This window comes from Schistocerca serialis, chromosome 1 (genome assembly GCF_023864345.2).
Source record: "Schistocerca serialis cubense isolate TAMUIC-IGC-003099 chromosome 1, iqSchSeri2.2, whole genome shotgun sequence".
In the NCBI taxonomy this organism is placed as follows: domain Eukaryota; kingdom Metazoa; phylum Arthropoda; class Insecta; order Orthoptera; family Acrididae; genus Schistocerca; species Schistocerca serialis.
The window spans coordinates 1,069,569,839-1,069,714,017 of NC_064638.1; positions in this window are offsets into that span (position 1 = coordinate 1,069,569,839).

Sequence of the window (144,179 nt, forward strand, 5' to 3'; positions counted from 1 at the left end):
ACCTGCGACCGTAGCAGTAGCACGGTTCCGGACTGTAGCGCTTAGAACCGCACGTCCACCACGGCCGGCTTTAGGCATTACAAACTGAGTATTGGACTGAGGTGGAGATATGTCAGTTCAGTAATACGCTCTTCAACAGCGTTAAGAAAGACTTATCGACGTAAGCGTAAATTCTCAAACTGGAGGGTAAATGACGGTGACTGCTTTCTTCCCTTACAGGGCAAAGCGTCCGTACGAAGTATGGGCTATAAACCAGTTTCTTCCATTAAGCTGCCATTAACTTACGATACTTTCAAAAAAATTCAGGACGGCGTCGTAGCGCATGCATCTTTGCAGTTCAATATTAAATTTTGCGGTGTAGTCGAGTTTTGGTCAGAGAGCGGCAACCGCAGTCCGTTTAATCTCGGCGCAACGGTTTCCACTGGTCAGATATGCAGCAAACGGCGCGTATAAATTGGTCGTTCTAAACAGAAACTAGTAATTAAACAGCTGTGCAGAGAAACTCTGTGAATTTTATTCGGTAACGTTTAGCGTGTTTATATTTTTAGAAGGTCTGTGTGTGTAACTTTTTTTTTAGTGCACACCACGAATCTTGTGCGGCGGGCTCGCGCGATTTCGCTAATTGGAAATGGCAGGAGGGTGCGCCGCCGTCACGGGCACGTGTTGCCCGATATACGGCGAGCCGCGGCTTCCACTGGCCCCGCCCCCTACTGCGCCTCACAGCCTCCTGCGCTAGTGGATTCTGCTGCGTCCCAGATGGCACTCTCATAACGCTGTAATATACTAGTAACCACTGCCATTTTTAACATGATTCAGAAGCTACGATATAATGTTATATTAAATACGAGTATGTTAATGTAAAGGTCTTGGAAAATCCTCAACTTATGAATTGACTGAATAATTAATGAAAGGTACATCTTCGACTTCATTTAGTCTAGTTTCATCTTATGTCCTTTTCACTCTTCTAATATCTGGAGTGGTTTGTCTCCGGAGTTTGTGAGAATCTGTCATGTCTCTGAATCTTCCTGGTAGATTAAAACGGTGTGCCAGATCGAGACTCGAACTCGGGACCTTTGCCTTTCGCGGGAAAGCGCTCTACCATCTGAGCTACCCGAGCACAACTCACGCCCCGTCCTCACAGCTTTACTTCCGCCAGTACCTCGTCTCCTACTTTCCAAACTTTACAGAAGCTCTCCTCCTCTCGCAGGAGAGCTTATAACGATATGTTTACGTAATGTGTATACATTAACATACAGTTATAAATGTCCCCGTTCGTAGTCGCTAATTATAACAATATGTTTACTTTTGTGCTGTAACATATAGCTATAATCAGTGGTGGAAATATATTTGCGAACGCCGACCGTGTGCGGCTGTTTCTTGTTGCATCGTCTGATCAGTCAGAAGTTGCATTGCAGAGGAGAGTAAATGCCTATTCAAAATGTAATTATTTTTGGATAGCTCAACTTGAATTTCCTAAGGGACCGTAGTTTATCAAGCATTTACCAGTACAACATGGCGCGGAGAAAATATTTCGCCGCATGCAACTTCCGTCCGATTTCGACGAAAGAATTCGTGACTGTGAACTCTATTTGGCAGAAACATAAAGAAAATTAAATAACTTCATGAAGCAGTGAGACATAGATTCTATACTAAACAAATAGTCGATACACCAGTTCCATTTAACTCTGAATTTATGGCAATTAGTAGATGAACTTACACTGCAATGAAGGATTTAACATAGATGCCGTTTTGACTGGCACATCTCTTCTCGTAATGAAAATAATTCCTTTGACCTTTTCACATACACGTCGCACAATATATCTACTGCTATGCAGTATTGCACTTTTAGTATTGCACTTTTACTTTACACTAAAATAATATTATTTTTAACAATAATAATACGGCGGCAAGACATGCGCGTCCGACACAAGTTACAAGAGACAAGAGAAAAATGAGTGACTGAGTAACTGTTCATCGAGAATATCTCGTGCATCAAAAGAATGTGTAAAAGTGTTCTCCTTCTGTCCGATTTTCGCACCGCGGTTTTCCAAGTCAGTAACTCACTGCATCTCTGACGACGCTTCGACAATAAACACGTTACGTCACAGGTCGTTCACCTTTTACATTCTCGCAACATTATTTGCTAACTGTAGCTGTTGCCGAGCGACTGCTCGATCAGTGAATGATTTAAAATGATAAGGCAATCACATAATGTTACAAGCTTCTGTAAAGTTTGGAAGGTAGGAGACGAGTTACTGGCAGAAGTAAAGCTGTCAGGAGGAGGCCTGAGTCCTGCTAGGGTAGCTCAATTGGGAGAGCACTTGTCCGTGGAAAGCGAAGGTCCCGAGTTCGAGTATCGATCAAGCACACCGTTTTAATCTGCCAGGAATTTTCGCAGAAGCGCACACTCCACTGCAGAGTGAAAATCTCACTCTGAAAACCTAATCATTAAAGAGGTACATATATGAGAGGCAATTATGCAGTTATTCTAACCATTCACATTTCTGTGAAAGGAAAGGTTTCGTTAGCCGCAGAATCGTGTGTTGTTTTCATATCTCAGTAATAAATATTCAGGCTTTTGAGACAAAATAACAGTCTGATATAGTACCTCCTCAACATTTTTCATTGCTTTTCACGTAACTATAAAATCTGTCCCTCCTTTTCCAGAACTGCTGAATATGTCTGTCTACGTCCCCTTCGTCTTGGCAGTGACCCGAAAGTGCCTGTCAGAAATATTTGAAAGTGGAAACGTCGAACGTTCTAAGTGGTAAATTTCATATTTTCAAATGGCTCTGAGCACTATGGGACTTAACATCTGTGGTCATCAGTCCCCTAGAACTTAGAACTACTTAAACCTAACTAACCTAAGGACATCACACACATCCATGCCCGAGGCAGGATTCGAACCTGCGACCGTAGCAGTCCCCCGGTTCCGGACTGAGCGCCTAGAACCGCTAGACCACCGCGGCCGGCAAATTTCATATTTTTCAAGAAAGTCAATAAACAAGGCATATATTCTTGAACGTAATTTACATGTATCCAAAAAACTGAGGTGTTCTGATACTAGAGAAATACGCAGCACATTATCGCAAAGAGCAATGAGAAAATTATGAAGCATGTAATTTATTAAGTACGTTCTAGGTGCCATACCAGGGAAATGACAATAACAGACTGTTTGGTTTAGATTTCCACTAATAGTGAGGTACTACACTTTATTTTTGATAATACAAGTACAGAAATACAGTAGTAAGAATTTAACTAGCTAACTACTACAACCCACACACACTTTCTGCATGGAATTCGAAAAATCAAGAGATGCACATTCGTCCTCCTGATGGTCGACAAGTCTGTACTGCCTCTGAACCAGGAAAAAAAAAAATAGGTTCAAGTACTACGCGCACAACCGAACCTGCACTGAAGCGCCAAAGATAATGGTATAGGCTTGCGTATTCAAATACTGAGATATGTAAACAGGCAGAATACGGCGCTGCTGTCAGCAACGCCTATATAAGACAACAAGCGTCTGGCGCGGTTGTTAGATCCGTTACTGGCACGTCATCAAGATGTGTTTGAACTTGGTGTTATAGTCGGCGCACGAGTGATGGGACACAGCATCTCCGAGGTAGCGATGATGTGGGGATTTTCCCGTATGACCACTTCACGAGTGTACCGTGAATATAAGGAAACCGGTAAAACATCAAATTTCCGACATCGCTGCGACCGGAGAAGATCCTGCAAGAACGGGACCACCGAAGACTGAAGAGAATCGTTTAGTGTGACAGAAGTGCAACCCTTCCGCTAATTGCTGCAGATTTTAATGCTGGACCATCAACAAGTGTCAGCGTGCGAAACATTCAGCTTTCGGAGTCGAAGGCCCACCCGTGTACCCTTGATGACTGCACGACACAAAGCTCCGCGCCTCGCGTGGTGCCGTCATCACATACATCGGACTGTTGATGACTGGAAACATGTTACCTGCTCGGACGAGTCTCGTTTCAAATTCTATAGAGTGGATGGACGTGTACGGGTATAGAGACAACCTGATGAATCCATGGACTTGTATGTCATCAGGGGAGTGTTCAATCAGGTGGAAGCTCTGCAATGGTGTGGGGTGTGTGCAGCTGGAGTGATATGGGACCTCTGATACATGTAGATACGGCTCTGACAGGTGACACGTACGTAACTTCAAATTGTTCAAATGGCTGTGAGCACTATGGGACTTAACATCCGAGGTCATCAGTCCCCTAGAACTTAGAACTAAAACCCAACTAACCTAAGGACATCACACACATCCATGTGCGAGGCACGATTCGAACCTGCGACCGTAGCGGTCGCGCGGTTCCAAACTGAAGCACCTAGAACCGCTCGGCCACTTCGGCCGGCCACGTACGTAATTTTCCTGTCTGATCACCTGCATGCATTCATGTTCATTGTGCATTCCAACGGACTTACGCAATTCCAGCAGGACAATGCGACATCACACACGTCCAGAATTGCTACACAGTGGCTCCAGGAACAAACACTCTTCTGAGTTTAAACACTTCCGCTGGCCACCAAACTTCCCAGACATGAACACTATTGAGCATATCTGGGATGCCTTGCAACGTGCTGTTCAGAAGAGATCTCCATCCTCTCGTACTCTTACAGATTATGGACAGCTCTGCACGATTCATGATGTCAGTTCCCTCCAGCACTACTTCAGACATTAGTCGTGTCCATGTCACGTCGTGTAGCAGCACTTCTGCCTGGTCGTGGGGGCACTACACGTTATTTGGCATGTGTACCAGTTTCTTTGGCTCTTGGCGTATTTTGTCAAGTGTTTAGTAGAGTAGGGACGTTCTTTTACGTATTTAAACACTGCAAAAGATGTCAGGAGACCGCAACTTCCATCGACGTGCAGACGCAGCACTGCCGTGCTTGCAGCAACTGCAGAGCTCACTTGCAGTGACGAACGCTGCAAGCTACGCCGCTTCCGCTAGTGCACGAGACATCGGGAGAGGTTATCAGATATTTCTGTACCATACAACGAACGAAACCGCACCGTCAGCATATTGCAATGCAATGACAATCATTCCGCGGAAGGTGTAGGGCAGATAACCTTTTTTCCATGAGATACATCTCAGAATCCTTCCTGGTTATTTAAGCTTCCATACAATTCTCTTATACTTTACAAAGTCAGACAGCGCTGCACAATTCCTCTCTCTCATCAACACAGTAACTGTGAAGCAAGTGCCTAAAGGAACGTAAGCATAGAGCTGACGGAACCTCAGGAAAACAATAAGTGTTTTACGTTGTACGTAGGACATCCAACATATGCAGCAGACTTCGTACAGCACCGTTGGGGTGCGAATGTGATGATATGTTAAAGAAGAATTAATAGAACAGTACTGCACTGGTATATCCATAGTCCTCTGGGCCTTGTGGACGGACAGAGTAAGATTGAGCTCCACGCGATTAATTTTAATGGAATACGCGTTGTTATTCTGTTTCCAGAAAGGGCATAAATCATGTTCAAAAACTGAACAGCCAACTAACCCTAGCGATATAGATCTTTAGCTGTCTGCATAAACTCGATGATACTTCGTACAGTATCCTCGCAATGACAGAAAATGGGTCGGCAGTGAAATCTGTTTCTGGGGTGATAACACAGATAGGGGAACAGGTGGACTTTAGTAGGTGTAATTCTAAAATGCGGCAGTACTATCCATTGAATTATTACATTGACGTTTCCACATTTCTGCTACATACTCAAAAACACAACTACTAGGAATCCGACACTTCCACATACATTTCTGATGAATACTGACATTTGTGATGTAACGGCTCGTTACTATTTCCAAGATACCTAAGCTTTCTATCCGCTTCTCCTGGTGGAGTAGCCCTTTTGATTTGGAACTACGAACGTTCTGCATCTCAGTATACATAAATGACTCACGTATAATCAAATGCTTCCAGGAGATTTATAAATCATTTCTGGTGAATTGTAAGGGTGCTTGTACAGGAAAATTTGCTATAATAGTTCATACATACATGTGGCTCGCTGTGGCCCAGTTGGTATAGTACTAGCGGTTGTTGTCATAATAGTAGTGGATTCAGTACATGCAAACGGTAGATTGGTGAATTCATATTGTAGTAAGTCTTGAACTAGTTGTGGTAGTAAATTCATAACCAAGGATTCTCGTCCAGCTATACTGGAGCGACGCACTCACTCCTTTCGTGGGTGACAGTATTAATTATTTTTTACTGACACCGATTATTGGTGTAGGTACACCTTGGTTAAACTCCAGCCATCCTTCCTATAAACAGAATTTGCGTAATGTCCGGAACAGCACAACATTTTTGAATGATTCCTCACACAAATTATAAGTATTTTACGTAGTGCAAGGGACATCTAAGATTCTGTGCACCACAAACCCGTAGCGTTCAGGCTTACTAGCCATGAAGAAATTGTTGGAGCAGCAGTCAGAACTATTTCCAGACGCAACTGTATTCAGACTTGGAGTTTCCAGCATCTCCTGTACCACTAGCATCGCGTAGCTCACCTCCGAATGTGGTGTTATTCTCTGCAACGTTAAATGTGTTGTTATGGGAGTTCAGTGTAGTGTTAATTTAGAAAATCCACGATCTGCTGACACGAAGGTAGTGCTGTCAGACTGAGTGAAATCAATTACATCGGAATTCATCGCAAATAACTGCCATACTCAAACCTTAAACGTAGCGTTGATAGTGTTCTGGATTACAGTGTGTAAGCTAGGGGTATGTAGACAATCATTTTTTTACTCTATCAGTGCCTGAGGTAGGACTGGGAGGGTATTTGATAATACTGGACTGATGCAACCTCCGCCATTGACCTTGCGGACGAAATGCGATGCGGTAACTGTATTAAGCGATGTGTGTTTCTCCAGATAAAATACTTAGACTGCCTACCACGCAGCGCGAAACACTGGACACGGCACTGAATACCTGTAGTATGCGATACGCGATGTAGTTCTCATACATGATACCGTGTGCGGAGTGGAATGGCGTGACACTCGCGAGGGAAGGGGCCACCCTCCCGCACACATCTTGCACGGTTCACTTCAAGTGTTCAGCAACCACATTCCACAACCACACACCCACCCACCTACCCACACACCCACCCACCCACACACACACACACACACACACACACACACACACACACACACACACACACTAGGAGACGAAATACTGGCGGATTTTAAGCTGAGGACGGGGCGTGAGTCGTGCTTGGATAGCTCAGTTGGTAGAGCACTTGCCCGCGAAAGGCAAAGGTCCCGAGTTCGAGTCTCGGACCGGCACACAGTTTTAATCTGCCAGGAAGTTTAACACACACACACACACACTTTGCCCTTTTTAATGATGAATTGCTCAGTCCAGCAACAAAATTTCATCCAAAATGTGCTAAGTCTCAGAGCCATAGCAATAGCTTGGACAGTAAAGGGATTTTCTAGGTGTAGTCTTATATTTTTACACCTATTTCCCATATAGAAATGTGTTAAATCTCTTTGATATGGCAATAACTTCATGTTTCATCTACACCGACATCATAATTTCCATCACTTGCAGACATACAGCAAAAATTACTATTAGTTAAAGAATAATCATGCCACCCATTAAAGAGTGGGTGAGACATGTAGTTAACAAGCTATGGTTACGAATTTTCTACTACTACTACTACTACAGCTATTGGGAACACACTGGAATGTATAGTAAGAATTTGCCATTACCACCTTACTGAATTTGTCATGGAACCTGCTGTTTGAATATATAGAATGAATGTGCTGTCACAAGAACCGCTGACATGATGCCAGATAACTCAGGCAAAAAGCACTGTAGAACTAAAAAAAAAAGTTGAAATGGCTCTGAGCACTAAGGGACTTAACTTCTGAGGTCATCAGTCCCCTAGAACTTAGAACTACGTAAACCTAACTAACCTAAGGACATCACACACACCCCTACCCGAGGCAGGATTCGAATCTGCGACCGTAGCGGTCACGCGGTTCCCGACTGTAGCGCCTAGAACCGCTCGGCCACCCCGGCCGGCTATAGAACTCATTTTTAAGTTTTAGGATTTAGGCAGATGCATCAAATCTGCAGTTAAGCAAGTGCTTGTTGTGTGTTACGTTCTTCGTGAGGTGATTTGCGCATTTATTTTGTTGACTGCATTGGTGCACTGGTATCCAGAACATGTTCACCTAAGTTCCACATCGCGGTAGACCAGCCAGTTCATTACCGTGTTATACTTCGGGTGAGTGAAAAATATGTCTGCAGAATTGAAATAGCATTGGGCTGGGAGCAGAACAGCTATTAAGAGTTGACGGAGTGTGTATCTGGTTTACCTGTGCCGATGCCTATTACTACCTGTAGAGTAACGATACATGGGAATGTAGACTTGAAACAGCATGCTTCGTCAGACAAAATTATGGAAACAATGCTGTGTGTTCTGCCTCAGTCTATCATGGAGCTTGTCTGGAACGAGTAATGCACGACGCTGCTCCAATGCATGAGACGCCGCATTTGCTGTGCACATTTCTGATTTTTAGTTATTCTTCCTATATTACGAGTCCCCGGAACTATGCGTGTTGCTATAACACAAGATATGATAGCCCTACACGCTTCTAGCATATTTGTGACGATTGGCTCCTACCTTTTACTTCTAGGGTAGAGAGATCTACAGCAGTGGCTACTCAGTTTAGCGGGGACAAATCGAGAGTTGCTTGAATAATGAAGCAGTCTCTCCATCAAGAGTCATCTACTGGCAACAACTGCTAGAGCGATCGGCAACATTCTTAGCACATGAAATGTATTCGCGGTTGCGAATATGGACAATCATCAGCTGTATACCGTAATGCGACATTGAAACTTTGTGCCCGGCTGGGATTCGAACCCAGATTTCTCCGCCTGCCGGGTGGCCGAGCGGTTCTAGGCGCTGCAGTCTGGAACCGCGCGACCGCTACGGTTGCAGCTTCAAATCCTGCCTCTGGCATGGATGTGTGTGATGTCCTTAGGTTAGTTAGGTTTAAGTAGTTCTAAGTTCTGGGGGACTGATGACCTCAGAAGTTAAGTCCCATAGTGCTCAGAGTCATTTGAACCAGATTTCCCGTTCACTGCGAGTGGTCGCCTACTGTTAGGCAATCCGAGTATCCTTCACAGCCATATCCATACTTCCATATGTTGTCAATAATGTGTTTCGTTTGGCCGTGAAACGTGCTCGGATAGCCCAACTGTAAGCCGACCACTCGCGGTAAGTGGGAAATCTTGGTTCGAGTCCCAGTCCGGCATCAATTTTCACGGTCGTCATTCCATTATACAGCTGGTGGTTGGCCATATTCGCAAATGCAAATACATTCCATGTTCTTCATGGCCACTGTGTTCGCCGCAGTACCTGTTGCTTCATACATGCATGCATGTCCGAAGATATACTGCATCGTACTCCTCAACAACAACAGGCTCTGCAGTATAGCATCGTCGTGCTGAGCATATGACCAACGATCACATATCGCTCATCGTACTAGCTAATATGTGAGTGAGTCTAATTTATTCTACTGGGGGTGACTTGTATTGTATCGTATTTTGTGGAACTGAGGACCTAGAAACGGCGGAGAGGATTCATCCCCGCCGTAGCCCTCAGTGGTTCACAACCCCACAACAGGTTACAGCAGTCCAAGCACCCCACCGCCACCCCACACCGAACTCAGGGTTATTGTGCGGTTCGGCCCCCAGTGGGACCCCTGGGAGCGTCTCTCACCAGACGAGTGTAACCCCAATGTTTGCGTGGTAGAGTAAGTATGATGCACGCGTACGTGGAGACAGTGTTTGCGCAGCAATCGCCGACATAGTGTAACTGAGGCGGAATAAGGGGAACCAGCCAGCATTCGCCAAGGCAGATGGAAAACCGCCTTATAAACCATCCACAGAATGGCCCGCACACCGGACCTCGACACTAATGCGCCGGGCGGATTTGTGGCGGGGACCGGCACGCCTTCCCACCCGGAAAGCAGTGCCTTAGACCGCACGGCTAACCGGTTGGGCTGACTTAACCTTTTGTTCAATCCACTTAAATTTGGCCATTTACTTCTCCATCAGTTTGTGAGATCATCGCTCAGAAATATTGTCAATGTACACATAAGGACAGACGCCACACCTGGGCTGAGGTTACTGTGACACCACAGTGTAGCTGCGTGAGAGATGCGTGGCAGCGGAGCCCGCCCTCCCGCCGGCCAGGACAAACACTGCCCCCGGCTGCGCCCGCGGCTGTATTAGCCGCACAAAAGCCGGTGGCCGCCTGCAAATACTCCGCTCCTCAAACAAGTGCGCGTACCGCGCTCCGAGCGCTGAAAAACCGCCCTCCGCGGACAATGCCGGCCCGTATTTCGTTCTCAGTTTCACTACTGTCACAATTATTCCGTCCGAGTCGGCGATTATTACATGGGCCAACAATTCGGGCGCATACGCAGCGCGCCCGCGCACACATTTCGCTTCGGCGTGCGCTGTGTTGTGTCCCGACCCGAAATGAATACTGCCTCGAAATTCAATTAAAGTCTGTCAGTCCGGCCGGACAGCAGGGAGGCATAGTGGGGAGAGAGTAGTGGAAGCGGACGCAAATGGTGTGCGTCCGGGGGTAAGCTGTGCCTAAGCTGTTGTACTGGAGCTGCTGGATGTTGACACGACCCGCCCGTTGCATGGGAATAGGTTATACTGTTTCAATATAAAACAACTGCTGACTAATCCAGGGTGTGTATTCTCAGGCTTTCACGAGGCATCAAATAGACAACCAAATCTAGATAAACGACAATTAAAGTAACTAGAATATTCTTTCGTCGCTTATAGAAGTTATTATTCGATTTATCTCTTGCAGGGATTCAAGATTTGCTTCTATTACAGGTAGGGTTAATACTGCTCTAGCAGAGGCTCTCAGGTAGGTTTAAGAAAAGAAGCGGAAAAACGCTGTTATAACTGTTGACATAAGTATTATATTATATACAAAGATACTATTGCGAGCCGGCCGCTGAGGCCGAGCAGTTCTAGGCACGTCAGTCCGGAACCGCGCTGGTGCTACGGTCGCAGGTTCGAATCCTGGCTCGGGCATGGATGTGTGTGCTGTCCTTAAGTTAGTTAGGTTTAAGTAGTTCTATGTCTAGGGGACTGATGACCTCAGATGTTGAGTCCCATCGTGCTTAGAGCCATTTGAACCATACTATTGCGTTGTTGCTGTCATTGTATTTGTGATCTTAACTCAGAAGTCTGGTTTGATGCAGCTATCCCTGCTATTCTTTTCTGTGCAAGTCCCTACACCTCCGAGTGACTACTGCAACCCTCATCCATTTCAATCTGCTTACTGTGTTCATTTCATGGTCACTTCTACAATTTTTACCCCGGCACTTCCTTCCATCATCAGATTAATGATTTATTCATTCCTCCGTACGTGTTCTGTGAAGCGACCCTTTCTTTTAGTCAAGTTATGCCACAAATTTGTTTTGACCCCAGTGCGATTCAGTACTTCCTCTTTAGTTACTCGCTCGACCAATCTAATCATCACTCTTCTGTACCACCACGTTTCAAAAGCTTCTATTGTTTCTTGTCTTGAACTACTAATCGTCCACGTTCGCTTCCATACGAGCCAACACCAAAGATAAATACCTTCAGACAAGACTTCCTAATCCTTAAATTTAGATCCGACCTTAACAAATTCGTCTTTTACAGTAGAGCTTTCTTGCTATTGCTAGTCTCCATTTTACATCCTCTCTGATTCGACCATCATCAGTTATTTTCCTGTCCAAACAGCAAAACTCATCTATAACTTCCATTGTCTCGTTTCCTAATGTAATTCCTAAGCAGCACCTAATTTACTTCGACTACATTCCATTAACCTCGTTTTAGTTTGTTGAGATGCACTCTCTTTCATCCCATTGCTCTTCCAAGAACATTTCGTCTCTAACAAAATTGCTATCTCTTCGACAACCTCGATAGTTTTCATTCTTTCTCTATCAACTTTGTAACTAGGTTGAAGAAGATGGGTGGTATTTCGCTGAGAGGTGACTAGAATTATTTGTGGTATAGGGTGGGTGCGCAGGTTCGTCATGTTAGTAGGAGTTCTGTTGTAGGACGTTTCCCTATTTCTACGAGATGGTTTGACACTGCTGCCGACATAGACTAATATATAGTTATGAACTCATCAGTAAGACAGCTTGGAGAGTGCTGCAGGGAGCAGGGAGGTAAGCACGAATGGAAACGTAGGCATGTGAAGCGCATGTGTAATAACACGTCTCCGGTAATTGTTCTCAGCACTAGCGCTAATTTTCAAGGATAGAAAGAGACTGAAAACATATAGACCGTGTAGAAATTTCAAATGTCTGAGCTGTTAAAATGACACAGACGGACGGGTATAAAATGGTGAGCCAAAATATTTTGACGACCTGCTTAGCACCTTGTTTCGCCGTCTTTGGAACGAAATACGTCACTGACTCTGCGTATCAGGGATCCGACTGTTTGCTGGTCGGTTCGTGGAGTTATGTGGAATTAGATGTCTACGCACGAGCCACGTAATTCGCATAAATAATGGGCCGCTGATTTGCGTACTCGGCGCCCGATAGTGTACCAGATGGGTTCCAAAGGATTTACATCAGGCGAGTTTTCTCGTCGAGACATCAACATAAGTTGAAAGGTCTCTGTTGGATTCCTTTCATGTTTAATTTCTTAAATCTGTTGTCATTTATGGAGTAAATTCCTCTCCTAAATTTACTGTGGCGTTTCTGACTATCTGAGGAGACTGAGTAGTGGAACGTGTTACTTTTACACATAAACAAGAACGATCTGTCACACTACTACACTTTAAAACACAGTTTATATGTAATTCATGTCACACAGTCTCATACAGAACCTACATCCGCTTTCTTTTATATACTGTATATGATAAGATACTGTCATCCCCCTTCCCTTCTGTGTGAGAGGATGAATGATCAAATGTGTTTGTAGTTGTATGCTTGAGGGTAGCAGACAAGGCTGTCTGCTAGAGAACAGTAGGACCAACGTCGGAACAGGTAGCTACGCTTCCTAAAAGCAAAGAGGTTTCTATCCTTAGTATGGTTCTGTCCGTCCGTTGTCATGTTGGTATAGGAAGCTGCCCCTCTGGCCACTTCCGTTTGTCTTTGTGAGCCACCCTCAGGAAGCACGCTCGGCAGTAGGCAGTTGCTGTGGGACCGTGGCGAGCATCTGAAGTGGTAAGATCTCCGGCTAAGCGCGTGTCTGCTAAGTCCGTAGGACAATGGATTTGTTAAGTTCAGCCTAACTGAAAATTTAATCATCTTTATTTTGGGTTTAGCTCTAAAATATCTAAGGTTATCTTAAATTGCAGCGTAGTGTAATTCTCGTGTGAAGTTCATATTATTTTCCGGTTGTTGCTTTGTTACTACTTTGTGAGTAAAGTGGAACCACGAGTTGATCAGTAACTCTAACTAAGTTCATCAGTCTGAATTGTGAATGCTTGTGTGATTATAACGTCTCGTCTTGTCAATATTTTACAATATAGCAACTTTTCTTTATTCTTTTCTTTATGTTCAACCCACGTGGAGTGTACTTTGCGAGACCAGTACCACGTGCTTATATAACTGTTTGACCCATCAGGTTAATAGTAAGACGTTAGTAACCAGTTCAAGGTTTTTCTTTTGTCAATTGCTTTTCGATCGAATTTATTTTAATTGTCAAAATTACTGTGGAGTTATACGCTTTCTGTAAACCAAGTTGACCACGTGGAGCATGTGGTGTAATCATCAAAGTAGCCTTCAGCTATTCTGTTTGGGAATATTTCACAAAGAGTTAATATGAATTTAGTATACCAGTGTGTGGTAATTACATGGCGGACAGGATTGTGTTACGAACGTAATTTCTTTGGGTGAAAACTGAATCTGTTGGTTGTGGTTAATTTCTTCTTGCTTATGTTTCAACGTTCTTTGGGTGTTGTTTTGTGAATGCAGGGTTGTATCCAGTCTCCCAATCTTGGCTCCATATTTGATGTGTTCCGTAAAATTAAAATCTCACATTTTTACAATCCTTAAACAAGGAACCAGCTCAGTTATAACTCACGTATAATATGCTGAAATTTCAATGAACAATCTTAAAATAAATTTCCAAATATAAACTGATTTCTTTCTTTTTATTTAAATTCTCCTTTTTATATATAGATATATTACCAGTTGTTGTATGACTGTAAAAGATTATAATCAATGTTAGTGTGATTGGTAATGTGGTAAACCTAGACTAGTTACCTGGTGAAACAGTTGCGCAGTAATGCACAGTTAACTTCTCCCCAGACAGCTCACAGCTTTTAACCCGCTTTTATTCTACTATTAGCACCCGATTTCAGCATAGCAAATTCATGTAGCAATATTACACATGGCGACCCTGTGTAGCAATATTACACATGGCGACCCTGTTCTGTGATTCCGCTAGACTCTGGAATCTCTGAGACATTAGATTGCAAGCGTTGTATAATCTTAATTTTTTTTTCCCTACAGCGCTCAAACAACTTCTGCGTTGTTTCTGAGGAGACTTTCTAAAGATTCACTGCGTTGTTGAGTGGCGTTGTGTTGTTTGTCTTGTTGTTTTGTTTTCTATATTTGTGTGTTTTATATGTGTGTGTGGTTTTTTTTTTTCTCGCTTGTAATTTCCACTGTTTCGATCAAAGATAAAAATTTGTTTTGCGTCTGAAAAAGTGAGTACTAGGTTGGGTACCTTTCGTGTAACTGTCGAAATTTTTGGGGGATACATTTACTGTGATTAGTGTGTTGCGTATAAATTAACTAATGCAGACACGTAACCAAACTAAAAGTAAGCGGTCCGACAACTTAAGCAACATGGACCAAGGGGATAATTTGATTTCGAATGTTAATGCGTCGGGCGGTTCCGAAAATGCAATGGGAAATACTTCAGACGAAATGCAGAACAGCACGAACGGGCTCACAACAGAGCCACAAATTAATTTGCCTCCTACTAACCAAAATGATTTGGCAGAACTCATGAAAGCCTTATTGCAACAAAATAAAGAAAACACACAGAATTCCGAAAAATCGATCCGCGAGCTGGGCGAACAAATAGACGAAAAACTAATCCAGCAGACAAATAAAGTCGACAAGTCGATGCAGAGAGTGTCCGATGATATCTCACAAAGAATAAACAATCTGGCAAGTGAAATAAAAAGTGATATTATGAAAGAATTAGGCCGTACATTTGAACAAATCGATGATCGTCTGCAAGCCTTAGAACAGAGCAAGCGGAGTCGCGATGCCGAATCTAAAGAAAGCGAAAAACGGCTACTTAGGAATTTCCAAGAGCTGAGGGAAGAATGCCAAAGGGAACACCAGCAGGTACTCTCGAGGGTCCAAGAGACGGAAACGCATTGTCCCACGTCCGTTAGCAACACAATAGCGGACAACAGTTTAGCGATCCACGCGTTGGAACAGCAAGTAGAACAATTGAAGCAGACTGGGGCGGAGGACAAGAGACAAATAGATGATAAGATTGCGGCATTAGCGGACATTGTAGGCACGATGAAGCTGACGGAAAGCGAGAACAATACTACACTGGTAGCGGCCGCAGAGACCGAAGAAGTGCGTTCGCTTCTGAGATTTCAGAAGGGACAGTTGGAAGTGAACAAGCAAAACAAAGCTGTAACAGGCGAATTACAAGAACGCGTGGCGCATCTGGAAAACCGCATAGCGTGTGATTCCGAACTCGCCAATAGCACTAAAAATAGCCGTACGAACAGTGCAGAGAGGGACTCCGGCCACGAGGGAGATTTTGACGACAGGGAAGAATGTAATTTAAGGGGCAGACATGAGAGACATAGAAACATTCAAGGGCCTCGCCAGGAGGAACTGCGGGGATTTGATTGCAAACATTTCCTTACAGTAAGAAAGTTTGAGATATTCCGAAATTCGCAAAAAGGAATACATCCACGTGCATGGCTCGAGCAATTTGAGTTTTGTCTTCCCCCCGACTGGGCAAGTTCACATAAAATAGAATATATGTGTGGCTATTTGGAAGGCGAACCGGCGAATCGCATGAGGTCGGCAGCGCGTCACTGCAACTCCACTCGGGAGTTTCGACAAGCCTTTCTCTCCGCCTATTGGTCGGAAGCGGCACAAGATAGGGTCAAACATGGCATAATTATGCTGCCAAATTTGAACCAGTCTGGTTTCGGCAGCCCTGCACGCCTATTCGACCACATGCTGCAGGCAAATCAATTTTTATACGATCCATACGGGCCTGCGTAACTAATTAGGATATGCATCACCAAATTGCCGATGCACTTGCGGCACGTCATTCTTGCGGGACGATGCAAAGAGTTAATATGAATTTAGTATACCAGTGTGTGGTAATTACATGGCGGACAGGATTGTGTTACGAACGTAATTTCTTTGGGTGTAAACTGAATGTGTTGGTTGTGGTTAATTTCTTCTTGCTTATGTTTCAACGTTCTTTGGGTGTTGTTTTGTGAATGCAGGGTTGTATCCAGTCTCCCAATCTTGGCTCCATATTTGATGTGTTCCGTAAGATTAAAATCTCACATTTTTACAATCCTTAAACAAGGCACACTTCTCCAAGAGTTGGAATATAATACAGCAGAATGCCCGCCTAATCAGGCACAAAGTTATTACGGGGCACAGCAGCGCGACCGCAGTCGTGGCCGTATTACTAATCAACGGCGTGACTGGTCGTCGCGACGCGAACGAAACAATAATCGGAACCGGCCGTATAGAAACTGGGGTAACAGTCGCGAACACAGGTGGAACAACAGAAATGATAGAGGACGTGGACAAGATCGTGAACGCTACAGGTACGGCAACCAGAATCGATACTACGGTGAACACGGTGGGAATAGGACTGTAGGGGGAGCACCTCATGATGTTGAAATTCGGCCGGCCAATCCTAGACATAATCCAGCAAATGGAAATGAACAAAACCGGCAATGACAAATGATCAGTGCAGAAGGCGCCCAATCAGAACAAATGAGCGACATGGCAAATAAGTAGAAAGGACAGTGAGAAGTAGAGAGGACGGTGAGGAGAAAGAATTGATTAGTTTAAATTTGTGACGTATGCATTTTGAACAATATGTTGGTAAAAATAATGATAAAGATGTTTCTATGTGATTGATTGAAAAGATGTTTTAATTGTTTTTCTTTCCTTGTGCAATTAGGATTTAGTTTGATTCAAATGTGAAGATAAAAGGTTTCCTTGTGAACGAGTGAGATGCTGTTTTTTTTTTTGTGTGTGTGTAAATTGAAAAGAGTCGCTCCTGAGAGAAGCAAGATCTGTGTTGAATTAATGCAAAACTCAGGGGAATATCCGATCTGTGGGTATTATGGGTCTGGCAAATCCAGGTCCCCAGCTGTTAGTAGCCTTGTTTCCGATTTTCTGCTTTCAGTGCTACTATCTATCTATTACTATTCTATATCTGTCAGTATAAATGAGGATCTCTTACTATAGTATGCGTGCTGTATGAGTATTTTAAGACAGGAGAACTCTGAGAAAGGAATGAGTAAATCTGGAATCTTGAAAACAGGATGCGATAATACGATTGTTTAACCATTGGCTTCCCAATATGCGATGATATGTTAATATTGATGATATATGTCTTTTTTGTTCTTTATAGCTGAGTACGTAAAGTGCTGTCTGTGGATTTCGTAAGTATATTGATTCCCTTCAAGGTGAAAGAAGAATTGTGGTTTGTGTAATTTACGTGGCCCTGAAATATTATTGTGGTAGTCAAATACGAGCAGTTTTTCAGCAAATGGAGAATGGAACAGAAATATGGATCCTTTCTGTACTCTTGATTGATGTTGAGCCAAAGCCTAAAAAAAAATTATTCTGCGTTAATACTTGTCCTAGAAAAGCGACGTTTATGTGTTTTGCTGATGCTGTGAGCATTACAGCTTACTGTTTTCGCTGGTGCGGGATGCACTGCAGCCTATATGATGTGTACTGAGGAAATTTCCCTCTTGAAGGTAGAGGATGATTAAATAATTTTGATTATGCGACCGAAGGAAAGCTTGGTTTAAGGTAATAAGGATGAAGCAAAACATTTGTCATTTAAACTACAGGAGGATTCGGATCTTTTGTGTCTGTTGTGAGTTCAATATGTTAAGATGATACTGTTTTACAGAATAGAGGTGACCACAATTTTGCCATTCATGAGAAATGAATCCAGAATAACCACCACAGGCGAAATGACTGATTTGGAAGCGAGAGGTAACTTAAAGAAGGAACGAAATCGCAGCAAAATGGGTAAGAAAATGTAGTATAACCTGTATAGTGCAGACATTTTTACCGTTCTCAGAGCCATCTGTGTGATTAATTCTTGTGATAACGTAATTTTAGATGAAATTTTCGTACTGTTTTATGTGTGAATATATGAGTATGATAAATGTATAATTGCGAGTCTCTTTTCAGGTGTGCGAACTGGTATAAATGTTTTGGTGTGTAAATAACCATTGTTCTTTTTACTGTGTATGTTTAAGGAAAGCTTCTCCATATTTATCATGTGACAAGACGTATGCCGCGAGCGTCAAGAAGAGGACGAATTAGAACAATGTTGTAGTGGTATATACACGGTGTTGAAATAGCATTGAAGTAGCTTATTGGCTTAACTAGTAGTGGATAGAAGTAGAATATTGAGTAATGCATGTTTATGGGTAGTTAGTTTGTAGAATAGCAACAGGTGTGCATGTATGTGTGTGTAAATAACATGTGAACCCTATGCTGTCCTGACCTATACTTGCACAAGGCATAATCCTATTCATTTTAGTGAATTAGTAAGTAGCACTTGCTTTATTAAAACGTAAGTGAACCACATTAGTGATGTGGATTTAAATATTATATTGTCAGTTCATTTAATTCTTATTTTTTTTTACATTGTAAAGTCATTTCATTTTTATTCTTTTACATTGCCAAGTCATTTAAATTTTATTTTATATTGTCGATTCATCTAATTTAAAAAAAAAAATTAAGTCTCACGTTTGTTCTTAAAAATTGTGAAAGACAATACTAAGTGGTATTATGTATGACATTGTGTAATCACATAACTACGGTAAAAAAAAAAAAATTTCTGTGAATGCAGTTGAGAACGTGAAAGCGAACCGGCTAAACTCTTACGAGACAGCCGGAGCAGCCGGACTAGTTGTAAACTGGCGGGTTTCCCAGCGGGGGACGCTGTCAACTGGGCCACTTCGGGAGCGCAGTCGACCACAAAAGAAGGGCATGCGGCAAACACTTTCCCTTGCACCTGGAGCTAATGGGCGGCCGCCCCGTGCGACCCTTCCTGAAGGCGACGACCTGAGATGGGCGAGCGGTCCACCGCGCGGAAATCCATCTGCTGGCAACGCACCACACGCACGCGACCGTGACGAGACGGCCGCGGAGAAACAACACAAGGGGCGTGGAGCCTTTTGACAGGTACTGTCCAGAGAAACTGGCAGACTTCAACGACGCCTATCAATATTTCCTGATGGATGCCTACTGTCAAGCGACAGTAAATCATGGTTCGATGTTCTCTGGTCACTAAGGGTGTCACAAAAGAAGAGCCACTAAGTGCCATCCTTGCCCAGGAATACCAACCTGGCGTGTCAATCGAGGATACCGTACGAATTTGACAACACAAACATGGAACCAAATCGAGATGTACGTGACACAGACCACCAAGAGAAACTTCATGAGAGGGCAGAGACGGCGGGATTGCACGCAACAGATGGACAAAAAAAATCCCTACTGACAGCTGCGGCGACGCACCCCCTTCCCCTCCCCTTATATTGTGCCTCGGAACAGTGGAACTAGTGAGTTATCAGTGAACAGTGATTATGCGGTTCTTAGTTCAATGCATATACGTGTGTTTCTGTCACAGAAACTTTGACTCGTGTGTTTTGCAGGGATTCGATTTATTGGTGTTTATTAGACTGACTCTTGTATTTTGCAGGTGTTCTATTTTTGTTTATTAGACTGACTCTTGTATTTTGCAGGTGTTCTATTTTTGTTTTTTTTTTAGACTTTGACTCTCTTATTTTGCAGGTGTTCTATTTATTGTTCTTTTTAGACTTTGACTCTTGTATTTTGCAAGGTGTTTTATTTATTGGTGTTTTTTTTTAGATGTTGACTAGTGTACTGTTTTATTGATCAATGTTTGTTCTTGTGTGATGTATTAGATTTGTGTTATTTTGATTCGTAAATTCATTCATGTGGCATTGCATTGTTTATCAGTCAGATTGCTATTCATTCTCATTGGACTGTGATCGATTAGCCTTTGCATGGGGCATATTTATTGTGAGGAACCCCTTAAGGGTAACAATCACATAATTATTGAAGTTTCAGTATAATGACACAGTGCTCATTGTTTGCTAGCTAATTGAAATATAGGAGAGTGATTAAATTGTGCCACATAGTTGTTTTAATTCTACAAATTACTAGTTTTATACGATATAGAATTTTTTTGCGATAATCACTTTGTAAAACATGTTTTTTTTCTTATCTTTTTTTTTGCTTTTGCGGATTGTGCATTGTAATGTTCTGCTTTATAATACCGATGTTATTTGATGTTCTTTTTTTAATTGCTGTGGCATCTTTGCTATTTTCATAAATTTTACTTGTTAATAAACAGTCATAAATTTTCCTGTGATCAGTTGGCTCTTGCAATGAGCAAATACTGGTGAAACCCATAAGGGTATCAACCAGAAATTGTTTTCATATTAATGACACAGGAACCATTGTTTTTACTTGCTGACCGAATTAGGTCTACAATATCTTTTAAATAGGTGTCACAGATTGTTTTTTTGTTTCCTCCTTGAAATTGGTAGATTCTAAAGATGTGTTGAAATAATTGTGTTTTAGCAAATAGCTGGTGACCTTTTGCCTTTTTTTTACATTTTTGGTTTAAGTAGGGTGTGAGAAGCCTGCTTGGGAATGTCCTAGCATGGCCAGAAAATTCCCTGCACAGTCTTTTCCCGGAGCGTTGGGGTTATGAAAGGTCTCTGTTGGATTCCTTTCATGTTTAATTTCTTAAATCTGTTGTCATTTATGGAGTAAATTCCTCTCCTAAATTTATTGTGGCGTTTCTGACTATCTGAGGAGACTGAGTAGTGGAACGTGTTACTTTTACACATAAACAAGAACGATCTGTCACACTACTACACTTTAAAACACAGTTTATATGTAATTCATGTCACACAGTCTCATACGGAACCTACATCCGCTTTCTTTTATATACTGTATATGATAAGATACTGTCATCCCCCTTCCCTTCTGTGTGAGAGGATGAATGATCAAATGTGTTTGTAGTTGCATGCTTGAGGGTAGCAGACAAGGCTGTCTGCTAGAGAACAGTAGGACCAACGTCGGAACAGGTAGCTACGCTTCCTAAAAGCAAAGAGGTTTCTATCCTTAGTATGGTTCTGTCCGTCCGTTGTCATGTTGGTATAGGAAGCTGCCCCTCTGGCCACTTCCGTTTGTCTTTGTGAGCCACCCTCAGGAAGCACGCTCGGCAGTAGGCAGTTGCTGTGGGACCGTGGCGAGCGTCTGAAGTGGTAAGATCTCCGGCTAAGCGCGTGTCTGCTAAGTCCGTAGGACAATGGATTTGTTAAGTTTAGCCTAACTGAAAATTTAATCATCTTTATTTCGGGTTTAGCTCTAAAATATCTAAGGTTATCTTAAATTGCAGCGTAGTGTAATTCTCGTGTGAAGTTCATATTATTTTCCGGTTGTTGCTTTGTTACTACTTTGTGAGTAAAGTGGAACCACGTGTTGATCAGTAACTCTAAGTTCATCAATCTTAAATGTGAATGCTTGTGTGATTATAACGTCTCGTCTTGACAATATTTTACAATATAGCAACTTTTCTTTATGCTTTTCTTTATGTTCAACCCACGTGGAGTGTACTTTGCGAGACCAGTACCACGTGCTTATATAACTGTTTGACCCATCAGGTTAATAGTAAGACGTTAGTAACCAGTTCAAGGTTTTTCTTTTGTCAATTGCTTTTCGATCGAATTTATTTTAATTATCAAAATTACTGTGGAGTTATACGCTTTCTGTAAACCAAGTTGACACTGTGGAGCATGTGGTGTAATCATCAAAGTAGCCTTCAGCTATTCTGTTTGGGAAGATTTCACAAAGAGTTAATATGAATTTAGTATACCAGTGTGTGGTAATTACATGGCGGACAGGATTGTGTTACGAACGTAATTTCTTTGGGTGAAAACTGAATCTGTTGGTTGTGGTTAATTTCTTCTTGCTTATGTTTCAACGTTCTTTGGGTGTTGTTTTGTGAATGCAGGGTTGTATCCAGTCTCCCAATCTTGGCTCCATATTTGATGTGTTCCGTAAGATTAAAATCTCACATTTTTACAATCCTTAAACAAGGCACCAGCTCAGTTATAACTCACGTATAATATGCTGAAATTTCAATGAACAATCTTAAAATATATTTCCAAATATAAACTGATTTCTTTCTTTTTATTTAAATTCTCCTTTTTATATATAGATATATTACCGGTTGTTGTATGACTGTAAAAGATTATAATCAATGTTAGTGTGATTGGTAATGTGGTAAACCTAGACTAGTTACCTGGTGAAACAGTTGCGCAGTAATGCACAGTTAACTTCTCCCCAGACAGCTCACAGCTTTTAACCCGCTTTTATTCTACTATTAGCACCCGATTTCAGCATAGCAAATTCATGTAGCAATATTACAAAGTTTCATTTAATGCTCATCAAACCACTGCAGCACGGGTCTGGCTCTGAAGGGATGCAGGTGGTTCACAGCGGCCATCGCGTTTTCAATTACTACCACAAGTCCCACGCAAGCGCAGGTGAATGTCTCCCATAGCATAATACTGCTCTCTCAAGCCTGCATCCGTGGCGCTCTGCACGTTTTGAGCTGCCGTTCACCTCGATTACAGCGTTTGCTGAGACGACCATCGACATAGTGCAGCAAAAATGTCATTCACGCGGAGAGCCGAAACGATTTCAATTGTCGACAGTCGAATACCGATAGTCCCGTGCCCACTGTAATCGTAATTGACATCGTCGTCAGAGATATGTTATTACATATGCGCTTCACATGCCGGAAATTCTTGCTTAGCTCGCTGCTTCCTGCAGCACTCTCCATTATAATTGAAGTCGTGTGACCACGTTAACACGTAGGAGTGGTCTGCTGCGAAGCTCCATGTTGAACAAAATACGATAAACGATGTGCTCCGAAACACTTGTGGGAGCACCAGCATTGTGCTCTTTCGGCAGATATGCCACAGATCAGCATTTATCCTACTTTACATAACAGACAAGCTTCCGAACACCACATTCTGCGAAGAGTCGTGGGCGTCCAACCATTTAGCGCCTAATGTTAGTTTTACTGTCCTACCTCTTTCCGTAAATGCTCACGACAGTAGCGTTTTCGAGCTACTAATTCACAGGCCCTGCGCAGTAATAATCTTCTCTTTGTGAAAGTCGCTTATCTCAATGTATTTCCCTATTTTCAGCCCACATCTTCGCTAGGCTGATCCCCAGTCCGTGTCTGCTCTGTTTACATACGTGTCCTCAGTGGCACAAGGCGTCATCCAACGTCGCGGTGGGCAGTGGTCATAATGTTTTGGCTTATCAAAAAAAAAAAAAAATGTCTCTGAGCACTATGGGACTGAACATCTGAGGTCATCAGTCCCCTATAACTTAGAACTACTTAAACCTAACCAACCTAAGGACATCACACACATCCAAGCCCGAGGCAGGATTCGAACCTGCGACCGTAGCAGTCGCGCGGTTGAGGACTGAAGCGCCTAGAACCGCTCGGTCACAGAGGCCGGCTTGGCTTATCAGTGTAGATGTCATGAGCTAAAGACTAACCTGATCTGTTTGCAGTCAACTATAAATGATTAACTAGTTCCAGGTGCAGCAACAGGGGGAATTCAGTGGGTCGGATTCTCCGAAGAGTGTAACAACACGAGCCTAGGCAGGTGAGCACCTTGGCGTATTGTGCGCCACCTGCAGCAATACGTGACCCAGCATTGAACCACGGCGTTCACCGGCCATCGCTATTCAACCGTCGTTCTTTCCCAGGGTGATAACCAAAAACAAGGACACTTTGGCATGACATATAGGTGTCTTCTGTAGCCGCGACACCACAACGAACCCGATTTTGTGTGAATATGTACTGGCCCTCCTTCCTGGCTGCGCATACGTCCAATCAGCGAGTCATGGAGTATTCAGTCACCGGCCGTTGTGGCTAAGTGGTTCTAGGCGCTTCAGTCTGGAACCCCGCGACCGCTACGGTCGCAGGTTCGAATCCTGCCTCTGGTTTCGATATCTGTGATGTCCTTAGATTAGTTAGGTTTAAGTAGTTCTAAGTTCTAGGGGAGTGATGACCACACATGTTAAGCCATTTGAACCATTTTTGGAGTAGTCAGTCGTAATAGTGTCGGCCTCTGAAGTGTGTGCGCCACCGCTCTGCCGATATCCCGAGAGGACCTTCTACCAAGGAGGTCCAGCCGCTGCCTGGTAGGCTGACGACTGAACTGAGGCCTCCCAGCAGTCTCGTCTCCAAGGATCTGTTTTTCGATGGGACAATAAATCCTAATCTTCCTCTCTTTTATCCCCACAGCCGAACCACTGGGCGCCTGCCAGCACACAGTTCCAGCGTTCATAGAGCAATACTTTCGCAATGGGCCAACCGCATGCTAGCCTCTCTGTCACTGGCCATGTCATGCCACTTCACCCAACAACTGAGCCAGCACGCCGGCACCTTAAGTATGCAGACGTCATAATGTCCCGCGCCACTGCGCTAAACCGAGTCTCTGAGACCTGAGGGTATGCTGCGTTAGCCTCCCCTAACCACCATCCGCCATATGAGCTCCTGGGGTGTTAACACCGCAGAGCCGCCACGCTACAGCTCAGAACAAGTGCCGTAGCGCAGCGTCGCTTTGCATGAGCCAGAGATCGACACCTACGACGACTGCAGAACACGGAGTCGCGTATCGACGCTAGGCTGCGCCGCTGAGCGAGGGGCTGCACGTGTACCTGCTCTGCTTGTTGGAACAATAAACTGTTTCCATGCACGCCGTCAGTCTTGCTGAGCTACCGTACTCCTCCGACGGTCTCCTGCAGCGCTCGCTAATCCCTGGAACCCACAATCCTCAGGTGGTAGAACTAGACGCCATCCCGGTAACTAGAAGAACGTGACTGTTGAAATTTTCCGACGTAAAGAGTATTCTGTCCACGAGAATATCAAACTTACGAAGGAACTCGAGAAGGGCAGCCGTCTGCCTTTTCTGGACAACTTGGTCAGTTGGAAACTACACTCCTGGAAATTGAAATAAGAACACCGTGAATTCATTGTCCCAGGAAGGGGAAACTTTATTGACACATTCCTGGGGTCAGATACATCACATGATCACACTGACAGAACCACAGGCACATAGACACAGGCAACAGAGCATGCACAATGTCGGCACTAGTACAGTGTATATCCACCTTTCGCAGCAATGCAGGCTGCTATTCTCCCATGGAGACGATCGTAGAGATGCTGGATGTAGTCCTGTGGAACGGCTTGCCATGCCATTTCCACCTGGCGCCTCAGTTGGACCAGCGTTCGTGCTGGACGTGCAGACCGCGTGAGACGACGCTTCATCCAGTACCAAACATGCTCAATGGACGACAGATCCGGAGATCTTGCTGGCCAGGGTAGTTGACTTACACCTTCTAGAGAACGTTGGGTGGCACGGGATACATGCGGACGTGCATTGTCCTGTTGGAACAGCAAGTTCCCTTGCCGGTCTAGGAATGGTAGAACGATGGGTTCGATGACGGTTTGGATGTACCGTGCACTATTCAGTGTCCCCTCGACGATCACCAGTGGTGTACGGCCAGTGTAGGAGATCGCTCCCCACACCATGATGCCGGGTGTTGGCCCTGTGTGCCTCGGTCGTATGCAGTCCTGATTGTGGCGCTCACCTGCACGGCGCCAAACACGCATACGACCATCATTGGCACCAAGGCAGAAGCGACTCTCATCGCTGAAGACGACACGTCTCCATTCGTCCCTCCATTCACGCCTGTCGCGACACCACTGGAGGCGGGCTGCACGATGTTGGGGCGTGAGCGGAAGACGGCCTAACGGTGTGCGGGACCGTAGCCCAGCTTCATGGAGACGGTTGCGAATGGTCCTCGCCGATACCCCAGGAGCAACAGTGTCCCTAATTTGCTGGGAATTGGCGGTGCGGTCCCCTACGGCACTGCGTAGGATCCTACGGTCTTGGCGTGCATCCGTGCGTCGCTGCGGTCCGGTCCCAGGTCGACGGGCACGTGCACCTTCCACCGACCACTGGCGACAACATCGATGTACTGTGGAGACCTCACGCCCCACGTGTTGAGCAATTCGGCGGTACGTCCACCTGGCCTCCCGCATGCCCACTATACGCCCTCGCTCAAAGTCCGTCAACTGCACATACGGTTCACGTCGACGCTGTCGCGGCATGCTACCAGTGTTAAAGACTGCGATGGAGCTCCGTATGCCACGGCAAACTGGCTGACACTGACGGCGGCGGTGCACAAATGCTGCGCAGCTAGCGCCATTCGACGGCCAACACCGCTGTTCCTGGTGTGTCCGCTGTGCCGTGCGTGTGATCATTGCTTGTACAGCCCTCTCGCAGTGTCCGGAGCAAGTATGGTGGGTCTGACACACCGGTGTCAATGTGTTCTTTTTTCCATTTCCAGGAGTGTAGATGGATCACTGGGGCATTCCTTTTACCGTAAGCCTACACATACATACTTGTATTTTCAGCCCGCCATCCATCACAAACAATGGGCGTCCTTCGACTTTTGGTGCAGTGGGCACGTATTGTGTCTGATGGAGAAAGCCTTACACAGGTGTTGGAACACCGACGATCTGTATGGATATTCTTCACATCAGATCAGCACAGCTTTAAGGAAGAATACAAAATCAAGAGAAGAAGGTGCTGTTCAAGTCTAGGGCGTTGCTCCTGTACGTCGGCAGTACGCGGAAGGAAACATTATGTCAAAGTAATCTTCCGCCCTCCTCCGAAGACTTGTGCTCTGCTCTGTTCGACAAAGTACAATCTGGGATTGTGGTAGGCAGTAATCTACAGAATACTTTGCCAGTGTGGCAGAGCTTACATTGGTCAGACAACACACACAGCGCGTGAAAGATGCGATGAACGTGATCGCCACGCTCGCGTTTCGCAGCCCAGTAAGTCAGCCATAGACGAGCTTTGTATTGCCAGAGGACGTTCCACGGATTATTCTCCTACGGAAACCTTGGCCTCGACGAGACCCTTCTGGGATTCAATTATTAAGGAACTGGTGGAAATAAGTTTGACGGAAGATCTTATTTATCGCAATGGAAGCTTTCAACTGGTAAGGCGTGGGATCCAATGATTTCTTTAATTTCTTTGGAAACAAAGCGTTTTACAATTACTGACCCTTCCAGTGACACTTAATATAATTAATTTCGTCTCCTGAATCTTAGCTCGCGAGTGCACATTCCGACAGAGAGCGCACATGTAGTATCACCATTACGCATTGCGTCTGCGCTTCATAGTCGCTCACGTAGAGGGTACATTTGCGCATACCTCTCCGCGCCAATTTATGGCAAAAAGTTAGCGGTGCGCAATCTCCAGTGCAAAACACTCGCCCGAAGTAGGCTGATTTTTTGTCAGCTGATATATCGTCGCGAGAAGTCGGCTAAATACAGTTGCAACCTCATGGAATGGAGGAACATTTCTCGCACCAGTCCAAAGAAGTTATTGAACAGTAGACCGCTACAAAATCTGCAAATGCTGTAAACGTTGGTTTGCTTTCCTTTAACCCAAGGTCATCACTGCCTGGCACATGCCCACATTCTCCAGAACTGACTAATCTGTCCCGAGTTCCGGTTTTGCCACTTTTTCCATTCTTTTGTAAGTAATTCGCATTCGTATTTTGCAAGCAAGAAATATTACACATAGTTCGGTGGTATTCACTCCAGTCAGCACCTTCTTGAAATATGAGGGTATTCCAGCAGTCTGGTAAATCTTGCGCACCAGGTGGAATAATTTTGTCATGGCTTGCTTTCCCAACGATTCCAGTAATTCTGTGAGAATGTCGTCTACTCAAAGTGCCTTGTTTCGTCTTAGGTTTTTCAGTGTTTCGTCAAATTCTTGTCGCAATTGTCCTGTGTCCATGAAAACGCAAAACGTTTTTTGGCTCACCTTTACTTATTATATTGCATTCGGGAATAGGTTAAACATGCAACGAAATGTATGAAAAAGAATGCCTGTAAAAGTTTCCTTACATGTGTATTGTAAATGTACTGCAGATATCATGAAGTCAAGACGCAGTGCGTGCATGTTCGGGAGTTGCTACAACCTGTCGCCCCCGCAGTCCAGAGAGGTTAAAGCCTACCGTCGGAATTGGCCACTAAGAATGCAACCGACGGTATTTAGGTACAACATTTAAATTGTTAAAAAGAATAGCGGCGCTGTACATTTATCAAAATTAATGATTCCGAACTGTTTTCAATGGTCTGTGTAGGCAGTACTGTTTCAGTCGATCGAGAATTCGGTTAAGGTTTCTGATGGATAGTCTTGTGTAAGATAGTTGCAGTGAACGAGGTATTGTGTTTTTCTCGGTTGAAAAAGTTATGATACACCTGACAACTCATATGGTGCAGGGAGAGGTATTTAGTAGCAAGTTAAGGTTTTACGGCCTTGCGTAATTATTTATTACCATGGAAGAATGTTTCTGAGCTGTATGGCAAAAGGTTTAATGACTGTGATTGTGAGTTGTTTATTGATGATAACAGGCTGGAATCCGTATTCTTCCGTGGTGTATTGATAGCGGTTCTGAGAGCGCACTCAGAGGTGACTGGTGTCTTAAGTACCCAAGCCACCCGCAAGTGAACCATTGCGCAATCCATAGGTCGCGCCACGGACGCGAGCAGAACATCTTTGCCGTAGCACGGCGTGGGTCGCGCGGAGATCGGAGGCGCGAGGGCAGTGACAGTGAGACCGGGAAGGTGCAACAATATACGCTCGCGGTGAGGCGACCAAGTTGGAACCCGGCGGCTTGGCGAGTAGTGTGCCGGCAGTTGATGGCAGGTACAAGTTTGTGAAACGCCAGCTAAACGTGCAGTGCAGAACAGGTGATTAGGATTGTGGAAAGGACCCAACAAGGTGGCGATCAGTTTCACTTCAAAATTGTAATTTATTGTAATTTAAACCAAAACGTCAAATAGCTGAACCTTAACAACTACGAGTTTCAAAATACAATTCTTTCACGGGTGACGACCTCCACACAAGAAATCTTAAAAATCAACGAGATAAATTTCAAGTGACTGAAGGTACGTAATTAAAATTGCAAATATATGTTTGTTCTATCCACTTTTGCTCTGAGGCTTTCAGTCTGAAAGCCTCAGAGCAAAAGTGGATAGAACAAACATATACAAGGTGCAATACAATGGGCTGAAGGCCACAATTAAATATTAAACTTAACATAATCTTTTACAGCAGAAGGCCGCAATGTTTCCGCTTAAGGGGAAATTTTAAGAATAAAGCCTTAAGCGGCTGACGGTCCACAGTTAATTTTCCAAAAATTCAAAAAATACCTCCACTTGCCAGAATTCAAACTTACTTATACGGGCTGAAGGCCCTTGTTTTACATATATCACAATAAAACAAATTTTCTTTTAAACCATTGGTTATAAGAGATTACCAACAGACCATTAAAGACCCATGAAAAGGACAGTATAGACAACGTCACTCAGATGCCTCCAGGGAGAGGGGGGGGGGGGAGGAGGAGGCCTGCCCTCGAAACATTAACATTCACTTAGGTGAGACAGGTGGTGGGGCCCAACTACACTTGATTCGTCGGTAACCCAACCAAGAGACAGTCGCGGACCGACCGAACAACGACTTGCTAGCCATCAATCAGTACATGAAAACTCAAAGACCAAACTGTTATGGACGTGATTATCTACAATGAAGTATGTATTTAGCTGTCAAAACTACACACCGTGTTGGACAGCGACAACAGGTGAGGAAAGGACACTGCCTGAAATTACATTAGTGGCCAGGGCAGGTAACCGGAACACTAACGGCCACTAGGCAGAAATCCCGCTGGTGCACTTAAATTGTAGTGAACCAATATAATTCCCGGCGTCTCGATTTCACCAGTACAACCACTCGGTGTTGCTCACAGGAAAAGCTCCCCAACAGAGAACCACCGAAACGAACGACACAACGTGAATGGACGTGGCTTGGGTACTTAAGACACCACTCAGTTTTGACGTCCTGGGTCGGTGATCCACGAAACTCGTAAGGAGCCGACAGCTCCACACAAGCTCTGACACTGCGCAGGGACCGCCAGTGGACCCAGCCGACTGCGCTGCATGGAGATATCCTCCCTGGCCCGCACCGACCGACCGACTGCCAACACACACCCTAGCCGGAAACTATATGCACAAGACCAAAGATGGTACACATCGCTGTTGCCGCACGTAGAAGGAGGAAGAACTACGGCGGGAAACGAAAAGCAGATAGCCAACCAAGTTCAAGGAAACGCATAGTTCGGAGTGAGCACGACTCAGTTTGGCAGTTTACAGTCATCGGGTGTGAGCGTAGCAACGATACCAGGAAGAGACAGACGGGTTCCTGGATTTGGAACCGTTATTACCTCATTTGTGGCCGGCTGCAAACCGAGGTAAGGAGCGTGTTGTGTGCTTCGGCGATCGACCGGAGCTGGAGGCGGGCGGTGGACCGCCTCCGTATATAAGTTGTGTGTCGGCTCCAAGCCATCCTTCGTGGGTGGTTGTACGGATATGTCTGGTTAGCTTCCGATTTCATTTACCGGGTGCGAGTGAGTCGAGCATCGGCAGTAACCGTAGCTGTAATTGCCTTTTCGTGCACCAGTACAGTGACTACTTAGTTCGGTAGTTTTCCGCTCGTTCGAGATTCACGTCCGCTTCCATGTCAGATTTCTGATTATTGATCTCGCTTCTGTCTCTAGGCAAGGAAGTTGCGTGTGCCCTGATTTTTTTTTTTTATTTACTGCTCCAATGTGAATGTTATTTAGGAAGTTAGGCCTCAACTTCCTAGTTGGCTGCTGTAAGGTGTCGGCGCGCACTGATATATTAAGTGGGTTTCTTTCATGTGCCAGGTTCTGCATGCAATATTATTGCAGCGTACAGTTTCATTTACTATATTATTTGGTGTTTATGCTGCCTTCGAGCGAACGGCCATCCGGGTGCAGGTGGTCCTGCACCACTTAATATTTCCGAGTCCAGTATGCCTTGCCAAGACACGGTTGTACAGCACGTCGATGTATTCATTTGTATCGTTATCAGCGCGCGCATGCTGCATCTATCCTTTTAATCTTTTTTATTTCTACCTCATGTGAATTGTTGAAGTATTAACTGGCTTATTTGTCTATTGAGTAATCACTAGATTTACTTACATGTGTTCATGAAAGTATGGCTCGGCCAACTGAATGGTTATTAATGTTACTCCTTGTATGCGCTGTTGGTTTTTGAACTGGCCAAAAACTAGGAGATTTAAGATCCATTAATTTCATGAAGGTTCCCACTGACTATTTGTACTATTCAGGACGCAATATTTAACACCAGTTTGTGTACACATTTCTCTTGCGTGCCTTGCGCTCCTCTGCAATCTGGAGGTATAATAATGTTCGTATACGTTGCTTATTTGCGGAATATACATATATTTTTGATTGTAAATCTTAAAATTTCTTCCGAAAAGAATTTTTGGCTCTTCTATTGTACTGCTACAGTTTTTATTGTTGTATTTAATCTGTTTGCTATTAATCACTCAGGTACAGTTTTATGATTTTAAATGATTCCGTTTCTTAGTAACACTGGAGGCTTTTTCCCAGAGACGTTTAATGAACCTAAATTAGTGTGTTCTGTTCAAATAAAGTTCACAACACGAATTATGTTCAGTCTCCCTTTGGTCCTGTCCTTCCTAGCAGAGGGAGCCCTAAGCGGATACTGAATACCATTTTTATTATTGTGTGGCACATTTTAAGGATTAAGTTATTTCTGTTTTGTGGTTGTGCATAAGTGGAGTTTTGGACCGTGAGCGATGTAATGAATCAAGCGCATGGTATTTAAGGGAACGGACTCTAGCATCCTAGTTAGCTAGTACCCACAGTGAAAATTTGCCCGTGAGTTCGTGAAGATCTGCCTTGATATAATTAAAGAGAGATCACGACTTTTAAGGAACTATTCTTGAAGGCATCTGTACAGCAAAGTTCTTACTTCCGGTTAACAGCTCAGATGGTTCAAATGGCTCTGAGCACAACATCTGAGGTCATCAGTCCACTAGAACATAGAACTACTTAAACTTAACTAACCTAAGGACATCACACACATCCATATCCGAGGCAGGATTCGAACCCGCGATCGTAGCGGTCGCGCGGTTCGAGACTGAAGCGCCTAGAACCGCTCGGCCACACTGGCTGGCCCGGTTAACAGCGTCGAGTGACCATTTCAATAAGGTATTTTCAATGGGTAACGTACCACCTACAGCTGACGTTCTAATTTTGTTCATGTTAAGTGTATGGATCAAAATGGTGGTGTCACCTAAGTTTTTGTGTGTAATTTTTGTTGACGATTATTGTGTGTCAGTGGGAAATTTTGTTGGCACTCGTACTCTAGCGACGAATTGGCTGTACTTGCCAAAAGGTATACGAACATACTTCAAAGGGTGCGTCATTCCTTAAGCCACATGGCAGGGGGTTCCATTGTCACGAATGAACATCAAATTCAACTCCTCCTGTAAACATGTTTTTATCGCAAGAAAGCATGCATTTTTGGACGCTTCTTTATTGGACTTACTTTCCTCGTTTCGATCACCACGACTACCTCTCAAAGTATTCGAAACTTTTTGTGAATTTCCCGTATACCCACGGAAGAGCCAAAGAAACTGGTACAACTGCCTAATATCGTGTAGGGTCCCCGAGAACATGCAGAAGTGCCGAAACACGACGTGGCATGGACTCGATTAATGTCTGAAGTAGTGCCGGAGGGAACTGACACAATGAATCCTGCAGGGCTGTCCATAAATCCGTGAGAGTACGAGGAGGTGGAGATCTATTCCGAACAGCACCTTGCATGGCATCCCAGATATGCTCAATAATGTTCACGTATGGGGTGTTTGGTGACCACCGGAAGCTTTTAAACCCAGAAGAGTGTTCCTTGAGCCACTCTGCAGCAGTTCTGGACGTGTGGAGAGTCGCATTGTCCTGCTGGAATTGCCCAAGTCCGTCAGAATTATCTAAGGATTTCTATTGGTCTTTGACTTTTTGCATATTTGACCCTACATATTTGATCTTACATTCAGGTTATCATCTGTCAAGTCGACACATTCGCCTTCTATCGTGTTACTCAACTCTGTTCCAGCCAATCTTTGCCTAGCGCTCCCTCTGAAACTGTCGAAAACCTGATTCTTTCAGTTTCTACACTTATGATCTTTATTTCCCGCCTTCTGCAGTTTCTTCAGTATGAAATTGATATTTAATGTTTTAATTACATATGTATATCATTCTCCTTTTTCCGTTTTGTTATTTTGAACATGCTTTTCAAATCGCATATCATATTAAAAATTAACAATCAGGTTATGTTGAAAATACGATAAATCTCTGGACCGTCTCAGAGATCAGCTTTTGTCAACAAACTGGTGTTTGTTCGCTGAAGCATTGCTGCCAATCTCTGATACAATAACCGGGTCTGTATTCGTTTGACCTTACAAAATAAGCACAACGCAGAGGACACGTACAAACGTCGAGGCGTTTTAGAGGATACCTTGAGGAACACATTGAGAACTGGAACCCATGTCATGAAACACCATGCCAGGTCACTTCAGAACGACCAAGTTAAAGATGCTGTCAACAACCTTCATGCTACCACTTCGGCAGTATACGAATGCTTCTACTCACAAGAAGGCACACAGTAGTTGGCTTTTTCTAGTATCTCATATTTATAGTTCGCGAAGTTGAGAACTCTTATATCAGTATTCCAAATCGTATCAACGCAGCTCTCAAGAATTCTCGAGAAAATCGACTTCGAAGTTTTTCAAACGCTTTTAATGCGCTATAAGAGGTCAATTACTGTCGAAAGATAGCGCGGTACTGTGGTAGAATTCTTTCCTGTCACGTAAGTGTCTTGGGTTCGATACCTCCCTAATACAAATTTTTAAACAAAGGAGCATGTTTTACGAGCATTTCCGTGAAGCGAAAAATACACAATGATGGAAGAAGTCGGTAACACTCGAGATTAGTAATCGCTGGATCGCAGACTGTGTCTTGTTTCGGTAACTATTTTTTTCGTTATTTCCGTTCGGTTCGAGTAGCTACACCATTTAAATATAAAATTCATCAAATACATGTTGATTAGCAAGTATAATTTTTTTGAAAAATGCACATCTTCTGATTTCTAATTACATATCATACACAAAAATACAGTTTTGGTTCCAAATATAAATTTTTGATTGCTCTCTCTTTGTAAAAGATTGTTTAAATTAAAAGAATTGGAAACTATTATTTTTTCACCCTTACGTATTTTACGACTCGCAGAAATGCCATATTTATCTTGGCCGGGAATCGAACTCAGCTCCTCCCCCCCTCCCTCCCCTAAAGTCGATCAGAAAACTTCAAAGTCGATTTTCTCGATAATTTATGAGAGTTGCATCGAACAGTTTCGGATCATTGATATTATAGTTTCGAGCTTCAGGTACTATAAATATAAAAAAATTAAAAAATCTGATTGCTGTGTGGTCTTCTCGCCAGATGGACCGCAGTTGTAACTTCTCACAACGAGGCTAACAGCGTTCGAGCCGTTACATGGCTCAGAGTGCGACCATACCTTTCACAACACTCTAGAGCGAACAGAATTGTGCTTACTGTCAAAGTTTTTTCATTACATTTGGTATTAACACAATCGCGGATCAACAGTTCGTTACTGTGATCACTGGGTTAGGCACACACAACTATGATGCCCGATACTTGAATCCGCTCCATGAGGAGTGTAGGACTCTGAAACATCACGTTGCTTACGGCATCTACATCTACATCTACATTTATACTCCGCAAGCCACCCAACGGTGTGTGGCGGAGGGCACTTTACGTGCCACTATCATTACCTCCCTTTCCGGTTCCACTCGCGTATGGTTCGCAGGAAGAACGACTGTCTGAAAGCCTCCGTGCGCGCTCTAATCTCTCTAATTTTACATTCGTGATCTCCTCGGGAGGTATAAGTAGGGGGAAGCAATATATTCGATACCTCATGCAGAAACGCACCCTCTCGAAACCTGGCGAGCAAGCTACACCGCGATGCAGAGCGTCTCTCTTGCAGAGTCTGCCACTTGAGTTTATTAAACATCTCCGTAACGCTATCACGGTTACCAAATAAACCTGTGACGAAACGCGCCGCTCTTCTTTGGATCTTCTCTATCTCCTCTGTCAACCCGATCTGGTACGGATCCCACACTGATGAGCAATACTCAAGTATAGGTCGAACGAGTGTTTTGTAAGCCACCTCCTTTGTTGATGGACTACATTTTCTAAGCACTCTCCCAATGAATCTCAACCTGGTACCCGCCTTACCAACAATTAATTTTATATGATCATTCCACATCAAATCGTTCCGCACGCATACTCCCAGATATTTTACAGAAGTAACTGCTACCAGTGTTTGTTCCGCTATCATATAATCATACACTAAAGGATCCTTCTTTCTATGTATTCGCAATACATTACATTTGTCTATGTTAAGGGTCAGTTGCCATTCCCTGCACCAAGTGCCTATCCGCTGCAGATCTTCCTGCATTTCGCTACAATTTTCTAATGCTGCAACTTCTCTGTATACTACAGCATCATTCGCGAAAAGCCGCATGGAACTTCCGACACTATCCTCAACGTGTGTGTGTTTTGGGTGACATCATTACACAGGTGCATCCTGTATGAGTGTTTGTATTCTGCCTCCGCTACTAGAACATTGTCACGTCACTTGCAGCGGGGCTACTAGCTTTTGGAACAGACGCAGTAATTCTGAATTACAATTTCAAAACGTCAAAGCTTTCATATGACACGGCTATTTCCTGGCTCGTATGGGAGTACTAAATTTTGCATCTCAGGCTCTTTGAATACAGCCAGCTGATAATCGGAAGCAGATAATACAATTACTGAGAGCATAGTAGTAATTGCGTAGTGTATTGAACATCATGTCCAACAGAAAATCCTTTTGTAAAGAGATGAATTATCATGATATCAATTTAGAGAATTCGCGAATAGCTTCATAGTGCTGTACACAGGCATATTCATAAGTACGTCTGGGATTTCAGAAGAAAACTCTGTGAAAACTAGAAGACACACAGCAAATAGACATATGTCAGTGGGTAGAGCATCCCTCTGAGTTTTAATGCACATTACATGTGCTTAGTATGAGCATAGTTTGAGACGCAGCAAACGTCAATACCTGCGTGAAACTCATTTAAGTCGCTGACACGAATTGCTTGGGAAGGTGTTCCAGCAGACCGATTTGGTACTCTTTTCTTTGGATTGCCTATCGTGTATCTGCAGGAGTGAACTAATGGGATCCAGCAATAACGGAGCGGTTTATTTGTTTATAATTACGTTGTGACACGCCTGACGCACGATGATGCGAGATCGAACCACCATTAAGCTATACCGGCTATTATACATCAACGAAATGTTAGCAACCGACATACATCATAGTTAATGAAGCAATAGCAAAGAAAGAAAAACTTAACAGAATACAGTATATGTGTCATTAACGATCTAGTTTCAAAACGCTGTAGAAAGAGAACCACTGCTCAGAATGACGTCAAAACCGAACAGCATAATTATTGGCGCAGGAGTAAACGTCTCAGATGGCTATTAGAGGGGTTCTCGCCAGCTTGCCGGCGGAAATGAACGATATAAAACAGCTGTCGCGGACCAAACACAAAACAACCTCTGTAACCTCTACAGCTACCAACAGTAGCTGTTACTTGGAGCTTGTTCCATACAAGGTTGACTACCTTCGAAAGTGAAACATGGATGGAATGTTTTCAGGAAGAGTCTACAGCTTGGCCATTCTCATCAAGTCTGCATTCTGACACGGTGGAGCATCTGAAAATACCCAATACTGACAGAAGATAAAAATTTAGACTCAGGACAGATAAACTACATAGCAACACACAGCATAAATTCCATCGTACAACCAGAGAAATTCAAAATTTGTACAGACGAAATGGGCCTCAAAGGGATTCTAACAACTGACTTCAAGAAACGAGAAACACTGATCAGGAACCAGTAGAATCACAAGGATACTGAATTTAAAAGGGAATACCAGGAAACAGAGTAACGAAGCAATGTCCACAATTCGTAATGGTATTTGTGGACAATCTCAAAATAATTGAATACTTAATAGCATTTAAACAATCTCCCAGGCTATCAACACTAACTGTTAAAGCTGCAGATAAAATACATACAAAAATAAATTCCTGTGCTCAAACTAATGATAAAAATAATAAAGAACACAGAGAAGATGTGGATGAAGCTTTTATACCAGACGATAACAAATATAAATAAAAATCACACCAAAACTTCAGTTGGAGATATTAATGTCGAGTTAGGAAGGGACAAGAATATAGAGAGATAATAGGAAAATGGCCAGTACAAAGAAGCACAAACAAGAATGGCATAAGACAGGCGAAGTTCTGCAGAAACCATGACACAACAAGAGATGACCAAATAAACTCAAAACTTGGAAACACACAGGCTAGATAAAGGAGAGTGGCAACTGGATCATGTCTGTATGGGCAAAAATTACCACAGGGAAATTTACAATGTGCAAGTTCTGCCGCGCTTGATTAGCCGAGCGGTCTAAGGCGCTGCAGTCATGGACTGTGCGGCTGGTCCCGGCGGAGGTTCGAGTCCTCCCTCGGGCATGGGTGTGTGTGTTTGTCCTTAGGATAATTTAGGTTAAGTAGTGTGTAAGCTTAGGGACTGATGACCTAAGCAGTTAAGTCCCATAAGATTCTACACACATTTGAACATTTTTTTTTGCAAGTTCTGAGAGGGACAGACTGAAGCGCCTAGAACCGCTCGGCCACACCGGCCGGCCATGGTTCAAATCGCTCTGAGCACTATGGGTCTTAAATTCTGAGGTCATCAGTCCCCCCAGAACTTAGAACTACTTAAACGTAACTAACCTAAGGACATCACACACATCCATGCCCGAGGCAGGATTCGAACTTGCGACCGTAGCGGTAGTGTGGTTCCAGACTGTAGTGCTTAGAACCGCTCTGCCGGCCCGGCCGGCCATGCCGTCGTCGCAAGACACATGCGCTATGGGCTAAGTTGTGTACAGTATATCTGTATGGTGGTCAGTGGTGCACGCTGTTTATCACCCGCTGCCTGTGTGCAACATACACCGGGGATCTTGGTGAGGGTGCGGCAGAGCTGTATACGCCGTTGCAAAACATGCCCTGAGATTGGCGGTCGTCGCTTTCAAGAATTACTATGAACTGCGTTGTTGTTATGCGGTACAAACTGTGTATGTCCATAATACAATGAATATTCATTTCTGATCGTTGGTTTCCTATCTCAGTATAACCGGCTTGGGACACATTATCACCTCAGTATGTCAAATGAAACACCTTTCAGCCGTCTAATTTCCAAACTTTCTTCATTTCGTTACAAGTTTCGGCGATTTATTGCGTCATCTTCAGGCCCCTGCCGCTGTGAAGGAAGATTCCACCTCGGTTCTGGTAAAACAGGGGCCAGAATTCAAATCCTGGTATCTGTAGATTTCTGTTCGCTATAGCGATCACTTCAACCATCTGCCGACAGATCAGGACCGCGTTTGAATCTTTCTACACCTCGGACAGTGGCCTGAAGTTAGCGTAGTAGTTGCCGAAACTGGTAGCCAAATTAAATAAGTTTGGAAATTAGACGACTGAAAGGTGTTTGATTTGACATCCTGTATCAAATAGCCGAATCCCGCAACCATATCTGAAAAGATGGACACACAGCCACTATCACCTGTTTCAATTTAATCAAAATACTCGGGACATCGAGTATAGTTGTAGATTTAAACACCGAAAGCCAACTTAACTCAAAGTCAGGGGAGATGGGCTTCAAAGCCACCTTCGACCGCTCTCATTTGGATTTTTCGTGGTTTCCATAAATCAAAGCAGGTGAATGTCGGACTCCCTCAAAACAGGTAATGTTGAGTTTTGCTCATGAATCGGTGTAACGAATCTACAGCGAGCCATTCCTTTCGAGGATGAATTAAGATTCTTCCAGCGACTCTCACCCCAACACGTTCTTTTTCAACAACTAGCATTGCAAGATCTAACATCCCACTCCATCAAACTACAACAAAACAAAATTAATTTTATGAAAATTAGTTCAGCTGCTAATTATCTATGCGAAATATCCATATCAACAGATCACATCAGATGCCGTCACTGCGTATCTTGTTACTATGTTTTTCAGTATTGGTACATGATTTGTTGATGGCTCTAGGTACGGCACCTTACGCACTGCCATGCGGATTGCCAGCATCTGATTTATGACCTCTGAAGTACGCAACGATTCAACACTAAGATAATCCGCGAAACCAAACACATTAGCATATGGCAACGCCAGCGCATCGCCACCAGACGTTGTGTGGAAATTCCTTGAAGCAACATGAAGAAGGTAAGGCTTCTCGCTGTATTTATGCATCAAATGAATTTTTGTAGCTTGTAGTTTATCACACCGACGCAAGTGGTCTACTAATAGCGCCGGCTTAACATTTAATCGCCATAATATAAATGATCTCATATCTAATCTTAGGAAGCATAGCTACACTAGTTAGATATGCATCTGGTCACCAACAGTTATTCTAACTTTCCTGACCCACCTCTCACTAGGTAGATACATTTCCCTTGTGTGCAGGTAAGCAACGTCTGCATCCCAACTCGGTCTCTTACAAAGTGGCCTACTATCGGACAGTATAAACGCTCCTCTGACTCTGGGCCAAGATTGAAGCGTTCTGGCCAATGCCCAGACTTGCTCTATGGCGGTCGCTTAAACTTCGAAAATGATGGGTGCAGATTTGCAGGGAATTCCGCGCATTGAACTTTCGAACATCAAATGGAGCAGAGCCCCGTTATGTTCCGTTAGGCTACAAGGTTTTTTTTTTTATCTCGGGTGCTGTTAAAATGAGGGCTAACTTGGTACCAAAGCAGGCTTGGTCATTTGCGTTCAGATTGTACCGTTTGCACACACTGCAACCATACGCTCAGTATTACGGAGTTTTACTCGTGATACATTTAATGATGCTAAATTTTATGGTACTCCAAACCCTGTGGCCTGTAACAGCTCACTGGCGCTTTTTCTGTACCACTCCCATTTCTCTACCTCGTCATTCGACCCCTCTACATTTTGCTCAGCGTTCAATGAATTAAATGATAGGTGTTCACTCTCACAGTGATGGAGTCAGCAAGTTAAAGAAATAATAAAAATTTGTTATCTTAATAATTAATACTCATGTTCGGTGTAGAATTAACAGTTAACGTTATTTTGTTCCAAATAAATTGACAGCATCTAATTAAAGCTTTCTTTTCCTTATATCAACCAGCATTATATTATACACTGACCAGCTAGAAGATTATGGCCATCGACCTACTATCTACAGAAATCCGTCCAGACGATAGTAGTGTCACCTGCCGAGGAATGACTGCTAGTCAGACACACACACGGTGAGCTTGCTGGTCGTATGTAGAGCGAAGGAGGCCCGCGATCTATCTGTTTGACAAGGGTGGTTTGTTATGGCGCGGAGGCTCGGCACGAGCCTTTCGGAAACTGCACGACTATTCGGGTTTTCGAGGAGTACTGTGTTGAGTATCTTCAACACGTGGCGAAAACACGTTCAGACGTTGTGGGGTCGGGCTGCCACCCCTCATTACAGATGTCGGACGTCGTAAGTGGGGAAAACTGGTAAAGCACGATAGGCGGCGAACTGTGGCGGAACTAACATTAGACTTTAAAGCTGGGCAAAGTACAAGTGTATCTGAGCACATAGTGCACCGAACACTCCTAAAAGTGGGCCTCCGCAGCCGACGACTCGAGTAAGTGCCAATGCTAACGAAACGACATCGGCAACTACGACTGATATGGGCATGTGATCATCGGCATTGGACGTTGGCGCAGTGGCAGATCGTTGCAAGGTTTGATGAATCCGGATACCACCTTCATTATGCCAATGGAAGGGCGCAAATCCGTCGTCTTGCATGGAATCAGCTCATTGACGCCTGTACTGCGGGGCGGAGACAAGCTGGCGGCGACTCAGTGATGCTTTGGGGGGGACATTCACGTGGGCATCCCTGGTCCAGTTGGAGCACGTACAAGGTGTCACGACGGCGTAGGAGTATCGTACATTGGTTGCAGACCACTTACACCCCTTCGTGACAATCTTGTTTCCCGACGGAAGTCGCATTTTTAATCAAGATAATCCGCCATGTCACAAAGCCAGGAGTGTGATGGAGTGATTCGAGGAACACAGTGGCGAGTTGCAATTGATGTGCTGGCCCCAGAACTCGCCAGATCTGAACCCGATCGAACACATCTGGGATGTGATTGAATGTGTCGTCAGAGCTCATCATTCCCCTCCCCGTAATTTACGGGATTTAGTTGACTTGTGTGTGCAGTTGTAGCGCCAGCTCCCTCCAGCGACTTACCAAGGCCGCCTTGTTTCCATGCCACGACACGTTGCCGTTGTTGTCCGTACCAAAGGTGGACATACCGACTGTCAGGTAGTTATCGTAATGTTCTGGCTGATCAGCGTGTAGTGTTACGTAACATACTCGCAGATAACTCTTTCAAACTACAGTAATCTTGCATCGTTTTAATCCCTGTACGCTTCTTACTTTATAGTCTTTCAATGGCAAATTCTATTTTCTATTACAAAACTGCAGAAATACTGTCCTAAATTCGAACTTGTTACAGTAGTTTTCATTTTCTTGCTAAGAAATTATTCCGTTGATGTCGGGTTTCTACGTACTTCCAGATGAATACAGTGGTTTAAAATCTTTATACAACTGTAATCAGATTTGGTTTTCATAGCTGTTATTGAATAATTTTAGAATATACACGACGCAAACAATGTGTATATTACACATCATTAATTTCGACAATCATGACACCTACTTGCAACATGAAGCAAAATTCTCAAATTAGTAACCAAAAGTGTCAATTAGAATTATATATTAATACCTTCAGCTGCTGACGGGCGTTGATATATATCAACGGGGACAGGTGAACATATGTGCTCCGACCGGGACGCGAACCCGGAATCTCCTGCTAACACGGCAGACGCTCTCTCAATCTGTGCCACGGAGGACACAGAGGACAGTGCGACTGCAGGGAGTATCTCTTGCACACCTCCCGCGAGAGTATGTAGTTCTGGCAATACCGGCCATGATCGTCTTCTTCTGTGCGGATGCACACACGTTACCCGAACTCTGACGGGACTTGGTATGAATGTCTTCCACGAGTAATGAGTGTGTTGGGTAGGGACACAACGAATGTAGTGTGTGGACATATAAGGTGAGAATGTGGGTCTCGCAGGAGGCGTGTGCAAGATAGTCCCTGCAGTCGCACTACCCTCTGTGCCCTCTGTGGCTCAGATGGATAGAGCGTCTGCCATGTAAGCGGGAGGTACCAGGTTCGAGTCCCGGTCAGGGCACACATTTCACCTGTCCCCGTTGATATATATATATATATATATATATATATATATATATATATATATATATATATATCAACGGCCGTCAGCCGTTCTAATTTTGTTCTTGACGGTTACAGGTCATCAATGGTGTCTGTTCTTTCTTACATGTCCGTTAGAACAGACACCAAATCCATATAAGTATAAAAGTGTCAAATTTCACTCAGAATAGTATGTTGATAAGAAAGGCTACAGCATGGATATACCCATGTATCGATTGCTACACTTATTCTTGGTATCACATACTACTTCATAATGTCTTTAAAGCAGTTACGTTGGAATTGGTAGGTCTACTTTACGCCAGCAAGGGCGGCTGTCAGAGTAGCACGTAAGTGGGGAGCGAGAGTCACATGCGTATGTCTTCTGCGGAAGGAGAGGGCGTATCTCTCGTAACCTGTTGGTCAAATACTTCGCTGCGGATCGCGTCTGTCCGAGAGGTGAGCTGCTGCGACTACAATGGAGACCTCATCCACTGCGCGAGTGGCCGATCTCTTCGAGTGGCCTGCCGAGAACAATGCTAGCTTCCGCCAGTTTGCCCCGGGCTGCGACTACCTTCCCGAGACGATATAATTGTCGTAATTGTCGGCTCGTACCTCTCCACTGACCGAATGAGCGGAACTACCTCCACCATTGTTCAGTCTTTCGCGAGACTTGCGCTCGGTTGGAAATAGACGTTGATTTCTTTTGTGAGCCTTTCGCTCACGTCACTCTTTCCAAACCTTTTTCAACAAAACGCCATAGTAATAGCACTAGAATCTCATTTGTAAAAATTTTGCGTGTTAAATGAAAATTTATGCTAGGTCGCGGTAGAGCTCGCTTATTTGCTTTCCTGGAGCTATCGACTGAGCATGCTTAGAAAGATAAACGTAGTTTATAGCTTTCAGTTTCATAATATTTTGAGCCTTGTAATTCCAACACAGATATGATTCACTTATAGTTGTGTACTGGATGAAAAGTACACTGAAACGCAATATTAAAATACGAAAGTACCCTTCGCGTGATAGGTCACTGCCAAGTAACATGATTCGCTGAAACATGGACCATACATAGAACAAACTGCTACACTATGGTGCAGAAGGTAACTGAAATAAGTACACTATGAGACGAACAGAAATGACACTCTTATTCAAAGGCACTAATTACAATGAAGCCACACAGATTCGTGGTGATCCCCTGGATATTACAAAAGAATGCACATGATTCTTAATAGGAAGTTGCAACACGAAAAAGCATATAAAATAACTTCTACACTATTCAGAATACACTACTGGCCATTAAAGATGACGTGCTACAGACCGGAATTTACCCGACAGGAAGAAGATGCTATGATATGCAAATGATTAGCTTTTCAGAGCATTCACCCAAGGTTGGCGCTGGTGGCGACTCCTACAACGTGCAGACATGAGGAAAGTTTCCAACCGATTTCTCATACACAAACAGCAGTTGACAGGCGTGGCCTGGTGAAACGTTGTTGTGATGCCTCGTGTAATGAGGAGAAATGCGTACCATCACGTTTCCGACTTTGATAAAGGTCGGATTGTAGCCTATCGCCATTGTGGTTTATTGTATCGCGACATTGCTGCTCGCGTTGGTCGAGATCCAATGGCTGTTAGCAGAATATGGAATCGGTGGGTTCAGGAGGGTAATACGGAACTTTGTGCTGGATCCCAACGGCCTCGTATTACTAGCAGTCGAGATGACAGGCATCTTATCCGCATGGCTGTAACGGATCGTGCAGCCACGTCTCGATCCATGAGTCAACAACGGGGACGTTTGCAAGACAGCAACCATCTGCACGAACAGTTCGACAACGTTTGCAGCAGTATGGACTGTCAGCTCGGAAACAATAGCTGCGGTTACCCTTGACGCTGTATCACAGACAGGAGCGCCTGCGACGGTGTACTCAACGACGAACCTGGGTACACGAGTGGCAAAACGTCATTTTTTCGGATGAATACAGGTTCTGTTTACAGCATCATGATGGTCGCATACCTTTTTGGCGACATTCATGGTGAACGCACATTGGAAGCGTGTATTCGTGATCGCCATACTGGCGTATCACCCGGCGTGAGGATATGGGGTGCCATTGGTTACACGTCTCGGTCATCTCTTGTTCGCATTGACGGCACTTTGAACAGTGGACGTTACATTTAAGATGTGTTACGACCCGTGGCTCCACCCTTCATTCGATCCCTGCGAAATCCTACATTTCAGGAGACAATGCACGACCGCATGTTGCAGGTCCTGTACGGGCCTTTCTGGATACAAAAAATGTTCGACTGCTGCCCTGGGCAGCATATTCTCCAGATCTCTCACCAACTGAAGACGCCTGGTTAAGGGTGGTCGAGCAACTGGCTCGTCACGATACGCCTGTCACTACTCTTGATGAACTGTGGTATCGTGTTGAAGCTGCATGAGCAGCTGTACCTGTACACGCCATCGAAGCTCTGTTTGACTCAATACCCAGGCGTATCAAGGCCGTTATTACGGCCAGGGGTTATTGTTCTGGGTACTGATTTCTCAGGATCTATGGACCCAAATTGCGTGAAAATGTAATCAGATGTCAGTTCTGGTATAATACATTTGTTCAATGAATAACCGTTTACCATCTGAATTTCTTCTTGGTGTAGCAATTTTAATGGCCAGTAGTGTATTTCACCGTTTAATATCCGTTGATAAGTTGTACTATACTTGTGATTCTGTGTCTGTAAGCTTTATTACAGAAACTATATTTTATACGTAATCGATGTAACAGTGTATTTATTACCGACTGTATATAATCGATTGTAATTATAATGAAAATTTAGGATATTGATGGGTAATAGCCAATGGAACCTTATTTAAATGTGTCGATAGCAACTACGAAATGGTAGTAGCTGTGGCGTTGTTTATCTTAGCCTATGGAGATTCTCTGTCGTGTTGCGAGCAGAGAGGAGGCAGAGCAGCTTGAGTCATGAAAGAGAGCGAAAGTTTTTGTTGGGCGCTCCCGCCTACGCGGTGAGAAGCTACGCTCGCGCCAGTGTAGACGCACCTGATCCTTTAACCCACGAGTATTGCGAGCACGGCAGAAATGGACAGGCGGAGGAAGTATTGTCTGCCCCATAGTTATCCGTGGCTCTGGGGACGACTCGGGGTTCTCAAACAGCAGCAGCAGCAACTGCGGCACCTTAGCATTGTCGGTAGCTACTTCTTCGTCGTCCGCACAGCAGCAACAACGTAAGACTGTTGACTGACAGATATTGTACTGTAGAGGCCTGAACCAGTTGCATTTCTTTCACAAAGCGTGACTAACTTGAATAATAATTTGCAATAGTTAAAACCTGCGTTGTCATTGTCCTCAGACATTATTATCAGGAAGGGTCCCTTTCGTTTCCAGGCAATCAACGAGTGTCGTATTAATAAGAAAATTGATTAACTATGTATTGCCAGTTTTGTTCATTTGCTAATGACCAGTTTTAGTCTAAATTTTCAGCTCAGTAACTGTTCAATATTGTATTTCACAAGAGAGGGTTAACTAATTTGCAATTTTGAGTATTAACTTCATTCACTTAAAGTGACGTCAAATATCACAGGCAAAATTAATAACTAGAGATACAGCACCAATTGAGAGTGCATAACTTAATTTATTCTCTATTTAGCTTAGGCAACGGCCTTACCGCAGTGGATACACTGGCTCCCGTGAAATCACCGAAGTTAAGCGCTGTTGCGCGTGGCCGGCAGTTGGAAGGGTGACGATCCAACTGCCATTTTTCGGGGTACACTCAGCCTCGTGATACCAATTGAGGAGCTATTCGACCGAATAGTAGCGGTTTCGGTCAAGAATACCATCATAACGACCGGGAGAGCGGTATACTGACCCCACGCCCCTCCTATCCGCATACTCCTCTGAGGATGACACGGCAGTCGGATGGTCCCGGTAGGCCAGTCGTGGCCTGATTACGGAGTGCTGTTTAGCTTAGGGAGTGACTTCTGATGGCTTGGTACGTATTTTATTGTTGTTAGTTCAAAAGTAAAATCAAATGCTCATTTGCTTAAGGTATATTTAATACCATTTTTTCAGCAACCAAAACTAATTTGCTTTGCCTTTTTCTAAATTTTGTTACCCTGAGGTTATTGAAAGTAATTTTTATGCATAAAAATTTTAGTTACAGTCGTTTAACCAGTAACTCAGTTTAACTCTACTTTCAAAATTTAGTATTTCAGAATAAGTAACTGCAAACGGAATGCTTTCTGATTCGTTTACTTTCTCGTGAACTGTTGTGTTGTGGAAAAGCGTGACAACCTTCTGTTGCCACGCCAGTGATTATTCGCTTAAGTTTCTTTGCCATTATCTTTCTTAAGATTCTGGAGACTCATTGCCCTAGCAGGCTGGCGACCTTTTAATAATCCTCTTTTTAGCTAATGTTTTCTTTGTATTATCAGTAATTTTTTTCTAGTAAATTTTACGTGGTACTCTTGTCCACCTGTGGGGTTCGTGAGCGATTGCTCTATATTCCACTCATTTCAAAATTATCATCAGTATTTAGCTTAAGTTTAGAATAGATTCTTCCTTCAGAAGAGTCTGTTGTACAGCTTCCTCCAACCAACCAGTGTTATTTTCCTTCGGTAATGATAATCTTACTCACTGTGAAATTCCATTAGGCATATGCGATCACGGTCAGTTATACCGCAATCCAGTAGGCCGACTATGAAGGAGAAGGTTACAGAGTCTGATCACCAAGGACGGCACTGCAAGTTAAAAACATGCTCCCTCGCTGGGCGCAATATCGGTAAGGAGTCGTTGGGGCAGGGAGTGGACCGTTACTGGATGATAGTTGCTACATGTGGACATACCTAAGCATCAGACACGTGCTCAGTGGGATTTAAGTCGGGGAATGGGCAGACCAGTCCATTCACCGATTATCCTTTCATTCCAAGAGCTGCCACATCTGTGCCATTCGGTGCGGTCGCGTTTTGTCAGCCACAAAAATGAAGCAGGACCAAATGCACCTGTGGAAAGAGACACATAGGCACATAGGAAGGAGTGCAGTATCATAACGACATTGGCGGCTGAGTGTACCGCGTTCGAAGATCTGGAAGTCACTACACCCATGCAACATCATGCTTCCACATCATAACAAATGGACCACCAAAACGATTGTTTTAATCAATGTTCCTGAGTGCATTCCATGTTCCCACCTGTTGTCATATCAGAGTACGTCCAGCAGGGTCCATCGTGTGGTAGGCATAATGTTGCATAGGTGTAATGACCTCAAAATCTTTGGAAACGGTACACTCAGCAGTCAACGATATTGTGACGCTACTCTTTCCCGATGTGAGTGTTTTCAGGGTGCGTTGGGCCCTGACATCATTTTTATGGATGACAATGCGCGACCGAAAAGAACAGCGCAGATAGATAAATTCGTGGAACGAGAGGATATTCGGCGAAAGGACTGGCCTTCCGGTTCCCGTGACCTAGATCTCATTGAGCACGTGTGAAATCCAGGGGGGGGGGGGGGGGGGGGGAGATGTACTTGAGCACGTCCTTAAGCATCGGCAATCCAGCATTTGCTAGCCGCGCTGGTGGAGGAATTAAATGCTTTGCCACAAGATTTCTTAACCAACCTTGTGGCCAGAGCGGGAGCACGTTGCAGAGCAGGTATTGCCGTCCATAGTGATTACACACACTTTTAAGAACTACGTCGAGCCCTTTGTAATGTTCAGGAGACCATCATGAATCGCGGTGACATGAGCGAATACTTGTCGTCGAATACAAGTCAATTCTGCTTGTCTCACTGCGTATTTCTATCAGTTACCTTCTGCATTACACTGTGGCAGTTCTTCCTGTTCCCGATCTGATCCCGTGCGGTTTCGATATCTTAGGAGACTTGAAGAAAGATATCTGTGGCCGTCGATTTGCTTCCAACGAAGAAGTTTACGCCTGGAACAATCACGATTTCGTAAGGAACCACGAATATTTTTAATGAAGTTACTGGCCGTTTTGTCTAACAGAGGGAATTATCTGGTAACAGTAACAGCGATTACTTTTAAAATAATAAACAGTTTGCTTTACTTTTTTTCTATCTGTGTCGTTTTCATCTGACTGCCTTTTGTAATTGGAAATTTGTGGTAAGGTCTTATGGGACGAAACTGCTGAGGTCAACGGTCCCTAAGCTTACACACTACTTAATCTAACTTAAATTAACTTACGCTAAGGACAACACAAGCACCCATGTCCGAGGGAGGACTCGAACCTCCGACGGGGGCAGCAGCGCGAACCGTGACAAGGCGCCCTCGACCACACGGCTACCCCAGCCGGCCACTGACTTTTGTACACATCGTCTTGTTAGATTGTCAGTAAGAGGTTGCAAGCAGAGTCATCATAGCCCAACGTTTCTTATGGCGTGTTTTATGTCGTACAATAGCTTGGTCAGTTCAGAAGGGCAACTGATTTGCGAAAAGTGAAAAAAGGTTTGTGAGTTATATTCGGTTTGCATTTTGCATACGGGAGAGAGGGGTGACGGCGAACACTTAAGGGAGAACTGAAGGAAAACAAAATCAGATGAACTACTACTTATTACTCAGACTTTACTTTGAAGAATCAGTCATACGTTCGCATAAACGTAGATAAATTTTCAATACAAAATCAAGTAAAAAAATTGTTGTTCGGGATTATTCCACAGAGAGTGGCATAATTACGGTTGGCGTGTAGGGTAATCACAGACATAGTCTAATCATCACATAAGTCACAGATAAGTCCTCTGAATGTAGTTTCCCCACTGATGCAGTTTCCGTGGGCCCATTAACTACATTTGTAACATTTTGGTCATATCTTCAGGGGGAGGACCTTGATACTTTTCTTCACAAGATAGTCAATAATACTCATTCTCCATCGCAGCTCCTTCACTGATCCTTTTTTCCTTGTGTGGTATGTCCTCTTCTTCAACCTTCACCCTAATGTTTTCATTTGCAAATGCTTGAAGGTTCGTCACACTTTCTTACCTTTAGTGGAACTTACTGTCTTTTTACTTTCTTTCATTTGCTACTTACTGATTTCTTTCTTCCTTTTTGTAAAATATTTTTCATAGGAGAGCTGGTTGTTATAGCTGAATGTCTTTTTCTGACTTTTCTTTATGTTTCGGATGTGGCAGTTTGGGAACGTTAGGCCTAACGATACCTTCAATTGAAATTGGTTTACCCAAAATAGCTTCAGGGGTTAATGGCCTCAGCTGCACATTTAATGTCGATACTAGGTCTATCTGAGTATAAAGTGTCACTGCTCTTAGCACAACTGGTGTCAATTCTACCTGTGCATCAGGTGTCACTAATGTCACACTACGAAGAGTTCATGTTGTGTAGTTGTATCTGTTGGCAAATGCCAACGGCCCGGAAACAATTTTGAAACGCCCGCTAAACCCGCAGGGCGGAACAGGTCATTAGGATTGTGGAAAGGGCCAAATAAGGTGGCGGTCAGTTTCACTTCAATTAAGCCAAAACGGCACATACCCGAACCTTTACGAGTTTCAAAATCCAATTCTTTCACGGCTGAAGGTATATAGGGTGAGTCACCTAACATTAGCGCTGGATATATTTCGTAAACCACATCAAGTACTGACGAATCGATTCCACAGACCGAACGTGAGGAGAGGGGCTAGTGTAACTGGTTAATACAAACCATAAAAAAATGCACGGAAGTATGTTTTTTAATACAAACCTACGTTTTTTAAATGGAACCCCGTTAGTTTTGTTAGCACATCTGAACATATAAACAAATACGTAATCAGTGCCGTTTGTTGCATTGTAAAATGTTAATTACGTCCGGAGATATTGTAACCTAAAGTTGACAGTTGAGTACCACTCCTCCGCTGTTCGATCGTGTGTATCGGAGAGCACCGAATTACGTAGGGATCCAAAGGGAATTGTAATGGACCTTAGGTACAGAAGAGACTGGAACAGCACATTACGTCCACATGCTAACACCTTTTTATTGGTCTTTTTCACTGACGCACATGTACATTACCATGAGGGGTGAGGTACACGTTCGACGGGCGTCTCATAGGACGTGGAGGACGCATAAATTGGCCAGCCCGTTCTCCTGGACTTCTTTCTGCGGGGTACGTTAAAGGAGAATGTGTACCGTGATGTGCCTACAACCACAGAGGATATGAAACAACGTATTGTGGCAGCCTGCGGCGACATTACACCAGATGTACTGCGGCGTCTACGACTTTCATTATGCCAGAGATTGCAATTGTGTGCAGCAAATGATGGCCACCACATTCAACATCTATTGGCCTGACATGTCGGGACACACTCTATTCCACTCCGTAATTGAAAACGGAAACCACGTGTGTACGTGTACCTCACCGCTCATGGGAATGTACATGTGCGTCAGTGAAAAAGACCAATAAAAAGGTGTTATCATGTGGACGTAATGTGTTGTTCCAGTCTCTTCTATACCTAAGGTCCATCACCGTTCCCTTTGGATCCCTACGTAATTCGGTGCTCTCCGATACACACGATCTAACAGCGGAGGAGTGGTACTCAAGTGTCAACTTTAGGTTACAATATCTCCGGATGTAATTAACATTTTACAATGCAACAAACGGCACTGATCACGTATTTGTTTATATGTTCAGATGTGCTAACAAAACTAACGGGGTTCCATTTAAAAAAAACTAGGTTTGTGTTAAAAAACATTCTTCCGTGCATTTTTTATGGTTTGTATTAACCAGTTACACTAGCCCCTCTCCTCACGTTCGGTCTGTGGAATCGATTCGTCAGTATTTGATGTGGTTTACGAAATATATCCAGCGGTAACGTTAGGTGACTCACCCTGTATATAAGGCGTTACAAAAAGATATGGCCAAACTTTCAGGAAACATTCCTCACACACAAATAAAGAAAAGATGTTATGTGGACATGTGTCCGGAAACGCTTAATTTCCATGTTAGAGCTCATTTTAGTTTCGTCAGATGTTAGCACATCTGAACATATAAACAAATACGTAATCAGTGCCGTTTGTTGCATTGTAAAATGTTAATTACGTCCGGAGATATTGTAACCTAAAGTTGACAGTTGAGTACCACTCCTCCGCTGTTCGATCGTGTGTATCGGAGAGCACCGAATTACGTAGGGATCCAAAGGGAATTGTAATGGACCTTAGGTACAGAAGAGACTGGAACAGCACATTACGTCCACATGCTAACACCTTTTTATTCGTCTTTTTCACTGACGCACATGTACATTACCATGAGGGGTGAGGTACACGTTCCTCGATTCGCCGCCAGTTGGCCCAATTGAAGGAAGGTAATGTTGACTTCGGTGCTTGTGTTGACATGCGACTCATTGCTCTACAGTACTAGCATCAAGCACATCAGTACGTAGCATCAACAGGTTAGCGTTCATCACGAACGTGGTTTTGCAGTCAGTGCAATGTTTACAAATGTGTAATTGGCAGATGCCCATTTGATGTATGGATTAGCACGGGGCAATAGCCGTGGCGCGGTACGTTTGTATCGAGACAGATTTCCAGAAAGAAGGTGTCCCGACAGGAAGACGTTCGAAGCAATTGATCGGCGTCTTAGGGAGCACGGAACATTCCAGCCTATTACTCGCGACGGGGGAAGACCGAGAACGACGAGGACACCTGCAATGGACGAGGCAATTCTTCGTGCAGTGACGATAACCCTAATGTCAGCGTCAGAGAAGTTGCTGCTGTACAAGGTAATGTTGACCTCGTCACTGTATGGAGAGAGCTACGGGAGAACCAGTTGTTTCCGTACCATGTACAGCGTGTGCAGGCACTATCAGCAGCTGATTGCCCTCCACGGGTACAGTTCTGCGAATCCAACAATGTGTCAATCCTCATTTCAGTGCAAATGTTCTCTTTACGGATGAGGCTACATTCCAACGTGATCAAATTGTAAACTTTCACAATCAACATGTGTAGGCTGACGAGAATCCGCACGCAATTGTGCAATCACGTCATCAACACAGATTTTCTGTGAACGTTTGGGCAGGCATTATTGGTGATGTCTTGATTGAGCCCCATGTTCTTCCACCTACGCTCAGTGGAGCACGTTATCATGATTTCATACGGGATTCTCTACCTGTGCTGCTAGAACATGTGCCTTTACAAGTACGACACAACATGTGGTTCATGCACGATGGAGCTCCTGCACATTTCAGTCGAAGTGTTCGTACGCTTCTCAACAACAGATTCGGTGACCGGTGGATTGGTAGAGGTGGACCAATTCCATGGCCTCCACGCTCTCCTGACCTCAACCCTCTTGACTTTCATTTATGGGAGCATTTGAAAGCTCTTGTCTACGCAACCCCGGTACCCAATGTAGAGACTCTTCGTGCTCGTATTGTGTACGGCTGTGATACAACACGCCATTCTCCAGGGCTGCATCAGCGCATCAGGGATTCCATGCGACGGAGGGTGAATGCATGTATCCTCGCTAACGGAGGACATTTTGAACATTTCCTGTAACAAAGTGTTTGAAGTCACGCTGGTACGCTCTGTTGCTGTGTGGTTCCATTCCATGATTAATGTGATTTGAAGAGAAGTAATAAAATGAGCTCTAACATGGAAAGTAAGCGTTTCCAGACACATGTCCACATAACATATTTTCTTTCTTTGTGTGTGAGGAATGTTTCCTGAAAGTTTGGCCATAACTTTTTGTAACACTCTGGATACATATATGTACAAAGTGTATATAATCGCCTGAAGGCCACAATTAAATTTCAAAATTTTATAATATATTACCATAATCTTCTAAGGCAGAAGGCCGCAATGTTTTCGCTTAAGGGGAAATTTTTAGAATAAGGCTTTAAGCGGCTAAAGAGCCACAGTTGATTTTCAAAAAATTCAAACCCGGCCGGTGTGGCCGAGCGGTTCTAGGCGCTACAGTCTGGAACCGCGCGACCGCTACGGTCGCAGGTTCGAATCCTGCATCGGGCTTGGATGTGTGTGATGTCCTTAGGTTAGTTAGGTTTAAGTAGTTCTATGTTCTAGGGAACTGATGACCTCAGAAGTTAAGTCCCATAGTCCTCAGAGCCATTTGAACCAAAAATTCAAAAATACCTTAACCTTTAAGTTTTCAATGGGGGAACGCACATTAAATGAAAAAACAACGCAACGACAATAACTAAATTTAAGAGTAAGATTTTAAGCGGCTGAAGGCCCACAATTGATTTACTTTAATTGATTTACATGAAACACAATAAAAAAATTTGTTTTAAAGCATTGGCTATAACAGATTACCAACACGCCATTAAACACCCATGAATAAGAACAGTATAGACAACGGCACTCAGACGCCGCCAGGGGGGGGGGGGGCTGCTCTCAAAACATTAACGTTCACTTAGGTGAGGCAGGTGGTGGGACCAACTACACCTGATCCGTCGGTATCCCTACCAAGAGAAAGCCATGGATCGACCGACTAAACGACTTGCTAGCCACCAATCGGTACATGAAAACTCAAAGACCAAACTGTTATGGAAGGTAGTATAGTTAACTCCACCAAAAACGAACGCTGCCTGAATTTATGTCAGTGGTCAGGGCAGGTAACCAGAACACTAATGGCCACAAGTCAGAAAATTCCGCTGGTGCACTTGAATTTTAATGAACCAATATAGCTAATTCCACCGTATGCCGGCTCGATTTCACCACTACAAACACTTGGTGTTGCTCACAGGAAGAGCTCCCCAACAGCGAACCACCGAAACGAATGACACAACATGAACGGTCGTGGCTTGGGTAAATAAGACACCACTCAACTTTGACGTCCTGGGTCGGTGAGCCACGAAGCTCGTCGCGATCGGACAGCTCCAGACACACACCGACACTGCCCAGGGACCGCCAGAGGACCCAGCCGACTGCACTGCACGGAGATATCCTCCCTGGTCAACACCAACCGACCGATTATCCTCAGAATGCTGACAACATCTAAAATAGTCGTCAGTGGAAATAACGCCAACTACACACACAACCTGACAAACACTTGCACGAAGACCTGAAAGATACCCAACAGTTGCTGCTTCGCTGGGCCGTGAGTGGCAGCAGCAGCGTTTATCGACAAGTGCACCGTCGTACCATGTCTGGAGCGATCGCTAGTATTTCCGGGTCGTCGTCTATCGAGAGTTGAGTCCGGACGTAGGAGCAGTGAAGTCGGGGACCGGCCGCCAGTAAGGTGCGGACAGCCAGTGCTCGCCGACCGCTGGCGACACACATGAACTGTCCGACGGAGGGAGATTGGAGCGGGACGACCGGTGGTCGGTCGTTCGGTTGGTCGTCTCATCTGGCGACGTATATTTGGTCTTTTGACCGTTGCTGGACCTCGTCACTTGGTCATCTTGCCGGACGTGGGTCGGTTCCTTCCTTGTGCAGAGACGTCGTGACTAATGGGCAAGAGTTACCTCTGCATGGATGGTTTCGAGCCAGGGTGCCCGAGACGCCGGGTCTCCGAGTTCCGAACGCACATGGAGTTGAGTCAGGTTGGAACTGCAGTCAGCTTCGGACAGCCAAGACTCGTCCGACCGTCGCCGACACACGTAACTTGAGTGGGAACGACCTGGGTTGGTCGTTCGGTCGGTCGTCTTATCGGACGACGTGTAATTTGGTCGCCGACCGCTTGTGTGTGAGTCGAATTGATTGGTCCTTGTTCCACAGTGATTCCTTTTACGATTGTTCGAGTTTTTGTGTAAGTGTGTTTACGTGGAACTGTGTGTAGCTTCTGTGATTTCCACAGAGCAGATGAATGCTGTCTGCGTACTGGAATAGGCAGTTGGTCGGTTGCAACAGAAGGAATTGATTAGGTTGGTTCTTCAGACGTCCCTAGGTAGTGTTGCAACCCGATTGTTTAGTGTTAAGCTTGGCTGCTTGACTCACCTAAACTGTGGTTAGAGTTTCCTCACCAGGCCGACCCTTGGAACACTTCTGCGCACCATTGATTTTCATTTTATTTGGTCACAGGCATTGTGCCAGGCCTTCAGCCGTGTACTAATATTGCCTGTTTTATGTTTAGTATATAGCCTTCACCCGAACTTCATGACAACTATTTTAAGATTAGGCTATCAGCCGTGTTTTATTTAAAATTCTTCTTGCTATGTATTCAGGCCTTCAGCCGCTTTTGTTTAGGAATCTGTGGCTTTAATATGTAAATCCTTGTCTGTGACGTTTCTCTTTAATTATCTTGAATTCTTTAAACGGCCTTCAGCCGTGTTCTGTGAATGTTTATGTGAAGGTGGCCTCTAATTATTCTTGAGTAATTGTTTGGGCCTTCAGCCGACAAGATATTTCAAGTTTTCTTAAGATGTTTTCCTGTTGCACTGTGTAAAAGCTTATCTTTAAGGCCTCTCTTTTATTACGTAAAGAAAATTTTTTATTGGGCTTTCAGCCGAAGAATTAATTTGACTTTTCCTTAATATGGCCTTTAGCCGAAATTTTTAAAAGCTTAGCTTTTAAAGAATTTCCTTGGGTGATCTGAAATATTATTTCGGCCTTTAGCAGAGAAGATATTGCAATTTTACTTAAGTAAGGCCTTCAGCCGTTGCTCTAAATCCTGGTGTTTTAAGAGCAATCATTTAAACTTATTCTGGAGAAGTTATTTGGGCCCTTAGCCGTGAATTGATCTTTGTTGTTTTAAAGAGAAAACTGTGCATTGGTTTGAGGAATAAAGCTGTGTGTGTTCTTACATAACTAACAGTAATTGACCTTGGCTCCTTTCCACAACCTGATCCACTCTGTCCTGCGAAACCCGATTTCAGCTTGTCTCTTCAACATTGTAAATACTATTAGCGTCAAAGCTGTGTTTTGTTTGCAAAGTTAGCATGTTGTTGAAAAACATTTTCACTTCCGTTTCATTAAGTCCCTGTAATTCTATATATGAAAGTAAACAGAAGGTTTCTGTACTGAAATACAATGAAGCGCCAAGAAACTGGTATAGGCATGCGTTTTCAAATACAGAGATACATAAACAGGCAGAACACGGCGCTACGGGCGGCAACGCCTATATAAGAAAATATGTGGCCGGCGCAGTTGTTAGATCGGTAACGGCTGCTACAATGGCAGGTTATCAAGATTTAATTGAGTTTGAACGTAGTGTTAGAGTCGACGCACGAGCAATGGGACACAGCATCTCCGAGGTAGCGATGAATTGGGGACTTTCCCGTATGACCATTGCACGATTGTACCGTGAATATCAGGAATCCGGTAAAACATCAAATCTCCGGAATCGCTGTAGCCGGAACAAGATAATGCAAGAACGGGAGCAACGACGACTGAAGGAATCGTCCAACGTGATAACAAATGTTAGCGTGCAAACCATTCAACGAAACATCATCGATATGGACTTTCGGAGCCGAAGGCTCACTCGTGTGCCTCCGATGACTGCACGACACAAAGATTTTACGTCTCGCTTGGGACGATCATCACCGACAATGGACAGTTGATGACTGGAAACATGTTGCCTGATCGGAGGAGTCTCGTTTCAAACTGTATCAAGCGGATGGACGTGTACGGCTATGGAGACAACCTATATGTCAGCAGGGGACAGTTCAAACTGGTAGACGCTCTGTAATGGTGAGGGGTGTGTGCAGTTGGAGTGAAATGGGACCTCCGACACGTCTAAATTCGACTCTGACGGGTGACATGTACGTAAGCAACTTGTCTGATCACCTGCCTTCATTCATGTTCATTGTGCATTCCGATAGACTTGGGCAATGCCAGCAGTGCAATGTAACATCCCACACATCTAGAATTATTACAGCGTGGCTCAAGGAACACTCATCTGAGTTTAAACCCTTCTGCTAGTCACCAAACACCCCAGACATGTACATTATTGAGCATATCTGGAATGCCTTGCAACATGCTGTTCAGAAGAGATCTCCAACCCCCGTACTCTTACGGATTTATGGACAGCCCTGTTGGATTCATGGCGTCAGTTCCCTCCAGCACTGCTTCAGATATTAGTCAAGTCCATGCCACGTCGTGCAGCAGCAACTGTGCGTACCCGCGAGGGCCCTACACGATATTAAGCAGGTGTACCCGTTTTTTTTCGGCTTTTCTGTACGTAAGAATGACTTTTTTCTTAAGGGGGGTAGGACGTCAAACTGACCGTCTTGGAGCAGGAGAGGCACTACAGGACATTTTAATTTCCACTGTCTATACTTTTACAAATAAATTCATAAAACCTTCTCAGCATGACCAGGAAGGGTTCAGGATTCACGCTCATAACAGTGGAAGTTCAAAAATATAACAAAATATATTTTTTTACATGTGAAATGTCATCATTTTTTTGACTTACTATTGGCTGCATTCGTTGCTATAGGTACACTTTTTTTACAAGTAAGGGAGATTCTTCGATGAATATTGCACAGCATACAAACCATACTTACAGGTGTATGAAACTCAAGAATTTTCCAAATCTATTAAAAACTGTGCGAAAAATTGAGACAATTAACCAAACAACTGGAGTTTTTTATAAACATGAAGTTTAAAATGTAACAGCTCATTCATTTTTTCTTTAATTAAATAAATTCTAGAGTTTCATACACCTGTAAGTATGGTTTGTATGCTCTGCAAAATTCATCGAAGAATCTCTCTTACTTGTGAAGAAAAGTGTACCTATAGCAACAAATGCTGCCAATAGTAAGTGAAAAAATGATGAAATTTCACACGTAAAAAAATTATTTTGTTATATTTCATCTTACATTGCTAGGAGTTTGCATCCTGAATCCTTCTACATCTACATCTACGTCCATACTCCGCAAGCCACCTGACGGTGTGTGGCGGAGGGTACTCTGAGTACCTCTATCCGTTCTCCCTTCTATTCCAGTCTCGTATTGTTCGTGGAAAGAAGGATTGTCGTTATGCTTCTGTGTGGGCTCTAATCTCTCTGATTTTATCCTCATGGCCTCTTCGCGAGATATACGTAGGAGGGAGCAATATACTGCTTGACTCCTCGGTGAAGGTATGTTCTCGAAACTTTAACAAAAGCCCGTACCGAGCTACTGAGCGTCTCTCCTGCAGAGTCTTCCACTGGAGTTTATCTATCATCTCCTTAACGCTTTCGAGATTACTAAATGATCCTGTAACAAAGCGCGCTTCCTTCCTGGTCGTGTTGACAAATTTTTATGAATTTATTTGTAAAAGTATAGACGTTGGAAATTAAAACGTCGTGTGGTGCCTCTCCTGCTCCAAGTCGGCTCGTTTGATGTCCTATCCCCCTTCTTAAATACTTAGAACCAGTCTTTTAGCCCCATTTGGAATTATGCTTCAAATTATTTACTTCATCATATTCGAGAGGAATTTTCTGCATCATCTCTATGGTTAATCGAAGAAAAAGAAAGGAAGGATGACTGGATTTAAAGCCCCGTCGACATCGAGGTCATTAGAGACAGAGCACAAGCTTGGATTGTCATAGGGACGAGGAAGGAAATGGGCCCTGCCCTTTTAAATGAATCATCTCGGCACTTTCCTGGAGCGATTTTGGGAAATCACGGAAGACTCTGGATGACCTCCCGAATGCGAGTCCAGTGTGCTAACCACTGCGCCACATCGCTTGGTTTTAACCCATGAAATAGTTTACAGCGTTTTAAGATATGTTCTTCTAATTCCCTTTCTTGTTCTTCGTAAAATATAGTCTTTCTTCTATGGTTTTGTTTCTGTATAACTTCTTCCTTGAGATGGTGGTGTCTAGCACTTTTTGGAACAGAGTAAGTAGCAGCTGCTTCTACAAGTGAACGTGTTTTGTTCTTGATATTCTTACTGGCTCTCTCTATGTCGTCTAAATTGTATTTCGAGTCCGTCTTTCTCTGGTAATTTCATAGCATGTGAAACAGATGTCATTGTGTAGGGGTATTTATGGACGGTCAGGATTACGTGCGTCATTACCCAACACATACGTAAAACAAAACCATGTTTTTACTTGAAATTACAATCCGAGGAGGCACGCTGCGAGAACGAAAAGCGTTGTTTAATTATATGTTTATTCTCAAAAACGATATCGCATTTTTGTGTTATACAAAAAGTGTTATACACTTATTAAAGTTTACTCATACACTATGTGATCAAAAGTATCCGGTCACCCCCAGAACATACGTTTTTCATATTTGGTGCCACCTACTGAGAGGTACTCCGAATCAGCGACCTCAGTAGTCACTAGACATCGTGAGAGAGTAGAATGGGGCGCTCCGCAGAACTCACGGACTTCGGACGTGATCAGATGATTGGGTATCGCTTGTGTCTTACGTCTGTACGCGAGATTTCCACACTCCTAAACATCCCTAGGTCCACTGTTGCCGATGTGATAGTGAAGTGGAAACGTGAAGGGACACGCACAGCACGAAAGCGTACAGGAAGATCTAGTCTGTTTACTTACAGAGGCCGCCGACAGTTGATGAGGGTCGTAACGTGTATAAGGCAGACATCAATCCAGACCATCACACAGGAATTCCAAATTGCATTCATGGTCGAGCCGCTGCTCATAATCCACACATCACGCCGGTAAATTCCAAACGACGCCTCACTTAGTGTAAGGAGCCTAAACATTGGACCATTGAACAGTGGAAAAACGTTGAGTGGAATGACGAATCACGGTGAACAATGTGACGATCCGATGGCAGGGTGTGGGTATGTCGAATGCCCGGTGAACGTCATCTGACAGCTTGTTTAGTGCCAACAGTAAAATTCGGAGGCGGTGGTGTTATGGTGTGGTCGTGTTTTTCATGGAAGGAGATTTCACCCATTGTTTTGCGTGGCACTATCACAGCACAGGCCTACATTGATGTTTAAGCACCTTCTTGCTTCCCACTGTTGAAGAGCAATTCGGGAGGAGACTGCATCTTTCGACACGATCGATCACCTGTTCATAATGCACGGTCTGTGGCGGAGAGGTTACACGACAATAGCATCCCTGTAATGTACTGGCCTGCACAGAGTCGTGGTCTGAATCCTATAGAACACCTTTGGGATATTTTGGAACGCCGACTTCGATACCTCTCCTCAGTGTAGCACTCCGTGAAGAATGGTCTGCCATTCCCCAAGTAAGCTTTCAGCACCTGACTGAACGTATGTCTGCGAGAGTGGAAGCTGTCATCAAGGCTAAGGGTGGGCCAACACCAAACTGAATTCCAGCATTATCAATGGAGGGCGCCACGAACTTGTAAGTCATTTTCAGCCAGGTGTCCCGACACATTTGATGACATAGTGTACGTTATATGAAACTGTTGAAAATATGTGGAGTAAACATACCTCGTACAGCGAGCACGACATCAATTCATGTCTATTTGTTCTGCACTGCGTTCAGGCTGGACTCACGATTGCGCCGTTGGAAATATCTCCTACCCCTCTGTAACATATCCAAACATACGTATGCCGCATTACCCCCACGTCCGCGATTCCCCCATTCTCCCCTACATAACAGAAGTGCAGAGCCATGTTACAATAATTGTTCGTAATAGGACGCAAAAGCTACAAGCAGGAAGACTCTGACGCAAGAATATCAGTTTCATTGATTCAAGAAGTATTTCTTTCTTAAAAAGAAAAGCAACAGTTAATTGTCTTTTATTCCTGAACTAATTCAGCGACCTTCTCACAGTAATGGTCAATGTTTAGAGAAACAGTCTGACGAGCTTACATTTTGACGTTTAGAACATAGGTAAAATTGTCATATACAAAAATTATCTAGCTGGGTCGCGCTCTATTTCCTCAAATGGATAATGCATTTCGGCAGATTGCCATCATTAAACTCTAAAGTTAATCTGTACATCACATTACGTCAGACAGTACATCATCGTACCGAATATGTTCTCATACTCGGTAGTGTCATGTACTGCCTGACGTACCGGTGTATTGATTCTTTTCTGCCGAAACGCGTTATCCATTTGAAGAAATAAAATGCGATGTAGACAGACAGCTTTTATGTAAGTGATTTATAGTCACAGATATTTATATAGACTCCCTGTCTTCCATTATAAGTTACAATAAGTTACACGAGTTATGTGTCGCCCCAACCCCTTCTCGTTGTCACCTGACACCGTCGTCAGGAAAACCACAATCTTCCGGCAGGTGTTTTATGCTTTCCCCTCGATGTCGCCTTTCTTGTTCATCACTCTCACCCGCAGCAAGGCGGAATCCGCTGTGGTATCTAATTTCGGCGGCCGCCTGAATTTCACGCCTAGGAGGGTTTTCCGATTTATCGGACGCGCGGTTTGCTGATGGAAACAGTACGCCGCCCGCGTGATGTATACGGCCTTTTCACTCCTGTGATTGAGTGGGGACACGGTATTAACCCACCTGCCAACAGAAGGGGATCCGGTTTTGCGCCCCATGACGACAGACTTACCACACGCTTTGCAGCAGCTAGCGCGGCAGAAGAAATCTCAAACAGAACGTGGGCCAAGCTAACAAAAGCTGCCGTTGTTTTTACTGAAATACTTGTACGATACGCGCAGCGTTAGCACTCTGAATGACGTAGGCGATCTGCTTCTCAAGTGATTAAAATTTTAGTCTATCATTTGGTATGTGGTACGCACAGGGAGTAAACAAAAAGATGGAAAAACCGCGAGCAAGCTTAAACATACACTGAAGAACCAAAGGAACAGATACACCTGCGTAATACCGTTTAGGGCTCCCGCGAGCACGCAGAAGTGCCGCAACACAACGTGGCATGGACTCGGCTAATGTCTGAAGCAGTGCTGGAGGGATCTGACACCATGACACCTGAAGAGCTGTCCGTAAATCCGTAATAGGACGGGGTGGTGGAGATCTCTTCTGAACATCACGTTGCAATGCATCTCAGATATGCCCACTAATATTCATGTCTGGGGAGTTTGGTGGCCAGTGGAAGTGTTTAAGCTCAGAAGAATGTACCTGGAGCCACTCTGTAGCACTTCTGGACGTGTGGGGTGTCGCATTGTCCTGCTGGAATTGCCCAAGTCCGCCGGAATGCACAATGGACGTGAATGGATACAGGTCATCAGACAGGATGCTTACGTACATGTCATCTATCAGAGTCGTATGTAGACGTATCAGGGGTCCCATATCACTCCAACTGCACACTCTCCACACCATTACAGAGCTTCTACCAGTTTGAACAGTCATCTGGTGATACGGCGGGTTCATGGATTCATGAGATTGTTTCCATACCCGTACATGTCCATCCGCTCGATACAAATTGAAACGAGACCAAACAACATGTTTCCAGTCAACAACCGTCCAATGTCGCTGTCGAAGGGGCCAGGTGAGCCATAAAGCTTTGTGTCGTGCAGTCATCAAGGGTACTCGAGTGGGCCTTCGGCTCCGAAAACCCGTATCGATGATGTTTCGTTGAATGGTTCGGACGCTGACACTTGTTGCTGCCCCAGCATTGAAATCTGCAACAATTTGCGGAAGGGCCGCACTTCTGTTACGTTGAACAATTCTCTTCAGTCGCCGTTGGTCCCGTGCTTGCAGAATCTTTTCCCCCCCGCAGCGATGTCGAAGATTTGATGTTTTGCCGGATTCCTGGTATTCGCGGTATTTTCGTGAAATGGTCGTACGGGAAAATCTCCACTTCATCGCTACCTCGCAGATGCTGTGTGCCATCGCTCGTGCGTCGACTTTAACAGCACGTTCAAACTCACTTAAATCTTGATAACCGGTCATTGTAGCAGCAGTAACCGGTCTAATAACTGTGGCAGACACTTGTTGTCTTATATAGGCGCTACCGACAGCAGCGGAATATTCTGGTAGTTTATATGTGACTGTATTTGAAATTCATGCCTATACCAGCTTCTTTGGTGCTTCAGTGTAAATACAGATGCTATCCAAGCTGTTGTATTTGACCAAGGAATGCGCGCGTACGAAGCTTCAACACGTTGCAAGTGTCATCGTGGTCAGAATAGTGTTCTGTGTAGTGAGTGTATTATGTCGATTCAAAATGGTTCAAATGGCTCTGAGAACTATGGGACTTAAAATCTGAGGTCATCAGTCCCCTAGAACTTAGAACTACTAAAACCTAACTAACCTAATGACATCACACGCAACCATGCCCGAGGCAGGATTCGAACCTGCGACCGCAGCAGTCGCGCGGTTCCGGACTGAAGCGCCTAGAACCGCTCGGCCACCAGCTGCCGGCTTTTATGACGGAGCTAACTGAAATAGAACGTGGGCAAATTGCTGCTGTTAGTATGGTGGGTGCTTCCGTAACCAAGGCAACTAAAGTGTTTGGCATTCCAAGAGCCAGCACATCGAACATTTTATCGCATACAGGGAAAGCGGAAAAACGATATTCGCCAAGTCACAAAGCGTACGAAAGTATGTGTTGAGTGGCTGCGACGGACAGTCATTAAAGAAGATTGTGACGCAAATAAGACAGCTGCAAAAGTCACTGCAGCACTTAATGTTGCTCTGCGAACCCTGTCAGCACCTGAACAAGAACAAGAAAGCTCCATAAACAGGTAATTGTAGGGGAGATGGAATTCCGAAATGACTCAACAGTGAAGCAAATGCCCGTGACAGGAAAACGTGGTTCCGAGGCCATAAAATCTGCACCCATTAGGCCTTAGCAGGAAACCATTCATCCAATGAGTATTGCTGCACACTGTGTCCAGCTTCTTACCGAGTTTACGTCCCAGGAGTGAAAAATGGTTGAGTTCGGTGATGATTTTGTCGACATTCTACATCTACATCTACATGATTACTCTGCAATTCACATTTAAGTGCTTGGCAGAGGGTTCATCGAACCACAATCATACTACTTCCCTATCATTCCACTCCCGAACAGCGCGCGGGAAAAACGAACACCTAAACCTTTCTGTTCGAGCTCTAATTTCTCTTATTTTATTTTGATGATCATTCCTATCTATGTAGGTTGGGATCAACAAAATATTTTCGCATTCGGAAGAGAAAGTTGGTGACTGAAATTTCGTAAATAGATCTCGCCGAAACGAAAAACGTCTTTGCTTTAATGACTTCCATCCCAACTCGCGTATCATATCTGCCACACTCTCTCCCCTATTACGTGATAATACAAAACGAGCTGCCCTTTTTTGCACACTTTCGATGTCCTCGGGTAAACCCACCTGGTAAGGATCCCACACCGCGCAGCAATATTCTAATAGAGGACGACCGAGTGTAGTGTAAGCTGTCTCTTTAGTGGACTTGTTGCATCTTCTAAGTGTCCTGCCAATGAAACGCAACCTTTGGCTCGCCTTCCCCACAATATTATCTACACTCCTGGAAATGGAAAAAAGAACACATTGACACCGGTGTGTCAGACCCACCATACTTGCTCCGGACACTGCGAGAGGGCTGTACAAGCAATGATCACACGCACGGCACAGCGGACACACCAGGAACCGCGGTGTTGGCCGTCGAATGGCGCTAGCTGCGCAGCATTTGTGCACCGTCGCCGTCAGTGTCAGCCAGTTTGCCGTGGCATACGGAGCTCCATCGCAGTCTTTAACACTGGTAGCATGCCGCGACAGCGTGGACGTGAACCGTATGTGCAGTTGACGGACTTTGAGCGAGGGCGTATAGTGGGCATGCGGGAGGCCGGGTGGACGTACCGCCGAATTGCTCAACACGTGGGGCGTGAGGTCTCCACAGTACATCGATGTTGTCGCCAGTGGTCGGCGGAAGGTGCACGTGCCCGTCGACCTGGGACCGGACCGCAGCGACGCACGGATGCACGCCAAGACCGTAGGATCCTACGCAGTGCCGTAGGGGACCGCACCGCCACTTCCCAGCAAATTAGGGACACTGTTGCTCCTGGGGTATCGGCGAGGACCATTCGCAACCGTCTCCATGAAGCTGGGCTACGGTCCCGCACACCGTTAGGCCGTCTTCCGCTCACGCCCCAACATCGTGCAGCCCGCCTCCAGTGGTGTCGCGACAGGCGTGAATGGAGGGACGAATGGAGACGTGTCGTCTTCAGCGATGAGAGTCGCTTCTGCCTTGGTGCCAATGATGGTCGTATGCGTGTTTGGCGCCGTGCAGGTGAGCGCCACAATCAGGACTGCATACGACCGAGGCACACAGGGCCAACACCCGGCATCATGGTGTGGGGAGCGATCTCCTACACTGGCCGTACACCTCTGTTGATCGTCGAGGGGACACTGAATAGTGCACGGTACATCCAAACCGTCATCGAACCCATCGTTCTACCATTCCTAAACCGGCAAGGGAACTTGCTGTTCCAACAGGACAATGCACGTCCGCATGTATCCCGTGCCACCCAACGTGCTCTAGAAGGTGTAAGTCAACTACCCTGGCCAGCAAGATCTCGGGATCTGTCGTCCATTGAGCATGTTTGGGACTGGATGAAGCGTCGTCTCACGCGGTCTGCACGTCCAGCACGAACGCTGGTCCAACTGAGGCGCCAGGTGGAAATGGCATGGCAAGCCGTTCCACAGGACTACATCCAGCATCTCTACGATCGTCTCCATGGGAGAATAGCAGCCTGCATTGCTGCGAAAGGTGGATATACACTGTACTAGTGCCGACATTGTGCATGCTGTGTTGCCTGTGTCTATGTGCCTGTGGTTCTGTCAGTGTGATCATGTGATGTATCTGACCCCAGGAATGTGTCAATAAAGTTTCCCCTTCCCGGGACAATGAATTCACGGTGTTCTTATTTCAATTTCCAGGAGTGTATTTGGTCTTTCCAACTGAAGTTGTTCGTAATTTTTACACCCAGGTACTTAGTTGAATTGACAGCCTTGAGAATTGTACTATTTATCGAGTAATCGAATTCCAGCGGATTTCTTTTGGAACTCTTGTGGATCACCTCACTCTTTTCGTTATTTAGCGTCAACTGCCATCTGCCACACCATACAGCAATCTTTTCTAAATCGCTTTGCAACTGATACTGGTCTTCGGATGACCTTACTAGACGGTAAATTACAGCATCATCTGCGAACAACCTAAGAGACATTATCTCGGTGTTCCATGGTCTCCATGCTTACTCTTCTGGATCGGATAAATGCCAAGGATTACGTGACCATTTTGGTTGATCAGGTCTATCTCATGGTACAATTTTAATTCATCACTGGTAATGCCATGATACAAAACAAGAGGGTCTTTGTTCACACTATTCACATCGTCCAGGACTGGTTTTGGGAACACGAAGATGTATTGTCGCATCTCCCCTGGGCACCATAATCACAAGATCTTAATAATAGTGATCCTTTCTGAAGAGAAGCGTGCGTGATCTCTAAATGTTAAAATATGTGTGAAATCTTATGGGACTTAACTGCGAAGGTCATCAGTCCCTAAGCTTACACACTACTTAACTTAAATTATCCTAAGGGCAAACACACACACCCATGCCCGAGGGAGGACTCGAACCTCCGCCGAGACCAGCCGCACAGTCCATGACTGCAGCGCTCAGACCGCGCGGCTAATCCCGCGCGGCGTGGTCTCTATCCACCTCCCTCATCGTTACCTGGACCTACCACTATTTTGGAAGAAGGATGGTATAAGGTTCCCTTGAAAAGCGCACGGGACCTGTAAATATGCTTTCCGAAACGAATGGAAGTTATTTTGAATGTCAACGGTTTTCCTACACCGTAGCAGCAATGGTAACGTGTTGTGTTGTTGATGTTTCTGTATTGTTGTACATCCCCTGTAGGTGGAAATATAGAATAGCATTTTTTTTCAGATTAGCCAGGTCATTAAATACGGCAGTCATATCCCTAGGAGCTGAGAGGGGGGCAAACGTCTAAGACTGATAATCCCCATACGTTACACTGAGCAGGAGAAGGACTGGGATAGAGACTGCCGAAAAGCATAGCTCTAAGGTGAAACGTTGTTAACACCGACGACCACCTCCCACGGACGATGCTGGTGTACAAAGCGTTTTAATTATCCCCTTAAAAAATAAAATTACATAATTAACTTTTTATTTGTTATCACGTACATGTTTACAGCTTTGGTACAAAATGAAATCATGGGACCAGAGAACTGTAACAGCACGCAGTAGAGGAACCAAAACTAAAGTTTCAGACCATAAGTAAAGTGGAATACTCTGCGATGATTCATTTGTTACATTTGAAGAGGAACAGCGCTACAGAAATAGATACTGATTTGCTGGAAGTATGTATTAGCAATGAACTATCAGCTGTTAGTAGCACAGACGGTTTTATTGTGATCAAACAAGTCTGAAATACGAAGAACGAAATGATTGACCGTTTTTCTGTGAAGTAACAGGAACCGGAAGAGAAGGTGCTCGACAGTTGGGGGCCTCTCAGTCGAGGCAGTAGTGAAAAATGTTGAAATCAGTCATGGATCAGATACCAACATCTTACGCGAAATTTTGGATATGGATCTATAATTCCGAGATTTTCGGAGACGTTTAGAGAACGTAGCGAAGTCTCTAATCGTTCAGCTCAATTGCATGTCACAGAGAAGGAAAGAAATTTAAGATCAAAACCTCGTTTGCAATCACAGATTCGAACCATTTACGTAAATACGAGTTCAGTGATACGAAGCTGTACACGATTTAATTAAAAAGACTTTGAATTTAATCTGCTTATTCATACATTACAAATAAGGAGAGGAGATAGGCCACTATCTGGGAGAGGATTTGTCTGATGGCGTGACAGAAGAAGAAATTGGGGTAGATTTGGAAGAGATAGGAGACCCCACTATTAGAGTCAGAACTTAAAAGAGCTCTGGAAGATCTGAGAACAAATAAGGCAGAAAGGACAGATAACATTCTATCGGAATTTCTAAAATCATTGGGAAAAGTGACAACTAAACGATTATTCCAGTTCGCGTGTAGAATCTATGAGACTGGAGACGTACCATCACAGACTTCCGGAAAAATATCATCCGCACAATTTCGAACATGACAAAGACAGATAATTACAAGAATTATGGCACAACCAACTTAACAGTTCATGCGTCCAAGCTGCCGACAAGAGTAATATACAGAAGAATGGAAAAGAAAAATAAGGGTGTGTTATATGATGACCAGTTTGGCTTTAGGAGAGGCAAAGCGCCAGTCAGGCAGTTCCGACATTGTGCTTTATAATGGAAAAAAAGAATGAAGAAACAGCAAGACACGTTCATAGAATATGTCGATTCATAGGACATGTCGACCTAAAAAAAGCTATGTAAAATGGTGTAAGATGTTAGAAATTCTGAGAAAAATAGTTTCAAAGTGGTTGAAATGGCTCTGAGAACTATGGGACTTAACATCTGAGGTCATCAGTCCCCTAGAACTTAGAACTACGTAAACCTAAATAACCTAAGGACATCATACACATCCATGCTCGAGGCAGGATTGGAACCTGCGACCGTAGCGGTCGTGTGGTTCCAGACTGAAGCGCCTAGAACCGCTCGGCCACAACGGCCTGCAGAAAAATAGGAGTGAACTATAGGGAAAGACGGGTAATATACAGTATGTACAATAACAAAAAGGGAACAATAAGACTGGGGACCAACAACGAAGCGCTCGGATTAAAAAGGGTGCAAGGAAGGGGTATGATCTTTCGCCCCTACTAACGTTCGACGGACAAATCAAGGAGGACGTATAAATCAGTCTAGTACAGCCAAATAGGTCATTCCTGGGTAAGAGAAGTCTGCTGGTATCAAAGATATCACTTAACTTGAGGAACAAATTTCTGAGAATGTACGAATGGAGCACAGCACTGAATGGTAGCGAATCATGGAAATGGAAAACCCAGAACAGAAGACAATCGAAGCGTTTGACATGGTGCTACAGAAGATGTTGAAGATCAGGTGGACTGATAAGGTAAGGAATAAGAACTTTTTATGCAGAATCGGCGAAGAAAGGAACATACATGAAACATTGACAAGAAGAAGGGACAGGATGACTGGATATGTGCCAGGACATCAGGGAATAGCCTTTATGGTACTAAAGGAAGGTGTAGCGGGTAAAAACTGAAGGAAAGGCAGAGGTTGGAATACACCCAGCAAATAATTGACAGCGCTGAGTGCAAGTCCTAGTCTGTGTTGAAGAGGTTGGCACAAGAGGAGAGTTTCTTTGCAGAAACTTATAAACAGTAATCAATAGTGGGATTGGGTGACAGTTCTTAGATTGGTCTAATGCCTTGCTGGGCTTGAATATTGCTTAAATTCTTGATTGCTTCATTTTTTGTGGGGCTGAATCAGACGTCATAATGTCACAGAAGAAACTCTCGAGTAATCTTTTTGCATAGTTCCCACAAGGCAGAAGAAAATATGGTTGGCTTACATTCTACATCTACATCTACATCCATACTCCTCAAGCCACCCGACGTTGTGTGGCGGAGGGTACCTTGAGTACCTCTATCGGTTCTCCCTTCTATTCCAGTCTCGTATTGTTCGTGGAAAGAAGGATTGTCGGTATGTATCTGTGTGGGCTCTAATCTCTCTGATTTTATCCTCATGGTCTCTTCGCGAGATATACGTAGGAGGGAGCAATATACTGCTTGACTCCTCGGTGAAGGTATGTTCTCGAAACTTCAACAAAAGCCCGTACCGAGCTACTGAGCGTCTCTCCTGCAGAGTCTTCCACTGGAGTTTATCTATTATCTCCGTAACGCTTTCGGGATTACTAAACGATCCTGTAACGAAACGCGCTGCTCTCCGTTGGATCTTCTCTATCTCTTCTATCAATCCTATCTGGCACGGATCCCACACCGCTGAGCAGCACTCAAGCAGTGTGCAAACAAGCGTACTGTAACCTACTTCCTTTGTTTTCGGATTGCATTTCCTTAGGATTCTTCCAATGAATCTCAGTCTGGCATCCACCTTACCGACGATCAACTTTATATGATCATTCCATTTTAAATCACTCCTAATGCGTACTCCCAAATAATTTATGGAATTAACTGCTTCCAGTTGCTGACCTGCTATATTGTAGCTAAATGATAAGGGATCTTTCTTTCTAAGTATTCGCAGCACATTACACTTGTCTACATTGAGATTCAATTACCATTTCCTGCACCATGCGTCAGTTCGCTGCAGGTCCTCCTGCATTTCAGTACAATTTTCCATTGTTACAACCTCTCGATATACCACAGCATCATCCGGAAAATGCCTCAGTGAACTTCCGATGTCATCCACAATGTCATTTACGTATATTGTGAATAGCATTATGCTGTTCGTTTCCATGTTTTAGAGATTGGTGAGCAACAGAAATTTCTGTTACAGAGAAAACTCTTGAGAATTTTGATTGTCCATTATTATCATTTTTGTGCAGTCTAAATTAGCGTCTGGTATTGGTTTTATACCCTTGTGCACTTGATGTGGACAGTAAATGTGATGCCGTCATGTTAGCAGATATATGAGCGTAGTCCTCTCCTTTAATTTTTTTTTGCACCCAACTTCCTTATTAATGACCACGCTTACTACTTGATGTTTGAAAACTGAGTGACTGAACAGCCTCTATCCACCTAGTACGTATTTCTATATCGAGGTTAATAGATAGGCTATCCGCTATTTTCAGGTCACCGCATTTTAGAAAACGATCATACTATTTCTCATTAGCTTCATTTCATCCTGGAATATATTGCTTCCGGTAGCCCCTAGGGATTGCCTTCTTTGCTACATTTATCATAGCTCCAATAACCCACTCATAGTTCGGAGAAATCCAACGACATTTGTCCATATTTTCAGCAAATATATTCAGATTTACTTTTCTAAGGTTTCAACTACGTCATGGAAAGGACGATACGAGTGGGATACTTGTCCCTATTTTAGTCAAGACTGGACGCTCTTGGGTGTGTGTGTCTTGTAATATGAACTGCGATCTTTGCAGAGATAATTTATTCTCATTAGGTGTTACAAAGCATAGATCGGGATTATACTCCTGTTTCTGAGCTGCTGATACAATGACTGTTCGCGACCGTGACATTCCGCAAGTCACACGCGTCCCCAGAGTGGCGCCAAAGCACAGTCACTTCAAGGCAAATATCAAAAGCCAAGAAACAAAGGCAGTCACATAATCTCAAAGATCACCTGGCTAAAATGAATTTATCAAAAGACATGGACTCACACGGTTCTTCTGAGGACCTGTTATCAAGATCTGTCAAATCAATACTGAAGACATAAATAAATCCAAATGCCAAGTCTTACCGAAGATTTTATTGAATGCACTTTAGAGAAGTGCCAGAAGAGTCCTGAAAAAAAAGGAACTTTTTACATCTGTCTGCTTTTTATTCTAACTAAGCTGGTTCATCGTTCATTAGCTAATTTCACCCCCTTGAGCGTTGGGGCTATCAATTTACATCGTACAGAGCAATATGTATTGTTTGCTTCTACACTCCTGGAAATGGAAAAAAGAACACATTGACACCGGTGTGTCAGACCCACCATACTTGCTCCGGACACTGCGAAAGGGCTGTACAAGCAATGATCACACGCACGGCACAGCGGACACACCAGGAACCGCGGTGTTGGCCGTCGAATGGCGCTAGCTGCGCAGCATTTGTGCAACGCCGCCGTCAGTGTCAGCCAGTTTGCCGTGGCATACGGAGCTCCATCGCAGTCTTTAACACTGGTAGCATGCCGCGACAGCGTGGACGTGAACCGTATGTGCAGTTGACGGACTTTGAGCGAGGGCATATAGTGGGCATGCGGGGGGCCGGGTGGACGTACCGCCGAATTGCTCAACACGTGGGGCGTGAGGTCTCCACAGTACATCGATGTTATCGCCAGTGGTCGGCGGAAGGTGCACGTGCCCGTCGACCTGCGACCGGACCGCAGCGACGCATGGATGCACGCCAAGACCGTAGGATCCTACGCAGTGCCGTAGGGGACCGCACCGCCACTTCCCAGCAAATTAGGGACACTGTTGCTCCTGGGGTATCGGCGAGGACCATTCGCAACCGTCTCCATGAAGCTGGGCTACCGTCCCGCACACCGTTAGCCCGTCTTCCGCTCATGCCCCAACATCGTGCAGCCCGCCTCCAGTGGTGTCGCGACAGGCGCGAATGGAGGGACGAATGGAGATGTGTCGTCTTCAGCGATGAGATTCGCTTCTGCCTTGGTGCCAATGATGGTCGTATGCGTGTTTGGCGCCGTGCAGGTGAGCGCCACAATCAGGACTGCATACGACCGAGGCACACAGGGCCAACACCCGGCATCATGGTGTGGGGAGCGATCTCCTACACTGGCCATACACCACTGGTGATCGTCGAGGGGACACTGAATAGTGCACGGTACATCCAAACCGTCATCGAACCCATCGTTCTACCATTCCTAGACCGGCAAGGGAACTTGCTGTTCCAACAGGACAATGCACGTCCGCATGTATCCCGTGCCACCCAACGTGCTCTAGAAGGTGTAAGTCAACTACCCTGGCCAGCAAGATCTCCGGATCTGTCCCCCATTGAGCATGTTTGGGACTGGATGAAGCGTCGTCTCACGCGGTCTGCACGTCCAGCACGAACGCTGGTCCAACTGAGGCGCCAGGTGGAAATGGCATGGCAAGCCGTTCCACAGGACTACATCCAGCATCTCTACGATCGTCTCCATGGGAGAATAGCAGCCTGCATTGCTGCGAAAGGTGGATATACACTGTACTAGTGCCGACATTGTGCATGCTGTGTTGCCTGTGTCTATGTGCCTGTGGTTCTGCCAGTGTGATCATGTGATGTATCTGACCCCAGGAATGTGTCAATAAAGTTTCCCCTTCCTGGGACAATGAATTCACGGTGTTCTTATTTCAATTTCCAGGAGTGTATTTGTCAGCGTGTCATGTTCCACTCAGAGGTGCGGAGCAGGTAAAAATGTAACGGCGTCCCTCATTCTCGTAGAGTGGCATAATATAGCACCTTCACAAATGCGAAATTCTATATCTAGAATGGAAAGAGCAGTGCATGTGCGGGTCTACTAAAATCTTCTGTTTAGAAAGAGCGTATTACATTAAAATAGGTCAGTACATATTTACAAATACAGCCACATTTAACGTGGTCAGTACCTTAGAAGCAAATCGCATGAACGTGTAGGAACAATGTATTTTGAGTGTTTTAACCCACCATCACGAAATAGGAATATCAAGTAGATAGATCGATGACGGAGATAAAAGCATGTTTGTGTGTCTTAAACCGCAAAAACAGATGACGTTGACCGCTGAGGACGTTACATTTTACAAGAAACTCTTTTCCTGCTTTATTATTTCATAGAATTGGACCATAAAAACTGTTACTCATGAAATTTCTTCCACTCCATTAGGCCGTCTGGTACAGCAACCGCATGTAGAATAATTGAATCAAAAACGGTCTCGGTTGTAACTTATTCTTTTATTAACAATTTGTTTCGCCTTCCTAAGGCATTTTAAGATTATCTTAAAAATTTTCCAGCATATTAAAAAAGAAAAACATCAGACGGCTCTGTGCTAGACTGAAGCACGCAACGAATCAGATTAACGCGCATAGACATCATTTAAGGTTTACCACCAGGCCAGAATGGTGAGTGTGGACCAACCATTGCACCATTTTGTCCAGGTGGTACGAATTTATTAAGGTATCTGCTGATTCATCTGATTCGGGCGTACTTCAGTCTAGTACAGAGCCGTTTTATGGTTCTTAATATCTTAGAAAATTTTAAGATAATCTGAAGATGACCAGCGAAGGCGAAACGCGTTCTCAATGTGAGAATAAGTTACGATGTAAGTAGACTGTATAGGTTTTTTTATTGGTAACGCCACATAGCGCTCTGTATGAAAATCACTGGTTGTGCTGTGTGCAGTCTGTGGCTGGTTTGCATTGTTGTTGGCTATTGTAGTGTTGGGCAGTTGGCTGATAACAGCGCGTAGCGTTGCGCAGTTGGAGGTGAGCCGCCACCAGTGGTGGATGTGGGGAGAGAGATGGCGGAGTTTTGAAATTTGTAAGACTGGATGTCAGGAACTGCTAGGTATATTATGACTTTTCAAAACTATTAAGGTAAATACATTGTTTGTTCTCTATCAAAATCTTTCATTTGCTAACTATGCCTATCAGTAGTTAGTGCCTTAAGTAGTTTGAATCTTTCATTTAGCTGGCAGTAGTGGCGCTCGCTGTATTGCAGTAGTTCGAGTAACGAAGATTTTTGTGAGGTAAGTGATTTGTGAAAGGTATAGGTTAATGTTAGTCAGGGCCATTCTTTGTAGCGATTACTGAAAGTCAGACTGCGTTGCGCTAAAAAAATATTGTGGGTCAGTTTAAGCACTGTCATGTATAATTTTTCTAAGGGGACGTTTCGTATGTCGACCCTTAGCCGAGGATACCTCACTGGAATCTTCTGATTTTTTCTTGTAGTTTGTGTAATTAGTGTAGCTATTGTTTATTGCTAGCGCGTAATTGTAGAGAGAATCTCCTTTGTAGTTGCAGTCTTTCATTGTTGTACAGTAAAACAGTTGTGGCATGCATGTAGATTTGCACCAAGTATTTCGCAGCTGCGCTTGCAATTAACTAGATATTATTTTCAGTGCTATGTTAATGTGTTCTCTTATTTTGCTCTTCAAATTGTGCTTTTCTGTGTTGTCGTGTCAAATATTGTGACAATAATGGCGTGTGAAAAACGTAATACTAGGCTCCAAAGTAAACTCAGAAATGACAGTGAAGACGAAAGCAGTGTGTTAGCGCCACCCTGTAATGAATTAACTAATGTTCAACATAGTAATTTGGTAATTGTGCATAGGGAAATGGAGCGGGCTGCAAATAATGGTGTAGGCAGTGAAACAATTAGTGAACAGGGAAGCATTATCGATCGATCGGTCGGCAACAGCTCGCCCCAGGAATCAGAAATGACAGGACACAATCTTGCAAATACTGTAGATTCAGGTTTTGGGTCCTCACAGTTTTCTCAAATAAGTCAAGACACATTTTCTGCTTGTCAAAATGTGAATGTTGCCGGTGCAAATTCACTGCCGAAAAGCACTGAGGAACATGTTTCAGACACAAGTGCATTGTTATTACAGATAATGCAACAAATGGGACAAAGGCTACAAAAGTTAGACACAATGGAACAAAATCTTCAAAAGTTAGACACAATGGAAGAAAATCTTCAGAAGTTAGACACAATGGAACAACGCCAGAGACAAACCAGCAACAGTTAGACGCAATGGAACAAAAGCTTCAAAAGTTAGACTCAATGGAACATAAGCTTGAACAGACACGTGAAGATTTAACTACTGAGTTACATAACATTGAATTGAAATGTCAAAAAGTCTGTAATGACGTAAAAAAAAAAATTTGTCAGCATTTTCAACCTATTTTTTCGCGGCATGAAAATGCATTACAGAATCATGAAGCAGCCATAAAAGAACGGCAAACCATTGTTCATGAAAATCATGAGACCTTGCAAGCTAAAATTGACTCAGTTGCATCTACCGATTCGGTTACGCAACTTGCAAAAACTCAGGAAAACTTAAAGGACACAGTAGATACTCTGAAAATTGGTTCAGAAACACACATGGAGGAAATTAGTTCATTATCAGAGAAAGTAGTTGAACTTTCGGATCAGCTAAATAATTTATCTACAAAGGTAGATGATAATCTGAATGTCACAAAACCGGTAGTCTTTAATGACACAGAAGAGTGCGAACAAGTACAAGATCAGCTGACACAGGTAGTACAAGAATTAAGTATTTCAGAGGACACTCCCGCTCCAATACGGGAAGAAGGACATAGAAACACGGAACAGCCACAAAATAATAACACAGCGCATTTCTGAAATTATGAAAGAAATTGGCAAGGTGCTACGAATTTTGAAATGGTACCGCCGAAACGAGGTAACAATGACCAATATGCGACTCGCCGACATGATGATTTTGACTATAAGCCGTTCATTACCACACGTAAATTTAAAACATTTAAGAATTCTGGCAACAACATTCATCCACAAGCGTGGCTCCATCAATTCTCTCATTGTTTTCCTCGCAACTGGTCATTAGAGCACAGATTAGAATTTGTGTGTGGCTATTTAGAGAATGAACCAGCTGTAAGAATGCGATCGGTCATTCACGATTGTCACAGTGAAGAAGAATTTCACCATGCCTTCCTCTCAGCATATTGGTCTCAAACTACACAAGATCGAGTGAAACATAGCACCATAATGATGAAACATTTCGAACAATCTGAATTTTCCAGTCTTGTGAAATATTTTGAAGACATGTTGCACAAGAATCAGTACCTGTCAAACCCATACAGCCCCTCAGAACTCAATCGCATTTGCTTAATCGAATTACCTGAACATTTACGACATATTATTTTGGCAGGACGTTGCAAAGACGACATTGAAGCTTTTCAGGGACTCTTACAAGAATTAGAAATTGACACTGACAATTGCGGAACGCGAAAACAGGAACACAATAATTACAGGTCACATCCGTCACAATTCCGCGATGAAAGAAATAATAACTGGACACGACAAGGCTATTCTCACAACACAAATCGTGACCAAAACAGACACCACCCGTATGACAACCGTTGGCAGAGTAGTAATAATTACAGGGAAAGATCACCTCTCCGCAGTAGTGACTATCACAGAGACAATCAGAGAAACAGACAATATGGGAACCAAAATAATTATTATGAAGGGAGACAGAATAACTTTAGATGCAACGGTCCAGCGCACAGTTACGATTCAGGGAGAAATTCTCCACCACGTGACAGACAAGAAAGAAACTATGGAATCTACCGACATGACGACAGACGATATGATCGTAACGACAGAGCTGAATTGCATCAGAACTGGCGGGATTCAAACAGAGCAGGGCCCTCTCGACAAGGTGAATTTGTACAAGTTAGGTCTCCAAACCCCAATAACGACGCGCGCCAACAAAGACACAATAAGCAATGACTCATACCGCTGGTAGCCACAAAACGTACTTATGAAACTGATGACGCAGCTTCTGTAGCTAGTAAATACGTACAAATGGAAGACATTAGGGACTTCTTACTCCAGGAGCACGATGTAAAACATAACAACATTGCATATCCTGTGATTCACATTACAGTAAATGACGTAAAATTTACGGCAGTACTTGACTCTGGCAGTCCCATTTCAGTAATTAGTCAAACAGCCTTTAGCAAATGCAACAAATCGAACGATTGTCCCACACTTCCGTTACGTAAGATTAAATTACAAGGTGCAATCTTTGGAAAAAGTGTAGATGTACGCCAACAAACCAACTTAGAATTCTTTTGTCAAAGCCACAGCTTCTCTATGAACTTTCTTATTGTTCCATTATTGTCGACGGAAATTATATTGGGAGTAGACTTTTTGAATGAATACAAACTAGTCTTAAACTTTCACGATGCTGAAATACGTTTAGAGAAAGAAGGTAGGTCAATAGCTTTGAAATTTGAAGATGGGCTCTCAAACCATGACGAAGAAATTAATCAGCTTTACCTCCTGTTAGGAGGTAACAATCACTCTGCAAGTACTGACAGGGATGATATCGACGGCGCATTTGATACTAATGAGTTAATTCAGAATAAAATTCAAACAATTGAGAATTGTAATGACACTGATAGGCAAGATCTTTTTGAGATTTTACAAGCACATTCCACAGTTTTTACTCACAAAACAGGAACAATCAAGGGATTTCAATACCCATTTCGTATTCGTGAGCATACTAAATTTTGTGTTAGACCATACGTAATTCCAGCACATTATAGGGACCGTGTTAGAACAGAAATTCAATCTTTGCTTGACGAGGGCATTATTGAGCCTGCAGTAAGCTCATACAACAATCTATTACATGTTGTTGAGAAGAAGAATGGATCGATCAGGCTTGTCTTAGGTTCGAGACAAATCAATACTATCATCATTCCTGAAACAGACAGGCCGCAAACGTTAGAAGAACTTCTTCAGAATTTTAATGGTGTAAAAGTGTTGTCTTCTATTTATCTAAGATCCAGCTTCTGTCACATCGAACTTCATCCAGAATGTAGAAAATGCACAGCTTTCCTTTGTTTCGGCGTTTGTTATCAATTTCGGAAACTTCCTTTTGGTTTGAACATTCCTTCGGCAGCATTCATTCGCGGGCTAAATTCCATATCACATGAGTTCTTAAAACGTCACATCACCTTATATGTGGACGATATTCTGATAGCAGAAGCCTCATGGGATCAACACAATCGCATCCTCAACAGCGTGTTACATATTTTTGCAGACTCTGGAATTATAGTTAACTTGGAAAAGTCTTAATTCGGTAGGACAAAGGTGAAGTTTTTGGGACATATTATTTCTTCTGAAGGCATTCAGCCGGATCCTGAAAAGTTAGAAGCAATCAGAGCCATTCCAGTTCCATCCACAAAAAACAAGTCCGCAGTTTTATAGGTCTCGTAAATTTTTATCGTGGTTTTCTGAATATGCAAATTCTAGTTACACCAAAACTTTGTTCTTTCACTGGAAAAAATGCTATTTGGAACTGGGACGAACAAGCACAGTTGGAATTCAATTCTTTGAAAGAATCGCTACTTAACGCGCCAATACTAACTCATCCAGATCTGTCACAAGATTTCTGCCTTAGCACGGATTCTTCTAAAGTCGGTCTTGGTGCCCATTTATTTCAAGAAGCCACAGAAAATGACACTACTGTTCAGAAAACCATTTCTTTTGCTAGCCGAGTGCTAACAAAATCTGAAAAAAATTATTCCGTTACTGAATTAGAAGCTTTAGCTATCGTTAGGGCATTTAAAAAAATTCCGTTTCTTTCTTTCTGGTAAGCTCGTAAAAGTATACAGTGATCATCGTGCATTACAATTTATTATGTCTTCAAAATTAAATCATGACAGGTTAAAACGTTGGGCATTGTTTCTGCAAGAATTCCACTTCACAGTAGTCTACATTCCCGGCAAGGACAACACTGTTGCGGACGCACTGTTACGCGTACCGGCTGGGCTTGAGAAAAGTAACATAGAAGGCAACCTCGAGAAAAATGTCAGTATTCTTTACATTCAGAAAGTCGCCTTTGAAAACTTCATCACCACATGTTTAAAGGACATTGCTTACGAACAAGATCCGATTTGGAAAGACATCAAAAGTAAATGGCATGAAAAGACACACACTCAGATTCGGCATTATTACCTGGTTAGAAACAACATACTCTTCATACGCTGCACTGTTGATGACAAGCTATGGGTACTTTGCATTCCAGACGATTTTGTTAATAAGCTTATTTGGTACATTCATTTCAGCTACGCACATTTTGGTCCACGAAAATGTTATCATATTCTTCGAACGACTTGTTAATTTATCAATATGGAAAAGAGAATTCGAAGAGTCTTGTCTATTTGTAAACTTTGTCAAAAGGCGAAACCATCTACTATCTCACATCGTGCTCTGTTGTTTCCTATTATTCCTTCTAAATTAAAAGACTTTGCTGCTGTTGATCTCTTGGGACCCCTTGTCAGAACATCGAATGGATTTCCGTACGTTCTAGTAGCTGTTAAACTTACTTCAAAATTTGTTTCTTTCACTCCATTACGTAAAACCACTGGACGGTCTGTATCCAACGCCTTTGTTAAAAATTTCTTACGTGAAGTTGGCCACCTTGCTAAAGTCATTTCAGATAACGGACCGCAATTCAGATCTGCTGTTTGGTCACGCATGCTTCGAAATCATAAAATCAAACCTGTTTTTATTTCATTGTACTCACCACATTGTAACCCGTCTGAACGGATTATGAAAGAAATCAATAAGCTTTGCAGACTTTATTGTCACAGAAAGCATCAGCATTGGGACAGATATTTACACTTATTTCAAAATGTGCTGAATGAAATGCCCCCTGATTCCACTGCTTTATCACCTACTCCCGTACTGAAGAATGAAGAACCACCGAACAGAATCAGAGAGCTTGTACCTTTCCCGAATACACGTAAACTTCGACACAAAGACATAATTGATTTGGCTCTTAAAAATATAAAATCTGCAGCAGACAAAAGGAGAAAACTACACGGTAAAGCAAATGCAAAGAAATTATATATTGGTCAGAAAGTTCTCATTAAAGCTCATTCATTGTCACATAAGAAGAAACACTTGAGTCACCAATTCTTTCTAGTTTACAATGGACCTTACAGAATCCGACGTATACCACATGATAAATGCGTTAAAGTTGAAACTCTGCATACTAGGAAGAGTAAAGGTTTACACCGCATTTCACATGTAAAACCGTTTATTGAAAGATAATCTGCTTTTTAACTTTGTCTTTGCCATAAAACTTTTCACTTCACATTTCTAGTGTGCATTGTCAGACTTAGAAACTGTTACCATGCAACAATGTTTGAAGTTAAATATCCAATCAAGAACCAAGAGAACTTATTTAAACAGAAATTACGAATGCATTGTTATAGTGAACAGACGTCACACTGTTATTGTGTGTGTACATTCTTGCTTGTTAGTTGCACGATTACATAACGACTATAAGGCTTACATACTTAGAACATATACTGGTACTGCTAATGAGATTTTAATGCGAGATTTTGGTTTACTTGAAAATACATTCTGGATTTAAAGTACTTTCAGTGAGATACCAGAAGACACAGTGGTTAGTTAATGTGACAGCTACACGATTTTATCACGATGCTACTGATGAGTGACAATTTACAATGTTGCTTTTGCAGTGTTTCTGTTTTATATCTGCACAGTTTTTCCATATTATTCTGGATAATAAAACATGTTTTAGTAGTAACTTTTGTGGTATAGCTACAATGAGACTGCCTTTTCCGTAGCACAACAATACGTTACAGCACAGTACTTTCTTCATCATGGCAATAAGCGTAATAACTAAGATATCTATACGCAAAGCATTTCACTTTTGTTTACCATGAGGTAAGTACATTGGCTCCTGCAGAACTTAGCTTTCAGAGGACGATAACTCGACACTTCCACAGAGATTATCTTACAACAAGACGCACAGTTTAGCGCTACAGTACACGTATTTGAGTGATTGATTTTGTACTTAAATCATTTATTTTTAAAGTTATTTGAAGTACAATGATACAAAGGTTTTCCGTGATACATTTCATTCCATTGCTGTAATCTATAACACCTGAGGGTATAATTACATGAATCCTCAGGGGGTACACGCCTACTTTGTGTACCATGTGTTTGGCAAGCACAAGGAGCCCTAGCTAATATGGTATTTGCTTATACAACTTTACACATCGGTACCATATTCCTCTAACACATAAATTACACAGCTATCTGATCATATAACTGAGAGAGAAACTTTTTTTTTACTACATCAGTGACACATGTTTACACAATTACACAGTTGGATAACTTCACACTTATGAAATTGTTTTTTGTCTGTACTGTATGAACTGTTCATATTTTTTCGGAATCATTGTGATACTATGAGAGCTTTGAATGATGTATTTGGTATGAGATCATGTATTTGGTATGAGATCATGATTTTTAAAGTATGTTTGAGGTAGATGACACTATTGAAATGAGCAGAGAATATTCTTTAGGTTTTGAAATTATTGCAGAGAGCTACGACGTTTTTGAGTTTTGACTGAGGTGTTATGATGTTATTATTATGACGACAATGTGTATTATGCTGCTGAGGTATGTTTTTGATTAATAAGCTGATGCTATATCAGTTATTTGATTATGCTATGTATCTGTTACGATGAAATACTGAAGAAGTGTCGACGAATATGTATATGTGTAAAAAGGTAAGGAATAATGAGTAGTGGTTAGGGACTCTGGTTTGTGAAAAAGGTTGTTGGAAACCAAGAATCGTACTTTAAGAGTTATGAAATGTATGTAAATGCATGAATGTATTACAATGCCGACGAAAATTTTTTGGATACTGTTATATCAATAGAATTTTGTTTCTACACATTTGTAACGCAAATTCTCAACCCGTGGAATTTTTTTTTATGAGACTGCCACTGTAGCAGAAACTGCTGTCATAAATATTTCAGTAAGAAAGGTAAGTGACCTTGACATAATGCGTTTTGGGCGCCCAGCTGAGAGGTAGTCGTCTGACAAAAGAAAGCCATTAGGTTGAGAAAAAAAGAGGCCATTATCCTCGCCATTGACATTCCTTTAGAGAAAGCATCACAAATACAACACGCTCATTACTTAGAAAGATACTTACATGTGCACACCTTATTATGACAAGCGTCTTTCTACGAGAGTTGAGAGAATTTCTACTAACTTATGAAATGTCACATGACTATTGAATGATATTTTTATGCTTTGCTTTTCATAGTTGCTTATTTCATTTGATATCTATTTTTCTGCTGTGTTGCAGCATTGGTTTTATAAAATAAAATTAAATGCATATGCTAATGTGAACACTTTCTGTCAACAGATCTATTAAATAATTATTTTATGATCCACATTCTTCGAAAAAGGAGCCCTTGGAAAGGAAAGAACAATAAGAAGGGATTAATAACAGTTACTGTATACATAATTTTCTTTTCAACTACTTGGTAATGTTTTTGGTAGAATAACTTCTTGTGGTGCACCACTTTAATGACATAGATATTGAGATGTGAATAGACATTTCCCTTATCTGCATTGTTGTCTTTAGTCTACCATTTTTTGTGCTTGAGCTCTGTCATGATTAGATATAAGCTATTGCATTTGCTGCTGCTGTTTGCCAGGCATAGTGCTTCTGAATTTCACTTTGTATTACTCTGTTAAGCCAGTTATACTACTGATTTATTTTTCTTGTTGCTGCACATTGGCTCATAATAGTTGTATGTTGCATTTTCTCTGTTAATTTAGATTTACAGCTGCTTGGTTTGGCAATTTGCATTTTTTGTCATTGCTGTTTGTGTTAATTGTTTTGTGCTGCTGCATTGCCTCATCCCTTAGTTTATGCATCTGAGGTCAGTAGATTTAAGTTAGCTTAAGAAGGGGTAGACTATATAAGAAATTGACTATGGACAATAGGGAAAGAATGCATTGAGAAGTTATATGACAAAGATTTGGGCCAAAATGAGTATTGTACACTGAGAAATAACTATTTTGGAAGAAATATGAATAGAATACAGAAAGCATGTATAGATAGGACTTTTTGGGAATAATGATGAATGAAGGGAGATCTCCAAGAAGCAAAGAATGTTTTGTTTGCAAAATACTGCAGTAAAACAAACCCTGTCCTTTTCTTTTGTATTATTCCGCTATATGTTTGTGTACCCTTGTGTATTTGTGTTCATCCTGTCTTTATGTGTTTATCTGATGCGATTTATGTTGTAGAATTTTTCTAATACTGAGCTACATTCACTATGATGAGGAATACTGTTATCCTCAAATATAATTTGCATTAATAATATGTTATTTACTTTGTAAAGATGTTTAGACATTATTTATTCTGTTCTGTTTTGTTGCTCATGTGTGAAGTTGATGTTTCAAAAGTTATTCTTATCTTTTATGTAGGTACTTATAATCCCTGTAACACTGATGTATATGTTATTTCGATTCTTTTGTAAAGCCTGTATTACTACAAATGTTATCTGTATTATCATGTTTTTAATGATGTTTTCTGTATCTTTATAATTGTATTCTCATGTTATAAAATTGTAATTGTCACAAGTTCATCACATTATTAACTTGTAAGTTACATTTCACTGCACACGTTTCTGTTGGCCGTAGTATCTGGACAATATGTGAGAAGTAGGGACTGTTAGTGTTTGCATGTGTGTTAATAATTCAGCAAGGGACTGGATAACAGCATTGCTGGTTCTAAGGACAATTCCAAAAACTTTGTGAGTGCACAAGTGGTGGTTATGGAGTTGCTATATTATCCGCAAGACTCTTCAATGGTGATTGTGCACCTGCACAGTCACAACAGATGGCTGCTGGCCATCTCTACAAGGACTACAGTGGGTCTGTATCTTTGATGACCCACCAATACCATTATTTCTACAAGGACTACAGTGGGTCTACACCTTTGCTGACTCACCAGTACCATTATTTCTACAAGAACTGCAGTGGGTCTGCACCTCTGGTGGCCCACCAATACCACAATCTCTACCAGGACTACAGTGGGTCTGCACCTCTGGTGGCCCACCAATACCGCAATCTCTACCAGGATTACAGTGGGTCTACTCTGTGATGACCTACCTACCAATATTCTTCAAAACTTCGACTGACTCTGCTGTGGGTTTGCTCTGTTGTGGCCCATTACCGGTCTGCATGTTAAGAGTCAGCACTGTCTTTCCGTTGGAAGGACGACACTACTTCTTCAAGACTGCATGGAAATCCACTACTTCCGTGTGCATTTTCTTTTACTGCTCAGACTTTGAGAAAAACACTGCAATTTTACTGTGATGAACGATCAGGACTGTCTTTATGGACTGTGAGAAAATTTTAGCTTTTGACCAACATTGTATCAATAAGTGTGTGCATTTGATTTCTTTGTTATTGTAATTATGAAAATTTTTTTCAAATCTGTATTGGCGTCTGCCCAAAACAATTTGTAAAATTTTTTGTGGGGAGCATGGGGGCTATGTAAGTAGACTGTATAGGTTTTTTTATTGGTAACGCCACATAGCGCTCTGTATGAAATCACTGGCTGTGCTGTGTGCAGTCTGTGGCTGGTTTGAATTGTTGTTGGCTTTTGTAGTGTTGGGCAGTTGGCTGTTAACAGAGCGTAGCGTTGCGCAGTTGGAGGTGAGCCGCCACCAGTGGTGGATGTGGGGAGAGAGAGAGCGGAATTTTGAAATTTGTAAGACTGGATGTCAGGAACTGCTATGTATATTTTGACTTTTCAACACTATTAAGGTATATACATTGTTTGTTCTCTATCAAAATCTTTCATTTGCTAACTATGCCTATCAGTAGTTAGTGCCTTCAGTAGTTTGAATCTTTTATTTAGCTGGCAGTAGTGGCGCTCGCTGTATTGCAGTAGTTCGAGTAACGAAGATTTTTGTGAGGTAAGTGATTTGTGAAAGGTATAGTTTAATGTTAGTCAGGGCCATTCTTTGTAGCGATTACTGAAAGTCAGATTGCGTTGCGCTAAAAAAATATTGTGGGTCAGTTTAAGCACAGTCATGTATAATTTTTCTAAGGGGACGTTTTAAAGATAAAGACTGTTTTCAATGCGAGTGTTAATCGCTACGAAAACGCTCGATTAATGCGCAGTGTATAGAGGAGAACGTTACGTCATAAAGAGATATTACAGCTGGAGACTACTAGGTACCTGCGCAGCTATCTTGAAATTATTTGCTGTGATGCCCTTCTTGGCACCAGATTCTGTAAAATGGAAGTATCCTCACCTCCTTTTTTATTTTGAAAGTCGGCAGGAGGTGCCCATTTACCAGCTGTAGGCCGGAGAGCTAAGTTCGACAGAGGACCGCATTCGCTTTGGGAGTTAAACTACTTCAGAGATGACGCCACTAAATCCGTTTGCTGAAGTTGGCAGAGGGAAAAAAATACTTAGAACTCCAGATTAGGAAGAGGTGCAAAGCGGGCCGTGTTTATTTCAAGAGCCAGTCACGAAAATGGGAGAGCATTTCGGGCGGCGAGTCGAAAAAACTTGGGGGGATGGCCGAAGACACTCTGGCCGTCCAATCTCAACAGAGCGACTACAATGCGAGGGTTGTGCCAGATCGGCTCGCTCTCTCACTGATTAAGGCGCGTTCGCACCACCGGCACTCACTTTACACTTTTAAGACGCTCCAGTCTATTTAGCGGAGCATTTAGTTAGTAAGGAAAAAGGTTTCTTCACAAAAATAAAGAGCGGCTGAGTAATCTAAGAAAAAGCTGTAAATAAACTGAGAGGACAAATCTCGGTGTATTGGAAAGACGATGGGTACCATGATAAGCACACGCCTATTACCTGAAGTGAAGATGGAAACGAGGAAGTTTCTCATAGGTCATATAGGTTATATTTAATTCCGCAGATTTGACCTAAAGCCGTTGAATCAATCTTGTTGAATAACACAATGAAAACGTTTCAGTAAAGATTTCCCTTAATACACTTTGAAAATGTATCTTCGGTCATGTCTGAAGGAACAGATGCCATCTTAATATATATATATATATATATATATATATATATATATATATATATATATATATACGGTGTTACAAAAAAGTGCGGCCAAACTTTCAGGAAACATTCCTCACACACAAATAAAGAAAAGATGTTATATGGACATGTGTCAGGAAACGCTTAATTTCCATGTTAGAGCTCATTCTAGTTTCGCCAGTATGTTCTTCCACCTACGCTCAATGGAGCACGTTATCATGATTTCATACGGGATACTCTACCTGTGCGGCTAGAACATGTGCCTTTACAAGTACGACACAACATGTGGTTCATGCACGATGGAGCTCCTGCACATTTCAGTCGAAGTGTTCGTACGCTTCTCAACAACAGATTCGGTGACCGATGGATTGGTAGAGGCGGACCAATTCCATGGCCTCCACGCTCTCCTGACCTCAACCTTCCTGACTTTCATTTATGGGGGCATTTGAAAGCTCTTGTCTACGCAACCCCGGTACCAAATGTAGAGACTCTTCGTGCTCGTATTGTGGACGGCTGTGATACAATACGCCATGCTCCAGGGCTGCATCAGCGCATCAGGGATTCCATGGGACGGAGGGTGGATGCATGTATCCTCGCTAACGGAGGACATTTTGAACATTTCCTGTAATAAAGTGTTTGAGGTCACGCTGGTACGTTCTGTTGCTGTGTGTTTCCATTCCATGATTAATGTGATTTGAAGAGAAGTAATAAAATGAGCTCTAATATGGAAAGTAACCGTTTCCGGACACATGTCCACATAACATATTTTCTTTCTTTGTATTTGAGGAATGTTTCCTGAAAGTTTGGCCGTACCTTTTTGTAACACCCTGTGTGTATATATATATATATATATATATATATATATATATATATATATATACACTTGCTCCCCTTCTAGCAGTAAATTATTGCAGATCGCTTGAGCGACTAAGGGTACCTAGCCACTGGAAGAAAGCGTAGGTTTTTAAGAAGGGCCGTAGGACATATGCACACAATTATAGACCTCTTTCGTTGACGTCAATCTGTTTAGAATTATGGAACATGTTTTATACTCAAGAATTAGACGGTCTTGGAAATGGAAAATCTCCTCTATAAAATTCAAACAGAGATCCTGCGAAACTCAGCTCGCTCTGCTCCTCCATGAGATCCATAGTGTCGTAGAATCACCAGGACGCGTCCAGGTGGAAAGTGAGTTCATAACATATGGTTCTATTGTTGTTTCTGTGAATGATCGTAACATAAAAACAGAGTTTTGGTCAATATTATCACAAAATACCTGTTATTTCTACGAGCTTAAAAGTCATTAAATTTCAGAAGGTCGGCTCTGCTTATAGTGTTAGCTAAAATTACAAGTGACTTCGCGTACTTTCTTCCGCAAACTGTTTACTTATTGATTATCGAAATGCGTTTAAGACTTTTAAGTAATAATGCAAAAGAGTTTTGTGTAGCCTGACAGAGGAAACCTTCCAAATTTTCATGCATTTACGGCTTACGCCCGCATTATTCGGCAACGAACTCAGCCTGCGTCTCTCTCGACTGGAATTTTCTAGAATAAAACGCTGAAGGAATGCGAGTTATAGTAGCACAGCGGATAAGACAACGAAGTGTCCTGTCAAAGGTCGTAGGTTCCTGAACTGCCGCATACCAAAATACTTTTTTCCTCTTCTTGTTTGTAACACATTCTGAGACCTCATTAATCGTCAAAATTGAGCATTTTTCTGAATTATTCGTTTTATTTACACATAAGAGGGCACTTTCTTAGTAATGCGTACCTTCAGATTCGTAACTTCCATATATTTAAGGAATGAAAGATGAAATTGTTGTGCATGAAAAAACTGGCAATGATATTTGTACCTTTTATTGTCACAAATAATTGACCATTCTTTTCTGAATACGTAGCGATTTCCGAGTATGTGATCAGACAGGAACGTAAGAGCTCAACTTAAATTACTACAAATGAAACTAGCTGCAATCGTCTTTATACTTTAGCTTTTCACAAGTATTTATCTGCGATCGAATCCTTAACATTAGTAGACAGAGATGAAAGATTCCTGCCGCAATATTTTTAGACTATACCACCATATATGAATCTTGTTGATTCATTAGATGCATGTCATAAAGTACAATGAAGTTCTACAGCTGCACTCGCCGCACGCTCTCCAAAAGGAGTTTTTAAAATTTTGTATTTATAAACCAAATAATTAACGTATCATAAAGGGAAGCAGGCTACTTTATCATTTGGATCTCTAGGAGCGAGTTAAAACCACATTGCATGTTATTATTCTTTTACACTCTTTTAATCGATTTTTCTGGTTCGTGGAGACGTGTTCCGTCTATGCAACTAACTGAAGGGAGTTTTTTTTTAATTGCCATATGCGTTTCGCTTCTTTTGTTTGTGAAGTCAGTCAGTTGCATAGACCTCCATGGATTTTGAAGCAACTAAGGAACGACGGAAAACAGAAAAAATAACGAATTTTTCAATTGTTTCCTTAATGTATTTGTATAATATGGTATTACACTCCATTCCTAACTCATATTCCGAAATGTGAAATCCAAAATAAGTCGTCGATGTGAATGAGAATAAAAGGACATAATGTGACATTTACGACAGTTTCCAGAACACAGTCAATATTCTGTCGTTCTCATGCATACAAGGAAGCAGGTGGTCAGCGAAATTTGAACAGTATTACTTACTCTAACCGCACTTTCCGGTACTGTGAAGAATAGGTGCCTCTGTTGGTTGCTAGCTGCTTTGGGTTCATGCCACTGTGCCGTTGCAGTGCGCCGTTGCGGGTCTCAGGCAGATTGCTTTTGACTGGTTGGCGCGAGGAGAACTGACAACAGCGTATCGGTTCGTTAGGACCGATCGAAATCGCTTCCAAAATTCTTACAGAATACACCATTCGGTGAGCTCGCATACCGAACCGATCGGCAAAATAGCGGACAGATACAGAATAGGACCCCTGGTCTTGACGTGTTTCCACTACTAAGCGACAGTAGGTTGTTTCTCTATTCCACGATCGATTATCTGAATACCTGCCATTTTGACGTTCGTATGACGGTTGAAAGGAGGGACCATGTTACTATCTTCTGCAGTGAAAGAATTTGGGAAGACAAAATTCAGTATATCGGCCTTCTCTCTGTTATCTTCCATTTCGGCACTAGTATGTTCACTGAATGAATGAATTGATGATTTTGACCCAGTTACTGATTTTATGTACAACCAAAACCTCTTAGGGTTTTTTACTCAGATGGGTTGACAAAGTTTTACTTTCACAGTTATTGAACATTCCTCTGATTGCTTTCCTTATGCTCATTTTCACTTTGTTCAGCTTTTGTTTGTCGGCTGGGACTTTACTTCTCTTGAATCTGAAGTGAAGTTCTCTTTGTTTATTTAGCAGTTTTCTAACATGGCTGTTATACCATGGTGGGTCTTTGTCATCCCTTAAGATCTCAGTCGAAACGTATTTGTCTAGGGCATAGTTCACGATTCCTTTGATTTTTTTCCATATGTTTTCCACAGCTTCGTCTTCATCACCAAACATTTGATGCTGACAGCTTAGATACTCTGAAATTTGTATCCTGTTACTCTTGATAAGCAAAGTATCTTCCTACCTTTCTTAACATGCTTTGCCAGACCCTTTTTCATAGATGCTATCACAGCCTTATGATCACTGATACCTTTCTCTACGTTAATTGATTCGATAAGTTCAGGTCTGTTTGTTGCCAGGAGGTCTAAGACGTTACCCTCACGATATGATTCTCTATCTGCTCAAAATAATTTTCGGACAAGACATCCAGAACAATGTTGCACGAACGTCTCTCTCGGACACCAGTTTCGATAGCATGACACTCCCAATCTATACCTGGCAAGTCACTCCCTTATTACAACAGCATGACCAGGAAAATTACTAACGATATTCTAAAAGTTTTGTCTGAAGCGCTTTACCACTAGAGATCCTGACCCATGCGGCCTATAAAAGCATCCGATTACCGTTTTCGACAGATTTTTGGCACTTAACTTCACTCAGATTAATTCGCAAACGGAATCCGTGATGACCTCGCAGGATTTTATCGAGACCTTTACTGCAATAAGCAAGCCGCCACAACTGGTTCAAAATGATTCAAATGGCTCTGAGCACTATGGGACTTAACTTCTGAGGTCATCAGTCCCCTAGAACTTAGAACTACTTAAACCTAACTAATCTAAGGACACCACACACAGCCGGCCGGAGTGGCCGTGCGGTTCTAGGCGCTACAGTCTGGAGCCGAGCGACCGCTACGGTCGCAGGTTCGAATTCTGCCTCGGGCATGGATGTGTGTGATGTCCTTAGGTTAGTTAGGTTTAATTAGTTCTAAGTTCTAGGCGACTGATGACCTCAGAAATTAAGTCGCATAGTGCTCAGAGCCATTTGAACCATTTTCAACATCACACACATCCATGCCCGGGACAGGATTCGAACCTGCGACCGTAGCGGTCGCGCGGTTCCAAACTGTAGCGCCTAGAACCCCTCGGCCACTCCGGCCGGCGCCACGACTGGCGAATAACCTATTCTTACGATAAATATTCCAATTTCAGCTTAGGATTTCGTTGTCATTAACGTCCAGTTGCAACCAACTTTCTGTTCCTAATACTATCAGTGCTTTATCATCTTCAGTAAGCGACACTAATTTGGGACCTTTCCTTGGATCCTCCTGTAGCGTACTAAAATCGTATTAACCTTTTCTATCTCTGCTCTGCGACTACGAACGTTCTCTGAGAACACTGGGGCTAATTTATGAGGCAAATATTGTTTGATCCGAAGGGAGGGTTTCTCCACCCTAGAAAAGGCCCCATGTGCCCTCCACACGTACTCCGCTACCCTTGTAGCCGCTTCCTGCATGCAGCGCACGCCTGAGCTATTAAGGGGAACCCTGCAATTCTGTACCCGATAGCGGTGGTCGAAAAATTCGTATGCCATACCGTCGCAGAGTCGTCTGAGCCTTTGGTTTAGACCTTCCACTCTGCTACAAACCAGAGGACCGCGATCAACCCTGGGAACAACGCTACAAATAGACAGCTTAGCCTGCACCCCGCGTGCGATGATAGTTGACTTCATTAAATCAGCCATCCGCCGAAAGGAGCAGACGATGCCCTCAGACCCCAAGCGTTAGGTGTCATTCGTGCCGACGTGTGCCTCTATATGCGGCTGTTTGGACCCAGTGCTCTCGGCAGCTGTCGACAAAGCCTCTTTAGCATCAAGGACGAGACCCCCGGCAAACATACCGAGCTCACGCTGTCTTACTGTTAGTGAGACGCTCTGGTTGTACAGGGGGGTACTGCCTGTGGATACGGGACTCTCTCAAGATACGTAGATGTGGACCAGTGATCGTCAGTCTTCGGCCAGCGACCCACATGTGGCTCGAATTAAGTATTCATGCGACCCGCGTTGCTCAATTGTTCTTTTACTAACAGCCAAATCCAAAAACGTCAATAAACATTAAAAGCTTCTTAAAAATTTAGTTTCCCTGCTCAGTAATAAACAAAATTGCTTACAGAGATAGTAATATTATTTTCACGTTCTCTTGTGGAAAAGAGTTTAAATCCACACATGATTAAAATCTGTTTGTTGTCAAAACGACGTCCGTCAACACTCGACTCCTGTGATTACATCTCTCGAAACCCCAAAGCTGTCAAACCAGCACACGGCTTTTTCAAATTATTGTTCCCTCTACTGAACGATTTTAATAACATGTCTGATCATTGTCAGCAACTGCATTATAATTTTGTTCGACAAAAGAGTGTGGTACAGCCAACAGTTTCGAATGGTAATTTTTCTTTGCTGATATTGAATGTACAGTCTCCTTCGTCGAATCAAAAACAAAGTGAAGGCATTACATTTGACGTGCAAAAAGCTGGCCGACCATCGGAGAGGTGAAGGTGGGTTGTGAGGTAGATAGATATGTCGTTATGGTGTGACAACTCATGAGCTTGTGGGTATCGTTCCGATCAGCTGCTGCGGTATATGAATTTCAACCATAAGTCATATACATTCCTAAATGTATTTTGTATAGACTGTTCGTCTTCAAATAAGGTATATATTTGAAGCGTGGAATACGGAATTAAATTACGGTTGTTGTAATACAACGCAGTGAGTACGAAGAAACCGATATCGAAAACATTTAGTAAACATTTGTTATCAGTTCTCTTACTGGATAATGCCTTTTAACGTAAGTACAATTACTGTTTGTATTCAATTAATCATCTACTCACTCAGACGACACAGCACTTCATCAGACGATTACAGTGCCGCTCTTGGAGTAGCTGATGGTGTCAGCAATCTGGAACAGAGAACACTCGGCACGAAATGTTCCGAATAGTACCGAGTTTTAGCGATCAGTACAGGGCCAACTTATCACATCATTCGTGCTTTTTTCACCCGTGGCCTAAGGCTGCCGGCACGGTAGCTCAGCGTGTGCGGTCAGAGAGCCGGTTGACCTCTGTAATAAAAAACTGAGTGGAAGGATCAACCACGAACTTGGACAGGATGTCTTGCGACGTCCACAACGACCAAACACAACGATCAATAACGAACAAAATGGGGGAAAAAATTATAAAAAAAGAGTAGCGTCATTAATTAGTAATCAAAACGTCCTCGGTATCGGGTTCGAATCCCGCCGCTCCTTAAATTTTGATCAATATTCAGTATTGGCGACCGAAGATTTCTGGCATAATAAGTCACCTTCTTCCTGCCAACGGCCTTTTCAAAGAGGGCGGAGGAGTGGACAGAAGTTCAGGGCACTCTCTTGTCCTACGGATGGGAAACTGCCCATAAAAACTGAAGAATCAGAAATGTTAAACGGCATGAAAATGCAGAAGGTAATGGCAACCACAGTATTAAAGGCACGTAACGTGTATCCACAGGACAAGTGGCCTGAAATTGAAAAAGTGTCATAACTATCTCTCCATTGGCAAAAGATTCCGGAATAGACGCCGATTCGGACCTCCAGGAGAGGACTGCCAAGGGGGAAGTGACCATGAGAAAAAGTCTGTGTAATCAACGAAATGATAACGTTCTAAGTGTCGGGGCGTGGAATGTCAGAAGCTTGAACGTGGTAGGGAAACTAGAGAATCTGGAAAGAGAAGTGAAAAGGTTCAATCGAGATACATTAGGGATCAGTGACGACAAATGGAAAGGAGACAAGGATTTCTGGTCAAATGGTTACAGGATAGTATCAACGGCAGCAGAAAATGGTATGAAAAGGAAGACAGGGCAGAAAGTGTGTTACTGTGAACACTTCAGTGATAGGGTTGTTCTTATCAGAATCGACAGCAAACCAACACCGACAACAATAGTTCAGGTAAAAATGCTGACGTCGCAAGCTGAACAGAGAAAAAAAGTATACGAGGATACTGAACGAGTAATACAGTACTTGAAGGAAGATGAAAATGTGGTCGTCACGGGGGACTGGAATGCAGTTGTAGGGAAAGGAGTAAAAAAAAGGTCACAGCAGATTATGGGCAAGGGACAAGGAATGGGAGAGGAGAAAGATTGAGTTATGTAATAAATTGCAGCTAGTAATAGCTAATACTTTATGCAAAAATCACAAGAGGAGGAGGCATACTAGGAAAAGGACGGGTGATACGGGAAGATTTCAGTTAGTTTACATCATGGTCAGACAGAGATTCAGAAATCAGATACTGGATTGAAAGGCCTATCAAGGAGCAGGTATAGACTCAGATCACAATATAGTGAAAAGTCCCCTTAGAAAAATTAATGAATTACTGTGCTGATAAACCTCTTACATTATTTGATTTTCAAACAGCTGAGCAAAACTGAACATACTCAGACATTACTCTCTTTACTTATTCTAATCAACTCTAAACTGACACACAATATTTTTAGCGCAACGCAATCTGACTTTCAAAAATCCCTACAAAAGAATGGCCCTGACGAACATTAACCTATACGTTTCACAAATCACTTACCTCACAAAAATCTTCGTTACTCGAACTACTGCAATACAGCGAGCGCCACTACTGCCAGCTAAATAAAAGATTCAAACTACTGAAGGCGCTAACTACTGATAGGCATAGTTAGCAAATGTAAGATTTTGATAGAGAATAATGTATTTACCTTAATAGTGTTAAAAAGTGATATATATATATAATCAGTCCATGATATCCAATATTACAAATTTACTCTTTCTGATGGACACACGTCCAGATCTCCGCACACAAAATTCCGCCATCTCTCTCCCTATGTCCACCACTGCTGGCGACTCACCTCCAACTGCCCAACGCTACGCACTGTTAACAGCCAACAGCCCAACAATACAATAACGAATATTACAACAATGTCACCCAGCCACAGACTGCACACAGCACAGCCAGTGATTTTCATACAGTGCGCTATGTGGCGTTACCAATATAAAAACCTAAACAGCCTACTTACATCGCCCCTATGCTCCCCACAAAAAATTTTGCAAACTGTTTTGGGCAGTGACCAATACAGATTTGAAAAAATTTTCCATAATCATAATTACAATAACAAAGAAATCAAATGCACACCCTTATTGATACAATGTTGGTCAAAAGCTAAAATTTTCTCACAGTCCATAAAGACAGTCCTGATCATTCATCATAATAGTAATTACAGTTTTTTTCACAAAGTCTCATTAGTAAAAGAAATTGCACACAGAAGTAATGCATTTCCATGCAGTCTTGAAGAAGTAGTGTTGTCCTTCCAATGGAAAGACAGTACTGACTCTTGACATGCAGACAGGTAATGGGCCACAACAGAGCAACCCACAGCAGAGTCAGTCGAAGTTTTGAAGCACATTGGTAGGTAGGTCATCACAGAGCAGACCCACTGTAGTCCTGGTTGAGATTATGGTATTGGTGGGCCACCAGAGGTGCAGACCCACTGCAGTCCTTGTAGAAATAATGGTACTGGTGGGCCATCAAAGGTGCAGACCCACTTCAGTCCTTGTAGAAACGGCCCGCAGCAATCTGTTGCGACTGTGCAGGTTCACAGTCACCATCGATGTGTCTTGTACTATATAGCAAGTCTATATAAACCACCACTTGTGCACTCATAAAGTTTTTGGAATTGTCCTTAGAACCAGCAGTGCTGTTAACCAGTCCCTTGCTGAATTATCAACACACGTGCAAACACTAACAGTCCCAACTTCTCATGTATTGTGCATATACTATGACCAACAGAAATGTGTGCACTGAAATGAATGCTTACAAGTTACTTAATTTGCTGAACTGGTGTCCATTACAATTTTATAACATGAGAATACAATTACAAAGATACAGAAAACATCATTAAAAACATAATAATACAGATAACATTTGTAGTCATTCAGGCTTTACAAAAGAATAGAAATAAACATATACATCAGTGTTACAGGAATTATGACATAAGTAAATATATAAAATAATGAGAATAGTTTTCGAAACATTAATTTCACATATGAGCATTGAAACAGAACAGAATAAATAATGTCTAAACATCTCTACAAAGTAAATAACATATTATTAGAAAAATTCTACAACAGAACTATTATTAGCTAAACACATAAAGACAGGAAAAACACAAATACACAAGGGTACACAAACACATAGGGGGATAACACAAAAGGAAAGGACAGGGTTCGTTTTCAGTGTAACATTTGGTACTGCAGTATTTTGCAAACAAAACTTTTTTTTTCTTGGAGATCTCTCTTCGTTCAGCATTATTCCCAAAAAGTCCTATCTATACCTGCTTTCTGTACTTTTTTCGTATAACTTCTCGATGCATTTCTTCCAATTCATCGCAACTCATTCTCTTATATAGTCTACCCCCTCTTAAGCTAACTTAAATCAACTGAGCTCAGATGCATAAACTAAGGGACGAGGCAATGCAGCAACACATAACATATTAACACCAACAGCAATGACAAAAAATTCAAATTGGCAAAGCAAGCAGCAGTATATCTAAATTAGCAAAGCAAATGCAATATTACAACTAATATAAGGCAATGTACAGCAACAAGAAAAATAAATCAGTAGTAAAACTGGCTTAACAGAGTAATACAAAGTGAAATATAGTAGCACTATGCCTGGCAAACAGCAGCAGCAAATGCAATAACTTATATTTAAACATGACAAAGCTCAAGCAGAAAAAATATTACACTAAAGATGCCCATGTCTAATACCTATGTCACATCTTAACACTAGAGTGATGCATCACTGTAACTTACTCTAGCAGACAAGTTACCAAGTCACTGACAAAAATTATGTATGCAATTCCTGTGAAGTGGAAATGCCTTTTTTGTGTTCCCTCGTTTTTTGGAAGTAGATCATAAAATTATTATTTACTGGGTCTCTAGGCATAAAATATCTATATTAGTACATCTATTAAATTTTATTTTAACCAATGCTGCAATGCAGCTAGAAACTAGATATTAAACGAAATGAGCAAATATATACAAAGCAATGTGTGAAACGTCATTCACTAGGCAAATGGCGTCTCCAAAGGCAGTAAAAATCTCTCAACTAGAAAGACAATAGATGTAAAAATGTTTCACATTATTTCATTAGGCAATTTAGTAAATATCATAAATTAAGAGCTCCACTGTGTAATCATATGTTTTCAAGTTTGGGCGTGCCATATTTGCGATGCTTTCCACAAAGAAATGTCAATAGCGAGGATAATGGCCTCTTTTTTTCTCCACCTGTGCCTCTGAAAGGCATACACTAATGGCTTTTTTCCAGGCGACTGTCACACAGCTGGGCGCTTACAGTGACCTACCTTCCTTACCGAAATATTTACATCAGTTTCCGCTACAGTGACAGTTTGATACAAATAAAATTTCACAGGTCGAAATATTTGCGTTACAAATCTCTAGAATCAAAATCCTATAAATATAACAGTGTCCAAAAAATTTTCGCCGGCATTGTGATACATTCACGCATTTACACACATTTCATATCTCTTAAAGTACGATCCTTGGTTTCCAACATCCTTTTTCACAAGTCAGAGTCCCTAACCACTACTCATTATTCCTTACCTTATTACTCATATACATATTCGTCGACACTTCTTCAATATTTCACCATAATAAATACATAGCATAATCAAATTCCTCATATAGCATCAGCTTATTGATCATAAACATACCTCAACAGCATAATACACATTGTCATCGTAATAATAACATCATAAAAACTCAGCCAAATCTCAAAAGCGTTGTAGCTTTCTGCAATAATTTCGAAACCTAAAAAAATTCTCTGTTCATTTCAATAATGTCATCTACCTCAATTGTACTTTAAAAATCGTGATCCCATACCAAATATATCATTCAAAGATCTCATAGTATCACAATGGTTTCGAAAAAAATATGAACAGTTCACAAAGTACAGACAAAATACAATTTCATAAGTATGAAGTTATCCACTGTGTAATTGCGTAAACATGTGTCACTGACATAGTAAAAAAAAAAAGTTTGTTTCTCTGTTAAATAATCAGATAGCTGTGTAATTCTGTGTTAGAGAAATATGGTACCGATGTTTAAAGTTGTATAAGCAAATACCATGTTAGCTAGGGTTCCTTGTGCTTGCAAACACATGGTACACAAAGTAAGCGTGTACCCTCCCGAGGATTAATGTAATTATACCATCAGGTGTTACAGATTGCAGCAATGGAATGAAATGTATCACAGAAAACATTCTTTGTAATTCAAAAATCTTTAAAAATAAAAGGTTTACGTACAAAATTAATCAGTCAAATGCGTGTCCTGTAGCGCTAAATGTGCGTCTTGCTGTAAGATAATTCTGTGAAAGTGTCGTAGTTATCGTCCTCTGTAAGCAAAGTTCTGCTGAAGTCAATGTACTTACCTCATCATAAACAAAAGTGAAATGCTTTGCGTATAGATATCGTAGTTATTACGTACCTTACCGTGATCAAGAACGTATTATAATGTAACGTATTGATGTGCTAGGGAAAAGGCTGTCTCATTGTAGCTATACCACAAAAGTTACTACTAAAACATGTTTTACTTTCCAGAATAACACAGAAAAACTGTGCAGATATAAAACAGATACACTGCAAACGCAACAATGTAAATCATGTCACACATTCGTAGCGTCGTGATATAGTCGTGTAGCTGTCAAATAAACTAACCACTGTGTCATCTGGTATCTCACAGAAAGCACTTTAAATCCATAATGTATTTTCAAGTAAAACAAAATATTGCAGTAAAATCTCATTACCAGTACTGTTATATGTTCTAAGTATGGGAGCCTGATAGTCGTTACGTAATCGTGCCACTAACAAGCAAGAATGTACAAATAACAACACTGTGTCGTCTGTTCACTATAACAATGCTTTCGTAATTTCTGTTTAAATAAGTTCTCTTGGTTCTTGATTGGATATTTAACTTCAAACATTGTTGCATGGTAACAGTTTCTAAGTCTGACAATGCATACTAGAAATGTGAAGTGAAAAGTTTTATGGCAAAGACAAAGTTAAAAAGCAGATTTCTTTCAATAAACGGTTTTACATGTGAAATGCGGTGTAAACCTTTACTCTTCCTAGTATGCAGAGTTTCAACTTTAACGCATTTATCATGTGGTATACGTCGGATTCTGTAAGGTTCATTGTAAACTAGAAAGAATTGGTGATTCAAGTGTTTCTTCTTATGTGACAATGAGTGAGCTTTAATGAGAACTTTCTGACCAATATATAATTTCTTTGCATTTGCTTTACCGTGTAGTTTTCTCCTTTTGTCTGCTGCAGATTTTATATTTTTAAGAGCCAAATCAATTATGTCTTTGTGTCAAAGTTTACGTGTATTCGGGAAAGGTACAAGCTCTCTGATTCTGTTCAGTGGTTCTTCATTCTTCAGTACAAGGGTAGGTGGTAAAGCAGTGGAGTCATGAGGCATTTCATTCAGCACATTTTGAAATAAGTGTAAATGTCTGTCCCAATGCTGATGCTTTCTGTGACAATAAAGTCTGCAAAGCTTATTGATTTCTTTCATAATCCGTTCAGACGTGCTACAATGTGGTGAGTACAATGAAATAAGAAAAGGTTTGATTTTATGATTTCGAAGCATGTGTGACCAAACAGCAGATCTGAATTGCGGTCCGTTATCTGAAATGACTTTAGCAAGGTGGCCAGCTTCACGTAAGAAATTTTTAACAGAGCCGTTGGATATAGACCGTCCAGTGGCTTTATGTAACGGGGTGAAAAAAACAAATTTTGAAGTAAGTTCAACAGCGACTAGAACATACGAAGATCCATTCGATGTTCTGACAAGGGGTTCCAAGAGAGCAATAGCAGCAAAGTCTTTTAATTTTGAAGGAATGATAGGAAACAACAGAGCACGATGTGAGATAGTAGATGGTTTCGCCTTTTGACAAAGTTTACAAATAGACAAGACTCTTCGAATTCTCTTTTCCATATCGTTAAAATAACAAGTTGTTCGAAGAATATGATAACATTTTTGTGGTCCAAAATGTGCATAGCTGAAATGAATGTACCAAATGAGCTTATTAACAAAATCGTCTGGAATGCAAAGTACCCATAGCTTGTCATCAACAGTGCAGCGTTTGAAGAGTATGTTGTTTCTAACCAGGTAATAATGCCGAATCTGAGTGTGTCTTTTCATACCATTTAGTTTTGATGTCTTTCCAAATCGGATCTTTATCTTGCTCATGAGCAATGTCCTTTAAAGATGTGGTGATGAAGTTTTCAAAAGCGACTTTCTGAATGTAAAGAATACTGAAATTTTTCTCGAGGTTGCCTTCTGTGTTACTTTTCTCAAGCCCAGCCGGTGCACGTGACAGTGCGTCCGCAACAATGTTCTCCTTGCCGGGAATGTAGACTATTGTGAAGTGGAATTCTTGCAGAAACAATGCCCAACGTTTTAACCTGTCATTATTTAATTTTGGAGACATAAGAAATTCTAATGCACGATGATCACTGTATACTTTTACGTGCTTATCAGAAAGTTAGAAACGGAATTTGTTAAGTGCCCAAACGATAGCTAAAGCTTCTAATTCAGTAACGGAATAATTTTTTTTAGATTTTGTTAGCACTCAGCTAGCAAAAGCAATGGTTTTCTGAACAGTAGTGTCATTTTCTGTGGCTTCTTGAAATAAATTGGCACCAAGACCGACTTTAGAAGAATCCGTGCTAAGGCAGAAATCTTGTGACAGATCTGGATGAGCTAGTATTGGCGCGTTAAGTAGCGATTCTTTCAAAAAATTGAATTCCAACTGTGCTTGTTCGTCCCAGTTCCAAATAGTATTTTTTCCAGTAAGAGAACAAAGTTTTGGTGTAACTAGAATTTGCATATTCAGAAAACGACGGTAAAAATTTACGAGACCTAGAAAACTGCGGACTTGTTTTTTTTTGTGGATGGAACTGGAATGACTGATTGCTTCTAACTTTTCAGGATCCGGCTGAATGCCTTCAGAAGAAATAATATGTTCCAAAAACTTCACCTTTATCCAACCGAATTCAGACTTTTCCAAGTTAACTGCAATTCCAGATTCTTCCAAAATATGTAACACGCTGTTGAGGATGCGATTGTGTTGATCCCATGAGGCTTTTGCTATCAGAATATCGTCCACATATAAGGTGATGTGACGTTTTAAGAACTCAGGTGATATGGAATTTAGCCCGCGAATGAATGCTGCAGAAGAAATGTTCAATCCAAAAGGAAGTCTCCGAAACTGATAAACGCCGAAACAAAGGAAAGCTGTGTATTTTCTACATTCTGGATGAAGTTCGATCTGATAAAAGCTGGATCTGCGATCAATAGAAGACAACACTTTTACACCATTAAAATTTTGAAGAAGTTCTTCCAGCGTTTGCGGCCTGTCTGTTTCAGGAATGATGATAATATTGATTTGTCTCGAATCTAAGACAAGCATGATCGATCCATTTTTCTTCTCAACAACATGTAATGGACTGTTGTATGAGCTTACTGCAGGCTCAATAATGCCTGTTCTAGCACGGTCCCTATAATATGCCGGAATTACGTAGGGTCTAACACAAAATTTAGTATGCTCACGAACACGAAATTGGTATTAAAATCCCTTGATTGTTCCTGTTTTGTGAGTAAAAACTGTGGAATGTGCTTGTAAAATCTCAAAAAGGTCCTGCCTATCAGTGTCATTACAATTCTCAATTGTTTGAATTTTATTCTGAATTAACTCATTAGTATCAAATGCGCCAACGAAATCATCCCTGTTAGTACTTGCAGAGTGATTGTTAGTGTCAAGTACCGTCGAAAATTCCGAACTGTTGTCTAACAGGAGGTAAAGCCGATTAATTTTTTCGTCATGGTTTGAGAGCCAATCTTCAAATTTCAAAGCTATTGACTTACTTTCTTTCTCTAAACTTATTTCAGCTTCGTGAAAGTTTGATATTGCTTTGTATTCATTCAAAAAGTCTACTCCCAATATAATTTCCGTCGATAGTAATGGAACAATAAGAAGCTGTGGCTTGACAAAAGAATTCTAAGTTGGTTTGTTTGCGTACATGTACACTTTTTCCAACGATTGCACCTTGTAATTTAATCTTACATAACGGAAGTGTGGGGCAATCGTTCGATTTGTTGCATTTGCTAAAGGCTGTTTGACTAATTACTGAAATGGGACTGCGAGAGTCAAGTACTGCCGTAAATTTTACGTCATTTACTGTAATGTGAATCACACGATATGCAATGTTGTTATGTTTTACGTCGTGTTCCTGGAGTAAGATGTCCCTAATGTCTTCCATTTGTACGTAATTACTAGCTACGGGAGCTGCATCGCCAGTTTCATAAGTACGTTTTGTGGCTGCCAGCGGTATGAGTCATTGCCTATTGTCTCTTTGTTGGCACGCGTCGTTATTGGGATTTGGAGACCTAACTTCTACAAATTCACCTTGTCGAGAGGGCCCTGCCCTGTTTGAATCCCGCCAGTTCTGATGCAATTCAGGTCTGTCGTTACGATCATATCGTCTGTCGTCATGTCGGTAGATTCCATAGTTTCTTTCTTGTCTATCACGTGGTGGAGAATTTCTCCCTGAATCGTAACTGTGCGCTGGACCGTTGCGTCTAAAGTTATTCTGTCTCCCTTGATAGTAATTATTTTGCTTCCCATATTGTCTGTTTCTCTGATTGTCTCTGTGATAGTCACTACCGCGGATAGGTGATCTTTCCCTGTAATTATTACTACTGTGCCAACGGTTGTCATACGGGTGGTGTCTGTTTTGGTCACGATTTGTGTTGTGAGAATAGCCTTGTCGTGTCCAGTTATTATTTCTTTCATAGCGGAATTGTGACGGATGTGACCTGTAATTGTTGTGTTCCTGCGTTCGCGTTCTGTGATTGTCAGTGTCAATTTCTAATTCTTGTAAGAGTCCCTGAAAAGCTTCAATGTCGTCTTTGCAACGTCCTGCCAAAATAATATGTCGTAAATGTTCAGGTAATTTGATTAAGCAAATGCGGATGAGTTCTGATGGGCTGTATGGGTTTGACAGGTACTGATTCTTGTGCAACATGTCTTCAAAATATTTCACAAGACTGGAAAATTCAGATTGTTCGAAATGTTTCATCATTATGATGCTATGTTTTACTCGGTATTGTGTAGCTTGAGACCAATATGCTGAGAGGATGGTATAATAAAATTCTCCTTCACAGTGACAATCGTGAATGACCGATCGCATTCTTACAGCTGGTTCATTTTCTAAATAGCCACACATAAATTCTGATTTGTGCTCTAATGACCAGTTAGGAGGAAAACAATGAGAGAATTGATGAAGCTACACTTGTGGATGAATGTCGTTGCCGAAATTCTTAAATGTTTTCAATTTACGTGTAGTAATAAACAGCTTATAGTCAAAATCATCATGTCGGCGAGTCGCATATCGGTCATTGTTTCTTCGTTTCGGCGGTTCCATCTCAAAATTCGGTGTACCTTGCCAATTTCTTTCATAATTTCCGAAGTACCCCGTGTTATTATTTTGTGGCTGTCCCATATTTCTATGTCCCTTTTCCCATATTGGAGCGCGAGTGTCCAATGAAATACGTAGTTCTTGTATTACCTGTGTCAGCTGATCTTGTACTTTCCGGATTTCTCTTTGGTGTTGCGTATTAATTTGATTCTGAATTTGTTTGAATTTCCTAATTTGTTCACACTCTTCTGTGTCATTAAAGACTAACGATTTTGTATCATTCAGATTATCATCTACCTTCGTAGATAAATTATTTAGCTGATCCGAAAGTTCAACTACTTTCTCTGATAATGAACTAATTTCCTCCATGTATCTTTCTGAACCAATTTTCAGAGTATCTACTGTGTCCTTTAAGTTTTCCTGAGTTTTTGCAAGTTGCGTAACCAAATCGGTAGATGCAACTGAGTCAATTTTAGCTTCCAAGGTCTCATGATTTTCATGAAAAATAGACAGCAGTTATTTTATGGCTGCTTTGTGATTCTGTAATTCATTTTCACGCCGTGAAAAAATAGGTTAAAAATGCTCACAAATTTGTGTTTTTACGTCATTACAGACTTTCTGACATTTCGATTTAATGCTATGTAACTCAGTAATTAAATCTTCACGTGTTTGTTCAAGCGTGGTGTTTAACTTCCGAAGATTTTGTTCCATTGTGTCTAACTTTTGAAACTTTTGCTGTGTTTGTCTCTGATTTTGATCCACTGTGTCTAACTTTTGAAGCTTTTGCACTGTTTGTCTCTTATTTTGTTCCATTGTGTCTAACTTTTGAAGATGTTGTCCCATTTGTTTCTGATTTTGTTCAAGCGTTGTGTCTAACTTTTGTAGCCATTGTCCCACTTGTTGCATTACCTGTAATAACAATGCACTGGTGTCTGAAACATGTTCCTCAGTGCTATTGGGCAGTGCATTGAACTGATAACATTCGCATTTTGAGAAGCAGAAAATGTGCCTTGACTTATTTGAGAAAACGGTGAGGACCCAAAACCTGAATCTACAGTATTTGCGAGATTATGTCCTGTCATTTAGGATTCATGAGGCGAGCTGTTGCCAACAGATCGATCGATAATGCTTCCCTGTTCACTAATTGTTTCACTGTCTACACTATTATTTGCAGCCCGCTCCATTTCCCTATGCACAATTGCCAAATTACTACTTTGAACATTAGTTAATTCATTACAGGGTGGCGCTAACACACTGCTTTCGTCTTCACTGTCATTTCTGAGTTTACTTTGGAGCCTAGTATTACTTTTTTCACACGCCATTATTGTCACAATATTTCACACGATAACACAGAAAATCACAATTTGAAGAGCAAAGTAAGAAAGCACATTAATATAGCATTGAAAATAATATCTAGTTAATTGCAAGCGCAGCTGCGAAATACTTGGTGCAAATCTACATGTATGCCACAACTGTTTTACTGTACAACAATGAAAAACTACAACTACAAAGGAAATTCTCTTTATAATTTCGCGCTAGCAATAAACAATAGCTACACTAATTACGCAAACTACAAGAAAAAATCAGAAGCTTCCAGTGAGGTATCCTTGGCTAAGGGACGAAATATGAAACGTCCCCTTAGAAAAATTAATGAATTACTGTGCTGATAAACCTTTTACATTATTTGATTTTCAAACAGCTGAGAAAAACTAAACGTACTCAGACATTACTCTCTTTACTTATTCTGATCAACACTAAACTGACATACAATATTTTTAGCGCAACGCAATCTGACTTTCAAAAATCCCTACAAAAGAATGGCCCTGACTAACATTAACATATACCTTTCACAAATCACTTACCTCACAAAAATCTTCGTTACTCGAACTACTACAATACAGCGAGCGCCACTACTGCCAGCTAAATAAAATATTCAAACTACTGAAGGCACTAACTAACTACTGATAGGCATAGTTAGCACATGAAAGATTTTGATAGAGTACAAACAATGTATTTGCCTTAATAGTGTTCAAAAGTGATAATATATCAGTCCATGATATCCAATATTAGAAATTTACTCTTTCTGATGGACACACGTCCAGATCTCCGCTCTCAAAATTCCGCCATCTCTCTCCCCACGTCCACCACTGCTGGCGGCTCACCTCCAACTGCGCAACGCTACGCGCTGTTAACAGCCAACAGCCCAACACTACAATAGCGAATATTACAACAATGCCACCCAGCCACAGACTGCACACAGCACAGCCAGTGATTTTCATTTTTACGTGGCGTTATCAATATAAAAACCTAAACAGCCTACTTACAATAGTAGTGATGAAGAGTGGGCTGAAGTTTAAGACATTAGTCAGGAAGAATTAATCCCAAAAGAAGTGGGATACAGAAGTACTAAGGAATGAAGAGATTCGCTTTAAGTTCTCTAAGGCTATAGATACAACAGTAAGGAATAGCTAATGTACGTCCCTAAAACGAGCCATCAGAGAAGATAGAAAGGAAAACATAAGTACAAAGAAGGTAATTGCAAAGAAATCATGGGTAACAGAAGAAATAGTTCAGTTGGTGAATGAATTGAGGAAGAACAAAAACGTTCGGGAAAACTTAGAAATACAAATATACAAACCGCTGAGAGATGAAATGAATAGGGAAAACTTAGAAATACATATATTCAAATCGCTGAGAGATGAAATGAATTGAAAGTGCAGGGAAGTTAAGACGAATGGCTGCATGAAAATGTGAAGAAATCAAAAAAGAAATGGTTGTCAGAAGGGCAGACTCAGCATACAAGAAAGTCAAAACAGACATCGGTGACATTAAAAGGAAGGGTGGTAACATTAAGAGTGCAACGGGAATTCCATTATTAATTGCAGAGGAGAGAGCGGAAAGGTGGAAAGAATACATTGAAAGCCTGTATGAGAGGGAAGATTTATCTGATGTGATAGAAGAAGAAACAGGAGTCGATTTAGCAGAGATAGGGGATCCAATATCAGAATCAGAATTTAAAAGAGCCATGGAGGACTTAAGATCAGATAAGACAAAGGTATAGATGACATTCCATGAGAATTTCTAAAATCATGGGGGGAGTGGTAACAAAACGACCACGTTGGTTTGCAGAATGTGTGAGTCTGGCGACGTACATCTGATTTCGGGAAAATATAACCCATACAATTCCAAAAACTGAAAGAGCTGGCAAGTGCGAGAATTATTGCACAGTAATCTTAACAGCTCATGTATCCAAGTTGCTGACAAGAATAATATACAGAAGAATGGAAAAGAAAATTGAGGATGTGCCAGACGACGATCAGTTTGGCTTTAGAAAAGGTAAAGGCACGAGAGAGGCAATTCTGACGTTGCGTTTGGTAATGGAAGCAAGACTAAAGAAAAATAAAGTCACGTTCATAGGATGTGTCGACCTGGAAAAAGGATTCGACAATGTAAAATGATGCAAGATGTTCGAAATTCTGGGAAAAATATGGGTAAGCTATAGGGAGAGACAGGTAATATACAGTATATACAAGAGCCAAGAGGGAGTAATAAGAGTGGACGACCACGAATGGAATGCTTGGATTGAAAAGGGTCTAAGACAGGGATGTAATCTTTCGCCCCTACTGTTCGATTTGTAAATCGAAGAAACAATGACAGAAATATAAGAAAGATTGAAGAGTGGAATTGAAATTGAAGGTGGAAGGATATCAGTGATACTATTCGCTGATTACATTGCAATCCTGAGTGAAAGTGAAGAAGAATTACATGATCTGCTGAATGGAATGAACAGTCTAATGAATACAGAGTATGGATTGAGTGTAAATTAAAAAAAAGACGAAGGTAATGAGAAGTAGTACAAGTGAGAAGAGCAAGAAACTTAATGTTAGGATCGATGGTCACGAAGTAGATGAAGTTAACGAATTCTGCTAACTAGGAAGTAAAATAACGTGTGACGGACGGAGCAAGGAGGACATCAAAAGCAGACTAGCAATGGCAAAAAGGGCATTCCTGGCCAAGAGAAGTGTTTTAGTATCAAACATAGGCCTTAATTTGAGGAAGAAATTTCTGAGAATGTACGCCTGGAATACAGTGCTGTATGGTAGAGAAACATTGACTGTGGGAAAACCGGAACAGAAGAGAATCGAAGCATTTGAGAAGTGGTGCTACAGACGAATGTTGAAAATGAAGTGGACTGACAGGGTAAGGAGAAGGGACAAGATGTTAAAACATCTGTTAAAGCAGCAGGGAATGACTTCCAGGGTACTAGAGGGAGCTTTAGAGGGCAAAAAGTGTAGAGGAAGACTGAGATTGGAATGCATGCAGCAGATAATTTAGGAAGTAAGTTGCAAATGCTACTCTGAGATGAAGAGGTTGGTACGGAGATGAATTCGTGGAGGGCCGCATCAAACAAGTCAGAAGACTGATGACAAAGAAAAGTATATCTTGAAACTTGCTGGCAGTTTAAAACTTTATGCCGGACTGAGACTCGAACTCGGGACCTTTGAATTGAAGTTTACGAGGTAGGAGACGATATACTGGCGGAATTAAAGCTGTGAGGACGGGCCGTGAATCGTGCTTGGTTTGCTCAGTTGGTAGAGCACCTGCCTGTGAAAGACAATGGTCCCGAGTTCGACTCTCGGTCCCGCATACGGTTTTAATCTGCCAAGAAGTTTCATATCAGCGCACACTCCGTTGCAGCCTGAAAATTTCATTCTGGAAAGTATATCTTGTCTGTTGGGGGCTCATACCATACTAATTTGTATAGCCTACCATGTAATAATACGCTCCCTGAGGTACCGCCCCATAACGTCAATATTGGCCCTTGAACAAGGAAGTTTGCCGACCGCTGAGATAAACACTGCTTGCATTTGGACCAAGCCATACAATATTTTTCAGAGGACACCTTCTGGCATAGAAATGTGAAAGCAGTTTTTCGCTAAAAGGGTCTGTTCCTGGAGTGCTGGCTGAAAGCGTTTTCGCTGGGATTGACATCTTTCTGTGTTGCAAGAGACACGATTGCCACTTTTGCTCCGTTTTCTGTTTTCTGTGGAAGGAAAGGTCAAGTCTGGCACCGAGTCTAGGAAACGATTTGAGCGCTCGTTTCTCTGTGTGTGGGAATGCAGCCATTGATTTATTCAGAAAATTTCCGTACATAGGAGATATAACTTTATTATTAAACTGTCCATTGGAAAGAAGCTTGGGAGATAGCCCTCCAATTGGCAGAGGAAGATGCACAAAATTATAGTACTGAATTCTTGAGACGAGAAGTAGAGGAGTCGTGCAGGGGTTTACATGGTAGGCATTTCTGGACAAAAGTTGTTTTATGTCCTGGCTTTCATGAAGCACTTTTCACACTCACTCCGGACTCAGGAAATTTCATGCTGATGAACTGTGGAGGTGGAAAGTGGTCGGAAATGAGGGATATTTGGCTGTCTCTCAACTGATGTTTGGGCTCATTCAGTTATGGTTACGTATGTCTTGCAGCTGCAGTTTCGGGCTCACAACTGGTAACATATACGAGGGGTTTAGCGATTTTGATGAAGTTTTGGCGTGACTGGACCATGGGCTGCCATCACTCTGTACATATAATTAGCCATGTGGCCCTTCAGTGATACATTGGGCAAAGTCTAGTCTGGGACTATGTACAACATTGTGGTCAGAGTTGTGTAACCACTCCAGCAACTAATTGCAAATTCTGTTGTTGTCTTTCAAATCCAGTATGGTATTATTCATTTGCTCACCCATTATGAGAATATTCTTGCCATCCTTCAACTGTACTAATTAACTGTAGCAATGTTTGTATGTTGTTTGATATTATTATTCTGTTCAAAATGGCTCTATGCACTATCGGACTTGACATCTGAGGTCATCAGTCCCCTAGACTTAGAATTACTTAAACCTAACTAACCTAAAGACATCACACACATCCATGCCCGTGGCAGGATTCGAACCTGCGATCGCAGCAGCAGCGCAGTTCCGGACTGAAGCACCTAGAACCGCTTGGCTACATCGGGCGGCTATTATTCTGACAGACTTCGGTGTATCAAATTAGTCTACCTTGTTGATCTCCTATGACTACGCACAGTTAGAAAATTGTTGTTTTAACTTCACAGTACCTACAATTTAACGTAAGTATTTGGAAATTCTATCCCATTTCATATCAGGTATTGTAAATGTAGAGGTACCAACATCATGATCCAATTACTTGGAATAATTTTAATATCATTTAAGTAATTAATTTTTATTAAATTGATTACTATTTCCATTGTGTATCAATTTTAATAAATAGTTGGGTTTATGGGAGCTGTTTGTCACACGAAGGTCTATGCATAGCTGACAATTTTTTTTCAACTTTGGTTCGGAGTCCTCTCGGTATCTTGCAAACACTTTACTTTCGTTGCTTTGTGCGTATCCTGTGATTCATTTCAAAAGCATCGAGTATAATTTCTTGGCAGCGTCGCTGAAGTAAACATGAGCGACTAATTAATTTAATAAAACAATAAACTGGTAGCCAAGATCGCAGGAGTTCTTTTTATTCCATGATTACCGGCTTCGACGAAACTAAAGCTGCCATCATCGGATCTTAGGACACATACGGGTTACAACTTCAAGGCAAACAATGGTGATACTAATAGTTGCCTATAACAGGCAGCCGCGCGGGATTAGCCGAGCGGTCTCAGGCGCTGCAGTCATGGACTGTGCGGCTGGTCCCAGCGGAGGTTCGATTCCTCCCTCGGGCATGGGTGTGTGTGTTTGTCCTTAGGATAATTTAGGTTAGGTAGTGAGTAAGGTTAGGGACTGATGACCTTAGCAGTTAAGTCCCATAAGATTCCACACACATTGGAACACTTTTCTTTATAACAGGAGGCCTTGCAAAATTGTCATAAGTAACACGTAGGCGTAAAAGAGAGATGACACTATAAATGTTAAATGTCTCCATCAGCCGGCCGGAGTGGCCAAGCGGTTCTAGGCGCTACAGTCCGGAACCGCGCGACCGCTACGGTCGCAGGTTCGAATCCTGCCTCGGGCATGGATGTGTGTGATGTCCTCAGGTTAGTTAGGTTTAAGTAGTTCTAAGTTATAGGGGACTTATGACCTCAGAAATTGAGTCCCTTAGTGCTCAGAGACATTTGAACCATTTGTCTCCATCACTTGCGATTGTATGCGATGGAGACACTTAACATTTATAATGCCATCTCTCTTTTACGCCTATGTGCTACTTACGACAATTTTATAAGGCCTGCGTGTTATAGCCAACTATTAATATCACCATTGTTTGCCTTGATGTTGTAACCCATATGTGTCCTAAGATCCGATGATGGCAGCTTTAGTTTCGACGAAACCGGTAATCATCGAATAAAAAGAATTCTTGCCATCTTGGCTAGCAGTTTATAGCTTTACAACCATCTAGATCGCTCCCACGTGAGCACAATGTGCTCCCTACAATAAATTTAATATTCTTTGTGCAGATACTAAATATCAAACGAGATTTATCCATTTTCATTTCGATGTTGACTATGGCTAGCGCGAGGAAACACTGAGAGAGCCTTAAAAATGTGAAAAATGGAAGTGGGACATTAAAAGTAGCTACATGCAAATTTATTGTCACACCCGCGCGTGCTCACACACACACACACACACACACATACACACACACACACACAAACACAGACATACGCGCGCGCGCGCACACACACACACAGACATTCGCGTGCGCACACACACACACACACACACACACACACACACACAAACACACATACGCGCACGCGCGCGCACACACACACACACACTCACACAGAGAGAGAGAGAGAGAGAGGTTGAGAGGCTGGCGGATGGAGTGTATGAGGAGCAACAGATAGAGAGGTGGGCGGGGGGGGGGGGGGGGGGGGAGCTAGAAAGTGGTGGACAGCCGCAAAGCGCATGCGTGGACGCTCGCTTATCGCCTCGTATGTGACCACTCTGAAAACTAACAAAACACTTCATTAGAGCCGATGGGATCAGCGTATGATTAATTAGGGGCGCGGAGCTGGTGGCTTTGCGGCGACCTGCCGGATTCCACGGCGACTCACCACACTTGTGGCGCCGTTTAATTACCGTAAACTGGCGCTGTTTGCGCTGGCGCCAGCAGACCGCGGGCACTGTCATTAAAATAATTGTGCGGCAGAAAGAGCGCCACAAGGAGTCCGCGGCCGCGCCTCGGTTTACCCAATTACAGGGGCCAATTACCACACCGCCACACCTGCAGCGGGCCGCGCTGCCGACGGGGTATAGGCGGCGCTGCCAACGCCGCATCTGCATTCCCTAACAGCCTGTCATCGGGACGCTGGCCACATTGCATTTGATCAGTGGTTTCCGCGCAAATAAAATTTAGATTGCAAATAGTGAAAATCTCCAGTTTTTAAAATAATGGAAACTGTCCGCCATTAATACTGCAACACCAGATCGGACAGCAAAAACGAAATTTAAACTGCTCCCCGTATACCAGTAGGAAGTATACATGATTAAGTTTGTAGCTGAGTACAAAAATGTTCAAATGCGTGTGAAATCTTATGGGACTTAACAGCTAAGGTCATCAGTCCCTAAGCTTACACACTACTTAACCTAAATTATGCTAAGGTAGGAGACGAGATACTGGCAGAAGTAATTATGTGAGGACGGGGCGTGAGTCGTGCTTGGTTAGTTGGTAGAGCACTTTCCCGCGAAAGGCGAAGGTCCCGAGTTCGAGTCTCGGTCCGGCACACAGTTTTAATCTGCCAGGAAGTTTCATATCAGCGCACACTCCGCTGCAGAGTGAAAATCTAATTCTACACACACCCATGCCCGAGGGAGGACTCGAACCTCCCCTGGGACCAGCCGCACAGTCCATGACTCCAGCGCCTTAGACCGCTCGGCTAATCCCGTGCGGCAGCTGAGTGCGCATGGTTCGAAATTTAATACCCAGAACTGCCACCTCTGGCACGAATTAGGGTTCTAATCCGGAAGGGTATCATGTTGAACAGACATGGATGACAGACGTTGCTACATACCCCCATGCTCCTTCAACTCAGTGCCATAATGGATCAACAATAGTAGTGTATGAGCGATAGAGTGTCGGTGTCTTGGCAACCCAAAACCAAATGTTTTCAGTGGGTAAGAGTTCTGGAGAAAGTGCTGGCCAGGGCAAGAGTCGAACACTCTCTGTAGCGAGCTAGATCACGAGAGCATGGGGAACATGCGATCTTGCGTTATTTTGTTAAAAGATAACTTTATGGAGACTTGGAAACTATGGTAAAGCCAGTAGCCTTGAAATGAAAACATGTAATGTCTGCTAGCCAAATTACGTGAAACAGAGGTGATCACGTTGTGTTCTCATTGGCATTCCGAACTAACGTACAGGGTAGTTATAATTAAAATGATGGTGTTCCGTGCTGCAGTTTGGTCTGTATACATCACAGGACGCTGAAACATCATGGGTACGTTGATTAAGCAGTGCACTCACGGAGTTCCACTTCCTGCAACCAGGTGAATATACGGCGCTGTAATCAGTCAGAATGTGGTGTGGGTGCAGCAAAAGGGGAGGGACGATCAAACACATGATAGCGGTGGATCTGGCACTTTCATTAGGATATGGTCAGAAGTTGCAGGGTGCGTTCAATGTGGCCTCCGAACTTGGCAACAAGCTGCATGCGTAACACGGCACGGACGACAATTGCTCACAGCATATCAGCTGTAATCAAGTGATATGCCATTGTATGTTACTCTTCAGATCAAGAAGACTCTATATACATGCCTGATGGACACGATCTTTCAGGTGTCCCCACATCCAGGAGTCACATGGATTTAAACTGGGGGTTCAGGAAGGCCACATACTAAAATTGGCTCGAGATGGTACGTATGTTATCGAAGGTTTCTCAATGTAAATCTTTCCTCTGGCAAGTGACATGTGGAGTCGCTCCATCTTACATGAAAATAGTGGTGAGGACACAGTTGCGTTCTTACAAAGTTGGAATCATGTATTTCAGGAATAGGTCCTTATAACGTGCTCACGTCACCGTACACCTAAGGGGCCCGTAAGGTGTCATCTGATTGAAGAAAAACGTTCAAGAATGAAGAAGCTTGTAAAACTACACCACATAGTAACAGTGCAGTGGATGTTCCCGCACAACATGTGGCGGAGTGTAACCCCATATGCTATGGTTCTGTGCATTCATGGTACCACGCAAAGTAAAATGTACCTCGTCTGTCCAAATAATATTCCCCTGCCGAATGCCATCTGTTTTCACGCATGCCAAAGAGCGAAGATCAGTCACTTCATTTGGTGCACATTATGCATCTTTTAGATACCATTGTAAAATGCGCCTCAAAATATTTTGAACTGTTGATCAGGGGAGAGAGAATTTCCGTGACACAGCTCGAGCTCTGGATGCAGAGTGTGAGGCATGTACAGCACAGTCGATTTTCTTGATCGTACTCCTTAGCTCATTTATTGAGATGGGGCCTCTTCGCAGCTGTTTTTGTTGGCGATATTCCCGCAATGCAGCGCCGCTATTGCTGCCATTCTGATGAAACAACTGTATCAACTGTACACGGTCTTTCTTCTCAATAGCGATTGCGTTTCGTACAGAAAACTTCGAACTCATTAACATTTACACCAAGGGCCACTTCACAAAAGAGAGCAACATACTTCACCAAGTGACAAACAGCATAATGACGTCCAAGCAGGCAACACTTCTCATTCTGAGTACTTACAGCACCATATTTTCACCCGGTGCCACAAACTGGAACTATTATTTTGTCAGCATACTCCGCGAGCGCACCGATTAATGAAGCGTTCTGCAGTGGATACAACCCGCAATGCAGCACTCGTAATACCGTCAGTAATTATAACCACCTAGTACAAGGTGCTGGTTCTACATGACGTTGAGGAGTGCAACCTGGCAAAGTTTGTTCTTCTTGCAGCTTTTGCACATGGATAAGCGCACCACGACGTTGTACGCAGAACCTAAACACGTCTGAAAACGTGACGTGGTGCCACTCCTTTGCCCAGAATTATTAGGCGCAACACTGTCGGCGCACCTCTCTCTGTGTTGCTTCAAAGAAATCCCCAATAATGGTCGAGATGCTGACAGTTAATGGTGCTCCAAAGGTCGTTGCAGCGACCATGTGATTACATGGATTGCTGCAAAGGAGCCCATTTCCTGAAACATTGTACATGATGAAACTTCCTGGCAGATTAAAACTGAGTGACAGACCGACACTCGTACTCCGGACCTTTGCCTTTCGCAGGCAAGTGTTCTACTGACTGAGCTGCACAGGGACAACTCACGAATCGTTTTCACAGCTTTACTATCGCCAGTGCCTCGTCTCCTACCTTCCTAACCTCACAGAATTTATCCTGCGAAACGTGAAACACTAGCACTCCTGAAAGAAAGGAGACATGGCTTAGCCAGAGCTTAGGGGATATTACCAGAACGAAACTTTTACTCTTCAGCGGTAAGTGCGCTAATATGAAACTTTCTAGCAGATTAAAATTGTGTGCTGGATCTAGACAGTGCTCTACGTCTGTCCTTTCTTCACAGAGTGCTAGTGTTTCAAGTTTCGCAGGAAAACTTCTATGAGGTTAGGAAGGTAGGAGACGAGGTACTGGCGGAAGTAAAGCTGTGAAGATGGATCGTGAGTCGTGTCTGGATGCCTTGGTCGGTAGAGGACTTGGCTGCAAAAGGCAAGGGCACGATTACGAGTGTCGATGTGGCACACAGTTTCAATCTGCCAGGAAGTTTCATTTCCGTGTGCACTCCACTACAGAGTGAAAATTTCCTTCTGGACAAGTACTCTATGTGATCAAAAGTATCCGGACACCCCCCAAAAACATACGTAATTGGTATTAGGTGCATTATGCTGCCACCTGCTGCAGGTACTCCATATCTGCGACCTCAGTGGTCATTAGACATCGTGAGGGAACAGAATGGGGTGCTCCACAGAACTCATGGACTTCGAACGTGGTCAGGTGATTGGCTGCCACTTGTGTCATACGTCTGTAGGCGAGATTTCCACACTCCTAAATATACCTAGCTCCACTGTTTCCGATGTGATAGTGAAGTGGAAACCTGAAGGTACAGCACAAAAGCGTACAGGTCGACTCGTCTGTTAACTGACAGAGAAGAAAAAAAAATGGTTCAAATAGCTCTGAGCACTATGGGACTTAACATCTGAAGTCATCAGTCCCCTAGAACTTAGAACTACTTAAAACTAACTAACCTAAGGATATCATAGACATCCATGCCCGAGACAACATCCGAACCTGCGACCATAGCGGTCTCCCGGTTCCAGACTGAAGCGCCTAGAATCGCTCGGCCACACCGGCCGGCGACTGACAGAGACCGCCGACAGTTGAAGAGGGTCGTAGTGTGTAATAGGCAGCCATCTATCCAGACAATCACACAGGAATTCCAAAGTGCAGTAGGATCCACTGCAAGTACTATGAAAGTTAGGCGGGAGGTGAGAAAAATTGGATTTCATGGTCGAGCGGCTGCTCATACGCCAAACATCACGCCAGTAAATGCCAGACGCCGCCTCGCTTGTTGTAAGGAGCGTTAACATTGGACGATTGAACAGTGGAAAAACGTTGCATGGAGTGACGAATCACGGTACACAATGTGGCGATCCAATGGCAGGGTGTGGGTATGACGATTGCCTGGTGAACGTCACCTGCCAGCGTGTGTAGTGCCAACAGTAAAATTCGCAGGCGGTGGTGTTATGGTGTGGTCGTGTTTTTCAAAAAATGGCTCTGAGCACTATGGGACTTAACATCTATGGTCATCAGTCCCCTAGAACTTAGAACTACTTAAACCTAACTAACCTAAGGACATCACACAACATCCAGTCATCACGCGTGTTTTTCATGGAGGGGTTATGCACCCCTTTTTGTTTTACGTGGCACTATCACAGCAGAGGCCTACATTGACGTTTTAAGCACCTTCTTGCTTCCCACTGTTGAAGAGTAATTCGGGGATGGCGATTGCATCTTTCAACACGATTGAGCAGCTGCTCATAATGCACGGCCTGTGGCGGAGTAGTTACACAAAAATAACATGCCTGTAATGGACTGGTCTGCACAGGGTCCTGACCTGAATCCTATAGAACACCTTTGGGATGTTTCTGATACCGACTTCATGCCAGGCCTCACCGACCGACATCGATACCTCTCCTCAGTGCAACACTCCGCGAAGAATAGGCTGCCATTCCCCAAGAAACCTCCCAGCACCTGATAGAACGTATGATTTCAACAGTGGATGCTGTCATCAAGGCTAAGGGTGGGCGAACACCATATTGAATTCCAGCATTACCGATGGAAGGCGCCACGAACTTGTAAGTCATCTTCAGTCAAATGTCTGGATACATTTAGTCACATAGTGTATGTGATATGGCTGTACGCAAGACCGAGTGAATAATAATCCCGCGAGTTGCAGAGATGCTGTGTGGATCGCTGAAAGCATATTTTTTTTTTTCCATGTTATTTCAAGTGACTTTGGGTACTGTTCCATACAACGAAGTACCAAAGTCAGAACCATGAAGTAGTGTTAAACTACATTTGATTTACACACAAGACATGAACAGAACGAGATTTTGAAATTAATATTTGTATAGTTTGTTTTCATGAATATGAAAACATTGAACCTCGTAACATTCAAAGTTAAACTCCGCTTAAATTAAAAAAAATTATGAAACCATTGAAAAAATAAAAAACTAAATCTTTAAAAATCTCTTTAATAAAGACTAATGAATTTGTAAATTCTGTTAAACTAAGAGGTTTGATAGTTCAAAGAACGTAAAAACAGACGAAGTGAGAAAAAAAATGGAGATTCTCATCATGAACACAACCCATTTGCATGAAGTTGTGGAATTCTGACCAACGCCAGCGGCAACACTGCGCAACGGTGAAGTACAATCTCTGTAGATTGTACTCCTGTCTCTGCCTATTACTGACACGTGTTGGCAGTCGTTTCTTTATATTAGATCACATTGGATTAGATTCAGATTCCGTTCCATACACCCGACAGTGAGACTATTCTAGTGGGTGTGTAACAAGTGGGAAAGTATAACATAATGAACATAAACATTTGAATAAAATACACATTACCCTGACCATTTGTTCAGGAGATTGAATAAATAGATGAATGCATTAGAGTAAACTGGAACTGCTAATATTTACAGAATTAATACACTGTCAGAATGAAACATAGTTTATGCACTTTATCAAATTTATCTCACAGAATACGGAATCTTGACTGTTATGACCAAGTGCTGTCAATACTGAAATCTAACAGACATTTCTACTTACGCTGGTCCCACAGTTCCTTTTAAGATATTCATCTATAGAGTAGAATGAGTTATCTATCGAAAAGTCTTTCAAACTCTGTTTGAACTGTGTTTTATCTAAAACCAAGTTTATAATGATTGATGGCAATTTGACAATGTGTGTTCCTGAATATTTGACCCCTTTTTGGACCAGGGTAAATGATTTCAGGTCTTTATATAGGTCGTTCTTATTCCTAGTGGTGACACTACCTATTGAACTACTGGTTGGAAATAGAGCTGTATTACTTGCGACAAATTTCCATAAGGACTAAAGATACACAACTCATAAGACGATTTTCACATAATCAAAGAATATTTAAAAGAGCTGTGTAATCTTTCTTGGTATACAGAATGTATCAGGAGACTTCAAATAGTAAGTTCCATAAAATGATGGCAGGCCAGGTCACTTTTATTGAATGCTGCACTGCACTTCATAGTGACACAAATATGTGACACTGTTTTGCAACATAGTTACCAAAACTCTGTAATCGTTTAGTCCTTTGACAATAGAAACCCGCTGTTTGGTCATGGAGGATTTCGAGAACCGCTGTGTGAACCTGCTGAACGTCAGAAAATGCATTTGCTGTAAACTAGTTCCTCGACTATGTGGACATTGTCTCTGTGGTCGATGTCGATGGTTTTCCTTCCTGAGTTACCATCACCTTAGTCTGTGTGGCCTTGGTTAAACTGTTGCCACCATTTCCCGACAACTGGACGTGACATTGTATTTGCTCCATATAGTACCAGAGTTTTACGGTGAATCTTTGTGCAATTTTGCCACAAGAATCGTACTTTGTCGCGTGCTTCAGCTTTACAGAACGTTTCCAGTTGGCACGCCATTTCATTCCCATATTGTGCTAGCCATACCGCAACAGAATTGTGCCTGCAGTAAACCCAGACATGTAATCTCTTGTGACAACGTTGAACTCTTGTTGCTCAATTGTCTTAGTCCTCTCGTAGACGCCGCTACTCCTAGGAACTTCTGCTTTGCGTATCCTAGCACTTAGCCACTTAATGCCAGTTTGACAACTGGTGCATGCCATTTTCATGATGGAACAAGTTTAACGACCAGTAATGTAAATACTACGTAATCAAAACTAATAGATACAGAAAATAAGCATATACACATGTACATAGAGATAACAAAAGCTTTTGACCAGTGACTGTTGTGTTCACATCCTTATCCTGTTGCCACACGTCTGGCCACGTGCTCCTATTTCATCAGTAGCATTGTTTCCTGTAAATAGATGTGACATCTGCAGACTTAATCCTTTAGTGACCAGTGGGAAATGTGTGTCCCACACACAAATTTATTTCTCCTGTCGCAGGGTTGCCAGATTTCAGTGAGGAAAAATAGGAATACATTTATCGACGCTGACATTTTTTAAAATAATTACGTTTGTCGCTCATTTTCTTCATAATACACTCAACACAATGAAGAGGAGTACTTTTCAGTTGAGCGTGTAGTTCGCAACATTTTCTTCATTAAGTGTAATTTTTAGAAAATCACTGCAACGTTTATAATAATTGAAATAAGAGTACAATTCATTTTTATTAGATCAACTGAACATCTGCTTCCCTCATACCTCCATTTAATGTTTATAATGGAGAAAACTCTATCCGTGAATGCATTTGAAGGGAATATTCTCGAAACAAATGTAACTAAAACTAAAACACTGGATAATCATAATATGTCAAACATTTCTATAATGTAGAGCCATCTCTGTGGTATTGTTGTAGTAGCTAACTTCGCTTTCGAATGCTCATTCCCTTCCCCGCAAAACAAATCAGAAACCATAGCGACCTCTGAGTACATGCTATCTACACTAAGGAAATCAACAACAAAAAGTGATTCGACTAATTTCAAAATATTTTGAATCTCAGGATTTTTTCAAGTGATACACAATCCATTATGGACAAAACGTTACTCTCATCAGAATTAAACCATTTATTTGAACATTTCAGGCAAACTTCGTATGTTGTTGTTGTGGTCTTCAGTCCAGAGACTGGTTTGATGCAGCTCTCCATCCTACTCTATCCTGTGTAAGCTTCTTCATCCCCCAGTACCTACTGCAACCTACATACTTCTGACTCCGTTTAATGTATTCATCTCTTGGTCTCCCTCCACGATTTTTACCCTCCACACTGCCCTCCAGTACGAAATTGGTGATCCCTTGATGCCTCAGAATATGTCCTACCAACCTATCCCTTCTTCTAGTCAAGTTGTGCCACAAATTTCTCTTCTCCCCAATTCTATTCAGTACCTCCTCATTAGTTATGTGATCTACCCATCTAATCTCCAGCATTCTTCTGTAGCACCACATCTCGAAAGCTTCTATTCTCTTTTTGACTAAACTATTTATCGTCCACGTTTTACTTCCGTACATGGCTACACTCCATACAAATGCTTTCAGAAAAGACTTCCTGACACTTAAATCTAAACTCGATGTTAACAAATTTCTCTTCTTCAGAAACGCTTTCCTTGCCATTGCCAATCTACATTTTATATCCTTTCTACTTCGACCAGCATGACTTATTTTGCTCCCCAAATAGCAAAACTCATTTACTACTTTAAGCGTCTCATTTCCTAATCTAATACCCTCAGCATCACCCGATTCGACTACATTCCATTATCCTCGTTTTGCTTTTGTTGATGTTCATCTTGTATCCTCCTTTCAAGCCACTGTCCATTCCGTTCAGCTACTCTTCCAGGTACTTTGCTGTCTCTGACAGAATAACAATGTCATCGGCGAACCTCAAAGTTTTTATTTCTTCTCCATGGATTTTAATTCCTACTGAGAATTTTCTTTTGTTTCCTTTACTGCTTGCTCAATATACAGATTGAATGACATCGGGGATAGGCTACAACCCTGTCTCACTCCCTTCCCAACCATTGCTTCCCTTTCATGCCCCTCGACTCTTATAACTGCCATCTGGTTTCTGTACAAATTGTAAATAGCCTTTCACTCCCTGTATTTTACCCCTGCCACCTTCAGAATTTGAAAGGGAGCGTATATATGTCTGCATTCTTCCAGTTGTTTACTTTTCACCTGGGATCAAGTCCTCCAATTTAGCTAGCAACTGTTGCACTTTATAACCAAAAAACCAGATTATTTATCCTATGTTATAACTCCGTCTTTATCTACATCTATACTCCGCGAGCCACCTTACGGTGTGTGGCGGAGGGTACTTATTGTACCACTATCTGATCCCCCCTTCCCTGTTCCATTCACGAATTGTGCGTGGGAAGAACGACTGCTTGTAAGTCTCCGTATTTGCTCTAATTTCTCGGATCTTTTCGTTGTGATCATTACGCGAGATATATGTGGGCGGTAGTAATATGTTGCCCATCTCTTCCCGGAATGTGCTCTCTCGTAATTTCGATAATAAACCTCTCCGTATTGCGTAACGCCTTTCTTGAAGTGTCCGCCACTGGAGCTTGTTCAGCATCTCCGTAACGCTCTCGCGCTGACTAAATGTCCCCATGACGAATCGCGCTGCTTTTCGCTGGATCATGTCTATCTCTTCTATTAATCCAACCTGGTAAGGGTCCCATACTGATGAGCAATACTCAAGAATCGGACGAACAAGCGTTTTGTAAGCTACTTCTTTCGTCGATGAGTCACATTTTCTTAGAATTCTTCCTATGAATCTCAACCTGGCGCCTGCTTTTCCCACTATTTGTTTTATGTGATCATTCCACTTCAGATCGCTCCGGATAGTAACTCCTAAGTATTTTACGGTCGTTACCGCTTCCAATGATTTACCACCTATGGCATAATCGTACTGGAATGGATTTCTGCCCCTATGTATGCGCATTATATTACATTTATCTACGTTTAGGGAAAGCTGCCAGCTGTCGCACCATGCATTAATCCTCTGCAGGTCCTCCTGGAGTACGTACGAGTCTTCTGATGTTGCTACTTTCTTGTAGACAACCGTGTCATCTGCAAATAGCCTCACGGAGCTACCGATGTTGTCAACTAAGTCATTTATGTATATTGTAAACAATAAAGGTCCTATCACGCTTCCCTGCGGTACTCCCGAAATTACCTCTACATCTGCAGATTTTGAACCGTTAAGAATGACATGTTGTGTTCTTTCTTCTAGGAAATCCTGAATCCAATCACAAACCTGGTCCGATATTCCGTAAGCTCGTATTTTTTTCACTAAACGTAAGTGCGGAACCGTATCAAATGCCTTCCTGAAGTCCAGGAATACGGCATCAATCTGCTCGCCAGTGTCTACGGCACTGTGAATTTCTTGGGCAAATAGGGCGAGCTGAGTTTCACATGATCTCTGTTTGCGGAATCCATGTTGGTTATGATGAAGGAGATTTGTATTATCTAAGAACGTCATAATACGAGAACACAAAACATGTTCCATTATTCTACAACAGATTGACGTAAGCGAAATAGGCCTATAATTATTCGCATCTGATTTATGACCCTTCTTGAAAATGGGAACGACCTGCGCTTTCTTCCAGTCGCTAGGTACTTTACGTTCTTCCAGCGATCTACGATAAATTGCTGATAGAAAGGGGGCAAGTTCTTTAGCATAATCACTGTAGAATCTTAAGGGTATCTCGTCTGGTCCGGATGCTTTTCCGCTACTAAGTGATAGCAGTTGTTTTTCAATTCCGATATCGTTTATTTCAATATTTTCCATTTTGGCGTCCGTGCGACGGCTGAAGTCAGGGACCGTGTTACGATTTTCCGCAGTGAAACAGTTTCGGAACACTGAATTCAGTATTTCTGCCTTTCTTCGGTCGTCCTCTGTTTCGGTGCCATCGTGGTCAACGAGTGACTGAATAGGGGATTTAGATCCGCTTACCGATTTTACATATGACCAAAACTTTTTAGGGTTCTTGTTTAGATTGTTTGCCAATGTTTTATGTTCGAATTCGTTGAATGCTTCTCTCATTGCTCTCTTTACGCTCTTTTTCGCTTCGTTCAGCTTTTCCTTATCAGCTATGATTCGACTACTCTTAAACCTATGATGAAGCTTTCTTTGTTTCCGTAGTACCTTTCGTACATGATTGTTATACCACGGTGGATCTTTCCCCTCGCTTTGGACCTTAGTCGGTACGAACTTATCTAAGGCGTACTGGACGATGTTTCTGAATTTTTTCCATTTTTGTTCCACATCCTCTTCCTCAGAAATGAACGTTTGATGGTGGTCACTCAGATATTCTGCGATTTGTGCCCTATCACTCTTGTTAAGCAAATATATTTTCCTTCCTTTCTTGGCATTTCTTATTACACTTGTAGTCATTGATGCAACCACTGACTTATGATCACTGATACCCTCTTCTACATTCACGGAGTCGAAAAGTTCCGGTCTATTTGTTGCTATGAGGTCTAAAACGTTAGCTTCACGAGTTGGTTCTCTAACTATCTGCTCGAAGTAATTCTCGGACAAGGCAGTCAGGATAATGTCACAAGAGTCTCTGTCCCTGGCTCCAGTTCTGATTGTGTGACTATCCCATTCTATACCTGGTAGATTTTCTCCAACACACGGTATACGTCACAAACTGCAGTTCATTTATTTCCAAGTTGAGTACGACCTTCGAAAAAATGTCAGTTAAGTGCAAGGAAAATTGTAGATATAATTCCACTAAAATAAAGTTGTTTTCCTGAACCAGACACACGTATAAAGTTGTTTTTAAAGAATCTGTGGCAATCATCACATAATTTCTGGAAGATTTTTCGACAATCTTTCTATGGCAGGCTTTAGGCTTAGCCACCTTGTAGGCGTAAATTATTGATGCTATTTGGTCTCAAAACACCAGTAATTAATGCCTCACATTTTGTTTTATCATATGTGATTTTATTTCCAATTGTCAAATCCAGGAATAACTGAGAAGATATTTTTTCATTGCAGTCAGTGCTGGCACAGCTAAGATGATGTTTAACTGTGTGAAATGCGAATGTAAGCTCAGAAGCTGTTACTTGAAAACTAAGAAATAAGCACTGATGATACCGTCTTTCTATAATTGCCTAAACTGGTCTGCTATTACCTTGATAATCAGAAATGTTGAAATTAGCATGCACTTACTACATACCCTGTCTGCTTCAACAGAGTCGACCTTGTAGAATCTTTTCATCAGTGTGTTTTGTATCGCTGCTAAGCGTCTGCGTTTGTGGTTGGCAATGTTAAAATGATGCCTATCGTCGGTTACGCCGCCGTGTGAAATCGAAAATTCCTTCCAGCTTTTCCAACACACAAGGTACCCCTTGCTTTATATACATTTCTTGGTACTGGCCGCAATTATTGAAATTCTTTTTCCCAAACTGAATGATACAATTGCAGTCTTCTATTTAGGCATGTGCTGTTTCGAACATATAATTTTCCTTTCTTAGGTCCCATCCATTTTGAACTGACTACTTCCATAAAGAAATAAGTTCTAAAACGTAAAATATACGATGCATTGCGGTAAAGTGTTGAACCTGCTCTCGAAATGAACGAAACAACGTAATTTTTGCATGGAGTGGAAGTACAGCTTGTTCATAAAATGGAGAAAAATTCGGAGTGGGTGCAGTGTTGGGAGAACAAACCGCACTTCCGTCACGCAGCTCTTATACTACACTCGCACTTACATACCGGTATCAATTTATGCCCAAGCAAGGCTCCAATTGGAATTGATAGTTTCATGTCAAACAGTGGTGGCTTTTTGCTCCTAATTCCTTATCATAGATAATTCGAAATTTAAAAATAGCCAGTAAAAGTACTTACATTTTGGCAATAAAAAGAATACAGCACAACAATCACTTCGCAATAGCTGCAACGCAAGGTTCTGTGTTGGATCGCTAAGGTTGGCAGCAACTGACACAAAACATGTCGACCGACTTCTTGCTGAGCCAGGACTAGGCAGGTGTTGTTGATTTCTTTGTTAATAGACTGCACGCAACGCAGTTCTGCTTCTGACGTCACATCCGTCTTTCTCTGTCTCAACTGCCATCACATGCGCGCCCTAGCATGAAAACGTAATCTGCATCGTAAAATTTGGTACAGGAAGATTAAAAAAAGTTAGTCATAATACTTCATGTTCAAAATCGAAACATTTGGTGTTAAAGGTTGGCACTGTACCCCGAATAAAACGGATAAATTCCGTACATCTGGCAACCCTATCCTGTCGCCACACAGAAGTAGTGGGGTAATGTAGGTTCTGGGCCGTTTGTTTATGCGGATTGCATACATTCAGGAGCAAATTAGCTCACTCCCACTCCCCTCATCCTGTTGTTATCATAACTGATTTATGATCGTCTAGGGATAACCTATTCTTCTGAGAACCCCTACCCTTCCACCTCCTCCTCCTCCCCCACACTCTGGGAAATGACAACACCTCCCCCTAAACGATACAAAAAAATGGTTCAAATGGCTCTGAGCACTATGGGACTTAACAGCTGTGGTCATCAGTCCCCTAGAACTTAGAACTACTTAAACCTAACTAACCTAAGAACATCACACACATCCATGCCCGAGGCAGGATTCGAACCTGCGACCGTAGCAGTTGCACGGTTCTGGACTTCGCGCCTAGAACCGCGAGATCTTAAATGATACAAATACATTGCCTACATCAAATTAATTGACTAAGTAATTAAATTGATCAATTAATCTAGCTCCCTCTGGGAAGTCCCCTGGCTCTCCTATCTGCTCCCTCCCCTCCACCCCCACCCCACTCTCACTATGGAGTGTTTGTGTGATGATGGAAGGAATGAGAGAAGTGGTATAGTATGCATTTTGCTGGGTACTTTAGCTCAGTTCATAAACATGTTACTGCAGTGTCTTAGTATGTATTGTCCTCCTGGTCCTGGAAAAGTACTACCACAATGTGTTCAATTCAGATGTTGGTGTTAGACAGAGAGAGGAGTTCAATAAGTGCAAATAGCTGAGGACTGCTTCCATAGCCTCCTATGCAAGGAACAGAAGGAGGTGAATGTGGGGTGAGCACTTTTCAACAAATAATGGTGATGCAGTGGGAGGGGCTGAAGATGAATTTTGCAACTCATAGAAACTACTGTCTTCGCTGGAACTGTTTGTTTTTTGGAAAGACCTGTCAATCCACAGTCCAGGAGACAACTTCATCCTATTCCAGTACCCCAGACAGAATGAATCAGAAGTGTTCACCTCAGTGTTGTATCTTACCTAAGCTAGTTCATAAAACTGCCACAGAGCATCTCATCAGTTGAACATATCTCCCACCAAAAAGAATAAAGATAGTACCTTACACCCCAGCCTTTTCCCCGCCAGCTTTTAGCTGTAGGATAGAGTTTGAGTGTGTCTGTCACAAGTTTCGAGTGGTGTTGCGAAATTTTTTCCCAACAGAGTAACACCATTTGCATGGTATTTCAGTTTTTGAGCTGTATTGCGCTTTTATACTGTACATGTGTAGCCCTATGCATATAGTTGTGTAATTAGGCCCAATATTTGTGAGTAATTACATAATTAGGATCGATCCTTGCATCAGTTTTCCGACCAAAAATAAATTAAGTACACTAACCTAACCATCCTCTCCTACATCTGAACAGTTTCCATGTGTTAGGGAGTGCACTTGGGCTTTCCATCGAGTAGAATCAGGGTTCGAGTCCCGGAAAGCGCACAGTCATATTTTAATTTCCCATCAATTCCACACACCTCTGGTTTTTTAATTTGTTAGGGAGGGTACACTTGGGCTTTTCGCCCAGGAGGACCACAGTTCTATTCCTGGAAAGGGTACTGCCAATTTTAATTTCCCATCGATTCCCTGGTGGGGTGGAATGTCAACACAGCGCCGGGATAAAGAAATTCCCACCAAAATTCGAGATCCCAGCCAAAGTTCAAAATCCCCAACAAAATTCGAAATTCCTGCCAATAGGGTTGGTTGGGAAGGGGGTGGTGTCAGGAGGGGGATGGGGAGGAGGGCGCTGGAGCAAACGTGCAGCTGAGAAAACACCTGATGTCATCTGGATGTGGGGGTTTGTGGGGATAGGTGGGGTGGGGGTGATTATTTTATCAATTTAATTAATTTTCATATCAATTTGAAATCAAAAATGTGTTATAAACGCCCTTACCCCACTACTGATATCTGGGACACTCATCCTAATATTACAGTGCTAATATTTATCATATTCTGACCAAACATGCTTACTGTATTTTAAGAAAATATTTACTGATGGAGTACAACTAGCTGTCCAACTGAAATTTCTTTGATGTAATCTTAAACGTCACTATATTATACCCACAACACGTTTCTGGTCCTAGTAATACTTTCAGACAGGTTTTTTTAGAATTGCTGATGGCAAACGACGTTAATAAATACATGTATTTCGTATGGCGAAACAGTTTACAAAGTACCATATTCTTAAGAGGTTTCCGCATATCAAGATTCCTGTAGCTCATTAACGAATGTAAATACACAAAATAAATTAATTCAACATTTGTAAATAATATAAATAGCTGAAATCATGCTTACTGCAAATATATTATAGACTGTCGGTTTTCTACCGACATTGTGATCTCTCCGCAGTCTTTTTGTCATTTTAACAGATTATCTTTGTAGCCTGTCGAGTTCTGTGAGAAGACAAAAAAAAAAAAAAAAAAGAGTATGTGCAGATTTATTCAAAATAAAATTATGTTCCATTCACCTTAAACAATCTTTGATTGTTTTAATCTGGTACGTGTTTCGTTATTAATACATTTTTCTCGATTATAGTTAGATAACTGTATTCCTCTGTAGAACAGCTCCTAGTAACTGAGGTCAAAGAACTCTGTGAGACGAAACCAGTATGGGTATAACTGCAAACAGCAGACTGTCAGGGCTCATTTAGACCACACTGATAGTTGTCAGCTTGTTACGCTCCCTTATTACGTAAAAATGTGTCCAATACACTACCAGCACGAAATCACCACAGGGCCGGGTATTGAGCACATCATTGCAACCAATCGTACTGTGAATTCCTTTAGTTTTGTAAAAGGACAAGACCAGTCAGTTGTAATTTACACCAGTATACTAATTAATTGGTCTTGTACAAATATTTTGTTAATATCAGTCTTATTATCGTGTGATGATACCTGCCTGATCCTTAGATGAAAACGAATTCCTAAATGTAATCATTTTGATGGACTGAAATTATTTCAATAATTTTGGCCGCCGTGATGATTGCTATTGTGCAGTGTAATTTGTTTGGTGATTGAAATATGTATCACAACCAAACTGATACTGTCGTATACGGTTACAGTGTGTTAAGTGTACGTAAATATGTGTCTGTCTTGGTTTTACTGTCTAGCAAGAAACGGTGTTGTGCCAGCGTTGTTTGTTCTTTAGCAAAACCTGGTATTGCTGCTACTGAATGGCCATGATTATTGCTCGGTGTGTTTCAATAAAAATCTGTGTAGACTAAATGCAAGCATTACAGGTTACTGTGACGTGGCACCTAACTGACTTGGACGTTCAGTTGAATAATAACTGTGTGATTTCCAAATTACGCACTTCTTATAAACTGATAAAAAATGTTTTGTTCCTATAAGTTTTTTCGTAGGTGTCTCAGTGTTTTCTCAACGTAAATTACGCGTCAGAGCCTGGTTTATACACTGAAGTGCCAAAGAAACTGATATAGGCATCCATATTCAAATACAGAAAACCGTTTGGCCGAATGGTTAGATCGGTTACTTGTTGCTAAAATGGCGGGTTACCAAGATTTATGTGAATTTGAACATGATGTTATAGTGGGCGCACGAGCGATGGAACACATCATCTCCGAGGAAGCGATGAAGTGGACATTTTCCCATACAACCATTTCACGCGCGACTGCTACGGTCGCAGGTTCGAATCTTGCCTCGGAAATGCTTCAGGAACTCGGGTGGGAGTCTCTGGAGAAAAGGAGGCGTTCTTTTCGTGAGTCGCTACTGAGGAAATTTAGAGAACCAGCGTTTGAGGCTGACTGCAGTACAATTTTACTGCCGCCAACTTATATTTCGCGGAAAGACCACAAAAATAAGATAAGAGAGATTAGGGCTCGTACAGAGACATATAGGCAGTCATTTTTCCCTCGTTCTGTTTGGGAGTGGAACAGGGAGATAAGATGCTAGTTGTGGTACGATGTACCCTCCGCCACGTACCGTATGGTGGATTGCGGAGTATGTATGTAGATGTAGATGTGTGTGATGTCCTTAGGTTAGTTAGGGGACTGATGACCTCAGATGTTAAGTCCTATAGTGCTACAAGCCATTTTGAACCATTTCACGAGTGTACCTTGAATATCAGGAATCCGGTAAAACAGATCTCCGACATCGCTGCGACCAGAAAAAGATCCTGCAGTGACTGAAGAGAATCGTTCAGCGTGACAGAAGTGCAACCCTTCTGCAAGTTGCTGCAGATTTCAAGGCTGGGCCATCAACAAGAGTCAGCGTGCGAACCATTCAACGAAACATCTGAGTGGAAGGCCCACTCGTGTACCTTTGATCACTGCAAGACGGAAAGCTTTACGACTCTTCTGGAGCCGTCAACAGCGACAGTGGGCTGTTGCCTGGTCGGACGAGTCTCGTATCAAATTGCATCGAGCAGATTGACGTGCACAGGTATGGAAACAACCAAAATGAATCTATGGACCCTGCATGTCAGCAGGGGACTGTTCAAGCTAGTGGAGACTCTGTAATGGTGTGGGAGTGTGCAGTTGGAGGGATAAGGGACCCCTGATACGTCTAGATACGACTCTGACTCGTGACACGTATGTAAGCGTCGTGTCTGATCATCTGCATCCATTCATGTCCATTGTGCATTCCGCCGCAATTGGGCAATTCCAGCAGGGCAACGCGACACCCCACACGTCGAGAACTGCTACAGAGTGGCTCCAGGAACACTCTTCTTCCGCCGGCCACCAGACTCCCCAGATAACGAACATTATTGGGCATATCTGGGATGCCTTGCAACGTGCTGTTCGGAAGAGATCTCCAACCCCTCGTACTGTTACGGATTTATGGACAGCACTGCAGGAGTCATGGTGTCAGTTTCATCCAGCACTGCTTCAGACATTAGTCCAGTCGAAGTCACGTCGTGTCGGGGCAATTCTGCGTGTTCGCGGGGACCCTGCACGATATTAGGCAGGTATACCAGTTCCTTTGGCTCTCCAGTGTATGTTTTTTGGCTAAAGTAGATAGCGATAATGTTGATTACAGAATAATTAAGATTATAATATGTCCTTATGTTGATCTGGCTGCTGGCATTTACACATTTAAATTTGGTAAGGGTAAGTTCCGCAGTTTACGTGTTGTTGGTCTACATCTTAACGCTTGGCTTCAACACTGATTAAGCATCGTCCTAAGAAATCCCAACTGAACTTTAACATTGTCAGTTCAGACAAGACTGATATTGTTACATACCCCTTATTTGAATCAGTGCCGTGTACTAATCGCTCGTTTTGCTAATTGAGGAAGACTGCCGAAGTCATCAACGACATACGTAAGTGCGGTGTGTCTGAACGGTTTACGCTGAAGGCACCAATGTAACTACTTCCACATCAGCACCAGCATCTGTACTCCACAAACCACCTTACTGTGCCTGGCAGAGGATGCTCTGTGTACTGGTGTTACTTCTCTCTCTTCCTGTTCCAACTGCGAATGGTTTGTGGGGAGAACGATGTGTTGGTGAGCCTCCGTTTGGACGCGAGTCTCTCTAATTTTAAGTTCATTGTAACTTTTCGAGATATACGTAGAAGAAATAAATATGTTGGCTGATTCTTCAGGAAATGTACGTTCTAGGAATTTTCGCGTGGAACGGAAGCCAAGTTGTGACCGGTACAGTCAGATACGATCATAAGGATACGTTTTATGCTGTGTTACAGGCACACGGAAAATGGCTCTAAGCACTGTGGGACTTGACATCTGAGGTCATCAGTCCCCTAGAACTTAGAATTACTTAAACCTAACTAACCTAAGGACATCACACACATCCATGCCCGAGGCAGGATTCGAACCTGCGACCACAGCAGTAGCGCGGTTCCGGACTGAAGCGTCTAGAACCGCTCTGTCGCAGCGGGGCACAGGCACATGGACTGAGCGATAATGCGGGACAACAGCTTTACCGGCGCATTAAACTTAGACAGCACTGACCAGCAAGGGATCCGACTAACCTGCAATGATGTGAGCAGTTCCAGTTCAGATGTAAAAAGAGTCGAGCAGATAAACAATATAGCTTCGATTGTCATATAATTTTTAAAGAGAATGAAATTATATTCGGAGAAATCCCACCACTACCGCGCGCTTCTTGGGCCACCAGACGGAAAGGATAAAATTGCACTCGTTGTCACCTGACACAGTATTCTAATTACAAACAAGAGTGATGAAAATTCTAACTTAAACATAGGGTAATTTTTCTGAGCGAGCTGTGTGTAATGCAAAAGCATACTGCAAAGATTTCACCGTACTGTTGTATACTGCAGCCGCTGAAGGTATTAATTGCAGTCAGTCGTCTGGTAATCTCTTAGCTCCTTCCTTATCCGAATCCAAGAAATACATTTGAATTCAAGAAGTGTCACCTGCTTCGTTTATAACGAGCCTATCAACAGAATCCACGAAGCCAATCAGGCACCGCATTTTCTCTTCTTTTATGACGAGCCGTTCTACATCACGCCAACGTTCGGCAGTGCCGTGCGAAAAAGCTGCATGCTTTAGTTCCAGAACGTCCGGCAGCTTAACAGTCTTGTTACTTCTCGGGCCAAATCCCGCAACTTGGCTCCAGATGAGTTCTGTTGTGTTCACATTGTAATGGTACAGCAGCAAATGTAAAAATGCAGCGTTTGTATGAGGTGCTAGATACTGTGAAATTGATTGTTTTTCATGTTTCTACGATACTTAGCTACCTCTGTGGTGTAAAACGATGGACAAAGTCCAAATAAAGAGGATTTGGTTTTTTATTTTTGCCTAAAAAATTAAATTGTTATGTTTTCCTAATTTAAGCAACTTTTATGAACAGTCTTTCATAAAACATCGATAATTAAGAATTTATATTTGAATTGAAAACGGGAATTTTGCCTCCAATACGTAATAAGAAACAAGAAGATGTGCATTATTCATAAAAAATGATGATGAGTTTTATAATTACAAGATATAGGTATTTCAAATTTAACGAGAAAAACAAGATTTTAGAGAGATTTGGACGAAGAATAATGAGATGTAATTCGTTATTTTTCCATTTCGGTACCGACTGCGCTACACGTTTAACGTGGGATAACGTATGAACTGTAGTACACACAGTGGCTAGGAAAACTTCAAAGCCGATTATCTTCGTAAATTTATGAAAAACATGAACAACACCCTATTTCTAGCCAGTTTTTAGCCGTGTTCCAAACGCGTGTTTCACTACGGAACAGAAAGCAGCCTCAGCCACTTTCATACTGCGAATTAACAGCGCTACCATCAGTACCACGCTGTATTGGCTGTGACTGTACACGATTTTTGAAATAAAAACTACATAGCTAAAGCGTTATTAAGAAAAACTTTGATGGCTGTTAATACATTTGAATATCTTAAAATTTCATTTAACGTAACTTAGTAATTATACATATAATACGTAAGTAGGATCTACTTCGAAGAGCCTGACAACTCCAGTGTACGTGTGCTACGGCTTCTGACCAATCATCGCGTTTGTGTTTGTTTACATCAGGTTTATTCTTATGGTGAACAGGTTATAGCCCTGCCGTACAGCTCCCTCTAACGCCTGAATGCCGTTGTGCAACAAACTCTTTTAAGCACAACGAAATACTGTCAAATTGTTTATTCCATTACATACATATGAGTCTGGCGATATACCATCTGACTTTCGGAAAAGCATCATCCACACAATTCCGAAGACGGCAAGAGCTGACAAGTGCGAGAATTATCGCACAATCAGCTTAACAGCTCATGCATCGAAGCTGCTTACAAGAATAATATACAGAAGAATGGAAAAGAAAATTGAGAATGCGCTAGGTGACGATCAGTTTGGCTTTAGGAAAAGTAAAGGGACGAGAGAGGCAATTCTGACGTTACGGCTAATAATGGAAGCAACGCTAAAGAAAAATCAAGACACTTTCATAGGATTTGTCGACCTGGAAAAAGCGTTTGACAATATAAAATGGTGCAAGCTGTTCGAGATTCTGAAAAAAGTAGGGGTAAGCTATAGGAAGAGACGGGTCATATACAATATGTACAACAACCAAGAGGGAATAATAAGAGTGGACGATCAAGAACGAAGTGCTCGTATTAAGAAGGGTGTAAGACAAGGCTGTAGCCTTTCGCCCCTACTCTTCAATCTGTACATCGAGGAAGCAATGATGGAAATAAAAGAAAGGTTAAGGAGTGGAATTAAAATACAAGGTGAAAGGATATCAATGATACGATTCGCAGATGACATTGCTATCCTGAGTGAAAGTGAAGAAGAATTAAATGATCTGCTGAACGGAATGAACAGTCTAATGAGTACACAGTATGGTTTGAGAGTAAATCGGAGAAAGACGAAGGTAAAGAGAAGTAGTAGAAATGAGAACAGCGAGAAACTTAACATCAGGATTGATGGTCACGAAGTCAATGAAGTTAAGGAATTCTGCTACCTAGGCAGTAAAATAACCAATGACGAACGGAGCAAGGAGGACATCAAAAGCAGACTCGCTATGGCAAAAAAGGCATTTCTGGCCAAGAGAAGTCTACTAATATCAAATACCGGCCTTAATTGGAGGAAGAAATTTCTGAGGGTGTACGTCTGGAGTACAGCATTGTATGGTAGTAAAACATGGACTGTGGGAAAACCGGAACAGAAGAGAATCGAAGCATTTGAGATGTAGACGAATGTTGAAAATTAGATGGACTGATAAGGTAAGGAATGGGGAGGTTCTACGCAGAATCGGAGAGGAAAGGAATATGTGGAAAACACTGATAAGGAGAAGGGACAGGATGATAGGACATCTGCTAAGACATGAGGGAATGACTTCCATGGTACTAGAGGGAGCTGTAGAGGGCAAAAACTCTAGAGGAAGACAGAGATTGGAATACGTCAAGCAAATAATTGAGGACGTAGGTTGCAAGTGCTACTCTGAGATGAAGAGGTTAGCACAGGAAAGGAATTCGTGGCGGGCCGCATCAAACCAGTCAGTAGACTGATGACCAAAAAAAAAAAAAAAAACAGTCGTGCATCAGCTGAAGAACTGAAGGGTATGGTGGTGCCTTGTTTGCATCTGTAAATACAGTTAAGCTTATGTTTCAACACCAAAAAACAGGATGTTGCAGAGATCACTCGCAATATAAAACGCAAAATTCTTTCGTACACACAGAAAATATAATTAAGGCACTGCTCAAGTTAATTTTTATCCTACAATTAAATCAAATTCAGTAATATGATTTATATGCAGCCTGTAGTAATGATAATCTCTAATATCCTTGCTTGAATTAAAAAAAATACTGAAGGGCAAATATCAGGGAGTAATGAACCAAGAACAGGTAAAATATTCTGCTAACGGAGATGTATTTGAAAGTCGTGGCATTGCAGAACTCATGAATCTAATCAGTTACTTACAATAGAAAATAATTTTAATAGCACAACCTGAAGAAAGAGCACATGTTTGCTTTGTCTACATATACAAAACCACAAATTTATGATTCACAGTTAAAAAGATATTCAACGCTGCCGTAAACTTATCAACAGTCATATCAGACTAGCACTTGACGGGGGTTTAGTAAACAATAGAAGAATTAAGAGCTTTCACGAATAAGTATTACCATTAATTTAACGTGATAAAAGAGAAATGCACCAAAAATCTGAAGTTCTATGTCCGCATACAGATGAATCTGCATAGGAAAGCGTGGCTGACGGTATTACGGTGTGTAAACGCCACCATGGCTCTATAACACGAACATGGTTGGGACATGGACGTTACCAGCCACTTCAAAAAAACTCAATGTGCGGTCTTGAAAAAGAAGAAGGAGCCGGTTGAAATTACCATTATTTGCAGGCATTTAGTACCGAAGACAGCTGAGACAATTATAACTGAGATGAAATGCGACAAATATTCCATTGTTTTTCCATCTCCATTGTTTTTTCAATACGACCGATTAGAGAATCTATTACATCATAGAATCGCATATGAAAACTCAGTCATCAAGATGCGAACACACAGTTGACAGTATTTTGAGTATGAAACCATGTATGAACGCTTATGTAATACACTGGTCAGCCAGAACATTATGTCCATCTGCCTAATAGCCAGTAGGTCCACTTTTGGGACTGGTAACAGTGCCGATACGTCGTGGCGTGGAAGCAATGAGGCGTTGATAGGTCGCTGAAGGGAGTTGGTACCACATCTGCACACACAAGTCACCTAATTCCTGTAAACTCCAGATAGGGGGGGTTTATCTCTGAGGCCACGTTCAATCACGTCCCAGACGTGTTCGGTCGGGTTCAGATCGGGCGAGCTGGAGAGCCAGCACATCAATTGGAACTCGCCACTATGTTCCTCTAACCACTGAATCACACTCCTGCCCTTGTAAGTGTATGTTGTCTACAACGATTGTACGACACTTCTTGGCCACCATGGTGTCTTGCTAGAGCTCCACTGGACTCACGGATGTCCACCTGAATGTTCCCCAGAGCATAATGGAGCCCCGCAAGCTTGTTTTGTTCCCGCGGTACAGGTGTCAAGGAGCTTATAACGATACAGTCTTCCCTAAAATTCATATGAAATGTCTGATACCACCTTTTTTTATATGCAACCGGATAGTTATCGGATAATTCACAGCTTCCTAAGGCCTTGTTGTTGTTGTTGTGGTCCTCAGTCCTGAGACTGGTTTGATGCAGCTCTCCATGCTACTCTATCCTGTGCAAGCTTCTTAATCTACCAGTACCTACTGCAGCCTACATCCTTCTGAATCTGCTTAGTGTATTCATCTCTTGGTCTCCCTCTACGATTTTTACCCTCCACGCTGCCCTCCAATACTAAATTGGTCCCTTTAATCCTTAAACCAACCAACCAACTAAATTGGTGATACCTTGATGCCTCAGAACATGTCCTACCAACCGATCCCTTCTTCTGGTCAAGTTGTGCCACAAACTTCTCTTCTCCCCAACCCTATTCAATACTTCCTCATTAGTTTTGTGATCTACCCATCTAATCTTCAGCATTCTTCTGTAGCACCACATTTCGAAAGCTTCTATTCTCTTCTTGTCTAAACTATTTATCGTAAATGTTTCAACTCCATACATGGCTACACTCCATACAAATACTTTCAGAAACGACTTCCTGACACTTAAATCTATACTCGATGTTAACAAATTTCTCTTTTTCAGAAAAGCATTCCTTGCCATTGCCAGTCTACCTTTGATATCCTCTCTACTTCGACCATCATCAGTTATTTTGTTCCCCAAATAGCAAAACTCCTTTACTACGTTAAGTGTCTCATTTCATAATCTAATTCCCTCAGCAGCACCCGACTTAATTCGGCTACATTCCATTAGCCTCGTTTTGCTTTTGTTGATGCTCATCTTATATACTCCTCTCAAGACACTGTCCATTCCATTCAACTGCTCTTCCAAGTCCTTTGCTGTCTCTGACAGAATTACAATGTCATCGGCGAACCTCAAAGTTTTTATTTCTTCTCCATGGATTTTAATACCTACTCCGAATTTTTCTTTTGTTTCCTTTACTGCTTGCTCAATATACAGATTGGATAACATCGGGGAGAGGCTACAACCCTGTCTTACTCCCTTCCCAACCACTGCTTCCCTTTCATGTCCCTCGGCTCTTATAACTGCCATCTGGTTTCTGTACAAATTGTAAATAACCTTTCGCTCCCTGTATTTTACCCCTGCCACCTTTAGAATTTGAAAGAGAGTATTCCAGTCAACATTGTCAAAAGCTCTCTCTAAGTCTATAAATGCTAGAAACGTAGGTTTGCCTTTCCTTAATATTTCTTCTAAGGTAAGTCGTACGGTCAGTATTGCCTCACGTGTTCCAGTATTTCTACGGAATCCAAACTGATATTCCCCGAGGTCGGCTTCTACTAGTTTTTCCATTCGTCTATAAAGAATTCGTGTTAGTATTTTGCAGCTGTGGCTTATTAAACTGATTGTTCGGTAATTTTCACATCTGTCAACACCTGCTTTCTTTGGGATTGGAATTATTATATTCTTCTTGAAGTCTGTGGGTATTTCGCCTGTTTCATACATCTTGCCCACCAGATGGTAGAGTTTTGTCAGGACTGGCTCTCCCAAGGCCGTCAGTAGTTCCAATGGAATGTTGTCTACTCCGGGGGCCTTGTTTCGACTCAGGTCTTTCAGTGCTCTGTCAAACTCTTCACGCAGTATCGTATCTCCCATTTCATCTTCATCTACATCCTCTTCCATTTCCATAATATTGTCCTCAAGTACATCGCCCTTGTATAGACCCTCTATATACTCCTTCCATCTTTCTGCTTTCCCTTCTTTGCTTAGAACTGGGTTTCCATCTGAGCTCTTGATGTTCATACAAGTGGTTCTCCTATCTCCAAAGGTCTCTTTAATTTTCCTGTAGGCAGTATCTATCTAACCCCTAGTGAGATAAGCCTCTACATCCTTACATTTGTCCTCTAGCCATCCTTGCTTAGCCATTTTGCACTTCCTGTCGATCTCATTTTTGAGATAGTTATCGGACAATGCACAGCTTCCTAAGGCCTTATATATATATAATTCCACACGCCTTCGCAATGAATATCAAGTTTATCAAGTTTATATATATATATATATATATATATATATATATATATATATATATATATATGCCCTATTTGATAAAAAAAACTTGATATTCATTGCGAAGGCGTATGGAATGTTCTGGGAGGACGTGCGTTGTCATAATTATCGTTGGATTATTGTCAGCCGGCCGTTGTGGACGTGCGGTTCTAGGCGCTTCAGTCCGGAACCGCGCTACAGCTGCGGTCGCAGATTCGAATCCTGTCTCAGGCATGGATGTGTGTGATGTCCTTAGGTTAGTTAGGTTTAAGTAATTCTAAGTCCTAGGGGACTGATGACCTCAGATGTTAAGTCCCATAGTGCTCAGAGGCATTTGAACCATTTTTAAAGAATGAGAATTTCGCATTGATTCATCAATGGACTATGCAGAAGAAACTTGTAACATTCAGCGTGAATCGTTACAAGCTCTTCAGCTGGAAGACGGCGGATCGCACCCTCCTAGCGGCATGATGAAGAATGTATCGTGATCCATCAGACCATGCAACGCTCTGCCACTGCGCCAACGTCCAGTGGCGGTGGTCACGTGCCCATTTCAGTCGTAGTTGCCGATGTCGTGGTATCAATATTGCCACATCCATGGGTCGTCGGCTGCCCAACCGCACGACGTGTGGACGTGGTTTCAACTTCGTTGAAGACACTCACCACAGCACTCCTCGAACACCCGACAAGTCGTACAGTCTCCGAAATGCTCGTACCAAGTCTCCGGGCCGTCACAATCTGACCTCGGTCAAACTCAGATAGAAGGCATATCTTCCCCATTCTATACACGGACAGCACGCTCACACCTGATACAACTGTACATGAACCGTGCTTGTGTCTGGCTAGTAGTCATACCTTTCCACGTGGCGATGTTATCGCCTGGACGGGTTTATGTCGATTGTACCGGTGATCAAAAAGTCAGTATAAATTTGAAAACTTAATAAACCATGGAATAATGTAGATAGAGAGGTAAAAATTGACACACATGCTTGGAATGACATGGTGTTTTATTAGAACCGGAAAAAACAAAGTACACAAAATGTCCGACAGACGCGTGAAAGATCTCTTGCGAGCGTCGTTTGGTGATGATCGTGTGCTCAGCCGCCACTTTCGTCATGCTTGGCCTCCCAGGTCCCCAAACCTCAGTCCGTGCGATTATTGGCTTTGGGTTTACCTGAAGTCTCAAGTGTATCGTGATCGATCGATATCTGACGCCAATGCCTCACCATAACTCCGGACATACTTTACAGTGCTGTTCACAACATTAATCCTCGACTACAGCTATTGTTGAGGAATGATGGTGGACATATTAAGCATTTACTGTAAATAACATCATGTTTGCTTTGTCTTACGTTGTTATGCTAATTATTTACTATTCTGATCGGATGAAGCGCCATCTGTCGAACATTTTTTGAATTTTTGTATTTTTTTGGTTCTAATAAAACCCCATGTCATTTCAAGCATGTGTGTCAATTTGTACCTCTCTATCTACATTATTCCGTGATTTATTCAGTTTCCAGATTTATACTGACTTTTTGATCACCCGCTAGAACGGTGGTTATGTTCTGGATGATCAGTGTATATAACATGGAAATTTAAAAAATCTGTTACTTGGAAATTCATAAACAAAATATAACTAGTAAAACTATGTCGATCACCAAAAACAAGAAAAATAACATGCAATTAAATGCTACAGCAGAGATAACGTTGGTCTAGATGTGCTTCACTCAACATCACCGTGATGAACAATTGGAGTTAATATCTAGTATTTAAATATTAATTTTCATTGAAAAATTCGCAGACGTTGTAGCCCTAATAAACGGTATATTAATGGCGTGCCGAACTGCACTGTTGTTGCTTATTTCCTGTCAACCGTAATGTTTTGCTAAAGAGAGCATGTCAAAGATGCCAGCCACTGCACTAAAGGAGAACGCTTCTCCAGCGTCAATGAAAATGAGCAGCAATGTTTGCTGTAAGCTGTTCGAGGCAAACTCACGTCGAAGTATACTGAGGCTTTACGCTCCAAGTGTGAACCCGCAAGTTACTACCCTGTATGGGCCGCGGCTGCGAACTTGCCTAACAAGGAGGGAACGTCGCGCAGCGTCATCACCATTGCGCCGCCTCGCCGCCTCGTTAGGAGTAGGTGACCGAGCGCCCAGCCATCGCGTTTGCCTCTGTATACTGGTCACTAAGTACCACATTTCTTCTGATTTTGTATTTATGACCTGACTGATACGTTGCGTGATGTAACACTCAGAACCACGTACTCCTATCGGTGGACTTGATCACATCGGTTTTCAGGTTCGTGCTCCATGCAGTAGATCCTAAAGTCAGCGTCTACGAGAATTTTAAATCATTTTCGATCGCATGTACATGTACATCAACGTGACTACTGTGCTATTCACAGTTAAGTGCCTGCCAGGGTACAGAGTGTTTATAAATGAATATTGGGGTTTTAACGCTTTATAATATTTATTATATGAAACTTACAGTTATAAATGATATGTCAAATGAAACAGCAACTCAGACAGTTTTACCAAGAACCTTATAAATGTACAATGTCAGCACCATTTGTCATACGGCACACATCAAGTCTATAGCTGAGTTCTTCCTAAACGTTGATAAGTGTGTCTTCAATGACTGTAGCAACAGCTGCTTCAATCCGGTTTCTTAATTCAGTGAGGTCTGCTGGTAGCGGAGGCACGTACACACGATCCTTGGTGAAGCCCCAAAGTCGGGTGAACGTGGAGGCCATGCAAAGCTAGCCCTGTCATTGGGCCTCTTGCGGCCTATCCAGAGCTTGGGTACAGTGAAGTTCAACCAACCAATAGCGTACTTCGCTACGCCAGGTAGGTGGCGCACCATCTTGCTGGAAAATGAAGTTCTCTGGCTCATCTTCTTCCAAATGGGGAAGAGCCATTGCTCTAGTTATCAAGGTAAGAAGTGCCAGTTACAGTAGGTTCACCAAAAAAGAAAGGCCCATAAACTTTCCGCCGGGATAAGGCACAAAAAACACTTGACATGTGTCGTGTGACAATTGGTGCTCACATTGAACATTGATAAGGTTCTTGGTAAAAGTAAGTTTCTCTTTCATTTGACATATCATTTACAATGTAAGTTTAATGTAATAAATATTATAAAGCGTTAAAACCCCGATATTCATTTATAAACAGCCTGTATTGTTCGATCCACCTCCTGACTATTTCTCTCGCATTCCACTCTTTGGCATCACATACGAAAAACGAACACTTCAGTTTTTCCGTATTAGCTCTGATTTCCCCTAAGATTACGATAATCTTTTCTCCCTACGTAAGTTGGCGGTAATAAAATATTTTCATAATCAGAAGAGAAAGTTGGTGATTGAAATTTCGTGTAAACATATCGTCACAACGAAGAACGTTATTACTTTAATGATTTCCATCATAACTCATTTGTCATATGCGTGAAACGAAAAACGTGCTGCCCTTCTTTGAAGTTTATCGGTGTCCTCCGTCAATCCTACCTGGTAAGGATTCAACTATTAACTTATTCTAGTTAAGTATAACCTCTACGCACACTATTATCTGGTTCGATTTTGCTACAGGATAAACTACTTCTAACAGCATGAAACACGCCGCCATCAACTGTATTTAATCTATACTTTCTTTACTCCGTTAGGTCCCTGGTAAAAATTTGGCTGATCTCATCTCCGGATTCAGCCAGTTTTCGGAACCTGCAGTGATTTGAGCTTCAGTGCTTTCTATTAACGCTTGGAGCTGTGGTTCGTTCCCAATACAGCTACGAAATTTTACTCCTACAGTATTGATTGTACCTATGTCTAACCTCTTCCTATGTTCTTCCTCCACCCCTTGAGAGTGAAGCCGTTTTTGTGCTCTCCTGGGACCCTCTAACCTAATAAATCGCTCAGTCCACTCCACACAGCCCTCGATACATGTAATGGACACCGGATATGTCCGAAAGAGCACACACCACGAATTCATTCGCCTCTTTGGGCAATGAATGCACCTACTTCAGGGCGGATGAACAACAACGTTCGACCTCCGGCGGGAATCAAAAATTAGCAGTCATGGAGGACGTGGACCAGCACTGTGGATAACTGCCGCTAGGTGGGAATGTGGCTGGCCGTGAAGCGTGCCAAGGCTGTCTGCGCGTTTCTGATAAACGCTGTGTTCGGATGGCAAAGAAAGTGGTTAGCTTTGTGCTGTGGAAACATAAATTCACGTGAAAAAATGTAAGCTGGAGATCCCGGGCTACAGTCCTGGTCTGGCACAGTTTTTCACTCGTCGCCGCTGATTCTGCCTGGAGCTGACAATTAGTCTCTCCTCTCCTCTCCTCTCCTCTCCTCTCCTCTCCTCTCCTCTCCTCTCCTCTCCTCTCCTCTCCTCTCCTCTCCTCTCCTCTCCTCTCCTCTCCTCTCCTCTCCTCTCGTCTCTCGTCTCTCCTCTCTTCTCCTCTCCTCTCCTCTCCGTCTACGCAATACTTTGATTTCAATTATAGGTTTACACTTTTAAAATTTATAGACTAGTATAATTTCTTTGGTAGTAGTCTCCATGCACTTTCTTCGAGGGAGGAGTAGAGATTACTTGTTCTACTATTACGCCAAAATTTACTTGTATTTCTCTTTCTTTCATTTTATAAACATGGAACAGAATTCATAATTTGACCTTTTCTATCGATGACATGGAAAAATACTAGTAGTGTCTTCAACCAACGAGAACTGCAGAACGCAACAACAACCAGCCACTCCTAAACACAAAATATATGTTTCAGTTCTATCAGAACATTAAAAATTTGCATTCAGTACATAAATTTCAATAATCCCTATTATTATTATTATTATTATTATTATTATTCTGTAAATCACCATAGAGATCTTTCTGTTTCAACATGTTTGATGGTTTCCATATGGGAGGTAAAAACAAAATTAACTATTAAAACAACGTACTTTTGAAAAAAATATGTCGCAAGAATGAGAATAGTACACCTTGTTAACTTGAGTTGAAGAGCTGAAAGTGCGTTTTACTTACTCCATTTTCCTAGAAAGGTGGAAGTAATAAATTAGATATACTCGTTATCAGCCTAATGTAGGACTGAACTGTGCTACAATAAATGCTATAAACTGGAAGAAGTCATACGAGACAGGAGGAAGATACGGACCCGAGGAGAATGAGGTGCTCGATCCAGGCTCATTGGAGTGTACACTTACCAGTCAGAACCCTATCACCACCAACCTACTATCGATATAAGCCCATCCAGGCGAAAGCAGTGCCACCTGGCGATGAATGACTGTAGTTAGACACACGCACGAATGTATCAGTGAGCGTGCCGTCCGTGTGTACAGGGTGTTACAAAACGGTACGGCCAAACTTTCAGGAAACATTCCTCACACACAAAGAAAGAAAATATGTTATGTGGACATGTGTCCGGAAACGCTTACTTTCCATGTTAGAGCTCATTTTATTACTTCTCTTCAAATCACATTAATCATAGAATGGAAACACACAGCAACAGAACGTACCAGAGTGACTTCAAACACTTTGTTACAGGAAATGTTCAAAATGTCCTCCGTTGGCGAGGATACATGCATCCACTCTCCGTCGCATGGAATCCCTGATGGGCTGCTGCAGCCCTGGAGTATGGCGTATTGTATCACTGACGTCCACAATACGAGCACGAAGAGTCTCTACATTTGGTACCGGGGTTGCGTAGACAAGAGCTTTCAAATGCCCCCATAAATGAAAGTCAAGACGGTTGACATCAGGAGAGCGTGGATGCCATGGAATTGGTCCGCCTCTACCAATCCATCGGTCACCGAATCTGTTGTTGAGAAGCGTACGAACACTTCGACTGAAATGTGCGAGAGCTCCATCGTGTATGAATCACATGTTGTGTCGTACTTGTAAAGGCACATGGTCTAGCAGCACAGGTAGAGCATCCCCTATGCCGGCCGAAGTGGCCGTGCGGTTAAAGGCGCTGCAGTCTGGAACCGCAAGACCGCTACGGTCGCAGGTTCGAATCCTGCCTCGGGCATGGATGTTTGTGATGTCCTTAGGTTAGTTAGGTTTAACTAGTTCTAAGTTCTAGGGGACTAATGACCTCAGCAGTTGAGTCCCATAGTGCTCAGAGCCATTTCCATTTTCCATCCCGTATGAAATCATGATAACGTGCTCCATTGAGCGTAGGTGGAAGAACATGGGGCCCAATCAAGACATCACCAACAATGCCTGCCCAAACGTTCACAGAAAATCTGTGTTGATGAAGTGATTGCGCAATTGCGTGCGGATTCTCGTCAGCCCATACATGTTGATTGTGAAAATTTACAATTTGATCACGTTGGAATGAAGCCTCATCCGTAAAGAGAACATTTGCACTGAAATGAGGATTGACACATTGTTGGATGAACCATTCGCAGAAGTGTACCCGTGGAGGCCAATCAGCTGCTGATAGTGCCTGCACACGCTG